Source organism: Odocoileus virginianus, chromosome 5 (assembly GCF_023699985.2).
Source record: "Odocoileus virginianus isolate 20LAN1187 ecotype Illinois chromosome 5, Ovbor_1.2, whole genome shotgun sequence".
Taxonomy (NCBI): Eukaryota; Metazoa; Chordata; class Mammalia; order Artiodactyla; family Cervidae; genus Odocoileus; species Odocoileus virginianus.
This window is the reverse complement of record NC_069678.1, coordinates 83,771,670-83,889,446: the sequence shown is the minus strand read 5'-3', so window position 1 is coordinate 83,889,446 and position 117,777 is coordinate 83,771,670. Positions and strand designations below refer to the sequence as shown.

Sequence of the window (117,777 nt, the reverse complement as noted above, 5' to 3'; positions counted from 1 at the left end):
ATCCCCAGGAGATAGCAGACGCCTAATAAAGAACGAAGGTGAAGGGCTTCATCTACATCATGTGGCAACCTCAATTATGGCTGTTGTAAGAATAAAATGCCTAGCTTGCTCAATAAACGTGAGTTGAAATTAAATCTTTTTTGTGGCCAATACCAAAAGACGTGAATACTTAACAAGACAGTCCTCCTGTGCTTGGAAGGCAGGTCCCCATGGAGTACACCCCCGCCCTCCGCCCTCAATATTTTTAACAGGGGCTTCCTAATAGCTAGCGTGATCCCCGCACCACCCCCTCCCCCCGCCCCGCAGAGTGACCGGTTCGCCGTAAACCGACGCTTTTTTAATGAAGACGTTTAAGTCTGTTCCAGAAACTCTCGGCTGTGCCGCGAGTACACGGCCATTGTAGAAAAGACGGCTCTATCTGCAGTAATGGTCTGAGGTCACAGGGACCATATTTGGAGCAGGGCGGGAAGGAGGCCTTCTCCACATGCAGCTACGGTGTCGTCGGGACCCGTTCCAAGCCCCCAGGTCAGGCCGGGTAATCCCGGCGCAGGCATCTGGCCGTACCTGTCGTTCGGCCAGGACACAACCCTGGACTTGGAGCCGGCCCACCCCGGCTGCAGCCTCGTGAAAGTCACGTCCCCTCTTGCCCGTGCTCTCGGGTTCTCTATGGTTCTCGTGGTGACTCTACTCTAATTCTAGTTCCGGTCTCTATGGCGGCAGCAGAGGCAGGAACGGTTGTAGGTCGGCCGAATTAGCCGCCTAAAGGCCAATGAGAGTGGAGGAGTGAAAGAGTATTAGCCAATAGAAACTAGGAGTTGTGGTCAGGTGGTGAGATTGACAACAATACTGGCCAGTGAGTGACGCTTAGGGCGGGTCGATCGCAGGGCTTATCCCGCCCGTCCCGCCATTCTCGCTAGTTCGATCGGTAGCGGGAGCGGAGAGCGGACCCCAGAGAGCCCTGAGCAGCCCCACCGCCGCCGCCGGCCTAGTTACCATCACACCCCGGGAGGAGCCGCAGCTGCCGCAGCCGGCCCCAGTCACCATCACCGCAACTATGAGCAGCGAGGCCGAGACCCAGCAGCCGCCCGCCGCCCCCCCCGCCGCCCCCGCCCTCAGCGCTGCCGACACCAAGCCCGGCACGACGGGCAGCGGCGCAGGGAGCGGCGGCCCGGGCGGCCTCACATCGGCGGCGCCTGCCGGCGGGGACAAGAAGGTCATCGGTGAGGACCGGACGTGGACGGGGGTGGGGCAAGGAGGGAAGTCTGGCGGCGGAACCGTTACCCGAAGCGGGGCGAGCCGGCGGGCGCGCGGCCGGCGGGGACCGACTCGGCGGCGCGCGGCCGCCCCTCCCCCAGGCCCCCCCACTCGCGCCCTCGCGGACGCTGGCCCGCCCGGTCCGCGAGCCCGGCAAGCGCGCGCGCGCGCGCCGCCTCCCGCGCCCCCTGCGGACCCCGCGCGGCCGCGCGCCCCTCCTCCTGTGCGGCCGCGCGCCGCCGGCCGCGTGTGCGGCGGGGTCCCTCCCCTCCGTGCCCGCCGGCCGCGTGCGCTCGGGCCCGCACGCCGTTGTTCCGTCCCCCACCCGCTGCCTTCCGCGTGTACCCTGAGGGCGCGGCGCGCCGCCTACGCAGGCCGGAGTGGGCTGGGCGGCTTCCCCCTTCTCACGTGCTCGCCGCCGCCCGCGGTCCCCGAGCACACCCAGCTCGGGCCCTCGCCCCGGGCCTGCCCCGGAGCCTCTGCTGCGGTGGGTTCACCCACGTGGACCGCGCGGATGGCCGGCGGGCCCTGGGGAAAAAGGCTGTCAGGTGGCCGCGGGCCGCTGCCAGGGAATGCGTGAGCCACCGGATGCTGAAGCGTGGCGGTTTTAATAAAGGACGTCTAGTAATTGTGGGTTTTTTTTCCTCTCTCCTTCAGCAACGAAGGTTTTGGGAACAGTAAAATGGTTCAATGTAAGGAACGGATATGGTTTCATCAACAGGTGAGGTGACCGCCGCTGAAGCCCTGTCCTGCCTCTTGAGCATTGCTCTCCTCTATCTGTAGGCTTTACGAACTTGGGGTTGTTGGCGCTTGTGTAGGTTGCCAGCTCTGGTGTAGTGTTAGTGGGGTTTTGTTTTCCTTGGTGACCGAAAGGATTAGGAGACCTAGAGATTGTCTTTGTCTTGTAGCTAAATGTTGACCTCTAGCTAACTTGAAAGGTGCAAAGCGATTTAAAAGGCAAGCAGAGTGAGTGAGTCATCTCTTACCAGTAAGGGCGAACTGGGAAAGCTAAGATCTGGTGTGATTCTGTTAGGCTTAGACCCCTCGCATTTTTATCCGTCATTTTCTATTTACTGAAATTGGTATTTGAAAATGTGAGCCGTTGATTATTATGTAGGTTATTTACAACTTGTTAACCTTTGGAGGTAACATGATTTGACAATGCAAGTATGTCATTTGGACTAAGGTCTTATTGCCTTATTCCTCCTACTTCCTTGTCCCCCCAAATCGTACCTGTTAAAGCTTTGGTGGTAGCTTAAAGTGACGGTAGTCCACGATAACATTATTCTTTGTATTTGAAGGCAGAGCTGCAAACTGCGTCTTTAGGATGCATCCTCTGAGTTGTTTGCAGCAGTAGTGATGGTGACGGCAGTTCACTCACACTGCTCTTCGTGGTCCCTGTCAGCCGGGCATCTTTTCCAAGATGGCTGCCCAGGCTGGTGGTGCAGTTAGAGGGTGTAGAGACTGTGCATGCCAGCAGCAGTGTTGGCCTTGCAGGTATGATGTGGTCGTCTTAGCATTTTCTTTCTTACACCCCTGTTACACTGGATGTTTGAAAGAACTTCAAGAGTAGGAAGTAATACCAAATATTTCTGAAATGGACACTACTGAGGGAAACCAAGTGGGCAAGATCAAGCCTAGACACACAATTGGCTGGTGAGAACCCATTAGTTACTCAAACGCTCAGAGAGCAAAAGAGATTGTAAGCATTTGATGGTCTGTTTTCCATGTTTGCAGTTGAGGGGAGACATTTTGTTTTTTCCAAAATCTTTAGGAATTTTCCATCTGTTCTTACACTGCCTTGGTACAGGCCAAGGCCACAGTTTCTCATCAGTTTTTTGATAATGGGTTACTAGCGAGGAAGGAAGGGACTGCTTTGATGCCAGTGTTTGATTTACCACTTTTTAGGTGATCTCTAAATTCGTTAGCATTTCAGTCTTACCCTGGTTCTCCTTACTGGCCTCACCCTTAAACCAGTAGTTTTCAAATTTGTGTGCTTATTTTGAAAGGGTAAAAGTGCACATTCCTGAGTTCGTTCTTTTCAGCTTCAGATTCATTGGGACTGGGGTACATTTTTTAAGGTGAATTTCAGGTGATTATAGCTTGTGAACCTTAGCTTGAGAAACACTGCTTTTGACCAGTGTGGTGATAAGCTATCACAGGTGTGCCTATTAGGAGTGACCTATGTTTGCAGCCTTTTAAGTAATTTGTGTGTGTGTTTTAAAGATTGTAGCATATATGTGCCTTCTGTTTTGCTGCATTTGTTAAATGGATCTAGATTATACTTGTAAGTGAACAATTGATAATCCAAGATAAAAGCAGTTCTTCCTGTTCTAAGTTTATTCTGTGAGATACCATTCCTTTATCCATCTAACTTGTCATCAATCGTTTTGATCATCTGATAGGGCGAGTTAAATGTAAGTTGGCTTTTAATGATCCTTTGTTTGGATTGTCTTAACCAGTGTTTTGTCAAACTAACTGGTTCAAATAAATGTGCTTCACATTTCTAAACTGGTTGTCTCAATGATTCAGAGACTTGAACAAGACACTGTAAAACCTAACAAGTTAAGTTCAGGAGAGGTTTAACTTGCTTAAGGGAAAATGTATAGCAAGTGGTTCAGGGCTGTAGGCACCTGGCTTTCCTGAGAGAGAGAGTGTGTGTGTGTGATGTGTGCTGTTTTGGGGGATGCAGTATATGGGATGATTGGTATAGCTCTAATTTTAACCTTAGAATTTTATGAATTAAGTATTTTAGGTTCTTAAGTTTTTACAGTTTGTTAAAAATGCATTTTTAATGTAAAAGTCTCCTTTAAAGGAATGTATTTTCATTATAAACTTTTTTCAGTCTGTTATTGCTTGTGTAATTGTTAAAGCCTTGTTAGAATTATTTTTTTAAGGATTGTATTGTATGAAAGGTGCCAAATAAGACTGTTGATTTTAACACAGCAAATTTTTTGGCTTTGTTTTCTTAGGCTATGTAGTCTAGGAATTGTTATTCCTTTGTGTTCTGTGACTGCGAAAGATAATTGGATTATGTGACTAAAGGGGTTTATTAACCCCCAGAATTATTTTTCATTTTATAATGAAAAACTTCACTCAAAACTATTGGAGATAGCATTAGAAGGATGGCATGGGGTCAGTGGTTTCAGGGTTTGATTCTCTGATTTTGAATCTAGGTTTCCTCTTTTGCTTCCAGGTGTTGAGGATTAATCCATGCTCACCAAATTTAAGAAAGATTGACATGGATCAGTAACAATTTATTTTCCAGTTGGACATGCATCTGTTAGTGACCAGAATAGAAATATATTTCTGTTATCCAGAGTAGTTAAAATGCTAAATTAATTGTGAGGGGTGGCCAAGAAATTTGGAGTGAAGAGAATAAAATACAGAAGAGATCACAAACTGGTAATGTGCTTAATCTGTGAGTTTTTTTAAGAGCTATTATTTTAGTTTGGGGGCCTTTAGTTCCATGTAAATGAAAATCAACTTGCCATGAGTGTTACCGCCTGTGATTGGGGTGTGCATTCTCTTTTACCACATTCTTCAGGCTTAGTTTTCTCCTGTTGTTGACTTCCTTTCCTGCCTGGCCTCTGTTAATCTACATTTGTGTTTATTACTTATTACTCAGGGCCTAGGAAAGGCTCAGCTGTCCCCCCCCTAGAAAAATACTGTATCATGGCTCTCAGGTTTGGTCTCCCTTCAGGGGGCCTCCCTGTTGGGGATTTCATGTGTATATAACTGATTCTTCATTACAGTGGTGGTAAGAGTAGCTAGTGTTTATCAGATATTTATGCCAGGAACTATAGCAAATGCTTAAAGTCAGCTAATAGGATTTAATCCTCGACATTTCAGGTATAGGTACTATTCCATGGCCCAGAGAGTAAACTTGCTCCAAGAAGTGTGGTTAGTAAGTAGCAGAGCTCGGATTTGAACTTATTTTCTCACATTGGAGTTTATGTGCCTTAATTGCTATTATGCTGTCTGCCTTGTCTTCAATTTGTTTGTTTCCATATGGTTACAGATTGGGGGTGGGGGTGGTATTCTTGGCCTGTCACTAGGGCTCCTGTATGCCGCTAGTTCCCCAGATTTGAAGAGCTTTCTACTTCTCACTCCCTGTTTCATGTAGTTAGGGATTGCCATAGTATAGTTCTCGTTTAGTATGCAGATTGTTTACCTTATATTGGGAGGCAATTAAGGAATTAAAGGAGAGAGTACTAGGCTTTATCTCTAAACTCATTCTGTTTTTATGTGATCTGTGAATCAGGAACCAATTTTGCCTTTTAAATGTTGTTTAAAAAAAGAGGAAAATATACAGCAGTCTGTGACCCTACAAAGCCTGTTTTGTTTTAAATATTTACTTGGCTGCACTGGGTCTTAAGTTTTCATGTGGAAATCTAATTCCTTGACCAGGAATCGAACCCAGGCCCCCTTGCATTTTTGGGAGTGTGGCGTCATGGCCACTGGACCGCAAGGGAAGTTCTACAAAGCCTGCTAATTTTAAAAGTTTGTAGACCTGTAGAAAGATGATTGCCAAGCCTCTTAGGCTATTAAAGTCAAACTGATTATAGCTTGATCACATGGGAAGAGCCAAGAAATCATAGGTAGTCTGTAGCATAAATAAGTAAATGTTGTGGCACTAGAGAAAACTTGAAGATTTGATGGTGTGCTAAGGGGGCTGGAGGCATTAAAAGACATTTGAGTGGTCCCCAAAGTCTGATGTGTCATTGGCAGTCTTTTCAAAAACAGACTGTGGTTCTTAAGACAGTGGCTTGTATGCAGAGTGCTTTAGGACTGATTCATGTGCTGATTGTTAGGCACTGATCAGGAGTTGGCCAGAAGTCATTTCACCAAGTTGTTGAGTTGAAACTTTTGTTTTTATAGCTATAGTATTATAAATTAATTTATGTTCTTGGGCATGTTAAATTATTAATGGCTTGGTGTGGTGGCCTTCAGATAATGGTGTAAGAGCATTTGTTGACAATTGTGGCTAGATAGGCTTACATATGGTATGTCTCCTTTCAGGCAATACGGTGGATTGGCACCTAGTAAAAAGAATGTTTCTTAAAATTTGAAAAGTTGGCTACCTGCTTTTTTACCTTCATTGTGCTACATTAGGGACTTTGAAGAGCCTTTCATTTTCTTTAGATCCCTGCAGGACTTCCTTTTTCTTTGGCATTCTCTTAACTTAAAATGGCATCCCCTTTTCTTCAGTCTCGTGCTCTCTGTGTGATTTCTTTTTCCTTGATGTCACTACTGTGTTATTTGCTGAATGAGAACAAAATTATATCAGTACTTTTAGATAGGTGGAAAAGCTGTGTTTTCATTAAAAAATTTTTTCAGTAGTGACTGTTCTGTGAACACCAAGAAATAAGAGTGGAAGAACACGGTACACACTCCCTTGACTGCTGGGGAATGGAAGGACTGGTGTCTGGTGCATGGAATGACACTGTTGGAATATTGTAAATCCGTGCTGTCTGATACAGTAGTAGACACATGCGGCTGTTGAGTGTTGGAGAAACTGAATGTAAAATACTTAAGTAGTGAGTGTTGGCCATGATATTGAAATGATCAAATTCATTTTACTTTCCTTTTTTTTAAGGCCACTAGGAAACAAACTTAGATATTTGACTTCACAAATAAGGCAGCTTGCCCAAGATTATGTAGTTAATAATGGGAGTAGCCAGGATTCCAACCTTGGCTCCACTAATTTTGGTAAGGAGCTCATAACCGTTGTATCCCATCTTGCCACTCTCCTCCTCCTTTGATATGCCTTAACATACTGTAATATGCAACTGTGTTTGGTGATACAGCTGCTGTATTAGACTGAATGGTGGCGGCCTTCTAGATGGAAATTCTTGAGGGCAGACCATGTCTTATTTTTATTTCTGGTCCTTAGCACAATGCCCAGTTAGCTAGCACAGGTAAATACCCAGCGTTACTAAAGAATTAGATGAGGCCCTTTGGGTTTGCTGTTTTTCATTGTCAGTCCTGTGGCTTGGGGTAGATCAGAGGAGGAACTAATAAGGTGGAATAATATGAAAGAATAAACTTTGGAAAAAAGTTAAAAGTGGCAGTAATTGGGAATCAACAAACCCACACAGAACAGAACTGGTTTTATGTGGCTTGTGAGCAAAGAATGGGGTTTGCATTTTCCATGTGTTGACGGTGGTGAGGGGGCAGTATGTAGCAGAATCCTGGTCCAGTTACACAGAATATAACTGTACTGCAGGTGAGGGTGTGTACGGGGTGCTTGTTATTTATTACTGTCCTCTCCCAAAATTAGAGAAACCATATGCTGTAATCTACCTCTAAAGCAGAAATATGTAAAGATTTCCAAACAGGTCCTTTTTGAGTTCTCAACATGAGAAGGACCAGGGCCTGTAGAGTCAGATTCTACCACTGTAAGCAGATGACCACAAACTTCATTTTCCTAATTTGTAGAATGGGTGGTAATACAAATAAAAGCACCCACCTTGACATTGTGAGGATTGGTATGGTAAAACGCTTGCCAAAGTATCTGAAACTTAAACCTTCACAGTATAAACTGTTAACGTATCTAAGCTTTCCCCCTGTATAACAAGTTGCAACTAGATTACTGACTAGAGAAGTATTTGGTGAATTTTTTAAGATTCCTTTTACAACCCAAAGTAAAATTCATAGACAATTGCTTTTCTTTTTATTGTGGTGTGTATTTTCAGTCTGTAAATGCCTCTTTGCAGCTACAGTAGAAAAAATGATATATTGGCTACCCAGATGCATGGGCAACAGCATTGTTAGAAATGAAAAATCCCTCTCTTAAAAGTTGCCTTCTTTTTTTTCTTTTTTTAAGGAAATTTTAATGTATATTAAAACCATAAAGTGCTCTTTTTTTCCCCAAAAACTCAAGTAATAAATTTATTTACATGGAAGTCCAGTACTAAATATCCTTTACCTTAGTCATCTAGCAAGTCTTATATCCTTTACTTCCACTAGTGAAAGTACTGTCCCCCTCTCTTTGGAACAACCTTAGAGCTTGAAATTCAGTCGTGATGCATTTGAAAACTAGTGGTAGCTATGGAATTGTGTGATGTATGTGGACCTATTTGACAGATGGATACTCCAACCAGCTGTTAATTCCTAAGTGTTCTAATACTCAGTGGGGCTTCCCTGATGACTCAGTGGTAAAGAATCTACCTGCCATTGTAGGAGACTTCTGGTTTGATCCCTGGGTTGGGAAGATCCCCTGGAGAAGGAAATAAGAGCCCACTCCAGTTCTCTTGCTTGGGAAATCCCACGGACACAAGAGCCTGGCAGGCTACAGTCCATGGGGTTGCAGAGTCAGATACGACTTAGTGACTAAGCAACAATACTCAACTAGTTTATAAGGTCAGTTTTCACTCACCCTGCCTTGTGGGGGTGTGTTTGTGTGTTTGAAGATTTTAAATTAATCTTGTTTCCGTAAATGTCCTCGTGTTATGATAATCCCATGCTATATAGAGTCTTTGGTGCATAAACACTAGAATATTGAGTCCTTTCTCAATTCTGACCTACTGAAAACAGGGTGGGGTGAGTCAGTAAAGGTCTAAAAATGTTGCTCCTCCAGTGGTTCTTTTTACTAATAGTATCATCACATTAATTCCCAATCTCTAGAAAGTCAAATCATTCACCACTGCTGCCTCACTTCTAACATCCACTCATTCACAGTTTTTCCCCTATTAAGTTAAGAACGGTATCTCAAATCTACTCTCTTATGCACACAGCCACAAAAGCTGGGTCATATTCTCCAGCCACTTTGAACTCAACTTGAATTTGCTAGTTGTTGGTTTTACTCATGTCCATGACCTCTCCACTGGGGACATAATTCTCATTTTCTAGTGAACTCATTCAAGACTCAGTCAGGGCAAATGTTGCTTCCTTTAACACTTACTTGTGAAGCCCTGAAGCAATATTTCAACCATATTTGCTTAACAACAGACTAAAGATTGGTGTGGGTTTCCCAGGTAGTTGGGTGGTAAAGAATCTGCCTGAACTGCAGGAGACTTAGGTTCAATCTCTGGATTGATTGGTAAGATCCCCCGGAGAAGGACATGACAACCCACTCCAGTATTCTTGCCTGGGAAATCCCATGGACAGGAGCCTGGTGGGCTACAGTCCGTGGGGGTCACAAAAGAGACAACTAAACAACAACGAAGATTGGTGTAAAAAAGATGTCTTGAAGTAAAAGAGGGTTGTGTGCTAGTGAAAAGTTGCGTTCATCTTCACTTCCTTGGTTTTCTGGTACAAACAGTGCTTGCCATGTGAATGATGTTGGTATTGGTATTTTTAAGAGCACTTTCTGTTCATGGCAAAGTTGAACAGGAAATACATAGTTCCCATGTATCCCAGGCCTACAGATTGTATCCATGACCACCTCTGCTGTACTGTACCAAGTGATACATTTGTTGAAATTGATAAATCTACATTTGACACCATTATTGCTTAAAGTCCATAGTTTATATTTGGGACTCACTCCTGGTATTGTACATTCTGAGGTCATCCTTATGACCCTCAATGAAAGTTGAGAATTGGGAATGGTGAAGATGAAGTAGGAGGGAAGCTAGCAATTGATGAGAGTACGTTCATGATCTCTTCTACTTAAGATAGTAACCGTGCTCTTATGAATGGCTTGTGCTGGAATACTTTTAATGTTTAGTAGAATGAGAAGTGACAATGTATGTTGCTAGTCACTTCTGTCCTCTTAATGGCTTTGTAGGTCACACTTTTTATTTGTCTTTCTCCTTTTTTAATCCTTCTAAGGTAGGTGGTGAGACAGTTGTTAGTAAAACCATTGTGACTTACTGGTACTGGTTGTGTTTTTGTTTCTATTCTTAATTTACTTCCTAATGGCTGGTTGGCAGCCAGGAAAGTCTCTAAAAAGGGAAGGGGAAGGCCCAGAGGATCAAGTGTATTCTTAATCTTTGACAACATGAAATGTAGTGTTCAGTTTTCTAACTTGTTCTACTTGGTTCTGTCTTGTAGGAATGACACCAAGGAAGATGTATTTGTACACCAGGTGAGTGCTTCTGTGGCTGTTTACACTTCTGGCTTAACGCTTGTGAGAAGAAAAGGGTGTATGTCTTCTGAACTATTGTTCCTTGTTAAAAAGGTTTATTAAGTCCACTTACCAAATAATTTAGTTCCCACAGGAAGAGGGGTAGTACAGCTTAAATGTGTACATTAAAACCTGTTGGCAGTTCACTTAATTAAAATAGGCCTTTCATGTTGGTATTTTGTTTTGTTAATAGCTGTAGCTTTTTTAAAATGTTGAATCTACTTGATTCGTTGCACTGAATTTTCAAACCTTATTTCAGACAAACTGAAAACCTCCATTAATCTAAATTCGAACTATACTGTTGCTGTCCATAACACAAAGTTTGACAACATGTTCTCAAATGCTGTTAGAATTACCTCTGACAGATGACAGTAATGATGGGAGAAATAGGCCAAAGCTGCAAAATATGTTGATTTGAGACAAGTGTTGAAAAACTGGACATAATAGCATAGATCCTTCTGTTTATTCTAAAGTACTTTGAATAGGTAAAATGTTTTTATGTTAGGTGAATTTTTACCAGCTTGGGAAATTTAGAAATCCTTGCTAGTTTAAGGTTAAGTGAAAGGGTGGTATGGCAAGGCTGGTAATTACTTATTAAATAGTTTTTAGATTATCCTCAGTGTTTGAGAGGGAAAAACTGACAGGATAGGTGCTACATGCCAAACTTTCCTCCACAAGTACTATTTAAGGAAAGTATTTTGGGAAACTTTAAACATTAAGAAGTTTATTGTTTAAGTAAGCCTCTGCCAAATGAACACTAATATTTCGACCTTAAGTATATCATAGGCTTCATTGGACTTAATTTTCTTCAGAGGAATGCAATGGGTAGGAAAAATGTTTAGGAATGCATACTGCTATGAATTCTGCCGGGCGGGGGGGAGGTTTACTAAGACTATTGAAATATTATTGACTTGTATTGAAAATCACTCTTTAAGAACTTTTTAACCACTGTACTGTAATGTAGACATCAAAAGACAAAGTCAGTCTCCACACTCGTGTCGTTATTCAGGCAGGTGCTTGGCTAGCAGCATACTTCCTTGGAAAGGCTGCCTTAAGTTGGTGTTGTATAGCTCCCTGCATTGACCTGTAGACCACTGGTAATTGAGCGGGAAACCAGATCAGTTTCTAGGTACATCCAAAACCCTGTTCAGTAATCACAGGGTCAAATATTAAGTATGGAAGCATTTAAATTCTAAACAAATACAGGACTGCTCAGGCAATATATTCTATTAAAAAACAAATGTTTGTTTTATAAAATTGAATACCAATGCTTAATCTGTTTCTTACTTCCTTCTGTATATTCGAAGGAATTTGCATACTTGGGTACAAGAGACAGACAGCAAGGCTTGCCAGTCTTGCTCCCGGTGGGCAACAGTGAAATATCTGGGAATGTGCAGGAGAGAATTGATACTGACCAAAATAAGAGTTTCGGATTTTAATTAACCCATATTTCTGCTATCCCCTATGACTGCAGATAATTGAGAGTTACATGAAAGGTATGAAAACTTTGTGACAGTTTAGATGACAGATGAGATCAATTATTTGGCTGAACACATGTCACCCACTTGTACCAACCCACAAGTTGTCACCAATATGCTTTCCTCTTTATTTTGGAGGTGCTTTCAACATTTAGTTGTTTCTTAGGACTTTGGCTGCTCAGGTCTTGGTGGTGTTACAAGGAGACTGCAGTTCTGGGCAACTTTAGCTTAATTGGCTTCAGATTTGTTGGTTGTCCTCCCTCCTCTGGAATGGAAATGCATGGGTGATCCCGTAATGGATACTGCTGTGATATAGTAGAATGAACATGGGATTTGGAGTCCAGAGACCTGGATTTAGAAAGTCCATACTCTGCCACTTACTATGTGACCTTGGGCAAGTCACCTGACTTTTAAAGCCTGTTTTATTACCTTAAAAGAGGAATGAATAATGATGCCTCACATCATCTTCATAATGCGATTGAGTGGGTAATGCATGAAAGTACTTTATGGAAATATTACAAATGTGAGATGTTATTCTTCCCCTTTAGTTTTGTTATGCAAGTCTGGAGAATGAGTAACAAGGAGAGATTTAATGTATTCTGGGGAGGTAATAACCAACAGAATATTAAAAGTGGCATAGTTAATTCATGGGAATTGCATTTCCATTGAAGTATTCCCACAATCAGGTTGGAAGGGGTTTTGGTTGACATTTGTAACAGTTTGATACGGTAACACAGGGACAGAGTTGGTTTGGTCAACTTAGAAGCATGCAAAACTAAACTCGCCTGTCATCTAAACTGGCCCTGTGTGGGGCTAGCTTCTACTATTCAGTGCAGTCTTTGGGGATAGGTGGATATCCTCATTTTGTTCAAAGCTACATATAATGCTTTTGCAAAAAGCATTTTAAAATATATGTTTATAGTTGTGTTTGTCTTGCGTGTTAAATTACTTGTTTTAGTTTGGAAAATAGTGATAAAATGCTGGGGCCTTGTAAGATTGGAGTATTTTGATTGAGGTTGGGGGTAGCACTGGTCCTTGTTTTCCTAAATTCATTGATGGTTTGGTCTTATTTAAAGCTAATTTTACTTGTATATCCAAGTTAAAATAATATTGACTCTGGTACATTTTAAATGAAAAAGCACATTATTCTCCCCTGTTAATCTATTTTTGGAATGTGATATTACTAGACTGCCATAAAGAAGAATAACCCCAGGAAGTACCTTCGCAGTGTAGGAGATGGAGAGACTGTGGAGTTTGATGTTGTTGAAGGAGAAAAGGTGAGGATGCTTTTTGTGTAAAGGTTTGACTTCAGTATGGAAATATTTTGGAGATCTCATCCTTTAGGATGGTGGCTCTAAGGTGGATGGATGGGTTAGGTGACCATTGAACACAGGTGCACCAACCCTAATGTGCTGGCTGCAGTTAGAGGGCTACCTCTTCAGAACAGTGAGGAACTAGTTAATCGTTTCTATGCACCCCTGGCCACAGAGACCCTTTTGTTTTTTGTGTGTAAGTTTTGTTGAGTGTGCTTAATTCCGTTGTCACTATCACTATATGATGGCTTTTGTAGGGTGCGGAGGCAGCAAATGTTACAGGCCCTGGTGGAGTTCCAGTGCAAGGCAGTAAATACGCAGCAGACCGTAACCATTATAGGCGCTATCCACGTCGCAGGGGTCCTCCACGCAATTACCAGCAGAATTACCAGAATAGTGAGAGTGGGGAAAAGAATGAGGGATCGGAGAGCGCTCCCGAAGGCCAGGCCCAACAGCGCCGGCCCTACCGCAGGCGGAGGTTCCCACCTTACTACATGCGGAGACCCTATGGGCGTCGACCACAGTACTCCAACCCTCCTGTGCAGGGAGAAGTGATGGAGGTAAATGTGATTTTATTTACTTTTAACTGCTGCTGTATTCAGACTTTTGTCTGGTTGAGTTTTGGTGCTAATGTAAATTGAGTAAAATTTGGCTTGATTTCCATTGCCTTTTCAGGGTGCTGACAACCAGGGTGCAGGAGAACAAGGTAGACCAGTGAGACAGAATATGTATCGGGGTTATAGACCAAGATTCCGCAGGTATGGTTTGCATTTAAATTTTCTTCAAGCATGTGTTATGACTCAGCAGCAGCATGCTTCTTCTGCAGGCTTTTTCAGTCATTTGTCTGTTAACACTTCACATTTTCTTTCATCAGATGCCTAAGAGGTGAACGTGAAGTCAGTTATCTTTGAGAATGTGTTCTTTGCATCTTTGCTGGCACTGGTTAAAAACAGCTTTATAGATGTGGTCTACTTTTTGCAGTTGGTTTTGTTGTTGTTTTACTCTAATGAGGGTATGGAATTTCCCATTTCTGTCCTTTAACAGGTAAGAGAATAGTAGTTTAAACTGCATTGTATTATAACTTTAAGACCTGATTCATTGGGAGGGAGGAAAGTAAAGGTAAGCATACCTTTTTAACTGAAGGTGTTCAATTATTAGAGGAATTAGGGTAAGCTTCACAGGCCAGACAGGTTTAATGCATGTATGTAGTAAAAGGTCTTAGAATATTGAGTCTCCAGATGTGATCCCTAAAACTAACAGGTAGCATAAACCTCGACATAAGATACCTCGTTGAAATACTGCTGACAGTCACAGTATCAGCTCTTAAATAGTGATAAATGTTTATCTGTGATAGTAATAAATGACCTAAAATGGGCTTTCATGCTCTGTCCCTTTAAATCCCAAGGGCAGTATCCTTGGTCTACCTTTTGTTACGTTGTAGAACTTCTCCAATTTTCTACCTAGTTTCATTGGTGTGTTTAAAAACAGCACATGAATTTTTGTTGAGTGCTTCAGTTTTACTGTTTGCCTTTTGGTTTAAGTTAGACTTAATGGTCTCATTTGAATATGTTTATTATAATGAATGCAGGGCTTTCCAAACTACATTTAGTCAGGAATTTTTTGTTTGAGTAGTAAATGACATATGCTGCTTATAATCCAGGGGGTGAAATGATTGATGCAGATCTAAGAGCAAATTGTGGGAAATCTGAGATCAGTATAGCAGGAGTTTTGCTGAAAGGAAGACAGATAAGGTGGCAGTAAAGTGAAAAGAATCATTAAGAGGGGATTTTTTTTTTCTTTGAGAAATAAGAGCTTATTTGTAGGATGAAAAATGCAGTTTTATTTATTTATTTTTAAATGCAATTTTTTAAAAAGGATACTTGTCAGAGAATGATCTGCTGCAGCTATCTTCAGTTAGGATTGGGTTTGGTCCATGTAATGGGTTGGTCTTTTCGCTGGGAACCGTGGATGTTGCATGTGTAAAAAGCCAGAGTTTATGGGCACCAGTGTGTTGATGAAGTCAAAAGGAAAGGGGTGAGAGGTTTGGGACAAATACATGAAATTATCTCAAGAAGAGAAATGGGGAAATCAAATAACAGTGATCACAGATTTAAAGTGGGTCCACCAAACACGCTTGTGTTTTTCCAGGCATTTTGAGCAGCAGCTTCAGGTTAAGCAGGGTTAGATTCGTTCAGCGTTTGTCTACTCAGAGATACTGGGTTTGGGTTTGGTGATAATTCTTAGTAGTAGACCTTATACTTGGAGACAAAGGAGAGAAAAGGATTAAGGAAGAGTTAAGGGACAGAATGAGTGATAGGATTATTGGATTATAGGTCCTAGTGGAAATGAGAGTGGGAGAACAAGACTCTTGGAATACACCAGGAAAATAAGTAAAGGGTGACTAGAGTGGATTGCTTGAAACTGAGAACCTAAGTAGCAAACAAGAATTGTGTGGGAGGTAGAGAATCTAAAAGCTCATGTTATGTAGAACTGTCATGCTCATTACAATAGGAAAGGGGTAATAAAATGGAATATGACATTAAGATTTGAGAGGTGGGGTTTTAGAATTCACTTAGAAGCCACAGTGATAAGGGGTGGGACAACCACCACCGGAAGGCTACAGGGGAGGGCCAGGGCAGTTTTGCCAAGGACTGGTTAGGAGTTCCCAAAAATATGGGAAAACTGTTTCAGAAGAGGTGGCGGGGGCTAGAGGTGGGGGGAGGTTGGGAGGGGTAGGTGGAAGATTGGAGGGGTTAGAGGTGAAAAATGGAATCTTAAATAGGAAGTTAGAGCTGGTATGACCTATACAGGTATAAAAGGCATGCTAATAATCTTGGTGTTTAAAGTGTGTGAGTCAGTGGTTTTTAGTGTATTCACAAAGTTATCACAATGGCTAATTCCAGGCATTTTCATCATATCCCCCCTCCAAAAGAAAAAAAAAATGGCCCTGTATTCATTAATAGTCACTCTCCATTCCCCTCTACCCCTGCCCCTGGCTACCACTAATCTGCTTTCCTTATCTCTCTGTATTTGCCTAGTTTGGACATTTTTCTGTCTGGCTTTCACCTCGTGTATTTTAGTCATTCATGCCTTTATCATTAGTGCTTCATTTCTTTGCTTTCTTTTTTTTTTTTTTCATTGTATTAGTTGGAGGCTAATTACTTTACAATATTGTAGTGGTTTTTCCCATACATTCACATGAATCAAGCCATAGATTTACATGTGTTCCCCATCCGGATCCCACCTCCCTCATTATTAGTACTTGATTCTTTTTATGACCATATCAGGTTCCATTGTATGGATATCACATTTTGTTCTTCGTTAACTTGGTTGATGGGCATTTGGGTTATTTTCGCATCTTGTTGTGAATGTTAAAATAATGCATGATGGATATTGTTTTGGATACAGTTCTAGAAGTAGAACTGCTAGGTCATTTTGTCGCCATGCTGTTTTCCAAAGCTGCTGCACCATTTTATATTCACACCAGCCAGCAATGCATTGAGGGGTTTCTCCACACCCTCCCCAATAGGATTGTTTTCAGCCTTGGGATTATGGCTCTCCTGGTGTGTATGAAGTAGTTTTGATTTGCCTTTCCCAAACTAATGGTTGCTGTGTACTTTGATTTATATGAAGATAATACCTTTTCTCTGGTTTTGATTTCTGCTTTTTTTAAACAAATGTTCATCTATAAAGGTTAGCACTTGTTTCCAAACCTAGTTACTTTAATACTCGTGTTTTTAAAAAGTATCCAGGGTACTGATGGTGTTGTACAGCTTTAGTCCTTTCATGGCTAACTTTGGAATAGGTTATACTACGGGCATTTTGAGTAATATGAGTGTGTTGTTCAGTCACTAAATCGTGTCCAAGTCTTTGTGGCCTCGTGGACTGCAGCACTCCAGGGTCCCCAACCTTCACTTCACTACCTATGAATATATTGGGTATATATATGGATGTATTGGGTATTATGAGACTATTAAAATCAGTTTTCAATGGTCATCTTAGTTTACACTTGCAAATCCTTTTACCAAGTCGTCGTACTCAATTTGTGAAGTAAAAACCAAGTTTACTCTTTCAATTTTGATAAATTGCCTGCATACCACTTGATAAACAGAAAGTGCAGGTGTGTTAACTTTGTGACTTGATTAAAGAAAGAAGGTTTTATCATTGCAAGTTTCCACAATGTTCATTCCAGGGGCCCTCCTCGCCAAAGACAGCCCAGAGAGGACGGCAATGAAGAAGATAAGGAAAATCAAGGAGATGAGACCCAAGGTCAGCAACCACCTCAACGTCGGTACCGCCGCAACTTCAATTACCGACGCAGACGCCCAGAAAACCCTAAACCACAAGATGGCAAAGAGACAAAAGCAGCCGATCCACCAGCTGAGAATTCGTCCGCTCCCGAGGCTGAGCAGGGCGGGGCTGAGTAAATGCCGGCTTACCATCTCTACCATCATCCGGGTAAGTGAGTCTCGATGGCCTTCTGGCCTCTGGGCAGTCATGAGTGATATCCGTTAATGAAAGAGAGGAAAACCCAGTTCATCAGGTAAAGTAAGCCACTTAAACTTACCATGTCTTCTACCCAAACTAATCTTAAGATAATTTGAATGTCATTTTGTTAATGGACTATATATCAGAGACATACTTTGGCCTAGCTTTACGTTGTATCTTGTGTATTAGGGCCTTTTGTCAACTTTCTTGGATGATTTTACCAGTAAGTTGGAGAAGGAAATGGCAACCCACTCCAGTATTCTTGCCTGGAAAATTCTATGGACAGAGGAGCTTAGTGGGCTGTAGTCCATGGGGGTCCTTACTCAAGAGTCATGACTCATGACTGAGTGCGCACACAAACACTAGTGAGCTGAGGAAGGTCTTGCTAACCTTACCCTAACAAAGTAATTAGATTGTGACATTCTTCATTTTCAAAAATAAGTGGGATAGCTACTCGGATTAAAAACGTAGGTGATGGTGACCAGTATGGTCTGTTTGAGGAAAGTGGTGACTTTGGCATTACATCATCAATTCTAAAATTAAGAGGATTCCCTTTTTACTTGATTCTAGGAGACGTGTATTTGTCTCTGTTTGGGTCTAGAATTACCATTTTCAGCCAGTGAGACTCCCCCCCCCCCCCCCATTTTGAGTGTCAAAAGGTCATTCAGAATCTACGAGTAACCATTCTTATTATATAGCAATGCCCACTCCTGTTATGAACTGCTGTGTAAAGGTAAACCAATATGAGATGTGTTAATACCTTCCCTGCCTAGCTCATTTGATCTGGAGCAATTTGATATACTAAAAGATTGCAGTGAACTGTGGAAGGTAATTTTAAAACTTTTTTTTTTTTCTCTTGCAGTTTAGTCATCCAACAAGAAGAAATGAATATGAAATTCCAGCAATAAGAAATGAACAAAAGATTGGAGCTGAAGACCTTAAGTGCTTGCTTTTTGCCTGTTGACCAGATAACTAGAACTATCTGCATTATCTATGCAGCATGGGGTTTTTATTATTTTTACCTAAAGACGTCTCTTTTTGGTAATGACAAACGTGTTTTTTAAAAAAAGCCTGTTTTTTCTCAATACACCTTTAAAGGTTTTTAAATTGTTTCATATCTGGTCAAGTTGAGATTTTTAAGAACCTCATTTTTAATTTGTAATAAAAGTTTACAGCTTGATTTTTTCAAAAAAAAAAGTCAACAAACTGCAAGCACCTGTTAATAAAGGTCTTAAATAATTGTCTTTGTTGTATATTTCTGCCTTGCTTCATTTTAGTGTGTAAGTACTTAGCTGGGCATTAGCTTAAATCTCTACAGATAGGCTATATTCAGTGGTATTTATTCAAGGAAATGTTCTTAAAATGTGTAGCATTTGTTGAGTAGCATACCTGTACTGAAAATTAGAAAAAATTTGCTCTGATAATCTGGTCTTTTTCCTTTCGGTGAGTTCCTTTTACTGGGAGGCAGTGGTTAAGAGAGGGCATGCTCTAGTGGAGACTACCAGGACTATGAGTTATTTCAGCCTGCAGGTTGGACACCCACCTTAGCAGATGTCTGCCACAGAGACTGCCGTTCTCAGTACACACAGCTCAGCTGCTTTACTTGGGTACTAGAGATGGTAACCACAAATGATGGAATGCTTGTGGGAATGCTGCTTAAAGAATATAGAGGTCAGTGACATTTTGTTCACGGCACCCTTAAAACCTAAGCATGTTCTATATTTTATAGTGAAAGTTTATTCCATAAACTTTCCTTTATGGAATAATTTAATGACTGCTGTCCAGAGATATTCTGGATCATTCTGGCCAGGTTTTGAGATGTTGGAGATACACAGTTGGCTAGAGAGGCATATCTGGGAGTCATGAAGTGCCGTGTGCCTGTCCAGAATGGGCTTGGCATTCACAGAACTGAGAGTTGCATTGCAGTGGTAGTTTTAGTTCAGGGGACTAGTAAATAAAGTAGGAAAAAATAGCCAAGTAGCTGGGCTATATCAGTTAACACTTTGAAATGCTTTTTCTGGATTTGGGATACATGTTGTGGAAAATGATTTAAACATTGCTTATATAACCCAATAATGTAAGAATGTGATTTTGAAAACCATGGCACAGAAGAAAGCTTTTTGTGTTGTAGTCTTTTGCCAGTGTTGCAAACAGAACAGTGTGTTTTCGTGTGTATTTTTCTCATGTCACCCAGCACAGGATGCTGAATTCACTGTGTACAAGGACTAGGTAGCCTCGAGAGGGGCGGTGGCAGCAGTGCTGTGCTGCAGCGCTTTCCTCTGACAGCTCTACCCTAGTTGCTTACCCGTGAGTCTGGTTTTCTCGCTGTAACAGTTTGAATACCTCATATTCTTGAAGACTTCTGTGGCTGGAGCGTAGAAGGTGGCAAGGAGCTGAGTGCCAAGTCAGTCAGACCAAGTTTGTTGTCTGTCGTGTTCTGTAAAATTAAGTTAGGATGCTTTTAGTTTCTGTTGAAGCTTGTTCTGGATGGCCTAGGCAGTCAGGTGATAGTTAAGGAATAGGTGATAGTGGTAACAAACTAGAAGAGCTTGTAGTCAAGAATGGATAATTTATTAGTAAAGAGCTAAAATTTATTTCATATAATAAATATAGTAGTATCAGGGAAATGTATGTAGAAGTAGCATTTTCCAAATATCTGGGAGGAAGCAAAACTATTGAAAGATGTTAAAGCAAATGATGTCGATCCATCTATTCAAATTCAGTTTCTTAAAAAATGGCAATTTGGGGTTTTAGAAAAGATGAGAGATTGGAGATTAGAGGAGAGAAAAAGATGTAAAATAGTTGTCTTTGGAGAATAGGAAAATAAGTATACCAAGGAAGTAGAACTGCCAGCAGATGGAGGGTTGGGTTTCACCCGAGCTTGGCCAGCTGAATCCAACAGAAGGGAAAGAGTCAAGGTATTGAAAGCAAATGCAGAGGGCTTCCCTGGTGGCTCAGTGGTAAAGAATCTGCCTGCCAGTGCAGGAAGTGGGTTCGTTCCCTGGTCTGGGAGGATCCCACATGCTGCAGGGAAACTACAGCTAGGACGCTCCCATACTGAAATGACTGATGCCTGAACACTAGAGCCTGTGCTCTGTAACAGGATAAGCCACCGCAGTGAGACGCCCATGCGCTCACCACAGCTAGAGAAAAGCCAACACAGCAACAGAGACCCAGCACAGCCAAATAAAAGATTTTTTCAAGTGAATGCAAGGTTAAAGCTGATGCTGTTGGCCTCAGCATCCACTTCCCCCACCCCCAGATCTGGGAGGTGTATCCTTATTAGTGAAAGTCGCTGAGAGCATGTAGCTTTCTTGGTGATTGGAATGAGTCTGTGAGTTGACACAGTTCCAAAGTGATCTGGTGGACTAAAAGTACTAGTTTAAGGAAGCTGTAAGAATGAGGTCCTGGCCTTAAACCAACAAGCTTGGAGACTTGGGGCACTGGTAGTGACAGTTCAGGTTATGATCATGTGTGTGGAAGACAGTACTGGAGTTAAAGGGGTCAAAAATAGACCATGGTGTTCAAAAGAATCCTGAGTGTTGAAATTCCCTCAGGTGTTGTTAGAAGTCGGTGTGGTGAAGGCCACACCTGGAATGTCAGGGAATGCTGCTGGATAGCTTGGTTTGAAGGCATGGGTTTCAGGGAAGTTTGAATTTAAAAGTGGCAATGGTGTAATAGAATTGGGCCACCATTGGGCACCACAGTACTCTGGGTTTAGAAAAAGAAAGCCACTTCAGGAGGCTCAAAGAGAGTGTCCTCAGCACAAGTCTACTGAGAGGTAGGCTAAGAGAACATTCAGAAAAGCAGCTGGTGACTAAATCCACAGGGTCTGGCACAGTGGGGGGTTTGAGAAGTGATACCGAGTCAGTAGAGGAAAGCTGATAGAAATTAAGGTAGTGGCACTGAACGGGAATTGAGCACCTGGCAGAGGTAAACAGGCAAGTATAGTTCATGACGGGCTCATTTCTGAGGTTCCGTAGTGGCACTAAGGCTGGGAAGGCGCTTTTTGGCTGGGGAAGGAGCATCTGTTAGGAATTCCACCTCTCCCTGCTCTGAATGGTGCCTCAAATACTGGAGAGCCTGCTTACATCCCTTCAGTCTGGCTGGCTGTCTTTAAAAGCTATAAAGGATAAAAAGTCAACTTGCATAAATACCTATCCAGGTGATGTTAAGCACCTCTTACTGGCTTGGGGCAGCCAGCCGTACAGCCCTTCTGTCTGGGCCGAGAAGCTGGTGATAAGGGGTCTGAATGATGTTTGTATGTTTTTGGCTGGCTGTAGCTTGTGGGATCTCAGTTCCCTGATCAGGGATCGGGCTTGAGCCCTCAGCAGTGAAAATGTAGAGTCCTAACCACTGGACTGCCAGGGAGGGAGTTCCAATGGATGATCTTTAAATAGAATAGTTACCATTTTAAGTTACTCTGGGACAGAAAAAGGGAATATTGTTGTAGAAGCCCAGATGAGATGAGATCATAGATAAGGCAGTAGGAAAAGGTCAAATTTGAGATGTTCTCAGAAATGGGGTGCCAGTTTGAGGGGACTAGCTGAATGTGGAATGAGAAGGAGGGAAGAATCTGGCATGATTATAGAATGGTGATGAAAATAAGAGCTATTTACTAGAATGGGGGCTGCACAAAGGGGAGGGGTCCGTTTGCTTGCAGTGTCTGGAGCATCCATAGTGAAGGTTTGGGGTGCTGACCACCCGTCAGGTGGCTGTTGAAAGCTGTGATTGTGGAGAATAGAGTGGAGGCCCAAAGATGTGAGGAATCCAGGAAGAGGAGCATCGTGGAGAACCAAGAATTGGTTCAGTGGGCATCAAAACCCAACAGTCCAAGAAGCGGGAGGCTGAAAGTGTCCCTTGGGCTCAGTGGCAAGGAGACGAAGGGTGAGAGCAGGCTTATGGAAATGTGATGGTGTCCCCAGACCCAGCAGCTGAGTGGCGACAAGGGCCTGCTGCATGTTCAACCTTCCACTTCTCAGTAACAGTCCATCCTTACAGGTTCCAGCCAAAATCCTCAAGTTTATCCTGACTTCTCACTTCTTAGAACACTCCACATCCAAAGAGTCTGCAAATCCTGTTGATTCTGCCTTTGATATAGCCAGCATCTGACCACTTACCACCTCTGTCCACATGGATTCAGGCCTCTTGTCGTGTCTCACTTGGATCTGCAAGGTGAGCTCCCAGCTACCAAATTCCTGCCCCACCTGTCTCCAGCCAGTCCTCTTAAAAACTGTGTCAGACTCTGGGTCACTTCTCTGCTCAAAACTGTTCAGAAGCTTCCAGTCTCACTTTTGAACAAAACCCTACAGGAGTCTTAACAATGTGTCCCACACCCACTTTTACTGCTTTCTCTCTGGTCTACACCAACCTCACATTTCTTTAACGTGAATGTGCCAGCATATTCCAAATCAAGACTTGTATACTTACTTTCCCTTCTTGACAGGAAGATTGTTTCCTCCAGGAACTAAATGCCTTTCTCCCTCTGTTATTTCAGGGAAAGATTAGGAAGGCTTTCCCTGACCACTCTGTTTAAAATAGCAGCCTGTCTATGCCCACATCTTCTGACCTCCCTGCCCTGCTTGAGTTTTATTCGTAGTGTGTATCATCATAGGCTAATCAATAGTGCATATTCTCTTGGCCAGAAAGTAAAGGGCAGATGTTCTTGTTTGTATTTTGTGTTTGCTTTTTCCCTGATACATCTGAAGATCTACAAGGGTACAGAGTGAAAGCTCAGTAACTTAATACGTTGGGAAGAAGTGGGATGGTGGAAGCGAGGCCTGCTGCTGGAAGGGCCAGATAAGTTAGTAATGTTAGACCATATAATTTATGTGTTAGCCAAATAGATGCTCTTGAGAGTGATAGGGATTTGATTGCCAATTACACTGGGATGAAAAGACTGCCTGGGAGTTCTGGTCATTCCAGAGATAGCAAATTTGAAGGAAGGGTTTTTTAGGATGAGGAAACATGTTTATGTGGGGTTGGGGGAGAAGGGGCCAGACAAGAAGAGCTTTGTGATTCTGTGGTGCTACCAAATGTCTTGTTTACCCTATGCATAAAATTCAGTTTCCATAGTTCATTTTGAGACACCAGGATGGAAAAGTGATTTGCACTCAGAAAACCTGAGTTCCAGTCCTGCCAATGAAAGTAGAGGTAAATAGTACCTACTTCCCAAGTTTCTTGCGAGGATGAACTAAGAATACCTTATGTTTTGTTGTTCAGCTGCTAGTGAAGTGAAGTCGCTCAGTTGTGTCCAGCTCTTTGCGACCCAATGGACTGTAACCTTCCAGACTCCTCTGTCCATGGGATTTTCCAGGCAAGAATGCTGGAGTGGGTTGCCGTTTCCTTTTCCAGGAGATCTTCCCCACCCAGGGATTGAACCCGGGTCTCCCACAGCGTGTCTCTCAGACGCTTTATCATCTGAGCCACCAGGGAAGTCCTGTTCAGCCGCTAAGTCATGCCCTATTTGCAACCCCATGGACTTTAGCACGCCAGGCTCCTCTGTCTTCCACTGCCTCCCAGGGTTTGGTCAGGTTCATGTCCATTGAGTCAGTGATGCTATCTAACCATCTCATCCTGTCCACCCCCTTCTCTTTTTGCCTTCAGTCTTTGCCAGCATTAGGATCTTTTCCAGTGAGTTGGCTCTTGTCACCAGGTGGCCAAAGTATTGGAGCATCAGTTAGTGCTCAGTAAATGTAGGCTGTTATTACAGTAATTTTAAGTATCAACTAGATAGGAGCTCTGAACACTGTAAACTGAAATTGTGGTGGCCATGAGAGTATGACTTGCAGGTCTCTTAACTACAGGTAGTATAACTGACCCAAGATGCTTTGCTGTGAAATCTGCCACCATGTTTGCCTTGAGACTGCTTTCTAAGTGCTACCAAGCCAATCAATGAGTAAGCTCAGCAGTTTCTAAAACAGTCCTGTTCCTGGAAGATGTTGAGCTCCTCTGACAGCTCACTGACTTGGACTCCATGGCAGTCTATGATTCTTCAACCCAGTATTCCTTCACTTAGGCTTGATGACTCCCCCAGCCCCCTACCCATTTTTTAAAGGTGTTTCCATGGTTGGATTTTAATCCTATTGTGGGGAGGGTGGGGGTCTACTGCTTGGAGAACCCAAACTAACATAAGCATCACAGAAAAGTAAGGAGGTGAGAAAGGATTCTGGAAAGATGACCAAGTGTGAAGCACCAGGAATCTGTCCTCGTAATCTCAACAAGTACACTGGTAGAATTGGTCTGATGTGACCCTGATGCTGGGAGGGATTGGGGGCAGGAGGAGAAGGGGACGACAGAGGATGAGATGGCTGGATGGCATCACCGATTCGATGGACATGAGTTTGAGTAAACTCCGGGAGTTGGTGATGGACAGGGAGGCCTGGTGTGCTGCAATTCATGGGTCACAATGAGTCAGACACAACTGAGCAACTGAACTGAAACTATTTTGAAGGCTTGCAACATCCAGGGAAGACATACAGTAAACAGATTAATTGGGGATTTTGGCTCTTAATTCAGCAGTGACTACCCAGCTCAGCCCTGAGGCATGCAGTTGTTCCTGGAGCACCTTGCACATACCTTGCAGCAGCCAAAGTGAGCAATAAAGACCCTGTCCCCCAAATACTGGGATTGTGTTCTGATTGTAGTCAGTCAGCTGTTTCTGATCAAGGAGGTGCAAACACAGAGATAGCAGTCATTGTTGCACCTACCCTCATTGTTGCAAGCCTATCCCCTTCAGCTGAAGGGACTTTCAGGGAATATAAAAAGCTGGTGCCATCCCCCTCTCATTTTAGTCTAAAGGACAATCAAAAGCACCCACATACGAGGGTGGGGGGAGTTAGTCACTGCACATGCCAGGATGGTGGGGGTGGTTGGGGGAGACAGCTCAGAAATGACCTGAAGATAACCTTGAATATACACCTTAAGCTGATGCTTGGTACAGATACAGCCTAGAGTAAAAGAAAACAAAAATACAGCAAACCCTGGAGACAGAGAAATGTGATTTCTAGGGTTATTATTAGTTTCAATGTCATGTTTTTAATGACAACAAGAACAAATCATAAGGCATACAAAGAGGAAAATATGGCTCAATCAAAGGAAAGAAAACCAACAGAAACTATCCCTGAGAAAGACCTGGTAGCAGACCTAGACAGCTTTTAGAACAAATGTTTGAAGATAACAGGACTAAAGATGAAAAAACAGCGTATAAACAGAAGTGATGCTAGTTGTAAAGAACCCACCTGCCAATGCAGAAGACTTAAGAGACAGGTTTGACCTCTGGGTCAGGAAGATCCCCTGTAGAAGGAAATGGCAACCAACTCCAGTTTTACTTCCTGGAGAATCCCATGGACAGAGGAGCCTGACTATATTCTCTAGTTGACCTCCACACCCCGACCCTAGTTGCTGGCAACTGAAATAAAGCCAAATTTTCACCAAAAAAAAAAAAAAAAAAGGCAAAATATATAATTTTTTAAGCAGTTGTAACTGCTGGAGGGCCCACAAGCATGTGAGCCCTTGTGTATTACCGCATGCTTTGAGTTGAGGACTGAATGGTTACCATGGTAGTAAATCAACCAACCCTCACATAGATTGCCACCTGACCTGGAGTCATACGCGGGTCCATATCTCAAGCCCTAGACTTCTACAGCGGAAAAAGACCCACAGGTAGCGCAGAGGCCAAAATTAGACACAGAATGTAAAGCAACTATGTTTACTGGATTAAGACATAGACACACACAAAGAAGGACCACGAAGACACCAGAAGAGGACAGGCTTCCACAATCTAAGGACGGAGTGTTCAGAGAGAAACTAACTCTGCCTACACCTACACCTTGAACTTTCCCCCTGCAAGAATGTGGGGAAATAAGTTTCTGTTGTCTAAGCCACCCAACATACATTATTCTGTTATAGGATCCCTGGCAAACTAATAAAGGAGGGAACCGGAAACTATAAATTGACAGCAGATTTTTTTTAATTAACCAGATGGAAATCTGAGACAATAAAAATACACCAAAGAAATCAATGGACAGGTTCAGAAGCTAGTTAAAAGCTGAAGATAAAAAGGGAATTCCCTGGTGGTCTAGTGATTAGGACTCCATGCTTTCACTTTTGAGGACCTGGGTTCAGTCCTGATCAGAGAATGAAAATCCCACAAGCCATGCAGTGCAGTCAAAAAATAAAAATTAATATTAACAGAGATAGTTGAAGGAAATCATTTCTAATGAAATACAGAGAATAAACAATGTGGAAAATAGAGGAGAAAAGCTAAGAGAGAATATAGTAAGAAAATCAACCAGTCTATAATTGTAGCCACAGAAGAAAGAAGAGATGATGACAGACTCAATCAGAAATGACTAGGGTGGGGAGAGGGGGAGACACCAGAAGAGTCAAAAATCCCAAAGAGGTTAAATAAAAAGAAATTCACATCTAAACACATCAAAAATTATACCACATTTTTTTTTAAATGGCAAAAGAATATATTACAAGTAGGAAGAAAAAAAGGTTACTTTCAGAGGAGTGACATTTAAGCTGATATTTCTCAACAGAAACAATGGATGCCAGAAAACAGTAAAATGATAGTCTCAGAGTAGAAAAATATCTTCAGTGACCTGAAAGAAAATAATTGTCAACCTAGGATTCCATACACCATAGGATATGAAGGTGGAAAAACAAAACATTTAGAGATAACGAAGAATACTCACAAGCAGCAGATAGGCATTAACAAGCAGAAGATAATGATCCTATTTGAAATATTAGGAGATAAAAAAGGAATGAAAAGCTAAGTAAGAAGTAAGTCCTAAACCAAGGTTGCCTACCTCTGAGCTGGGGTAGAAGCAAAAGCTGCCTGACATTAGAGAAAAATAGGAAACTCGTTACTAAGATCCTGAATTGATACAAAACACAAATCTGCTTCCTGATGGGAGGGCAGGAAACTCCCACCCAAGACCCACTGTCATCACAAGGCAGAGGTCAGACGCTCAGGTGCACAGGGCCTGTCTATGACTAAGGCTGGGGCAGAACTGAGAAAACCTCTGCCACCAACATGAACCTTGTATCATAAAGCAAGCAATGGCAAGCTGTTTCTGGGGAAGAAACAAGAGCATGGAGAGATTGCCTTTGGTGCCAGCATGCAGGAAGTGTTGAATGCCAAGGCTCAGTAACACTAAGAAAAACCCTGGATTCCAGGTCTCAAACTAAGCACAAGGTATCGGCAGAAGTGAAGAATTGCTTAGATGTGCTCATCAGATGATGACACAGCGGAGGAAAACGTCTTGATCTTAAAGACATGTCCGTAGAAATTATACAAACCAAAACTTGGGGAAAACAGACCATTGAAGAGCTGTGACACAATATCTAGCATGTGATTGAAGTAGCTGCTGAACATAGGAAAGATGTAGCAGAAGAAACATTTGAAAAATAATGGCTGCAAATTTTCCAAAATCAATGAAAGTTAATACGTCACAGATCCAGGAAACTCAGAAAACATGAAGCAAAATGAACACAAAGGGAAAAATACATCCAGGCACATCATAGTCAGATTTAAGGAAACCAAAGACGGACAAAATCTGACAAACAGCCAGAGAGAAACAAAGGAACTACAATATGAACTACAGCAGACTTTTGATTTTAAAACTATGTAAGCTAGCAAACACTAGCATGACATCTACAAAGTGCTGAAAAAGGGTGAAGGAGTCAACCTAGAATTCTATACTCAGCGAAAACATCTTTCAAAAATGGAAGTGAATGGTTCTGTTTTCATCATAGGTGAGTTCAAAGCTTCCATCTCTATCTTAGGAGTCATCTACATTTGTCTTGTTTCATTACTGGTGGTATTAACTCTTATCACTTGATTAAGATATGTCCACTGTGCTCATTACTGCAAAATTAAGCATTTTGTACTTCTTAGTTAATAAATTACACGTATTGCCATTTTACTGTAAAGCTTTTTCTTTTTCCCCAATTATTTAATTATTCATATCTCTAGAAACTAGTGGATTCTTATTTTTATTCACAGAGTTAAAATCCACTACTGAAAAAAAATAAAATCCTTTTCTGTCACTATGAATTTTGATGATCAAACTGTTCGAGATAAAATCAGAGGGAACCCTTTAATCTGATTTCTGAATCCTTTAGACACATCTCCATCATTCCTTGAGCACATTCTTACTTTCTGGAACAAGATGCTCCAAGCTTATTTTGTACTTTCCTTGAATCTCCCTGGGGTTCTGCATGGTATTCAGAAATCAAGATATGAGCTTGCCCTTGGGGGTCATTGCTTCTTGGCCTGTCTAGGGGATGTACAGTCAGCCCTCAGTACTCATGGGGGATTGGTTCCAGAACCACACCAGTCCACCCCCTCCCCTGCCAGCCACAACCATACCAAAATCCCTGAATGCTCAAGTCCTTTATATAAAATACTGTAGTATAGTGGGCTCTCCGTATCTCCAGTTCCATGGCCGTGGTTACAGAAGGTTCCGTGTATGTATATTATACACATGTACGTATACAACTATTTCTACATTTATCTACATATATTAAAAGCTGTATGTTCATCCGCATACCTCCAATTCCAATCCAACACCTCAAGATTTATTCTAGTCTTCCCCCTTTCCAACTCTGTAAGTCCATTCTCTGACAATGAGAAGACTGGCTTCAGTGACCTCCAGTGTAGATACTTATTTGGGCTTCCCAGGTGATTGGGAAAGAATCCTCCTGCAATGCAGGGGATGAGGGTTCGGTCTCTGGGTCAGGAAGTTCCCCTGGAGAAGGAAATAGCAACCCACTCCAGCATTCTTGCCTGGGAAACCCCATGGACAGAGGAGCCTGGAGGCTACAGGCCATGGGATCACAAGTCAGATACGAATGAGCGACTAAACAATGACAGATTTACTTATTTGTTCAATCCCCTTATATGTAACCAATCTCCAAACCCAGCAGCCAAGGACTCCAGCTTTGTGGCAACCACATGTGCCACCGACACAGAGGGAGAGACAGTGGTTCAGGTTTGACTCCGTGACTCCATAGCAGTGAGTCAGTCCTGATGCTCTAAAGAATTGTTTACCCTTTCCCTAACATCTTTTTTCTTTTTAAAAAAGTTTTACTGAAGTACAGTGCCCTGGAGAAGGAACTAATAACGCCCACTCCAATATTCTGGCCGGGAGAATTCCATGGACTGTATAGTCAATGGGGCCGCAAAGAGTCGGACACGACTGAGCGACTTTCTCACTCACAGTTGATTTACAACATAATGTTAACTTCTGTTCAGCAGAGTGATTGTTTCCTCCACATTTCTACTTGTTTTTAACAAGACTATATAGTATCCAGAATAAAATTGCCTACAATATTCTCATAAATTGAACTAAGTATTAGTTTTACGTGCTCTCTGAGGAGAGATGATCAGGAAGCACTTCTATGGGTGTTGTCCATTCTTCATGTCCAATTTTGCCTGGATCAGGTTTAGTTGTGTTCCCCACAATCTTTCCACCTCTAGACAAAATCTTAAATTGAACCACTTTCATTATATCTAGTTAATCAATGGTAGCTCAGTTGAAATTCTCATCCTGAAAAGGAGAAGCAACACACAGCTCTCACTAGCCTACACCTGCCTTTCCGAAATGCTCCAGAATCACCCAGAGATCTCCTGAAAATGCTGAATCTGTTTCTCCTAGTCTGGAGTGGAGCCTGAAATTCTGCACTTCTAACAGGGTTTGGGGTGATGTGATGCTTGTGGCCGGAAGACTCTGCTTTGAGTGACAAGAGTCTTCATCACCTTTATTCCAATGGGAAGTATATAAAATTACAAACCAGCAAATCTTGGATGTATTTTTAACATTTTGATTTTTTTTTTTCATTTTTAAACACAGAGAAAAATAGAGTGAACCCCTAAGTACCACTGGCATTTACCAATCTTATTTAAAAAATTTTCCCTGCCCCTGACTTTTCTATTCCTAGAGTATTTTTAAAGAAAATCCAGCCATTACATTGTTTCAGTGTGCATGTCTGACAGACAAGGCTTAAAAATGACAACCAGTGTCATTATCACATAAGATGAATAATACATATGACACAAAATTAACCATAATTCCTTGACATCATCTAATACTCAGTTCTATCTATACTCTCAGATGCAGGCAATAGATGAGTGTCTGGTCAGATACTCCAGCACCTGGTTCACACCCCTCAGCTGAACATCTGTTACCTTGGTACTCCGGCTTTCCTTTGAGGCTGAGGGCACAGGTATATCCCTCCCCAAACCATCTTTTATGGCCTGCCAATTTCATTCTTAGCTTCTCTGATGGCTCAGACGGTCAAGAACCTGCCTGCCATGCAGGAGACCTGGGTTTGATCCCTGCGTCAGGAAGATCCCCTGGAGAAGAGAATGGCAACCCACTCCAGTAATTCTTGACTGGAGAATTCCATGGATAGAAAAACCTGGAGGGCTTCAGTCCATGGGGTTGCAAAGAGTTGGACACAACTGAGCAACTAACACTTAATTTCATCCTTGAAAGAACTCTGCTAGTAAAATATTAACAGCACAACCTACCTGGGTCTCCTCTCAGTCCTCTAGCCTTGCGGCTGGGATAGGAAACAGGAGGCCTGGACAGTTGACCCTGTCACAGGTTGGCAGACAAGGTGACCGTGATGTAAACATTTGAAAGAGAAGAAGCCTGGGGGGATTAGGCTTCCCAAACTCTTCTAGCTGCAAACTCTGAGTTCTTCCCAGGCATCCTCCCATTGCCAGGACCCATTGGGTTGTGAGCGGTCGTCTGACTCTCCACCTGTCCAGTCTTCGGCTATGGGCGCAAAAGGCTTCCCTTCACAAAGGATCACACGGAAGTTTGCTCCCACCCGGCTGTGGGGCCACCCGCTGGCCTGGCGCTTGTCCCCCACACAGCCCAGCCCTGAAGCAGCCAGCACACGCTATCCCAACATTTTCCTACGCAGCCCTGAGCGTCTGGTGGTCCCTGAACATGGCTCTGTGTGACAGAAGTCAAACTCAAAACCGTTTCAGCAGAAAGGGGTTTATTTATTTACTGGGAGGGTGTGGTGTCCTCACAGAATGGCCTGGTCTCGGGAAAGGCAGAGGAAGACGGGCTTCCTTTCGTCTTTCTCGCCTCTTGTTTTACCTGCCTTTCGAGATTGCCTCAGAGGGGCAAGAAACGTGGCTGCCACAGCCCCGAGCTTCAGGCCTCACAGAAGTGCCCTCATGTGCTGACCTCTGGTGCCCAGGTCCACCACGTGGCCACCTCAAGACCACTAGGTTGGGATGCCTGGAGGCGGCAGGGAGGGCTGGACATCAGCTCCCCAGGCGACTCGAATGTGCGAGCAGAGCCAAGAACCCCTACGTTACAGTGTTACAGTGTCAGGCACCCAGAGAGGCTCTTCCGCAGCTCTCCTTCACCTCTCACCTCGTTCGAGAGGCAGGGCTCTGGTGAACCCATGTAGGCGCAGCCACCTACCCCTTCTAGCCCCTCAGGTGCCCCATGTATGTGCAGCTGCCGCCAGGCCAGGCCACCTGTGGACGATCCCACAGCAACTCTGCCGTCTGCTTCTCCCCACCCTTCTGGAGCTGGACGGTCATCTCGTCTGACTTCACCTCTCAGAAGCACGTCAGGGGGAGACGGTTGAGCTTTGTCCTTGGGATCCGTGACTGGGTAGGAGATGTCACTGGATGGGTGGTGGAGGAAGCCAAAAGAGAACTGGCAGGGGAAGGCAAGGGACAGTTCTTTCCGAGAGCTGTGGTCAGCTCCTTCTGGTTGGGAGAGACAGAGGGCAGAGGCCAGAGAGAGGCCCAGGGTCTCGGGAGGATGTCTCAGGTGGGCAACACCTGAGTATGAGAGCAGGGGCTCATCTGGGTTAATTTTCCCTATATTCCTTTGAGGACGTCTCTCGCTTCTATTGGAAAAGGAAATGGCAACCCACTCCCGTATTCTTGCCTGAAAAATCCTGTGGACAGAGGAGCCTGGCGGCCTGCAGTCCAAAGGGTAGCAAAGAGTGGGACACGACTGAGCGACAGCCCGCGCACACACTTGCTTCTGTATGAAGGAGGTGATAACTGTACGTCAAGACCTAAAGCCCTTCCACCTCTGCCCACAGCCCTGTGTGAGGCCAGAGCTCCAGCGGCTGACTCAGGCAGCCTCAGGCTGCCCCTCCCTACTCCGGTTCCAGGGCAGGAACCCTGGGGTCTCAGCAGACTGGAGACAAGAGGGGTGGGTGTGGGAGAGGAAGCAGCGCTGGGCTGGGAGCAGAGCTTCCGACACTCCTGCAACGCCCTAACGTCCTTCCCGGCACTTCTCCAGGCAGCCAACTCCTCCTCCGGGTCTCTCACCCGGCTCTGGCCCCCAGCACCAAGTGAGAGGGTCTCCCTGGGATCACCCCCTTTCCCAGGAGGGCTCCGGGACAGCCAGAGCAGCAGGGCTGCGTCTCTGACCAAGGAGGTGCTGGTGCCAACCTAAGGAGGGTCAGGGAGGATCCTGACCAGCTTGGATGTGCTGTGTAACCCTTACTGGACCTGTCTCCCCGTCTTTGTGCCCAAGGATCCCAGGGTCCAGCTCTGCCATACCAGAGACGGATCAAATGACACCACACTCAGAGCTGGATGTTCACTTTTCTTTCCAAAAAATATCAAGCACATAGTCTAGATGTGGCAAGGCGGGGCAGAGCCAGGCTGGGGACCTGGACATTACACACCCAGGGGGCCCTTGGTGGAGGCAGACAATTTAACAACTGGTCTGAAAGTCAAAAGAGAGGAGAGCTAATTAGTGGGGTGAACAGAGGGCAGTGGGGCTGGGGCAGGGGCTGTGGGATTCAGGCCCAGACTCAGGGACTGGCAAGTGGAATTCACAGCAGCCCTGCAGCAGGAGCTCATTTCTGGGGCAAGAGTGACATGGCCTGGCTCAGTCATCTGTGTGTGTCCACGCAGCTCCAGGCATACTGCAAGACCTGAATTCAGAGGCAGCAGGGCCACGCCTCCTGGTCTCTCTGAACCCACTTCCTTGTGTGTAATCCGGGACAAGTGTCATTCTGGCGCTACTTCCTTCCTGGGGTTGTGAGAAGCCCCGTGGGGCAGGGGGACAATGGGCTCTGGCCACCCCCAGGGCGTCTTTATTGCTGCGTCCTCCAGGCCCAGCACAGAGTAGTCAGTCGACCCATGGGTGAGTAAATAAGTGGCCAGGAAAGGAACTGCAGCTGGCTGGGGTGTGGACAGGTCCCTGCCTGTACCTGGCCCAGGCCCTGGCCCCAGCGGCGCAGGAGGGCTGGGGCTGGCCTCCCGCCTCTCTGAATGTCCGGGTCTGAGTCTCAGAACGCAGACTGGGTGCCTAGGTTGGGGACAAGCTGCTCAGAGCCCTAGCCGACCTGGGGGAGCCCCTGAGCCCTCCTGGCCCCACCCGGGGTGCTGCACGGGCCAGCGGATGCTGGGCAAGCTCAGACGTACTCTCGGGCAGCCGCAGAGGGACCCGGCCGGTAGGGCTGCGGGCTGTTGTTGGTTCGTTCGGGCTCCGGACACGTGCAGCAGAGGAAGGAGCCGCCCAGCAGGGCCAGGCCGGCGGCTGCCCAGCCCACGAACAAGGCCGGGCCGAACTCGTACCTGCGAGGGGTGGAGGACAGCGTCAGGTGTGACTGTGCCGACCCTGCCCCGCCCCGACCTCCCCCGGGGGGCTCCCAGCCTCTGCCTGGCAGAGCGGAGGGTGGGCAGGGCGTGGGGAGCAGAGGCTGGGGCCTCACAAGCCTCCTCGGGCTCTCTGGGGAAGCTGGGGTGAATGAACGCACATCTGGGGAAGTTGGGATGAACACACATCCTTTCTTCAGGCCCTGCCCCAGCACATCAGCACCACCAACTCAGAGCGACCCAGGTCCAAGCTGGTCTGCTCTGTGTAACCTCGGGCCCCTTTCCTCCTCTGGCCAGTGCAAGGGAGTGTGGGGTGGGGGGGGGTGGTCCCCGCCAGGCCGCCAGGGACGGGAGGAACGGGGCAGTCCAGCCACCTCTCTTGGTCATGGTCTGGCCCACGGAACTCGCCAACTGGGCTCTCGCCGCCCTCTGGAGAAGGCCAGACTCCTCCGCCTGCTCCACCTAGCACTCCCGCCTCTCCACCCCTAGGCGGGGCGGGGCAGCCCGGCGTCCCCTCTGCTGCGCCCAGGTCTCCCCACCTTAGGGCCCGAGGCGCCCCCTGCTGGAGCGTCCTGCTACCTGCGTCCCCTCCGCCTCTAGGACCCAGTGCAGATGCCACCGCCTCCGGCAGCTTTCCCTGACTCCTCTTTGCTCGCCACCTAGCATTGACTCTCACATGGTGGCTGATCATTTCTTGCTGGTCTGGCTCCCCGGAGAGCACCTTGAGGGCAGACAGCACCAGATTCGTCCATGTCCCCAGGACCCAGCACAGGGCCTGCAATTCGGGCAACCTTGAGGAGTGCTGAAGGGGCAGGGTGAATGCCATCCTGGCATCTCTGAGCTGTGCTACCTCTTGCTGGGAAGATTTTCGTGGTTACAGCTGCCAGCCTCGGGGAATGAACCTCACTACTGAAATCTTTTCCTCCCCTCTCCATATTGCTGCCTCCTCCAGGGAGCCTTCCAGACTGCAACCACCCAGCCACCTCTCCTCATCCTCCCTCCACCCCAGGCCTCAAGGTCTGTTGGGATAACTGGGGTTGAGACTGTCCCATTCTCTGCTCTTGGCAGAGCTGAGAGGTAAGGGGAGGGGTCAGTCCCTTCACAGAGCCCCTTATTTGGCCCCCACACCTTGACCTTACAAGTCTTGACCATTTTAGCCTCCAAATATCTCTGCCATTCAGCCCCAAGCCCTCTGCTCCAGACCTCTACAACAGAACGTTACTGGCCTTGCCCACTCCCCATCTTTCTCACACCACAGCCAGAGGGATTGTCCTGCCTTCTACCTGAAGATGGGGAAAAGAAAGCTTCCTATGGCTGCAAGGGCCTCTGCTACCTGCCCTTAAGACTTTTCCAACCTCACCTCTTTGGCTCCAAGTCCCTGTGCTTCCTACAGAAATAACAACCCAGGCACTGAGCTAGGTCCCTTACCTGCACCATCTCATAGAACCCTCACAATCACACTGAGCTGCATCCCTGGTCCTAGCTGCATGTTCCAGGGCAGGAAACCAGGCACAGAAAGATTAAGGAATTGCCAGTCACACAGCCAGCCTGTGTGGAGCTGGGATTTAAATCCAGAGCCAGGGCATTACCCCTTGGGGTGGCTTCCATCAGCTTTCCGCCCCGTTGGAGGGCCCAGCCACATGCTGTCTGCTCCCCACGCCAAAGAACTCAGCCACAGCCCCTGGGGCCTGTCCCTAGTTTCCCCACCAGGTGCCCTGCGGGACGAAGGCCAGTGGCCTCAGAGAAGGTGGAGCGGGAGGCCCAGCCATGGCTCAAGCCATGCCCCGGCACTCACCTGGCGTTGACAGGTGTGCTGGGGTTGAAGAACTCCTGGGTCACCAGGGTGGCATACCACGAGACGGCCGTCAAAGTGCAGAGGCCTAAGGGCAGGGGAGGGAGGTCTCAGCTCTGCTCCGGCCCCCAGATGGCCACCCAGCATGGGGCTGCTGGCTACAGTCAAGATGGGGGGAGGAGCTGGGCACTTACCCGCCAGGAGGAAGAGGGCACCCCCAGCGATGGCCACACGGCCCTTGGCGATGGGGTTGCTGTCTCCGACCCGAGTGCACTTCATACCAACAACACTGAGGACCATGGCCACGAAGCCCAGGAGCACGGCCACCACCATCAGGGCTCGCGCCGACTGGATGTGACCTGAGTGGAGTGGGAGGGACTGAGCCGGAGCCCAAGATGGGGGGCCTGGAGCTGAAGCTGGAGGTGCTACTTGCTGTAGGTGTGAGGGGATGGGGAGGGTGTGAGAGCAGGGTGTGGAGCTGAGCCACACCAGTGTCTCCACCGTTCATCCTCGCTTGCAGGTTCTTTTGGATAGTGTGTGGTGACGGGGGGCATGAGTTCTCCCATCTGCTGTTTTCTGGCCAGGCGACTCCCTTTGGGGCCTGGCACAGGCCTCGCAGGCAGTGGGGTTGGGAGGCAGCTTCTCCTGGGGCCTTTCAGATCCAACAGAAGGAGGTGCTGAGGGATCTGACGCTGGTCAGCTTTCCCTCTGCCCCTTGAGTCACCCATGGCAGCTGGATGCCTGCTGCTGGGGGCAGTCCTGGGTCCAGGGGCAGCTCAGGGCATCTGGGTCCCTGATGGAGGCCAGATGACCTGTCTGGTCTGCAGTGGCAGGGGCCATGTGACAGCAGCCTGGCTCAGGCCTGTGGGGCCCTGGGCAGAGGGCGGTGGGTGGGCTCCCAGCCAGGGTAGAGTTAAGTGGTGTCTGTTTACGAGCCAACTTGTCAAGCTCAGCCCCACACCTCAGGAGGAGGACTACCTGCCTACTCAAGTGCCTGTGTGTGGACGTGCATATGTGTTAGTCGTGTCCGACTCTTCGAGACCCCGTGGACTGCAGCATGCCAGGCTTCCCTGTCCCTCACCATCTCCTGGAGTCTGCTCAAGTTCATGTCCATTGAATCAGTGTGTGTGTGTGTGTGTGTGTGTGTGTGTGTGTGTGTGTGCACCCAAGGGCCCGCATACTTGTCTACGTGGCAGGACTATCACGTAGATATGTGCACACAGTGTGTCTGCACAGGGTGTGGGGAGAAACAGAGGGAAGGGTCTTGACTGAGCCCCTCTGAGTGCTGGCAGTCATCTTCTCTGATCCTCCCAGAGTCCTGCGAGAGTCCTAGTCCTCTCCTTTCCAGATGAGGACATAGAGGGTCAGTGACTCCTTCAAGGTTACAGTGGCAGAGCTGGCATGTGGACCCACAGTTGCCAGAACCTAGAGCCCCTGTTCCCGGTCAGGGGACAGGTTGACCTGGTTCTTCACGAGTGCACGGGGGCAGGGGCTGGCGAGTGCAGCCCAGGGCAGATGGCAGACTGTGGGAAAGCCTGCTCTGGGCCCCTCACCCCCACTTCCCACCTCCCCATCCCAGCGGGCATGAGGCCTACCTTCCAGGGCGAGCAGCGAGTCATAAAGCTTGCACTGCACCTGACCGGTGCTCTGGGAGGCGCAGGACATCCAGAGCCCTTCGTAGAGGCCCACGGCGGTGATGATGGCGTCGCCCGCGTAGGAGGACTGCTTCCACTGCGGCAGGGCTGTGCTGGCGATGATGCCCACCCAGCCACCCATAGCCAGGAAGTAGCCCAGGAGCTGAAGGCCGGAGTTGGCCATGGCCAAGGGAGGGGACTGGGGGTTCCAGGGCTCAGGGCTGGGCCAGGATCCCTGGGGGGGCCGAGGTCATGGCCAGGTGACAGGAGCAGCTGGGTGGGGGGTGGGGTGCAGCAGGTGGTCAGAGGCTGAGGAGGAGAGGCGGCAGCCCTGCAGCGGCAGCAGCACCGGCAGCGGCTCCAGGCTCTAGAATGCAGGGGGAGGCCCAGGCTGGAAAGGCCAGGGGCCCGCCCACAGTAGCCGCCTAAGCCTGGGCAAGGTCCCCAGCAAAGCTCCTCCTGCCCAGCCCCCTGGGGGTGGGGGGTGGGGGGTGGGGTGGGGCGTGGCCAAGGTGGGTTCCCCTCCCCAGGGATAGAGAAAGGAGGGGCTGGGAGGAGTGACCTGGGCTGGCTCTCAGGGCCTTTCCCCTAGGGGAACCCCTTTAGAAGCTGATACAAGTGCCCTAAAATTCTAATTCCTACCCCAAGCATCAGCCCTGAGATGATGGACGTTGCCATCGCACAGTTGATCTGAGCCTTGGGGTTTTCTGTCCCCTGCCTGTAGGACGGAAAGAGAATGGGATTCCAATGTGCAGGAGGTAAGACTAGGGTTAGACATCAAGGAGAACTTTTTGGAGCAGGTTCTGAGGTCAGCTATGGAGAGACTGGGCTGGGGAGGGGGTGTTGGGGAGAGAGGTCCTGGGTCCCTGGGGCCATGGGTATCAAAACAGGAGAGGGCCAGACTCCCTCAAACAGGGGTCTGTTTGAGATCTGAGGTGGGGGGGGGGCAGAAGAGGGACCCCATGAAGGCTGGGACAGAGCTGGCCGCCAGCCAGCCAGGAGCCTGGCAGTGAGGTGAGAGATATCACCAACCTTTGGCATCAGCCTGAAGGAGGGCAGACTGCTCAGGCTGCTAATCCCTTTGCTGGCTGGTTTAACACTCCTGCTGGAGCCTGAGGCACCAGGCCCTGGCCCCCAGCTCCAGAACAGCCTGGTGGGGAGCAGTGGCCTCTGCACATTCCTGGGGTTCAGGTTGCCCCCTTCTAGCGCTCACCCCCTCCTCTCTCCAGTCCCAGCTGAGCCCTCTGGAGCAAGGGAATGTTTAACTCTCGTCGACCTCATTAGCAATCCTCTCACGTTCAGTTCGGCTCGCCAGGCGTGGGTGCCGGGGAATGTCAAAATCCTGTTCCCGCTCCGCCAGCCCCCGCCAGCCCCCGCCCCCGCACCCCCTCCTACCCCAGCGTCCCACTCGCCTTTCCCCATGCTGCCCTGGGGGAAGGCAGGGTCCTGCCGCAGACCCTGGGCTCCAGGCACCCTCCACCCAGAACCCCTCCGCGGGGGCAGCCCCGCCCGCTCCCTCGCATTCTTCACGTGGCTATGCAAACGAGAGGGTGCCAGGCGCTGCAGACAATGCCGCCCTGTGCGCCCGCTCGGGCGTGGGCCCTGGTATGGCCCGCGGCCCCGCGGCTGCCAGCTAGGGGAGGGGCCTGCCCTCAAGGGGCCGGTGGGCGCTGCTGGCCCTGTGGTTCCTGATGCTGTTCCCCCCACCCCCATCCCCTCACCGCCCACCGCGGTACTCGGAGCTGGGCAGTCCAGAGTCACGTGGATCTGGCTGTCCTGGGGCCGCCTGCGAGTCCCCCAAAGCTAGCCGGGCCTAGAGCCATGGTACAGTCCAGTCCCTAATTCCGATCCCTCCACCAGGGACAGCGAGGAGTGATGTAGAGGGGCAGGGGACTACCGGTGCCCAGAGTGGAAACTCCAGGCGAGGGTGTCTAGGCCTCATCCCTCTCTAATCGTAGACAACCCCTCACGGTGGGCGCCCCTTCACGGATAAGGAACCAAGACAGAGAGGTGACCTACCCCAGGCTAGGAAGCCCGGGGTCTGGGTGCTTTCCTATCAGATCTGTCTAGCCCACACCCCAGCTTTCTTGCAGCCCCGGGAGGGACAGGCCTGAGCTGGCTGGCTGTGGAGCCTGTGTCCTCACCTCTAAATCATGGAATTAGATTCATGGACTCTAATTAGCTTCATGGAATCACCCAGAGAGCTGGTGTTTGAGAGAATGCAGGCTGCCTGCATGGGGCGGCCACTCAGCAGTTAGTTATTCCCAAAGGACTGACTGCCTTCTCCAGGTTGGGCTTGGCTTTTCCCAGGTAAGTTGCTAAGCCATGTCCAGCTCTTTGCGACCCCATGGATTGTAGTCCTCCAGGCTTCTCTGTCCATGGGATTTTCCAGGCAAGAATACTGGAGTGGGTTGACATTTCCTCCTCCAAGGAATCTTCCAGACCCAGGGACGGAACCTGTGTCTACTGTGTCTGCTGCAAGGTGGGTGGATTTTTCACGGCTGAGCCACCAGGGAAGCCCCCTCCCAGCCTCATGCAGGGCTTCCTCTATAAGAAGGATCCAGGAGTCATTCTGATCCCAAGGAGCACCTGAGTCAGGTCTCTGAGCCTTAGGATCCTCAAGGCCACACAGAGTGTCAGAGCCACACAGCCCTGGAGACCAGGGACTGCAAGGCCCTCCACTGACAAATGAAAAGCTGAGAATCAAAGACAGGAAGCGAGCTGCTCAGGGTCACGCAGCTGCCCCCAGGACCTGCTCACTCCTCCACCCTGGCTGGGCCCCCCCAACCCCGAGCCCTCCCTACACTGGACCAGACCCGCTTTAAGATCCAGAATGATGCTCACATCTCCCTTGGAAACTCTTATCCCGTCTGTTACTTGTGGTCTTGAGTCTGTTCTACCAAAACATCCTCTCTTACCCCAATGACCTTTCCTCACCCATGTCCCAAAGCCCTTTGGAATCCAGATCCTGCTTCTGGAGTCGAGTTCCCTAACCAGGCACAGCTTCTCCACCCAGGGCTTCTGCCACCTCTATGGCCCCCCACAGTCCAGCAACTCCCAGGCATGTGGGGAGAGCAGCAAGGCTCAGGAACCCACCTCAGCCTCCATTAAGAACTAACTAGAAACTTCCCTGGGGTATCACACTTCACTGTTTAAAAAGTGCTTTCACTTACAAGATACTTAGGGGTACTACTAGCTTTATCTCTGCCACTGAAAAACTGTGTGATGCTAGGCAAGTCCCTTTTAGCTTCTCTGGTCCTGGTTCCCCAATCGAAAAATAGAGACAATAGTATTCATCTTTCTGGGTCACAGGGGAGTTTAGAAGGATCAAAATGGGCCAGAAGTGCTTTTGGAAAACATAATACGCCTGAAGAATTGTGGCTAATGAATGCTCTGCTCCCTCCTGGGCGATCTCCTGCTTGTGCCCTCACACCCTGGCTGCAGGCTGGGTGCCCTCTTCACCTTGGGTGACTGAGGACCCACTGCCCCTTCCTGCCTGGCAGGGCCTGGCGGGGCGGGTGCTTAGTAGGTAGATCTGTGCTGACCACTGACTGATGGGCGTGAAGATGACATTTCTGCCTCCCTGCCAGTGAAACACAGGAGCACCTCCCCTGGTCCTTTCCCCCTGCCAGTTAAGAGGGTCTGACTCGGTTACCGTCCAGCACATTCTCTGCAGCCACCATCTGAAATGCTGGTGGCTCAGGAGGTGGTGCTGGCCAAACTCCCCCCAGCTCGGAGTCTGACTTTCCCATGGAATCCCAGGCTCAAAACGGAGATGACTCTTGCCCCAGGCGGCACAGCTAGAAAGCAGTGCAGCTAGTAGTGTGGCCACCCCAGTGTCTCGCCCGCTCCAGCAGGATCAGGTGTTCTGATCTAGGATCAGTCATGCTCTTTGCATATTTCCTTTCACAGCACTTGGCTCATCATTCCTTTGCCTCCTTTCCAAGGACTGAAAGATCTACTGGCCCTACCACCAGCCTCATTTTTGTGTCCCACGACTAACCCAGGGCAAGTAGATGGGGGAAAAGTGGAAACAGTGACAGACTTTATTTTCTTGGGCTCCAAAATCACTGTGGACAGTAACTGCAGCCACGAATTTGAAAGATGCTTTCTCCTTGAAAGAAAAGCTATGACAAACCTAGGCAGTGTATTAAAAAGCAGAGACAACACTTTGCCAACAAAGGTCCATATAGTCAAAGCTATATCTTTTCCAGTAGTCATGTGTGGATGTGAGAGTTGGACCATGAAAAAGGCTGAGTGCTAAAGAATTGATGCTTTTGTGGTGCTGGAGAAGACTTCTGAGACTCCCTTGGACTGCAAGGGGATCCAACCAGTCCATCCTAAAGGAAATCAGTCCTGAATATTCATTGGAAGGACTGATACTGAAGCTCCAATCCTTTGGCCACCTGATGTGAAGAGTTGACTCACTGAAAAGACCCTGATTCTGGGAAAGATTGAAGGCAGGAGGAGAAGGAGGTGACAGAGGATGAGATGGTTGGATGGCATCACCGACTCATTGAGTTTGAGCGAGCTCTGGGAAATAATGAAGGACAGGGGAGCCTAGTGAGCTGCAGTCCATGGGGTTGCAAAGAGTCAGACATGACTTAACGACTGAACAACAACTAACCCAGGGTGAGGGTGACTGGCAGTGCCCTCTTCTCTCCCCCAAACAATCCTGAGCACTGGCTCTCTTTGGCACCCCTGCTGAGAGCTCGGCCAGTTGCCCAGAGTGCCAAGACAGACATCTTCCATGTCCACATCTTCCCTGAGTTTGATGAGTTACCTCCGTCCCCTCTCATGCTCCGTTGGCTGCTCTCCCTTCGTTTCAAGCAGCCTTTCCCAGGGCTGATCCGCTTGTGTGCAATTGTCACACACACAGGCCAAGCAGACTTAGCTCGGACTCTGCCATCATCTCCTGCTCCTGGGAGGACTCACCCACCATAACCATATGCACTTATTCCAGTTCTGTTGCCCCTGAAAACATCTGGCCTTTTGTGAGCTACACTGAGACAGTCTGCTGTCTCTATGTGTTTAGCATACTTTGAAATTGTGAAGCTCATCTGCCTTGAGGTGAAAGCTCCTGGAAGACCACAGTCAGGCTGATTAGTTTTCTGTAATGTTGAGTATCTCCTATGTGCCAAGCATCATGCCAGGCTCTCTATGAATATTCCGTCATTGATACTCTCAGCCATCCCAGGAGGTAAGGGCTATAATCTCACGTTACTGGTGAGGAAACACATTCAAGAGATCACACAGCCGGAAGTGGTGGGAAGTGAAAGTCTAGTCCAGCTCAGCATGTGGGTGAAGTTGGTGTTCTTTCCATTAACATGGTCCTCTCTCCATAAGGCAAGTGGGTCATCCAAACAGGACACAGACCACCAATTACTAAAGGAATAAAGACTGTCCCTACAGGACGGTTCCCGTGAGCAGACTGTCTCCCAACTTGAAAAACAACTGTTCCCACATATCTCCCTCCAGCTCATCCTGCCCCTGAGTAGAGCTAAACTCCTGAGAAGAGTGGTCTGCACCCACCAGCACCACTCATTCTCCTCCCCTTCTCACTTGAAAGACGACCGAAACATCTCTTGCCAAAGTTCTCTGTAATCTCCACGTCCATCCCCAAATTCAAAGTGTGGTCCCGGTTCTGAGCTTGTTCAACCTCTCAGCAGTTTTAGACACCGCTGCTCAACCCCTTCCTTCCTGAAACACTCTCATCAGCTTCCAGGACCAGACATCCTGGCTCCCCGCTCACGGCTGGTCCTCATGTCATCTGTTGGACCCCACTGCCTTCCAGTTGCCTGCAGCCCGGCCCAGTCTTCTGACTCCTCTTCTGTCCACACTGACCTCAGTTTCCTGGATTTGAACACCCACAATGTGCTGATGATAACCTCCAAAACTTCAACTCCTACGCCCACCGCTCCCTGTACTCCAGATTCAGGAATCTTCTGCTTAACAGGCTCTTCAAACTTGAGCAAAACACACAAAACCAGATTCCTCATTTCCATGCCCATAACCCTCTCGTCTGCAGTCTGCCCGACATGGGAGAAAGGGTGGCTCCACTTCCCCAACTGCTCAGGCTAAATCCTTGCTGTTCCTTCTTCTTACGCCAGCCAACCCATCAGCGACTCTTGTAGGCTCTACTTTAAAATTTTTTTAGGAATATTTATCTATTTGGCTGTGCCAGGTTTCAGCTGTAGCATGTGGGATCTTAGTTCCCTGTTCAGGGATCAAACTCGGGGCCCCTACAAAGTTGGGAATGCGGGGTCTTAGCTACTGGGCCACCAGGGAAATCCCTTTTGGTTCTGCTTTGAAGAGATTCAGAACCTGACCTTTTTCACTGCCAATACCCAATCCACACCGCCTCCATCTCTCCCCAGGGTCAATGCAGCAGCCTTTGCTATACTCTCCTTGTCTCCATACTTGCTCTTGTAGCCGTTTTCCATGGACATTCTTCATTGAGGCCTTTAAAATGTAAGTCAGATGCCCCCACCTCCTGCTCAAAATGCCCCAAGGGCTCCTGTCCCAGTGAGTCAAAGCCCAGGTGCTCCCTGTGGCCAACAGGGCCCCCGGGACCCTGACCTCACTGGCTGCCCTCCGCGCCCGCTCTGTGCCACCATGTTAGCCTCCTTGCTGCTCTCCCCACTTGGGGCCTAACCTGCTTTCTTACCTACCTCAAAGGATCACACACACACATGCATTTATGTGTTTGTTACCCGTCTCCCTTACTAAAGTCTAAGCTCTGCAGGGCAGGGACTTGTTTTGTTTGGCTCCATGTTCCCAGCACCAGGCACTTAGCTGGTGCTCAATAAATAAACACGGTTAAATGAATAAATGGGCTCTCAGAGCACAGGTTCCTAACTCACGGCCCCCCTGCCTCTCAAGCCCAGGATGGGAGATGAGCCTGAGGCCAGAGGAGTGGAAGCTGTAGGTCGCTTCTTACGCTGTCTCCTAGCGGTGTATTGTCCTGCACAAGGAGGCCCTGAGGTCTGAGGATCCAGAGGCCAGACAGCAGGGCAGAATGCATGCGGCTGACACGGGGGCACCATGCCAGAGCACTGCTGACCAATGCTGGCTGCCAGAGAAGGATTAGTGGTAATCCTTGCCATCCACCCAGAGCGTTCCAGTTTACAAAATGCTGTCACATCCGACATCGCCTCTGGGCCACACAGCTGCCCAGGAGGTGGCCAGAGCGGGGATCACGGTCCCCCTTGTACATAAGACAACCCCGAGTTCCCCGAGGTTAAGTGTCTGGCCTGAGGCTGCAGAGGAAGTGGCCAAGCCTGGTGCCGCACCTGGCCTCCTCACACCGGGCCTGCCACTGCGTCCTGCCTGGAACAATTTCCATCAAGTGAGACCTCTGGGGCCAGTGGGCATATTTCCACTCTGAACAAACCACCAGGTAAAAAAACCACAAATCATTTATTCTTTGGTCGTCCACACAGGCACTTAAATACTGTATTGCTGTCACGTGGCAGCCTGTGTGGGCCCCCAGAATGGCTCTGGGCCTGTGTCCTGAGCCCTCAGTCAGGCCCAGAGGGGAGTGGGCCATCCCGCCATGTCCACTCCAAGAGCAGTAGCACCATGCAGATGGCCGTGAGCAGAATCCCCTCAGCTGGGCGTCAGGCCTAGGTTCCCTCTGCTCCTGGCCCGGGGCTGGCCAGTCCAGGGTGCAGGACAGAGTCCCTCGTGTGGATCTGATCACCATCCATGGGAGTTGTCAGAGCTCATCCTTGGGCCCTGACTCACTGCTGGAGACGGGCTCCTCTAGGGGCTTGGGGGTCCCCTCCTGGGCTTCTTGGGGCTGCTCATGGGGGAGGTCCATCTCTTCTGGGCTAAAGAGCATCTTTACCAGGTCATCCGCCTGCACTCGGTCCTGCAAGGACAAACCCCGAGCTGTTCCGAGAGGCCTCTGGACCAGGTACTCACCATCGCCCAGGTGCTACTTCTTGGAGAACAAGAAGGTTCTTCCTCTGCGGCCTCCGAGCTCATCCTCTTCCTAGCAGGTCGTGGGCAGAGGTAGCAGAGGTGGTACCCAGTGAGGGACCAAGAACTAGGATCACTCCCCCATCCTATCCCCCCAACCCCCTACCTGGAGCCTTACTGACAAGGAAGGAAGGGCCGGGGACCACAATGACAGTGCCAGAGCGAAGATTCTCTCTGGACTCCCAAGCCCAGTGTTTCCTTCCCGTCTCAGCACCAGCAGTGGGACTGGGGAAGGAGGAAGCGGAACAGGGGCCCTGCCAGGAACAGGCCACAGCAGCACCAACTGCTCTCACCCTTTCGCTGTGTCGGGCATCCAAAGTGAACCAGAGGGCGATGGCACAGCGCTGCCCTCTGGTGACGGCCTTTACTCCATGTGGGTTTTCAGTGCCAGAAGAGAATCCCACGGCCCTTCCACACTGGGGCTGCACCTCTGCCTAAAGGGGACAGCGAGGTGGATGCCCAGGTCAGAGACTGAAACCTGCCTTCAGAAGGGACATGGGGTCATTCAGGTCAGGCTGGGGGGATGGGTCCTCTGCCGGGCTGCCCAAAGCCCAGGGCTAAAGAGAAAAGATGATCAGTCGGAGGCCTCCTGGTTTGGGGAGGGGACTGCTGGCTACCAGGAAGGCCAGCCAGCCATTCTGCCCACTGCAGCTTGAGGGTTTCTGTCTCCCACGGATGGGTGCACTCACCGTCACGGTCTTGGCATCTAATTCAGTGAAATAAAAGTTTCCTCCATCGAAGTCTCCGTTCAGATAAAGAATGGCACTGGGAAAGGCAGAGGGGATCTCGACACCAACTTCCTCCTCCCGCCCCTGAGAAAACCTGCAGCTCTGGTGCCTTCACCTCCAAGTGCTCCCAGCCAGCAGCTGGAGGGAGGCCTTTCCTAGGCAGAAAGCTTTCCAGAACCTTCTCTGAAGCCTCACAAACAGGACTCCTGATCTTCCCGCCTCCCCACCCTCAACCCTGAGCACCCACCAAGCCCTTCTCTGGGCTGTTTCTGCACCATGTCCTCCTTTCTCCATTTTGTTCTCCCAATACACTGTAACCATTCCCGTATTGTTTGATTTCCAACCCAGAGACTCTGGGTTGAGGGACTCTGGCAAGAGCTGGTCCCAAGCATGCATGTGTTGGAGGAGGGAACGAGGCATGGGGCCCTGGGGACCTGAGGACCGCTGGCACCTGAAGTCCCGGAATGTGTAGGCTGGAGGCTCCTTGATGCACACGAGGGCCTCGGCGTTCAGGATACAGTTGTCCACGTGGACGGGGTGACTACCGTCCTTCCTCTCAGCCTGTGCCTCTGCGGCCAAGGGGAAGCACATTAGCACTGGGGCTCTCAGGGGACAGCGTGCAGCTCTCCTGCTGGCCTGGGGGTGGGTTTGGGTCACTGCTGACCAGCTTCCCTTCCTCTGCTTTGATCCACACCACCAAGTCTTTTGACACAGCAGCAAGACCAACCTTAAATCCTCAACACTGGTGGAATAAAGCCAAGGCCTCACCCAGCACTCCCCTGCCTGACCACTGGCTTCCTGCTGCCCAGGCCCCAGGGTGCCCCCACTTGGAGACCATGACACACAGTCCACCTGGCTTATTCCTTCAGTGTCCCCAGATTATGGTAGGATTCCAGACATTCTGAGGGACAGTAAAGCCCTAACCTCTGCCACCATCAGTGTGTTCGTCAGCACTGGGGCCACTGAAGGCTCTGGCAGGACAGACCCGGCTGTGGGTCATATGTGAGTCCTGGACACTGGCCGTACCTCACCCCTCCGCAGGGACGCAAAAGGGAATGCTACAGAGGGAGAGTGAACGAGTGACCTCCAGTCTGCCCTAACTTATAAAATAAGGAGTTCTCTCACAAACTTGGTATTTAAAAATTAGTGACAGACTTTTAAGATGACAGAAGATGCTAAAATTAATGGCTCTCAAGCAAAGATCATATCCAGGGCATTGAGGTAAGGTGGTCTAAATATAACATTGTACATCACCTATACATCTGTTCTTAAAAAATTTTTTTAAATAAAGATGGTCTAAAGATGGAAAAAAAAATAGTGACAGAGAACTTACAACACAGCTCATGATTCATCTAAAGACACCTATATGCCCAACACTGAAGCTGAGAACCACTGACTTACAGGATGAAAAACGCTCTCGAAGGTTGTTGCTTATTCTCTAAGTCATGTCCAACTCGTAGCACTCTATAATTTGGCCTCTGAGGCCCTCGCCAGCCTCACCTGGCTGCCCCACCCCACCTCCCCACCTCCCTGACCTTACTCTCCAGAAATGGCAACTTTCTTAGTTCCCCCAACTGCTGGTTGCTCAATGCTTCCACTCCTTTGTACACGGCTGTTGTTCCCGCTGGCTTGAACATCCTCCCATCGCCCCACATACTCCACAACCGCTACTCATCCTGTGTAACCGCCGTCACCTCCTCTGGGAAGCCCTCCTGACTGCCCAGGGAGACTGACTCCGACTCCCTCCGCAGCACGGACTGCACTTGTCTACACTGGCCCCCAGCAGGACGAAAGGGACCGTGCCTGCTCGTCTCCTCATCCTGGCGTCCAGCCGGCGCTTGGGGGCTGTCCGCTGGGCGGGGCTGCGGGGCGAGGGAGGCCCACCTTCGATGGCCGTGCGGCACACCAGATGGGAGTAGGAGAAGTAGAGGGGGGTGTCCAGGCGGAAGTACGACTCCATGATGCGGCGCACCTTCTCGGTCACGTTGTAGTACAGGTGGGCGCTCTGCAGAGGAACCTTCCCCTCCTGCCCCAGCTGCCGAGGAGAGCAGGGTCAGCCTGGGTCAGGGGCCCCGGGCGCCCCTCTCTCTGGAGGCCGACAGAGACCAGGGAGGCACAAGGCCCCACTCCTCGTGTTTGTGAAGGAGCAGTCCCGCTGCTTCCTGCACGTGACCCTCTGCCATCGCCCCCTCCCCTCCCCTTCACAGTTCTCTTTATAAATAAGTCATGCATCCCGCTCAGAAGTAGAGCCATTCTGGGACTTCCCTGGAGGTCCAGTGGCTAAGACTCTATGCTCCCAATGAAATAGATCCTACATGCTGCAAATAAGAGTTAATGTACCACAGCTAAAGGTCCCACATGCTGCAACTAAGGCCCAGTGCCACCAAAAAAAAAAAAAAAAGTATAGCTGTTCTTCAGAAAGACTCTCAAACTCGGGGTATTAGTCTTACTTGCTTGCCTCAATTTTATTACACTAACAGCCATGGTTCAAAAGTCAGCCTCACCCTGCATGGTTTATCCTGCCTCCGTGGCAGCCAGAATGCTGAGAGGCAGATACTTTTCTCCTTCCCGCCACCATCTCCAACCCCCCCTCAGAGCCTGGGCGCCCCCTCCCTCCTCTCCACACCTAGAACCCTACCTTGAGGGCCTTGAAGACGGTGACACCGTAGAACTTCTCGCTGGGGGTGTGTGGAGAGGTCTGACCCCGGTAGCCATCTCCTGAAGTTGCTGCTGCCTATGAGGCCCCAGAACAGGTAGAGTTAGCCAGGCAGCTGAGAGTCCGGGAAGAGGTGATCAGCTGCCCAGAGCAAGGGGCAGGCAGTCGTCCGGCACCTAGGAGGTGCCTAGTCGGGGGAAGCCGGGCCCGGGCACTCCCTCACATTGGTCAGTCTCTGCAGCTCCTGGCACTCCTCGTCGGAGATGACGCCGTCCATCACCACCCGCTGGGAACCATTCAGGACTTGGGAGTTCATGGTGAGTCTGATGCCATCATACAGCAGGGGGCCACCTGCAAAGCAATGACAAAACTGGCTAAATCCAGCAGCAGTTCAGACACTCTCCATCAGAGACCACCTTCCTGTAAGGAATAGAAATTCAGTTGATTCCTGTTCACCAGAGAAATCTTCCATTCAGTCACTTCCAAAGGCGGGCTGAACCAGAGGATGGAACTTAGGACAGGAGATCCAAGCACTTCCACAGCTGCTGGCTCCTGGGCCTTCACACATTGTTGGGGAAACATCATAGACATTCCTATAACGTGAGCTTAAGACCAGAAAGAACTGGGTTTGACTCCTGGATCCTCCACTTACTAGCTGTGTGACCTTGGCAAGTTACTTAACCTCCCTGAACCTTATTTCATCTGCAAAATAATATCTTAAAGGCCAGTCTCTCTCTCTTCATTTCTCCTGGTATATCATAAGCTTGATATAAAGAATAATAAGACAACTTAAAAGTTAAGCACGATACTTGGCATGGAGTAAATGCTTAAAAGTTTACCTATCACCAACACCACATTGTAAAGTGATTATCCTCCAATTAAAAAAAAAAAGTTTAGCCACCATCATATCATCATCTATTTAAAAATGAGGATCTTACAATCTGCCCAAACCCACCTCTCAGGCAATTATGAGAATCAAGAGAAATAACAGAGTAGAGTGAAAGCTCTCTGAAAACAAATGAATGATGGACAAATTCTTTAATGTGCTGATCTTTTTAAATTAACCACTGTTAACTGAAGCAACCATAAAGGCCAGTCTTTCTCTCTTCAGTTTCTCCTGGTAGCTCTTTGTGCTGGGGATATAGCAGAGTCCAATTCAACTCTATTTACTCCAGCCTCAGCATGTGCCAGGCACTGTGCTAGAAGAGGTGAAGGGTTAACACCTGAAGACAGAACCTGTTTCAATAATTACACAATAAGCAGCACAAAGCAGACCTTGTGAAAGCACAGAGTGCCTTGAAAATTCAACAGAAAGAGGGAGGGAAGGGAATTCCCTGGTGGGCCAGTGACCAAGACTCTGTGCTCCTAATGCAGGGGAGGCCTGGGTTCGGCCCCTGGTCATGTTGCAACTAAAGATCCTGCATGCCACAACTAAGACCCAGCACAAACAAATAAATAATAGGCAAGGGCTCCTGACTGGCCTGGAGTTTAAGAAAGACTCTATGAGGGTGTATCTGAGATGCCTCATGGCAGGGATGATAGGAAGTGTATAAGAGGGACAGACTTGAACAAGGACTTGCGGGCAGAGAGAGGCTCAAGGATGAGGAAAAGGCGTAAACAAGACAAGAGTGGAGCCTACGGTTAAAGGGGAGACAAGGAGGATGGTGTCAGTGTTCTGGTGTTTGGAGACTGGTCTTGCCGCCCGATGGGAAGGGGCAAGGACAGACTGGAAGAGGAAAGAAGGTTGCAGACAGGAGGGGCTGGGAGCCTGTCATTGGCCTGAGGCAATGGGACATGAAAAGGGTTGGGGAGATAGAAAGAGAACAGAGTCCTACTCGACAGGCCTGGTCAGTGGACTGGAGGGGACAGGCAAGGGGGGACCAAAGGACACCTGAAGATTCTGAGGCTTGGTGACAGAACGAATGATGGCAGTTGGGAGGAAAGGGTCTGGGGGCAAGGAGAGTTTTCTCCTCTAAATACTTACCAAAGTGAACTAAATTAGTGGCCCCATGATACAGGCATCTTATTTCTTAACCAAAGGCCAATTCTCAGTGCTCTTTGCAGGCAGAAGTCCCGTGGGTGAGTGAGGAAGGGTGACCCTGACTGACCCGTGCCGGCTCGGCTCCTGAGGCTGCCCTCTCATGGGAGCTGCCCAGCTGACATGGGGACCCTGGCCCTGCTGCCCCCAACGATGGCCAAGGTGGCCCCGAGCCCATCCTCTCACCTTCCCGGGTCAGCCTGCTCACGTCCAGTGACTCCTTGGTCTTCTCCTCCACGAGGGTCTCGATCTCCTTCATAAGGTTCCCGATCTCCTGGGAGATGCGGGCGGCTGTTTCCCGTTCTGACCTGTGGGCACAGCCGCTCTGAGCGCTGTATCCCGGGGCCAACCCAGGCTCCCACCCTGGCTCCCCAGACTGGACCTGCCCACCCCTTGCCAGGAGTTCACATCTGCCTGGGCTCGGGAAGCCTCAAGTGCTTCATCACACCGATCCACTCATGCAGTTTCTTCAAGGGCCTCACTTCTGTTTCTCTTGCAGTCTCTTAGGAATCACCTCCACTGGAGTCCATGAATCCTAAAAGCAGAGCAGGAGGAAATGACCAGTGCCAGGGGGCACTGTGCTGAATTCTCCGGGTCTCGATGCTCAGACTAGGGCCTACAGGAAGTCCACCTTCTTACCAGACCCCTTCCAGGAGACAAAGGGAGACGTCTTTGGGACCAAGTCACCTATAACTAGCTACACAGAATTCCCCCTTTCTCTTCCACTGGACTTCTCCCCGGAGTCACCTGGCGTACAGCTCACCCCATCCCTTGCCCACCCGTCACCCCCGCACCCTGGCTCACCGGGTCAACAAAGGGAATTCCAAAAACATCATAAGCGAAGAAGAGCAGTTCTTTCTCCAGCAGGCTCCGCTGGCGGTACTCCTGGGCACTCTGAGGACACACAGCAGGAAGGATGCTCTGGAACTCAGCCCTGCCGCTAGCTCTTGGCCCCCCACCCCCCTGCCCTCCACCCTGCATCCACACTTCTGCTCCCAGTGTGACCCGAGGCTTCCTCTCCCGCCACCATTCATGTGTCTGTCCCCCAGTTTGGGACAAAAGCCTCACTTTTGTGCTCGAGGGTTCCTCTTGCCTGGCACAAGCAGCATGTCTGAGGGTGGCATAGCCAGGCTTCCCCTGAAGGGAAAACGTCCCCTTCCTTCCTCTGCCATGACTCTCTGAGACAGAAAACCTGAGGATTCTCAGGAACAACTAGTCTTCAAAGGAGGAGAATTCTTTCTCAACTTTTGCAGGAGTTTGGTACTCAGGAAAAAACAAACTTAAAAACTAGGTCTTAGGTGACTCCTGTGTTATTCATTCAATCTTTACTGCCACCTTGAGGCTGATCTGATTATTCCCATTTTACAGATGGGGACACAGAGGTACAGAGGGACAATATTGTGTCCTATTGTGGGGTGACACAATAGGAAACAGCAGAGTAGGGACCTATGTCCAAGGCTGGGTCTCTCTAATCCTAAAGTCCGTGTGCTTTATCCTGTGTCATGTGCCTCCCCTCAGACTTGGAGCAGAGGGTATCCCTCCCCGGAGCCAGGCAGCTGCAGAAAGAGCAATGGGGCCCAGCACCCGGCCCTTCCCACTGGTGGGCTTACCCGGGGTAGGGAAACTAAGTACCTTCCAGACCTCATCTTTCCCTAGGTGCCCTGCTAGTCTCCTAGCAGCAGAAGAAGGAAGGAAAAGAAAAAGAAGACACTATCAGTTGAAATAAAAGACGAGGGCAATAAGGAAAACTTTAAAGGCATCAATGAGGCCTACCTAATCACCTGTTATATTTACTCAAGAGGAAGATGGAAATTTTCGAGGGAGTTCATTTTTAAAAATATTTTAAGGGATAAAATTATTTTTAAAAATATTTATTTATTTGGGTCTTAGTGTTAGATCTTAGTTGTGACACTCAGGATCTTCGCTGTGCATGCGAGATTTCTTTCTTTCTTTTTTTTTTTTTTTTATGGAAGATCTTTAGTTGCAGCATGTAAACTCTTAATCATGACATGTGGGATCTAGTTCCCTGAGCAAGGATGGAACCCAGGCCCCCTTATTGGGAACATGGAGTCTTAATCACTGTACCACCAGGGCAGTCCCTCTTGAGGAATTGAAATGATTGGCCTCCCTCACCAAGTGCTGGACACAAAGCTAGATATGTGTAACTCCTTTAACCCTCTGCAGCAGCCCCATGAGGCTGCAAGTCCCACTTCTACCACTTACTCTTTCAACACTGATTTTCCAAGTGGCAGCTTTGTGTCAAAACTATGCTGGCACTAGGATAAAGCAGGGAAGCAGAGATTCTCGTCACCATAGGCAGTAACAGGCCACCGTGCAGGTTAACTGCTTTCTTGGAGCCTAAATGTCCTCATCTCTAAAAAAGGAAGAATAGCACCCACCTCACAGGGCACCCGTGATGACAGAATGAGATGATGGGTGTTAACACCCAGCTCAGTGAGATGATGGGTGTAAAGACCCAGCTCAATTCTTGGCCTGGGATGGAGCTCAACAGATGTTAGTTACCTTCTTACCAGAAGGGCATTTCTAGTTAGAAATGGTAGGCTGACCACTCATTTTCTCTTTCTGCCCAAGACTCACTAATATGGCCATCAAGGGTAAGGGTGAAGGGGATCTTAACTGAGCAAAGAGGCCAGAAGAAGTGCCATCTCAAAGCCAGGTGGTCATCATCTAGCAGCCAAAGAGGACAATGACAAGGTAACCAGTCTCCACATGGGAGGGGATGGCAAGAGGAGGATTCCTTCTATTGGAGACCCTCAGGACGCCAGATCGAGGATGGAAGAACCTTGGTTTTTAACTTCAGGGTAGGTTTGTGATGCCACCTCACTGGGCTGTTATGAGAATCAAATGAAAGAAAAGCTACGAAAGATTTTTGTAAACTATAAAAGGGTGCTTATTTTCAACAGGAAGTGCCGCAACAACCAGAATGGGAAGTCTGTTACTACTGCATCATCTACCTGCTTTTCCCAGTGAACAGAGGAAAAGTTAGCCACCCTGGGCTGGAGTGCGGGCGGGAAGGGAGGCTGTGAGGCCCTTCCACCCTGCCACCTGTACACTCTGGAGCCCTGTGGCCAGCTCCACGCACAGGTCTCCCAGACTGGGAATTTGGGGCGTGTGCTCTGTTGCTCAGTCTGAAGTCGTGTCCTACTCTTTGCAACCCCATAGATTTTAGCCTGCCAGGCTCCTCTGCCCATGGAACTTTCCAGGCAAGAATACTACAGTGGGTCCCAGACTGGAACAGGGTACCTAATCAGACACGGAGAGGAGGGAGGAATGAAAACACCCCCCAACCCAGGCTGCCAGTTCCACCTCCCTCCTCCACCTGGTTGGCTTCCCTGCCTCGCTCAGGCCTTGGCAGCTCTCTTGGTGCCACACGGCCCCCAGCACCTCCCATTCTGAACCCTGCACCATCATGGCTCATCAGGCTGCTTCAAACCCTTCCAGGACTCACCACTCCCTGCCGCATAGAGTGGAGTCCAAGGTCCTGGAGAGGCACTCAAGACCCTTCAGAATCTGATCCTCCCAGGCCCCATTGCCTACAACTCCCGGCACCATCCTCCATTTGCATGGGATAGTTGTGGAGCCGCTGTACATGCTGTTCTCCACCTAAACGGCCCTTCCCTGTCTCATTCACCTACTGTAGGCTTTAAAACCAAATGTCACCACCACCGCCTCTTGCAAAGCCCTCCCTGACTCTCCAGGCACTCCCTTCTCTCCCATGCGTCCACTCTAGCTTGCTGGCACCTCTTTTATTATATTCACCACGGTATCCTACAAATGTCATACTGTATACCTTTCCAAGGGGGTTTCAGATGGCACTCAAAAAGACATGAAGGTAAAACATACACAGCTAAACCCATAGAGAGCTGACAGACATAAATAGAAACATTCAGGTCTTTCCTCCAACACCTGACCTACAGGCCCATGCCTGGGGGTTGGGGGTAAGGGAATAATCTCCATGAACAGTCATGTTAAATTTTTTTCTTTACCTAAAATTATTATCATGGAGACAATATCATGTTGGTGCATAGTAATCTACTCATGCAATTTATGAGTTATCTTGTATGTCACTGAATGAATGTACCAAAATTGATTCAACCCATCTCCAAATTGATGGCACTGAGCTTGTTTCTAGTTATTTTGCTTTCAGCAGCAGTGTTCCGATGCACAGCTGTGCACATTACCTTTGCATAAATGCTCAGTACAGCTGTGGGGTGAATCCCTGGCTGACGAATCATTGGTTAAACAGCCCGGGGCGGACCTGGTTTCTCACCCGCTTCATTCGTCCAAGAGATGTGATGCATTAACAACTGAGGGGCTTCTAGAGCAATTGTAGCTATTTATCTTTGTTGTTGTTGACAAGCGAAAAGATAATCCAAAGTTATAGTCAATTCTCCAGGCTGGGGTTTGGGTGAGGCCAGCAGGACACAAGTGATCGAGGGCCACAGTGATAAGCCCCCTGGTTTCAGGAGGTGACTGAGGTTCAAGGTGAGAAAACACTCTAGCTGCTACTCGTGCGCCATCACCCAGACCCCTGTGATGCTGCCTGTCCACACAACGTGTTGTATAGTGCCTATCGGCTCTCTCTCTTGTTTTGACGGCACCTTGAGGCTTGTGGGATCTTGGTTCCCTGATCAGGGATTGAACCCTGGCCCATAGCAGTGAAAGTGCTGAGTCTTAACCGCTGGATCGTCAGGGAAGTCCCAGCTCACTATCTCATTTGACCTTCACACTCATCCTGTGTTGAAGACAGAGCAAGAATCACAGTCCTATTTTATAGCAGAAGAGACAGACTCAGAAGGGCAAAGCAGCATGACTAAGATCCCACACGATGTGCCAAAAATCACATGGCTAGTAAGTGGAGGAGTCAGGACTTGAGCCCAGATTAGTGACTTCAAATCCACCTCATTGTTCTGGGCTCAAGAAGGACAGGATCTAAGGCCTGTGCATGGCATATGCACAAATAAGAAGGTACACAGTGCCAAACTTCATTAAGTTAAAACAGAGAACTTTTCATGTGTGTTTTTTTTTAGGCTATTTTATTATATTATTTATTTATTTAATATTTTATTTATTTTATTAAAATATTAAATTATATTAATATTTTAATTAAGATTTAAAATTTAAATTAAATATTAATTTTAAGTTAAAATATTAAATTTTAAATTAATATTAAATAAAATTTAATAATTTAATTAAAACATTAAATTAAATAATAAAATATTTAATATTTTATTAAAATATTAAAAATAATATTTTATTTATTTAAATATTTTATTGTTTATTTTTTGGTCATGTGATCTTAGTTCCCCGACCAGGGATCGAACCTACACCTGCTTCAGTAGAAGTTAGGAGTCTTAACCACTGGACATCTAGGAAAGTTCTCTCTTTTCGTGTTTTTAATACAAAAATAATACTCATTCATTGCAGGGAATTTAGACAATACAAATGAACAAAATAAAAAAAAATCACCTGTAATTCCTGAAATAGCCATTGTTAAATTAACAGCACAGTGTACAGTCCTCCCTTCAGAGCAGGGATGGGGGGTGCTTTCACTTCAGTACTTTTCATTTTAGTCTTTGTATCACATAGATTTTCCTTCCAGTTTTGGAAGGATACGGGATTAATGCTGAAACAGGGACAGATCAGAAAATGGCAGAAAGAAGAGGCGACAGGAAGGAAAATGGAGGCAGAAAAGTGGTGAGTGAAAAAAAAAAAAGTTAGCATGAAGTAGAAAATGATTAATCTTGGCCAAACAGTAAAAAGTCTTAAAGTAGCGATGCTAAAAAAGGCAAAGAACATGGCTGCTTTGCAATTCTGCTTTTCTTTGCCAACTCAGAGAACAGACTTCTGGGCCCAGATTGTGCTAATGAAGGCTCTGACTTATTCCCTACGCTTCCCATGCATTCACGCCTGCCTGGGAACCCTGCCTTACCCTGCCCAAGCAGCAGCTGGCTCCCCCTTCTCCACCCCACTCTGCTCTCTGGTCTGGGTTCAGCTGGCAGCTGCCCTAAGTAACGCAAGTCTCTCACCTCACGGGGGCCAATGGATCTGGCTTGCTCTTCTCCAAGCATGGCTGTATAGTAGGCCAGATTCTGGCTCATCACCTCATCATTGGGGAAGAAGAGGAGATAGGTCTTGGCACATTCAATGGCCTGTGTGTAATTCCCAACTGCAAGGGGGAAAAAATGGCTGAAAAGAAAGCATCTCATTTTGGGTACCACGAACCACCTAGAGTTCAGTCTCAGCACAGCTCAAGGGGATAATGACACGGCTAGGAGGCACCAGCTACATAACACAACAGCCTGATTAGGGGAGAGAAATGACAGAAGCCACATAGAATATGTAATTGATTTTAAGGTGCTCAGTGTCTTCAGGTAATTCAAACATTGGCCTTAATAGTCCCACTCATTAGACCAATATCAGGAATATTCCCATCTTCCTATCTTTTTTCCCCTATGGACTTTCAGAAGGGAAGGGAAGATTGTAATAGCAGATTGCCTCTTTGGCAGAGTTTTTGTTGGTATGTGTTGGTTTCCTCAACTATAAAAGCATATATTCTTGAATATGCTATAAGGCTTATTTCAGCACACAGTAGGAACTCAGTAAAGACCCGCTGACTTATTTTTCTGGATATTGACATGCCCCTCTCCCTACTCCAGAGCATCAGTGCTGTTATGAAGGAGAAGGGCTGGGAAATGTCCTGTGAACTGGTTTAAATGGAAATACATCTTGCCTTTACTATAACTTAAAGTGAAAAAAGTGAAAGCATTAGTCACTCAGTTATGTTCCACTCTTTTCAACTCCATGGACTGTAACCCACCAGGCTCCTCTGTCCATAGAATTCCCCAGGCAAGAATACTGGAGTGGGTAGCCATCCCTTCTCCAGGGAATATTCCCAACCCAGGAATTGAACCTGGGTCTCCTGCATTACAGGCAGATTCTTTACCATCTGAGCCACCAGGGAAGCCCTTACTATAACTTAACTCAAGTGCAAAATCAGATTATAAATGTTATAGAGAGGACCAGTGAGGTCCTAGAGTCTCCCTCTCCCAGCTTCTCAGGCTGCTGGTACTGGCTTCCCAGGAGGCGGCCTGTAACAAGGCACCCAGGGATCACCTGGCACAGTGCCTCCCAGAGCCACAGTGAGAAGCCAAACAGGCCAAAGCAGCACAGTGGCCACGATCCCTGCCTTCCTTGCTTTAGGCTTAGTTAAAAGCAGCTGAGAAAGAGGGATGTAGGCCTTACTGTTATAGTAGGCAAACTGCAGATAATTATAATGAGATGGCAGGAAGTCTTCAAAGGGCTTCTCTCGACTTGGGTGGGAAGCAAGCTCCGTAACACAGTTCTGCTTACAGCTGAGGACCTGGATGTAATGATCTGAAAGGAATCGAAGAGAGGGAGAACCGTAAGGTCAACTTCCAGGATTCCAATTCTGTTTAAGATGAACAAATCAAGAGGAAGCAGTTTTCAGTCGGATTCCCAGCTTTAGCAGATTCAGGAATGAGGCCTAAGATGCCCTGTCCACAGAACCACGTTGCCGCCCCGAGAGCCCAGCAGGCCCGATCGGGAGCGGGGCTCGAGCCCCGTACCTGTGATGGCCTGGAAGAGGTCGGCGTTGTACTCCAGGTAGTTGTAGCCGTCGTAGTCGTAGGGCCCTTCGCAGAGCGCGCGGCACTCCTCGTCCGCCACGAAGTACTCCCGCAGCGCCGCCTCCAGGTGGGGCACGGCTTCCTGCGGCTGCTCCTCGGAGTAGAGGCGCACTCCCAGCCGAAACTCGTGCTACTGGGAGAAGAGGTACTCAGATGCCGGCTCTCCCTTCCATCCCGCGGCGGCCTCCGCGGGCGCCCCCCTAACCCTCGCTGGTTACCCACGGAAAGGGTGACTGCTGTATAATGAAGGCCTCCTAGAAACAGTCTTTCCTTGTTTCTTTTGAAATGTAAAAGCATTTCACTCAATCTAGATGAAAGCTCTATGGGAATTCATTGTCATTTTCTTTAAAAAATATATATTTATTTATTTGGCTGTGCGGGGGTCTTAGCTGCGGCACGTGGGATCGTAAAAGTTGCAGCAGGCAAACTTAGCTGCAGCGTGTGGGATCTAGTTCCTAGACCAGGGATCAAACCCGGAGCCCCTGCATTGGGAGCTCGAGTCCTAGTCACTGGACTACCAGGGAAGTCCCTCATTGTCATTTTCCTGCACTTTTTCTTGGTAGGGCTGAAAGTTTTCAAAATAAAATTTAATTTAAAAAATTGGACTCTTAGAGGTTAGAATGTGGTCTGAGGTGATGAAAGCAGTCTTTCTGGCAGTAAGGACTGCTGATTACAGACCCTGCTTCTGCTCTCTGTGGGACACAGCTCCCTTCTTGTGGACGGTAACCATTTTTTCATTTGCCTCAAAATCACTAAAAACAAACAAACAAACCCAAAACCTAAACTGTGTAGAGTTGTATAAAGTACTTTATGTACACATTTTACTTATAAAAGCTATTCTCATGTATCCCTAATATGCCTATTTCTATTAATAAACTAGAATATAAGCCCTTTATAAAAATACTATGCCACTGGACAGTAGCCTGCCAGGCTCCCCGGTCCATGGAATTCTTCAGGCCAGAATACTGGAGTGGGTAGCCTTTCCCTTCTCTAGGGGATTCTCCCAACCTAGGGATCGAACCCAGGATTGGGTTCTGCATTGAATGAGGCTTCTCTACTGTCTGAGCCACCAGCTGCTAAACAAATAGAATAAGAACACTGAGGAATATGGTACCACTCACTGCTGTGAAAAGAAAAAATCTACGCAACCAAAAATATTCGATAAGTAAATGAATACAATTAATGCATAAGATGTATTACCACACAGCTATTAAAAATTGTGTTTTCAAATAAAATTTGAAGCCATGAGAAAAAGTGCATGATAAAATGTTAGTTCAAAGGGATGATAAAAAATACACATACATGGGCTTCCCTGGTGGCTCAGTGGGAAAGAGTCTGCCTGTCAATGCCAAAAAATACACACACAATCTGACACCAAATTAGGTTTAAAAATTAGATTTGCTGCTGTTGTTTAGTCGCTAAGTTTCATCCAACTCTTTTGCTACCCCATGGACTGTAGCCCACCAGGCTTCTCTGTCCATGAGATTTCCCAGGCAAGAATACTGGAGTAGGTTGCCACTTCCTTCTCCAGGGATTTTCCTGACCCAGTGATCAAACCCTTTGTCTCCTGCATTGATAGGGGGATTCTTTACCACTAACGCATCAGGGAAGCCCATAAAAATTAGGTCCTGAAGACTTAAAAAATAGACCAAAATATCAACCACTAGTTTTCTAAATGTAGCACTGTTAGAGATAATTAATTCCTGTTTTTTTATGTATTTGCATTTTTCTAATGTTGTACAATGAACATACATTACTTTTGTAATCTGAAAACAACCCTAGTGAATGTCACTATAGTAAAGAGTGAGAGAAGAGGATAATGCTTTTTGTTTTGTTTTTTTTTCACCATATGGGGTTTGGCTTCAAGATCCTTGAAGTCAGCCTCCTTCACCCCAGACATGGTCTGGTAATAGTCCAGGTTCTGTCGCATCTCCATGTGCTCAGGGTTGCCCACGAAGAAGGTATGGGCTGCTGCGACAGCTTTCTCCAACTTGTTTATCTAAGGATGAAGAATAAAAACATAGTTGTCACATGAAAACCCTGAAGTTTGGTGTCCAAATAAGCAGGTCACAGTAAACAGGAAATCCCTGCCTTCCTGAGCCTTCCACTCAGCGTGCCCCAGCCCCTCCCAAGCCCAGAAAACACACCTATTGCAAGAAACTACATACCAGAGATTAGAAGCACAGGGCCCTGAACAGATTTGAGCTATTTCTCAAATCAGGATTAGGGATTCCTCAAATTTCAGGAGGTCATGCTTCAAAAGTATAAACATTCTATTCCAAAACAAAGGTGGTGTTGTAGGGGGAATGCTATAGAAGACTGACTGCCTGAGATAATACACTCTCGAGATTCAGATATAGGGATTGAGCTGAAAAAGTCCAAGAACTCAAGGATTTAGGGGAAGGGGAGAAAGTGCAGTTAACAATTAGGCCATGCCTAAGAATTTGCCTAGAAAAAAATAAAAAGCATTTCTTTTTTTTTTTGCATATGTGCTTTTGACTCATTCAAGGAAAAGGTGGGTGGCGAAAAGTCTTAAGGTCCTATTCAAAATCCAGACATGACATCTTCTGGCTTTTCAAAGCCCAGGGCTCATGAGGTTAAAACTAGTGACTTTACAGAAATATGAGAGGGGAAGAAATGTGCTACAGGTCACAGTAATGCTTAGAGCAATGGACTCCAGAATACCAAAATTATACAGCTTCATATATAGAATCCAGAAGAAATCACTGATGATATAATGATTAACAACATGGGTTGTGGTATCAGACTGGTAACAATGGTAAGGTTTAATTATTCTCTTGCTGGGGCTTTAGACAAGTGAAAGTTTATTCTCTAAACTCATTCCCTGAACTTTGCTAGTGGTCCAGTGGTTAAGAATCTGCCTGGCATGGAGAAGGAAATGGCAACCCACTCCAGTATTCTTGCCTGGAAAAGTCCATGGACAGAGGAGCCTGGCGGGCTGCAGTCCATGGGGTTACATGACTAAGCATGTGTGCACGAGGATGGAGGGAGATGGGTTGGTAGCAATAAAATGGTAGAACTAAAAAAAAAAAAAGAATCTGCCTGGCAATGCAGGGCACAGGTGTTCGATCCCTGGTCTGGGAAGATTTCACATGCTGCAGGCAATTAAGCTTGTGCACCACAACTACTGAAGCCCTAGAGCCTGTGCTCTGCAACAAGAGAAGTCACTACAGTGAGAAGCCCAAGCACCACAACTAGAGAGTAGCCCCCACTCATCGTAACTAGAGAAAAGCCCCCAAACAGCAATGAAGACCCAGCACAGCCAAAAATGAATAAATAAATATATAAATACATTCCCTAATCTCACAGGATTGCAGGGAAAGTTAAATGAGAGGATATATATGCAGCTTCTAACACACGGCACTGGGCACATATTAAATGCTTAATAAATGTCAGCTCAATGAATGTAAATCCTCAGTTCAGTTCAGTTGCTCAGTCATGTCCAACTCTTTGTGACCCCATGGACTGCAGCACACCAGGCTTCCCTGTCCATCACCAACTCCCGGAGCTTGCTCAAATTCATGTGCATTGAATCGGTGATGCCATCCAACCATCTCATCCTCTGTTGTCCCCTTCTCCTCCTGCCTTCAACCTTTCCCAGCATCAGAGTCTTTCCCACTGTGTCAGTTCTTCCCAGCACATGACTAATATGCCAAGAAAAATTTTTTCTTTTCTGACTTTAGTACTAGTAAATGCACACTAGACAAGGAGTCAGTCCTGGCTGTGACCCCCAAATAGCTAGGTGACCCAAGGTCAACAATTCCCATCTCTGTCCCTCAGTATCCCTAGCTGTAAAATCAGAAATTCTCTCAAAGTGAAAGTGAAGTCGCTCAGTCGTGTCTGACTCTTTGTGACCCCATGGACTGTAGCCTGCACCAGGATTCTCCATCAGTGGGATTATCCAGGCAAGAGTACTGGAGTGGGTTGCCATTTCCTTCTCCAGAAATTCTCCCAAGTCTGTCCCTTTTATGGACTGACTCTCTCTCTTCTATCTTTCAGCACTACTCTTGCCTTTCTCCATTCTCCTCCATCTCTACACTCCTCACTCCACCTCCAGCCCTTTTTTACCCTCTGAGCACAAGACACCTGATTTCTCCCTCTCATGTGGACAACTGCAGTCATCTCCTAATGGTTCACTCGGCCACCACTTTCTCCTTCTCCCAAGGCTTATCCCACATGGTTTCCAGAATCAGCATCCTACAACCCAGTTCTGATGATGGGTCTATGAAGTCTGCAGAATTCTCTTCCCACTCTGGCCCTACTCCGTCGGAAATGGCTATCCTTCCCCTCCTCTGGCAATAGTTGGGATCAGCTTCGAATGTCACCTCTTCTTTCAAGTCCAACTTCTCTGACACACAGTTAGATTCTTCCTCTGTTGTGTTTCCACAGCAGGATATACATACTGTTTTAGTAGCCCTTACTACTAAAGTGACTCTTAAACTACAAAGCGAGGTAAAAAAAAAAAAAATACAAAGTCAAGCACATTACCGGTTCAAAAACTGGAATGTATAAGTGTTTAGTAAATGTTTGTCAAAGAATTTTTAAAAGTTTTGTTAAGTGACATAACCAAAGACACAGCCCAATTATTTTGGTGTCAAATCTGGTACTCCTCTGGGAAACTAGGAGGAATGGAGAACTGTGTAAGCAGAATGCTTGTGCAGAGGTGGAAATCTGAGGTCCCCAAGACTTAGTAAGTCTGTAAGTTGAAATGAAGGGTTGTTAAACTATGGATATAATAGACAAGCCCGCAGAACTCCTCCTTCCATTCTCCCCCCAATAAAATGGGGCTATTAATAGCATCTACTTTACAGGATATTGCCAGGATCTGGGTAAATGAACTAACAAACACAAAGTACCTAAAAAGCCTGGAAGTCTGTTTTGGCTATCTTTATCATCATAAATCAGAAGCGCTCCAAATCTGGGTACACTTGGACTTAAGGCACTCTGGAATTCCTAAAAATGCTCATTTTCTTTGGAAACCTGACACTAGCCAGAGGGTCCCTCACGGGGAGGGGCCAGACAGCCCCTACTGGCGACGTGGCAACCTCACGTCCTGAAAAAAGGCTGCTGCACTCGGGCGGCAGGAAGAGCATCACTGAAAAGCAAACCGGAAGGAAGATATTGTAGAAAGGTCTTAGCTTCTCACTGGGTAACTTACAATGAAATCAGGATTTACTATAGCTGCCGCTGTAGTTCCCTACAAGCGGCTTCCTGAGTAACACGAGAAAAAGTTTTGCTTGGCATGTGCCTTAGCCCCAGGGTGGACTTTTGGGGTCACCATCTGCCTATGCGAACCCGGAGAGGCTGGTCTCCTGGCAGGGTCCCTGCTCTCCCTGGATCCGGGAAAAGTTTCTCGTCCAAGAGGCCTCTTTCCCTCTCCGCGGACACGTCTCTCGCCCCCCAAGTTCCCAGAACCAACCACGCCCAGAAGGACCCCCAGCCTCCCGGGGCCCGGGCAGGTCTGCACCTTGAAGTAGGCGACCTGCAGGTAGTTGTAGGGGCTCCGCTTGCGGAACTCCAACTCCAGCTCCTCGCTGAGCGAGTGGGCGGTCGACGGCCCGAGGCAACGGCGCAGGCAAGCGGCGCGGCGCAGCAACCCCCCGAAGAACCGCAGGTCTTGCAGGGCGGAGGCACCTGAAGCCTGCGCCAGGCTGCGGGGCGAGTCTGGGTCCACCTCCCAGGGGAGGTCAGCGGCACACCGGGTGCGGCAGCGCAGGCGGAGAGCGCGCAGGGCGGCCCGCGAGCGCAGCGCCCGCTCCATGCTCAGAACCACACCGGCCCAGTCCCCGCGAGCATAGGCCGCCGTCCCCTCCGCGAACAGCAGATCAGGCGCCGTCAGGTCCCATCCCGCCTCGGACTCGGCCTCAGCCTGGGAGGCAGTGGCGGCCACCGCCAGCAATGTGGTCAGCAGCCTTAACGCGCGTGCCGCCATTGCCTCTCAGACCTAACGGGACCCCTGGCCAACGGCCAGGGAGGTTGGAGTCCCACCTCCGGGAAGCCCCGCCCTCGAGGGAAGCCCCGCCCTAGACGAACCCCCTCCTCCCAAACCCGGCGGCGTCTCCCAGGAGGCACCACCTCTTCTGCCTTCCCCAGCCTTGACTCCGCCCCTCAGAGGAAGCGTCCGCAGGAACCCCACCTCCGGACTTCTGGCAGTTCGGACGCCTAGTGGTCAGAAGACGCGGAAACTCCGCCCACGGGCCTTTTTGCGCATGCTCTGCAACCTCGCGCCGCTTGGTTAGTGAGGAGAACAAAGTCCTGTCATGGAAGATGCTGCAACGCCCGGGGGGACCCAGGGAGTCACAGAAAACCAAGGAGTTCTGTCGGCGGCAGGTCGGGGAGGTAGGCGGGAGTCAGATGGGGAAAAGAAGCCCTTCCGGAGCAGCTAGTCTGCCGGGCTCCACGGGAGGCCGAGGGCGGGCGCTCACGGCCTATGTTGCTGGATATGTGTCGCAGGAGCCCTGGTGGAGCTCATCCCGAACCCCGGCGGCCTGGCCCTGGTGAGCCCCTACCACACCCACCGGGCCGGGGACCCTTTAGACCTCGTGGCGCTCGCAGAGCAGGTGCAGAAGGTGAGGAGGCGGGGCTGGGATAGTGAATGACTATCTTCTTGCATATTTGGTCCTCCCAGCTACTTAGTGTGGAGTAGTGTTTTTTCTTGTCTCCATTTTACACTCGGGGAATACTGATGTTCATGGCCAGTTGGTGGCCTGACTCCAGCTGATCTTCTGAGACCAAACACCCCTTCAGCTGCAATTTGAGTGCCCATAATCTCTGAGAAATGGAATATTTCATGCTGTTTGAGTAAATAAGGATGTCACAGTCCTTAGCAATTGCTGCCTTCACAGGTAGTGAGCCCTGAGGGAACTCAGGAAGGAAAGAATATCTCCCATCTAGCGGTCATCTAGCAGCCATCAGACTGCAGCCACTCCCTATAGTGAGCCCTGAGGAAGCTCAGGATGAAAACAGGGTGCTGCCTCAGATAGCTGAGGTGCATATCAAAGGAATGATTTCAGTGAGCCCAGACTCTTGTATCTTCACATAAATAGAAAAGCGCTTAATTCTTTAATTTGGATTACCTGGTTTTCTTTAATTAGTAATAGTCTTTTGATGTTCAGACTACCTGCCTTTTGTTGCAAAACCTGGCTTCTCCCCTTGCTTCATCGGAACCGTTCTCCCAGGGTCACTGGGAGTTTGAACACATGAATTTTAACCCCAGTTTTGATATTAACTTGCACTGTGACTTGAGGTAATTCTCTGGACCTCAGCTTCTTTTGTGAACTAGGAGAACTCTTTGGTCTGAAATTCTTGAAAATCCAGATTTCCTCTAATCTTTTTTACCAAGACTTCCAGTTGTAGAACACTCTTTGAGATGTACAGATATAGGGCATTGCTACTTTAAAGTTTATGATATCCCCTCATCCTGGTGTATATGATCACATTTGGCCTTGGTTATATTCAAAGGCCTTCATTTTGCTCAAAAATTTTAATAATGTGTTCAAGTTCCGTTACGTGTATGTCTCGGTACCTCAGTTTTGTTTTCAAATGCTTAGGAAATCTCCTTTGATTGTGTGCTTTCTCTTTCCTAGAGAGGTGAAAAGCAAAATATGTCTTTTATGGATTAGGAAAACATTATGTGGGCTTCCCTGATAACTCAGTTGGTAAAGAATCTGCCTGCAATGCAGGAGACTCCGGTTCGATTCCTGGGTCGGGAAGATCCCCTGGAGGGAAAGGCTACCCACTGCAGTGTTCCAGCCTGGAGAATTCCATGGACTCTATAGTCCATGCGGTCGCAAAGAGTTGGACATGACTGAGTGACTTTCACTTTGACTTTATATGTCTGTTGAATCAAATCACTTATTGGCAGGGAAGCTCCCAGAGTCACATCTTAGGCAAACATTTTCGGTGGGTTATTGAGTGGCATGTTTATTACAATGACATGGAAAAGAAAGAAGGAAGACGGTTTTTGTCCTTCAGTCTGTAATCTAGTGAAATACAGAGTATGAATTATTGTGCTGCCTCCATTTTTCCAACATTAGTCTTTGAAAAACTGAAGAAAAAGCACTCTGAAGATAAATAGAATCAAGCGTATTTCAGTTTGTGAACTGAAATGTACTTTATAGCAGGACTGACTTCTTACATGCCATTTAGGTATTCATGTGTGTTGGAAAGCACAAGAACCCTAAGGCATGAAATTTAGAATCAGACTGATCTGTTTTGAGATTTGTGGATGTGTGTGTGTACTTAGTTGTGACCGACTGTGACCCTTTGGACTGTAGCCCGCCAGCCTCCTCTGTCCATGAGATTATCCTGGCAAGAATACAAGAATACTGTCATGTGTGGCCATTTCCTTCTCCAGGGCATCTTCCCAATGCAAGGAGCCTCTCCTCCATCTCCTACATTGGCGTGCAGATTCTATACCACTGAGCCATCAGGGAAGCCTTGAAACCTTGGACAGGATACTTCACCTGTCTGAGTCTAAATCTAAAATGAGAAAGTGAAGTTATCATCTCCAAGTTCATCAGGTATTATGAGAATTAAATGAGGTAATATGCAAAGGGCCTCAGAGTGATTAGGGCCAGAGTTTGTGCTTAGTCGTTAGAGGTAGTCTTTCTTCTGTGCTTTCATTGCTGGGGCCTTGATTCAATCTCTGGTTGGACAGAGCCAAAAAAAAAGTTAATCAGCTTTTTGTGAAAAGAAATCTGTAAGTTTTTTGACAGATTTCTGATGTGTGAATGATAATCCTTCCCAGTACATATGTTGGTTACATATGTGTCTCCTAGCTTTGAAAGTTATTTTTTCTTAAAGCGATTTCCAGTGCCTTCAGTTGAATTTCCTAGCACATGACAATCTTCTGTGTATGTTATAATTGTTCCAGATCTACATCATAGTGGTGGTGGTTGACTTGCTAAGTTGTGTCCAACCCTTGCGACCCCATGGACTGTAGCCTGCCAGGCTCCTGTGTCCATGGGATTCTCCCGGCAAGAATACTGTAGTGGGTTGCCATTTCCTTCTCCAGGGTATCTTTCTGACCCAGGAATTGAATCTGAGTCTCCTGCCTTTCAGGCAGATTCTTTACCCACTGAGCTTACAGTCTTTTAAAAACACATTTTAAGTAACAGGAATGCAAATATTAGTTAAATATAATTAAGTGTGATGGTCAGTTTAACAGATACCTTCTAATAGCATTGAAACATGTATATTATCATATGTGAAACAGATCGCCAGTCCAGGTTCGATGCATGAGACAGGGTGCTCAGGGCTGGTGCACTGGGATGACCCTGAGGGATGGAATGGGAAGGGAGGTGGGAGGGAGGTTCAGGATGGGGAACACATGTACACCCATGGCCGATTCATGTCAATGTATGGCAAAAACCACTACAATATTGTAAAGTATTTCACCTCCAATTAAAATAAATTAATTAATTAAAAAAAAAAGATACCTTCTATATATAGTCAGGTTTCTATATCGCAGGTCATAAGAGACATACCACAAGTGTCTTCGGATTTTCATCGTAAGACCCATCCCTGATTTCAGAAATGTTTAAGTGTGAGAAAATAGATGGAGAACTGAGGAATAAGTGGGGTTAGTCAGGCAAAAGAGCAAGAGGGGAAATGGATGGAAGAGAGGGCATATGCAAAATTACTTGGAAGCAAAAGAGATTGGGGCATATTGGAAGACTGAAAATTTTGAGTGTGACCAGAATCTAGAGTGAACAAGACAGATGCTTTGGGAGATAGGAAAAGAGCACTTATTTCCATGGTATGGGGTCGTGTCAGCATTGACTTCTAGGCAGTGCCTTCTGAGCTAGGCCTTGGGATGAGCAGGTATTCATGGGGAAATGGTGAAAATGGGAAGGGTATGATAGGCAAAAGCCAACATGTTGACATAATTTCACATTGGGATCTAAATAAAAGCATCATAAAGTCTTACTCTTTTCTGACTCACAGTTTGGTTTTTTCTCTCCCTTAGGCTAATGAATTCATCAGAGCAAATGCCACCAACAAGCTGACAGTCATAGCTGAGCAAATCGAACATTTGCAGGAACAAGCCAGGAAGGTAAGTAGTAGCTTTTCGGTAAGCTTTCATTTTCATTTAGTTCACAGGATTGACTGAACTTGCTTATAATCACTGTAACTTACTTGTTTCAGTACCTCCTAGAAATATAGAAGTGTTGAGCAAAATAGAATAAGCCCAAGAGGTTAAGGATAAGGTTTTTCACTGGGAGAAAGCTCAGTGAGGTAAAGCATCTTAAGGGGAAAGATTTGTTTCAGTTATAAAAGAAATGTACTTACCACTGAAAAATTGGGAAGAAATTTAAAAACCACCCAAAGCCAGTAATACTCTACATTTTGAAATACAAGTTTTCCAAAGGCATTTTTATAACGTAGTAGCATAACGTAGTCTAATTTTTCTCTTCAGTGTCATCTGGATCTCAGTCATGATTCATTGATGTGAGGGAGCAAGACCCTAAGCATTGAACAGGTTCCAGCTTTTGCATGGGGTGATCATTGAGTATGAGTGCTGTTATCTCTTATGCCTAATTGGTTACATCTCTGTGGATTTTAGGTGTTGGAGGATGCTCGCAGAGATGCTGACTTGCACCATGTAGCTTGTAATATAGTGAAAAAACCTGGCAACATTTACTACCTTTATAAACGGGAGAGTGGTCAGCAGTATTTTTCCATTATTTCTCCAGAGGTAAGAACATTTAATTGTTGCTACAAAAACCTACTCTCGTCTTTAAGAAATTCTTGGTGTAGTGTGTTTGTGTGTATGTGTTATGTGTGAGAAAACGTAGGCATAGGGGTTGGTAAGTGATTTTCTAGAAAACTAGAGGTGGCATGAGCCCAGAGATGACTCTGAAAAATATATGCGCTTAAATTATTTCACAATCGTTATCTCTGTTCAAGGAGGTACCTGATGTGTAATGCATTGCTTTCCAAGGATGATTCTGACTGGTCTGAAGTGAAAAGCCAAAAAAGAAAATTGTGGTATAATTAGGAAATGGACTTAACTTCTTTACCTCCTGCCCTGATCAGAACTGACTCCTTTGCCTTCTCTAGGAATGGGGGATGAATCGTCCACATGACTTCCTTGGTGCCTACAAGCTCCAGCACGACCTGTCCTGGACTCCGTATGAGGATATTGAGAAGCAGGATGCTAAAATCAGTGTCGTGAACAAGTTGCTAAACCAGCCAGTGGCTCTGCCTCCAAGCACTGAACCCAGCTTCCAGGAGTTCAGGTCCACTGAGAGTGGACTCTGACAAAGGCTGTTAGGACATGGACCTGTCACCTCCTTGTTGCCCCAACCTCTGCCTTGGTGGGAGATAGCAAGAGAGACGAAGTCGTGTGGGTGAATCATGAACTTCTTTGAAGGTGATCCTGTGTGGATGGAAACGCTGTTGTTACTTTTAGGTGGGATGGTAGAATCATATCAGTCTCTTTTGGGATCCTCTCTGGGTCACATGTACCCAACCGGTCAGTTTCAGAGGACCAGCCAGTGTACTTTGCTTCTCCTTTATCTCCATCTGTTCTCTCATAAGTTAGAGCATTAAAGAAGGAAAGTTTTCTTCTTCCTGCAAAAAAGGCTGGCGAGTCCTTTTCCAGAAACACTTAGTTTTGTAACTAGAAGTGTTTAAGATTGGGGTTGAGGCTATTTAATAGTTTGTGCACCTCTAGCTTCAAATTCATCTAGGAAGCAGAGTATTGGGTACTGGAGGATGACAAACAGCCTAGCTTGGCTAGCGATAGTGTGTAATTCCGGTGTGTGGGTATGTGTGTGCACTAAGTTGCTTCAGTCGTGTCTGACTCTGCCGCCCTATGGACTGTTGCTGCTGCACAATTGAGAAGGTCTGGCTTACTTCACTCTACTCCCTACATTGACCACTAGGTGGTGCCATTGTGATTTCCTGGTTAAGCCGGTTACCAAGTTCAGAGAAAAGAGCACTGTGAAGTGATTTTGGAGGTAACATCTAGAGGGACTAAGACCCAGTGATTATATAGAGTAACCATTTTTCATTTACCCATCCACCTACCCATAAATAAGTAAATAATACTTAATTACTAAGTATTAAGTGCCTTCTAGCTTCCAGATTCTGGAGAATGACAGCTGAGTAAGACAGGCCCCTATTTCCAGGAAGCTCACAATCTAGCTGGGGAGAGTAAGTCAGCCATTACAACGTAGTATAAAAAGGGCTATGATGGAATATCATGGAGCACCGAGGAGAGCTACCTAACTCAGCTTAGAGAATTTAAGAAGACTTGGAGGAGCTGACACCTGCTTGGGAACTGAAAAACAAGATTTAGAGCTTATCCGGAGGTACCAACCGTCCTCTCTATGGGAAGGCTGTCTTTCAGGGTAGGGGGAGGGTTCATTTTTGTATAGAATTGTGAATGAACAAAGAAATATCCATTTAACAAGCCACATCAACCAAAATAGTCCTGCCAGTCACGAAGAGTGACTCCTGACCAGAACACTCTTACTTCTAACAGCTAGGAGATAGGTAGATGAATAGGATGATAAACAATTCTAGACAAAAAAAATTGCACGTGAGGGACATTGACAAGACGTAATATAACATTTGGGGAATTGGAGCTAGTTTAAAGTGAAGAGTATTGGCTGGGGGTTGTGAGAGATTCGGGGTAGGGAGTTGATAAAATTGACCTTTTAGAAACCTGAACTTCACCTTGTCATTTCCCTTAAAATGTACTATTTTTCAGGACTGAGGTAAATTACTCAGCTTGTCGTTGATCCAACAAATACTGAGGCTGGGGGTGGGAGGGTACTGTGTGCCTAGCATTCATACAGGCTCAAAGATACAGCAGTGATCCCAGCAGAGCCGAAGCCCTGTCCACGAGGAGCAGGGGCCCTTCATAGGCTGGACCCCAGCGTCCCTTTACAGCTCTGCCTCCCCCCAACTCCCCGCCCACCTCCCATGCACCGTGCACACGCTGGTCTTTTCACCTGCTGAGCCTTTCCACATTCGTCGTGTTACACTAGTCCACTCCTCTCAGACCCCGCCCCCGGTGCCGCCAGGTGCCGCCGCTTCAAGACCTCGGGCTCCCCTGCAAAATGAGGCCCTTCTCCCTGCCAGCTAAAGCCCTGTTGCCCCTCCCCTGCCTCCTGGGGATTGTGAGCTAAGAGCCAGGGGTGAGAGGCTTGGGTCGGCAGCTCCCACCGGCCTTGGCTGGCCCCTCCACCGCACAGGAAGCGGGGAAGGAGTGTGGGCCCCCACCCCATCTAAGAATGTCTGGTCCCCAGGTAAGCATCCGCAGCAGCAGCGCGTGCCTCCTCCAGGCGCTGTCAGTGATCACGGTGGGGGCGGGGGGAGTGGGGAAAGCTGTCTCGAGGTGTTGGCGCCCAGCCCCGGCTTGGTCTCTTCCATCTTTTAGCCTGGGCATCTTCGCCGCCGTTGCTGTCATCCCGCAGGGCGCGCGGAATAGCAGAGGGGGAGGGACGAGAAGGAGCACGCGGGTGTCTTCAGCTTGGACGGACCAGTGTCAGGAGGAGGCCAGTTCCCTGTTGGACTGCTGGCCTCAAGGGTAGCGGGCGCAGTGGGGCGGCCGCGGGGAGGCAGGTCGTTTCTCACACAAGTGGCTGGGCCCGTGGCTCACCGCCTGCCCGCGGGGATGTGTCACCCGGAGCGTTCTCGCACCAATGTTGCCGGGTTCCTGGGTACAGAATCCACAGCACCAACCGTGCCTTTCCCGAGAAAGCCCCGAGTCACATCGCAACCCTCCCCACTCCTTCCAGGAGCAGCCCCAGCGTCTGCCATTGCGGCTCGCTCACTTCGTTCTCACCAGTCTCATGGCTGATTTCCTTTTCTTCAGCCTCTCCCCTTGAGACCACCCTCCACTCGCAACCCACATCTGAGCAAGACACCCTCCTACACCCTCTTACTAAATAAACATTACTGCCAAGCCACAGGGGCAATGCAAGATCATACCAGCTATCACACGGTGACCTCCCTGCAGGCTCTGCCTCCAGGCGCCCCTCTCTCCCTGGCATCCAGCCTCCTCATTGTGCTTTCCTTCTTGCAATTTCCTTTGCCAAAAAGCTGCCCTCGCCACCGCCCCGCCCTCCCCGCTGCCGCCCACCCCTTTTGTTTATGCTTATAGAGTTGTAACTGTCATGGTGGAGCCTTCCCCTGCCCCCCTCACAGACTTAGTCTTCCCTGGACACACTCAGCAACCTGACAAACCTTTGTCCAACAACACTCGTCACACCGCCTTCACTGTCCCTGCACACATCTGCCTCCCCCCCAGATTCCCAGCCTCCTGAGGATGCTCCGTGTGCCCAGAACATGCAGGCTGGACACAGGGCAAGCATCAGCAAGCACATTTTTAAAAATGAGTAAATGGAAGATCGTAAGCATCGGGTAGATACTTGGGTGCGTTGACGAGGCTGGATTGTTCGTTTGAGAAGGCGGTTCATGGGCCAGACTGGACAGGCTTTGAGCGAATGAGCGCAGGGAGAGGATCTCAGGCAAGCAGAGTGTGCTCCATCAGTTTAACAATCACCGAACAACTTCTGTTGTCAGGCCTCATGCTGGGCACCGGGGACCTCGATCGGCACTCAAGTTCCTTTCCCTGTTCTAGAGAAGGAAGACCACATGGGCGGTGTCAACTCAGAGTGCCAGCTGTCACACGGTGAGCACAGGACATGTGGCAGTGCAGAGGAGGAGCGCCTCAAGACTTGAGGGCGTGCAGGGTTCCCAAAGAGGACCACCACCCAACCCAAGACCAGAAGCGGGCAGAGAAGGGCCAAGGGGCAATGCAGAAAGGACTTGCATGCCAAATGAAGGAGCTGAGCTCCATCCTGAGGGTGCTGGGAGCCACTGATGACCTCCAAGGAGCTGGGGAGCGACACAAGCTAGTCCTGCCGGCCACTGCTGGGCAAGGCCTCGGCTCTGACCCCTCCTCTGAGGAGCCTTCTCTGAGCCCCTTGACAGGCAGGACCCCTCGTCTATGCTCCCTTAGCAGCCTTGTCACCTCTTCCTTTCTGTGCAGGGTTGAAGCCTCTGCCAGACCAGGTTTTTGAGGGACAAGACCAGGTTTTAATTTTTTTGTCTCAAGACCAAATGTTTGCTGAATGAATGGATTGTTCTTTTTTTCCTCTAAATTTCAACAGCCCTTACTCTTGGGTCCACATCCTTTCATACGTGGAGCCTGTGCATTATGCTGCAGATGGCTTTTAATTGGGAAAGAGGAGGCCCAATTCCAGTCCTGGCTCCACTAGTAAATGGGACAAATTGTTCAACTGTCCTGAAACCTCAGTTTCCCCACCTGTAGGATGAGTTATCACCATGAACAGTCTGTAAGTCTCCACATGCATGCATGAGTCTTCTTTTCCTGAATAGACGGTAAGGTCCAGGCAGCTACCAAGGACTTTCCTCAGCACCTTGCTCAATCTGAGCTTACAACAAATACAAAACGATCAGTCCTGTTGGTTGGTAGACAGCAGAGTACACAGGAAAGAACCCTTAAGGTGAAGTTGGAAGTCTTGTTCTGCCACTTCCAGTGTGACCTTGAACAAGTTTCTTCCCCTCTCTGAGTCTTCTTTGCTTTATCTGGCAGACCTCACAGGGCCATTGGAAACCACAGAGATGAACGTGCTTTGTGAATGAACAAGTTAATCTGGTAGACAATTAATTGAACATTAATTAAACTGTGAAACAGTATAGATGAGGTGTGTCTAGTAACTGTTGGACATACCCCAGGTATCTCTGCAGAGAGTCAGAGATGGTAGGATGCTGCTCTTCCAGGCACTTTGCTCCTCTTCCCATCCCAGATTTGTCTGGCTAGCATTGCTTCCTGTCTTATGTCTTGAGGGAGTCTGGTGTGACAAGGACTCAGAAGTCCCAATGGCTTTGGCATTATAGCTACTGATACCCCTTGGTGAATAAAGCTGGCCTATGGGAGCAGTTACCTCTGCTGTGCTGCCTGATAAACTCTTAGCTCTAAACTCCAAGTCCGGCCCCCTCTCACCCTCTGCATTTTGGCGGCAGTATTTATGGGAAAGGACCATGACTTGTCTTAGCTCTTGCCCAGACCAGAACACCTGGGGCTGTACAGAGGGGCTATATGGAAGCAGAGTCTCTGCTTCCTCACCTCGAAAATGAGTGGGGATTAAATGAGAAAACAGACGTGGAAACACCTTGGAACTTGTATATTTTACTCAAGTGCAGGATTCTATATGTGGGCAGTGTGTTTACAACCGGTGGGGCCTCCCTGTTTCAGAGAACACTGGGGCTCTTTCTCCAAAAGCAAGGTTCACAATGCAGTTTATGTGTAAGGAGTGCACATATTTGGTCTCAGAGTGAACACAGACACAGTGGGACTGTGAAAATGGCCAGAGCCAGCTGATCCCTGCTGCCAAAGGAGACTGGGGGAGAGAGGAGGACTGGCAGGGGCTGCTTCTGCGTGGAAAGGCTGTAGCTGCCCCGCTGGGCTGGCCATCGGAGCTCCCTCATCACCCCCACCTCCTCCTGCTGAGATCACGCCCCTAGTAAGAAGCACCAGATTTAGAATCAAACAGGTGGGATTGATTCTACTCACCTAATATGTGACTGTGAGCAAGTATGTCCATTTCTCAGGACCTCAGTTTTCTCAACCATGAAATGGGGAAAATTATAGCAGCATCTCCCCAGGTTGTCAGGATCAGGAGAGAGAACATGGTAAAAATGTCCTGTGAACTATCCAGTGCTGTGTGTCTTCATTTTATGTTTCTCATCCCTTCCGCTGTTGGTACTGGGCCTGCTGCTGGGGACTGTCTGAACTAGGACCCTGAGGCACCTATGCCACACCCTCTCCTTCTGAGGGAGGGAGTGTGGCTGGAGGGGCAAAGGAGCCTGAATCTGCAGCAGGCGTTTGTGCTTCCCTCCCATCAGGTAGCCTCTCGCCTCCTGGGCCACTCCTAGGGGTGAGGGGGTTACCTCTTCCTAGTGTTTTGATTCCTGTGGGCTCACTCTAGAGTATTAAAAGTAGCTTTGTCTTCCCTTGTAGTTCAGTCGGTAAAGAATCTGTCTGCAGTGTAGGAGACCCAGGTTCGATCCCTGGGTTGGGAAGATCCCCTGGAGAAGGAAATGGCAACCCACTCCAGTATCCTTGCCTGGAATATGGGCTGCAGTCTATGGGGTTGCAAAGAGTCGGGCACGACTGAGCGACTAACACTTAACACTTACTTACTTTGTAATGTAAAAATAAAGGAGGCTCATTTATGATAAAGGTCTTTATGACAAGGGGCTTATCTCTCAGATTGGGGAATGGCCCATACCCCTTGGACCCTGGGCCGTGGGGGTGCCAGGAGGGTCACTGTATGGGCTGGAGAGAGGTCTGTGCTGTAAGGCAAGAGGTATAGTCAGAGACGGGTGGAGGCTGTGCTCATGATTCATAGCTATGGTTCACTCATTTTGCTACTGAACTTTCCCAGGCATTCATCTTCAGCACCTTGGTCTCACCTCCTGGGTCTCCTCCATCAACCAGTAGTCTCCTTCATTCCAGCCAGTGAAATGATGTTGGGAGGGTGCAGTTCTGGGATGAGGTCTAGGGGAACAGGAGGCACCTGGTCCCTGGGAGCTTCTTTTGGGACTCTTTGACCTCGGCAACCCCATGCCCCTCTCTCCTGGGCCCCAGGTGAGTGCAGCAGTTTCTTCCTGACCAAAGAGCAGAGCCATCCCCAGATGAATGAATTTACCTGGAAGGATGTTGTCAATGCCTTGTCCCTGGCCAACATGATCCTGGGGCTCTTCTCCATCTTCTGCAGCTTCTGCAAGTATGTTTGGGGGCCCAGCAAGCTCTTTGCCAAGAGCTGGAGCCAGTGGCATGAGGGAGGGAGGGGTCTGTCTAGAGAACAAAGCACTGAGGCATACAGATTGACTTGGGGCAGGAGAAAGTGCAGTGGGTTAGGAGTCAAGGGGTGAAGATGACCTTGGCTAGGTCACATCTTGAGCCTCAGTTTCTCCCATCTTTTTTTTTTTTTTTTTGGTCATTCTGTGCAGCATGCAGGGTCTTAGTTCTCCAACCAAGGATCAAGCCCATGTCCCTTGCATTGGGAGCACATAGTCTTAACCACTGGACTGCCAGGGAAGTCCCTCTCCATCTTTAAAACAAGGCACTATAATCTCTATAGATCTTTCCAGATATGGCAATCTAGAATGGTTTCTATGAGAAAATCAAGATTCCATTCCTGTAGCCTTTGCACAATCCTTGGGTATGCAGGCTACCATTAATATTTTTTTGATTCTTAAATTAGAGCATATCACATGGCAGAATAGTTAAAGTTAACCCTGTTCTGGAAAGTCTGAGACATGAGTATGGGTCACCCCCAAAATTGCAAGCAAATTGTATTTCTATGAATTGAATTGTATTTCAATGCCTTTGTGAAATCAGATCTTTAAAGATAATCTCTTCATGGAGACTTCCCTGGTGGTCCAGTGGCTAAGACTCTGAGTTCCCAATGCAGGGGGTCTGGGTTCGATCCCTGGTCAGGGAACTAGATCCTACATGCTGCAACTGAAGATCCCACATAAAGATCCCACATGCCACAACTAAGACCTGGCACAGTCAAATAAATAAATAAATATTTTAAAAAAGATACGTTCTTTATCGGCTTCCTAGGTGGCTCAGTGGTAAAGAATCCACCTGCCAATGCAGGAGATGCAGGAAATGTGGGTTCGATCCTTGGGTCAGGAAAATTTCCCTGGAGAAGGAAATGGCAACCTACTCCAGTATTCTCGCCTGGAAAATCCCATGGACAGAGGAGCCTGGCAGGCTATAGTCAATGGGTGTCACAAAGAGTCAGACACAACTGAGCAACTGAGTGCAAATAACACATACACAAACAAGTCCTTTATAATATAAGCAATGTCCTCTTAATCTGTTTGATTCTTTATAGCCATTAGCAAGTAACTTCTCTGGATCTGTTTCTCATCCATAAAATTAGATGGTTTTACCTAATGATGTTTAAGTTCCCTTCCAGTTTGAAATTTCTCTAAATCTAGGTTTGGGGGTTTCATGAATTGGGACATACCTGCAGCAGAAAATCTCTATCTTCTTAATTCAACCTAACCTGGGAATGTAGTATTTAAGGCCATGATGGTGGGCCCAATTCCCTATAGACACATAGTGAAGTGAAAGTTGCTCAGTTGTGTCTGGCTCTTTGCAACCCCATGGACTGTATAGTCCATGGAATTCTCCAGGCCTGAATACTGGAGTGGGTAGCCTTTTCCTTGTCCAGGGGATCTTCCCAATCCAGGAATCAAACCCAGGTCTCCCGCATTACAGGGAGATTCCTTACCAGCTCAGCCACCAGGGAAGCCCCTCTAGACACATAAATGTGGGTCTAAACAAAGGAAATTCTAAGGTTGTTTAGGGACAGCTGAGGTCTAGGGTCAGGCTCTCTGTTTGCTTTTGCTGGGCCACCCAAGCATTGCAGTCAGTGCGTCAACTTGGGTGTGGCCTCCTATGGCAAGTTGGCCTGAGATTGTTATAGCTGCTTTCAGAGGGGGTCTGGGAGCATGTGCTGGAAAGAAACATAGAATCCTTGAAAGTGGGATTTCCCTGGAGGTCCAGTGGTTAAGAAACCACCTTCCAATGCAAGGGATGTGGGTTCGATCCCTGGTCTGGGAACTAAGATTCCCCATGCCATGGGGCAACTAAGCTGATGTGCCACAACTAGAGAAGTCAGCTCCCCACAACTACTGAGCCTGCATGCCACTGAGTACTGCAACTAGAGAAAGCCCGTGCATTGCAATGGACATCGAGCACAGCCAAAAAAGAAGGAATCCTTGAAGGTAGGGTATGAAAGATATCTTGGAAATCATTTAGAGTATAAAAAATACATGAGATGAAGACTGATAGAACTACAAGCAGAATTTTATGGATCTATTATCATAATTTGATATTTAGCAGGCAGAAAATCAACAAGAATATAGTTGAATAGTACCCTTGACCCACTGGATCTAATTGATATTTTATATAATACTTGATCCAACAATAGCAGAATATATGTTATTCTCAAGCTCACCCAGATAGACTACATTCTGGTCTGTAAGACATACTTTAACACACTTGAAAGAATATAAGTCATATGAAGTATGCTCTCAGACCATATGGAGTTAAACTAGAAATAACAGAAAGATAACTAGAAAATTTCAAAATACATGGAGGTTAAACAACTCATTTCTAAATAATACATAGACAAAAAAGTCTCAAGAGAAATTAAAAAATATTTTGAACTAAATGAAAGTGAAAATACAACTTATCAAAATATATGAGATGCGGTGAATGCAGTACTTAGGGGGAAATTTATACATTGTATGCATATATTAGAAAAGAAATCTGCTCTGCCAAAGTCTATGTCAAGAGTACTAGAAAACAAGCCACAGACTGGGAGAAAATATTTACAAAGGATACATCTGATAAAGAACTATGGTCCAAAATATACAAAGCTTAAAATTCATCAATAAAAAAATAATTCAATTTGAAAACGGCCCAAGAATTTAACAGACACCTCACCAAAGAAGATATACAGATGGCATTTTAGCATATGAAAAGATACTCATCAAATGTCATCATGGAAATGCAAATTAAATAACAATGAGATATCACTACACACCTATTAAAATGACTAGAATTCAGAACACTGACAATAACAAATGCTTCTGAAAATGTGGAACAAAAGGAGCACTTGCTCACCGCTGATGGGAATGCAAGATGGTCCAGCCCCTTTGGAAGATAGTTTGGTGGCTTCTTACAAACTAAGCATACTCCTAGCATGAGTCAGCATGTCAGTGTTAGTTGCTCAGTCACGTCCAACTTGTTGCAACCGCATGGACTGTAGCCTGCCAGGCTCCTCTGTCCACAGAATTCTCCAGGCAAGAATACTGGAGTGGGTAGCCATTCCCTTTTTCAGGAGATCTTCCTGACCCAGGGATTGAATCCAGGTCTTCTGCATTCTAGGCAGATTCTTTACCATGTGAGCCACCAGGGAAGCCCAACTCCTACCATAAAATCAAGCAAGTGAATTGAAAACTATGTTCAAAACCTGTACTTAGACGATTATGATATTTTACTCATAAGTGCCAAATCTTGAAAGTAACAAAGGTATCCTTCAGTAGAGGAATGAATAAATAAATTGTGGTACATCCAGACAATGGAATATCAAACAAATGAGCTATTAAGCCCTAAGAAGATGTGGAGGAACATTAAATGCATATAATCAAGTGAAAGAGGCCAATCTAAAAAGGCTACATATTATATGACCTCTACTGCATGACATTCTGGAAAAGAAAATATGGAGGAAATATGTCTCCAAAAATATGGAGACAATAAAAAGATTGTAGTTGTCAGGAGGGTCGGGGAGGACATAAATAGGTAGAGCACAGAGGAATTTTAGGACAGTGAAAATATTCTGTATGATGTTATAAGGATGGATATATGCCATTATACTTTTGCCCAAAACCACAGAATGTAATACCAAGAATGAACCCTAAGGTAAATTATGGACTTTGAGTGATTGCAATGTGTCAGTGTAGGGTCACTTTTGGCATATACTAAGGCCAGAATGTATCATTCTGTTGAATGATATTGATAATGGGAGAGGCTATGCATATGTGAGAACAAGGGTAATGGATCTCTGCATTACTCTCAATTTTGTTGTAAACCTAAAATTTCCCTAAAAAATAAAGTCTTTGAAAAAATTGAAAAGAAGGAGGATCTAAAGTCAATTGCGTAGGTTTCCATCTTAGGAAACTAGAATAAAAGAGCAAATTAAATCCATAGTAAGCAGAAGGAAAGAAATAATAAAAATTAGAATAGAAATCAATGAAATGGAAAACAAGACGTCAATAAAGAAAATCAATGAAACCAAAATCTAGTTCTTTGTAAAGATCAATGTAATTGATAAACCTCTAGTCAGGCTATCCAAGAAAAAGAGAAGATACAAATTACCAATATCAGAAATGAAAAATGAGGAATCATTACATGGACATTAAAAGTATAATAAAGGAATATTGTGAACAACTCTGTGCCCACAGACTTGATAGCCTAAGATGGAACAAATCAACTCCTTCGAAGATACAAAACTCACATTGGAGAAACAGATAATCTAAATAGGCTTGTATCTGTTAAAGAAATCATTTGATACAAACCTTTCATTTTACAGATGGAGGAACAGAGGCCACAGTGAGATGGTTGTGGAGGCTGGGTTAGGACCTAGGATCTCCCTTGCCATCGAATACGCCTGGAGTTTAGAATTGGAAGGGACCTTATTTCTTAATGATTACCTATAGAGGGCAGCCCTTTAAGAATGTGGGTTGAAAATACGAGTATGAAGGGGATGTAAGTCTGTGTGTGTGTGTGTGGTGTGTGTGTGTGTGGTGTGTAAGGCAGCACAGATCAGAAAGGATGAGAGTTAGGGAGCATGTAGGAGTGTGTATATGTGTGCTGGCTAGCATAGGAAGCATATTGGTTTAGTTGGGGGTGGGGGGTAGGGGTGGAGTCTCTTTGATACCGTGAGAGAGCTGTCCTGTTTGGCCTGCGGGCCTGCACTTTAGGAAATCCTCCTGTGCCTCCTGGATGGTTTTGGTCAGCTTTCTATTAGACATGGCTATCGGGTCAGCGACCAGACACCTGAACATCTGCTCCAGATCCGGTGAGTCCAGGCCTCAGATTCATCATCCTGACCCCAGGAGCACCCACTCAGTCAGCTCCCCTGTCCTATAATATCCAGCAGGCTTGCGGCAGTCACCACCGCTGTTCAGTCCCTCTGAGCGTAGCAGAAGCAGCCCTAGAGCAGGAGTTTGTGAGCCCCGCAGCCTAGATCTAGCTACTCTGCTGGTTCACTTGTGGATCTCCGGCTGTCCTTCTCCTGGCCTTCACTTGGCTTATCTGCCCTGTCTTCCTCTCAGGGTGGATCTGGGAGTGGGAGCGGTGGCTGTGGTAATGGAGGTGTGGAGAAATGAAAAATACCCCAAGCAGAGCAACTCACTTAAAATATAATAAAATATTTCCAAGTAAGATTTTGCTTGAAAAAAAAAAGGGTTCCATATCATTGATTTGTTTCCAATTGTGGTCCAACCCTTGTATGTTGAAGGACAGGAAAACTAAGACCTAGACAGGAAAAGACTTGCCTAAGGCCACACGGTCTGTTTGAGGCAGAGCCAGAAGGAGACCCTAGTCTTTGATCAGCTGACCACCCCAGGAAGCGGCATTGCCTTCTGGCCCCCCAGGGACCTGACAGCAGGATCCTGCTTGTCACCACTCCAGCTTCCCCCACCAGAGGGGACTAAGATACAAGATATGTGAGTGAAAGTTCTAACTTTGGCCTTCTGGAGCAGGAACCGAGCTGAATGACTTTGCAGTCTTCACCACCTTTGGCCTGGCCTCAGCCCTGCTTCTAGGTGTGGATGGACCTCTGAATGGGTTCCTGGCCATCATCTATGTGTTAGCTATTTCATTCCGCCTCTGTTTTTATTCAGCCGGTGAGTGGAAACCAGACTTATGACTGAGGGTAGGAAACTGTGGAGGGGAGAAACTGTTGGATGTCAGAAACCCAGGGAGCAGTAACTGACACATCTCCTTCCTTTTATGGAGACCCTCTTCCTTCCTTCTCTCCTGCTCCAGGCCCACTGGAGGTTACAGGTTGCCTTGGCTGAACCCTGGTCTAGGGGGTGGGAACCCTTGGTTTTTAACCAGCTGTGCATTTTTCTTGTTGTGTGACCTTTGGATGGAGCACATGGCTTCACAGACCCTAGAACTAGAGGTCATACTCCAGTTTCCCAAAACAGATGAGGAAACTGAACTCCAGGGAGGGTAATTGCCTTGCCTAAGATAACAATGCAAGGGGTTGCAGAGGCAGACAGAAAAATCTCAAAGGCCTCTTCTACAGAGGCTTCCTAGGGGCCAAGGCACAGGCCTGGTCCTAACTGCCTGCTTTACCTTGGGGATCCAGTGCAAAACCCACATGTCATCTCTGAATAACTAAGTTCTTTACAGCTGGACGCTGCCCTGAGAGTAAGGGAATCTAGAATGCGGGGTAGGGAAGACCCAGAGAGAGAAGGGCTTCCTCCTGTGGATGCTTTAGAGCAGTGGGAAGCAGCTAACCCCATCTCTTCTTTCTCTGCAGGCATTCCTTTCACATACAAGGGTCTACCCTGTCCCTATGCTTCCTGTGTTTTGGCTTCCACCTCCCTCCTGACCAAAGGCAACACGTTCATTCTCTCTTGCATGGCCTCACTCATGATTCTGTTCATGATGGACCAGAGCTACTACCCACATGACGAAGTCCTGGAGTCTGAGAGCTGGAAAAAAATGGTCTATCTGGGAGGTAAGTGAAATATATTGCTCTTAATGTCACTAGTGATCCTTTATTATCATTGCTGCTCATTGCCAGCCTGTTTCTCACCCCACACTCCCTCTCTCTCTCACCCTGCTCTGTTTTTCTCCATAGAACCTATGATATCATCCCCTGAAGTGTATTTATGTGTTTGTTGTCTATATATACTAAACCTGCCCCCCTCCACCCATAGAGGACTCTTTTTTTATTTGTGCCATAACCCCTAGTACTTAGGATTGTGCCAGTCACAATAGTAGATAGTAGTAGATACTCAGGTAAATATTTGTTAAATGTTATTAAGTTCAGTAGGAATTTAGGAACACCTGCCATATACCAGGTACTAAGAATCAAATTGGTAAACCAGACAAATACTTCCTTCCGATGGGGGAGTCAGACACCAAACGAATCATGGCGGAAATAACTAAAAATATATAGTTTTGATGTGTTGTGACACTACAGCATGTTCTCAGAGGGCATCAGAGGGTGACCTAGTTTAGATGGGATTGCCTAGAGGGAACGAAACCTGGGTGAAATTGGTCAAAAGGTAAAAACTCCACTTACAAGATAAGTAAGTTCTGTGCATGTAATGTACATCATGGTGTCTACAATACTGTATTGTCTATTTGAAAGTTGCTAAGATAGTAGATCTTAAAAGTTCTCATCACAAGAAAAAAAATTTGTAACTTTGTGAGGTGATGGATACTAACTAAATTTATTACGGTTATCACATTGCAATATACACAAATATCAAAGTTGTTGATATACCTTGGACTAATACCAAGTTATATGTCAATGCTATCTCAATAAAACTGGAAAAAATTAAAAACACATGGAAACTACAAGATGATTTTGCCAAGTAGTGGGAGGGGTGGTTCAGAAAATGAAACAGAGCTTTGTGAGTGCTCTGAGGCAAGGAGCAGCCAGACGCATTAGAGCAGCCAGATGCATCTGAGCAGCAGTGTGGCTGGACTTGCTGAGAGAGGGCTGGCAACAGACTGAGGCCAGTGCAGCGAGCAGATGGGCAGGATTGGGGATTGGATCCTTGAGGCAAATGAGAAGTCTCTGAAGGGATTTCTGAGTAGCAGTTTTACACGTTCACTTTGACTGTAATGTAGAGAATAGATTGTAGGAGACTCAGAATGGAAGTAGGGAAACCAGCTTTTTGTCACATGAAAGGTGATGGTGGGGGTAAAGATGAAGAGATGTGACATGAGAGTTGGAAATATTGTACAGCTGATATTTAGGAAGAAGGTTCTGGGCTATAGCAATTGAGTAAAGGGTACCAGGCCCTGAGGCCCTGGTCACACTGGGGCCCTGGAAGATGTCTCCCTAAGATTTCCCTGATTTATGGTCTTCTTCAAGGAACATCGATTTTTCTTCTTTTGAAATGCGCTCATGTAAACAGGATGACATCTATGCTTAGTTTCTATGTGGGTCCACTTGGTTTGAAGTGGCGGCTCAGATGATAAAGAATCTGCCTGCAATACAGGAGACCCAGGTTCAATCCTTGAGTCTGGAGGAGGGCATGGCAACCATTCCAGTATTCTTGCCTGGAGAACCCCATGGACAGAAGAGCCTGGCAGGCTGCAGTCCATGGGGACACAAAGAGTCGGACGTGACTGGGTGACTAACACTTTCACTTGGTTTAAGGGTCCTGGGTTCCATCCTGACTCTCCCCTTTAAGTTCACACCCTTTCTGCTGTAGCATTAGCACCCACAGCCCTGTCCAAGTTCTAAGTGCTGGCTCCTCCTGTGTCCCAGTTGGCGGAGGCACAATGAGGGGAGAAGACACCTGGTTTGGAGCTAAACAGACCTGAGTTCAAGTTCTAACTTCAGCACATATTAGTTGCCTGAATTTGAGCCTGCTGCAGTTTTCTTCCTCTATAAGACGAAGCTGATAATCCCTACCTTGCAAGATTCTTGAGATTAAATGAGGTAATGTATATAAATCCTCTGGCACAGATGTGTCCTGTAAATGGAAACTTCTTAGCCCCCTTCTTCCCTTCACTCACCCTTCTCTTATCTCATTGCAGCAGTGTTTCCCACAGTGTTCTTTGTAGACACCATCGAGCCCCTCTTCTCAAAATAGATGGCACATTTGACAGCCTTCCTTGGATTGTCTGTGCTGTGTGGGCAAAGGGGAGGCTGCACCTCACAACCCTGACCCCAGTTGATGCTGAAGCCCTGCTGGATAGATTTCAAAATGCCTGCTGTAGATAGTGGAGTGCAGCCAGTCACCTTTTTAGACCAAGTTCCCTTCTCCCCACAGAGCTCTGTATCTGAGGAGCTGCTGCGCGGCTACTGAGGCCTGTTCCCAGGACGGCTTTGGTTTAAAACCTTCTCTCAGTAACTCAACAGACCAATGACTGTTCTCTGGATGTAGTATTCCAATGTTCCAATACCTTTCTGTAACTGCTTCTTATCCTTAGAAGTGGTCTTTTTCAGGTCCCATGTTCTGATTTCTCTTGAGGAATATATGCTGGCTCCTCCCAGGGAAATGCCATAGACTATACACTCCCTCCCTCCATTTGAGCTTTCTGAAGCAGTCTGTGTCTAGTTTTTAACATCCAGGCAGACGAGGGATTGAATCAGGACCTTGTCCGAATTATATCCCCTCTGTTTCCTTATCTGAAAAACAGACTTAATCCTAAATCACAGGGTAATTCTGAAATGCACATAAAGTACTTTTTGTAACCTACCTAGCAGACTGTTTAGTGCAAAGTCTGTGTGCCTGTGCTCTATTATGTACAATTCTTTGTGACGCTATGGACTGTAGCCCACTGGGCTCCTCTGTCCATGGGATTTCCAAGGCAAGAATCCTGGAGTGGGTTGCCATTTCCTCCTTCAGGGGATCTTCCTGACCCAGGGATTGAACATGTGTTTCCTGCATGGCAGGCAGATTCTTTATCACTGAGCCACCTGGGAAGCCTCTAGTGCAATGTAGCTCTCCACAGATGTTGGTGCCCTTTGGTGGTAAATCTGAGATTGAAATTGTGTTGTGGGAGTGGAGTGGGGGGGGTGCTCCCTCAAGACCACCCCTGGGTCAGTGCTTCTCTAGGAGGACTCACAGGATTCTGCAGAGTCACACATATAGCTCAGATGTGTTATATCAAAAGGATAAAGCAAAATCAGTCAAGGGGAAATTGAAAGGAACCAAGTCTGGAGGGAATCAGGTGCAAGCTGCCAAGCATCCCCTCCCCGTGGAGTCAGGCAGGACACAATTCTCCAGCACTGAATTGTGACACTGTTTGTGAAGGTCTGTCCTCTAGGAGGCTCTTTAGAGACTCAGTGCTGAAGGCATTTACAGGGGCTGGACACACAGGTCCTCTCTGCCTGGTGGTGGCTTAGTTGCTCAGTCGTGTGCATCTCTTGTGACCCCATAGACTGTAGCTCTCCAGGCGTCTCTGTCCGTGGGATTTCCTAGGCAAGAATACCGGAGTGGGTTGCCATTCCTTCTCCAGGGGATCTTGCCAACCCAGGGATTGAACCCGAGTCTCCTGCGTTGGCATGCGGATTCTCTACCACTTAGCCGCTAGGGAAGCCCCTCCCCTCTGCCTAGCATGTACGAAAATTCCAGACTTCCATAGAAGGAAATCAACGTTCTGCATTAACTACCTCACTTGTATAACCAGTTGCTCTCATTAATTTTTATCAGTGTAGGAAACTTTATTATTCAAGATTCTAGGCTCCTGGCCCACCTTGCAAGCAGGATTTTCTAAGGATAGCAGTCCTGAGCCTGCTATGTTACCTCTTTTCCACATGTGTATAATACTGTATTGACCCCTATCACATGTTAAACTTGAAACAGTATGAATATACATTTTTTTTTTCCTTTTCTTTTTCTAACAAGAGATCCAGGCAACTCAAATGTATTCTTGGCTAAGACTGATTTCTGATCTGAATTTCACAACATGGAATCTGAGATGGCATTGTTGTTGTTCAATTGCTAAGTCATGTCTGACTCTGTGACCCCATGGACTGTAGCACGCCAGGTTTCCCTGTCCTTCGCTAACTCCTGGAGTTTGCTCAAACCCGTCCATTGAGCTGGTGATTCTATCCAACCATCTTATCCACTGTCTCCCCCTTCTCCTCCTGCCCTCAATCGTTCCCAGCATCACGGGATCTATTCCAATGAGTTGCTCTTCGCATTAGGTGGCCAAGTATGGGAACTTCAGCTTCAGCATCAGTCCTTCCAATGAATATTCAATAGTCAGAGCTTCCCTGGTGGCTCAGATAGTAAAGAATCTGCCTGCAATGCAGGGGACCTGGGATTGATCCCTGGGTAGGGAAGATCCCCTGGAGAAAGGAAAACCTACCCACTGCACTATTCTTGCCTGGAGAATTCCATGGACAGAGGAGCCTGGCGGGCTACAGTTCATGGGGTTGTAACAAGTCAGACACAATAGAGCAATTAACACTTTCAGAATTTTTGAGCAATTAACACTTTCACTTTCAGAATTCCAGAGAATAGCAAGGAGAGATAAGAAAGCCTTCTTAAGTGAACAATGCAAAGAAATAGAGATTGCCTTAGATTGTAATTATCTAGTTACACAAACTTCATAAAGGTAAGGCTCCTGTGTCAATGGTTTTAGTGTGAGTTAAAACTGAAGGCTGAAAAGATGGGGATTGGACTAGAGGGTGGAAAATACACACAAGACAGCTTCATAAAAATTGAATGTTTGTCTTTTTCCCTCTTCTAGGTGTCATCATGCTGTTTTTGTGTCCATTCTCGATAACTGCTTTTTACTGCCTGACGTGGTCACTCTCCTACATCTTCTTTCCAGATGCCCTGTGGGGCAAGGCAGCATGTCCTCGGCCATAGTACTGAAGATATTAAATAGCCCTACCCACTCCCACTGGCCTCTGTGGGGTTTCTGCCAGCATGGTGGGCCAAACCTTGCCTCAGCCTCACTAAATCTTTCCTTGTCTCTGTTATGCAGTGCTAGATACATGTGGCCTTGAACCAGAGCAACCCACAGTCAGGCGAGTGGCCTGTACTTCTTCCTCTTTATTCAGGATTCTGAATCCCTTGGTGACAATAGTTTGTGTCATACAGAACAGATTTTTTTCCAAGCTAAACTTGGGCTGGGTTTGAGCTCTAGTTCTGTTACCAGCTGTGTGACCTGGTGCACTAAGGTTTGTCCCTTGGAAATGAATGAAACCCTTCAGAACTGGTGTAGCCTCCGCCTTGTCCTGCCTGAATGTAATGACTCCAGGGGTAAGGTGGGGCTTACTAACGGGTTTCTTACATTTATAGACTCTGGCTGTGTAGAGCGGAGCTGATGGCAGGGCATTTTCTGTTGCCCCATTTATGTGTAGGATTTTGTAACTTAATATTCTCTATTTTCACAATTAAAACTTATGCTTTTTGCTTTGTTTAGAGATTAGACACATTGGCATCTTGAGGGCATCATCTGGCCTCCAGGATCTCATGATGTGTTTTCTTTTCCCTAAGCTCTAAAAATACTAAATTCAAGATATTCAAAGGACGTTTCATATCCTAAAATCCAGATTGAACAGAAATAAAAAGAACTGTATGGAACCCTCAAGTGGCACGTCATAGAGAACTCAGGCCCACTAAAAGTCACGCTCGCAGCACTGTCTCTGGACTTTCCACCTCCAGGTGGTGTACTAGAGGATCATTGGCTCATTCTGCCCCTCCCTCGAAGGCAATGGCACCCCACTCCAGTACTCTTGCCTGGAAAATCCCACGGACGGAGGAGCCTGGCAGGCTGTGGTCCATGGGGTCACAAAGAGTCGGACATGACTGAGCAACTTCACTTTCACTTTTCACGTTCATGCTTTGGAGAAGGAAATAGCAACCCACTCCAGTGTTCTTGCCTGGAGAATCCCAGGGACGGGAGAGAGCCTGGTGGGCTGCCGTCTATGAGGTTGCACAGTCGGACACGACTGAAGCGACTTAGCAGTAGCAGCAACAGCCCCTTCCTCAGCCAGCACACCAGACCACCTTTATCTCAGGTCTAACTTCTTGAAGTTTGCAGAATAATATATATTGCAAGTATGCATTAACTCTAAAGTTAAATGAAAAAAGTCCAGTGAAAAAAGTCCACATTGCTATGATTTGGCTCTAAAGGAAAAGACAGCACCCTCTTTTCTCCATGGCTTTCTGTTCATATCTGTTATAGCACTTACATTTTGTTTTCATGGATAGATGAATAGCTCTGTTTTAGATTTTTAAGTTCCCTCAGTTTACATTTTCATGTTTCTGCTGCCTGCCACAGTGTCCCACACTCAGAAACATATACTTTCTAGATTAATTGATTTAGTTGTGCATTCTAGTGAGTTATATACAATGTTAGAATAATATAGTAGGAATCTTACAAATATACATGGGCTCAGACATTTCAGTGTGATGCCCTTTAATGCTGAACCCTCATTTCACTGTTGCTATCCTCATCAAAATATTTTAGGAACTCAAAAATGATAACTGTCTTCACATAGGTTCTTAGAGGACAGCACTTAGCACAGTGCCTAGACATAGTAGGTGCTCAAAAAATACTTATTTTGCTTGGAGCCAACCAAATTAGTCTAAAAACCTAATAATATTTAATATTAGCCAATGATATCCTCTTTTTAAACCAAAACCAAATTAGCTGTTGATTTTGGCCTCAAATGACTTCTGGCTATTTCTAGAACTTGAACTATGTTCAAAGGAAGAAAATGCAATTCTGAAAGAGGATTTCCATATCCATTCTGAGCCATAGCAGCAGAGCTGAAATAAATATGTAGACTCCCAGAGGAATGCTTTGAAAGGGAAAATACACATTGTACTTTGTTTATAACAATAATAACCATACTACGTCACCTCAAACAAAAATTTAGGTTAGCGATATGAGGATAGTTATAGATCAGTTGAGAGCTGAAAAACTGTTAGACTCACTAAGAAAAAAAAAAAGAGGAGGTACCAATAAACTCAGCAATGAGAGGAGAAATAACAATGGATATGACAGAAATACAAAAGATTAGATCAGCTATAAATCAACAAATTGGACAACCTAGAAGGAAGGTCTTCCAAGAGTGAATCATGAAGAAATAGAAAATCCTAATAGATCAATCACTAGTAGAGACTGAAACAGTAATCAAAAACTTCCCCCAAAATAAAAGTCCAGGGCCTGGCCCTGGTGGGGCCTAGGTGAATTCTACCAAACATTCAAAGAAGACTTAATATCCTTCTCAAACTACTCCAAATAACTGAAGAGGAAGGGATACTTCCTATTTTATAAGGCCCACAACACCCTACACTAAAAGCAAACAGAGAAAACACTCAAAAAAGGAAAATTACAAACAAGTATCACTACTGAATATAGACACAAAAATCCTCAACAAAATATTGGCAAACCAAATATACAATATATTAAAAGGATTAAGTGGATTATTAAGGATTAAGGGATTCTAGGATGCACAAACCAATGTGCTATACCACATTAACAAAATGACTGGATAAAAATCATATAATCATCTCACTAGATGCAGAAAAAGTGTTTGACAAAATTCAACACTGATTTATGATAAACTCTCAATAAAGTGGGTATAGAAGGAATGTACCTCTACATATTCAAGTCCATATGTGCACACACACAGCTAACATTATACTTGATGGTAAAAAACTGAAAGCTGAAACAAGTTTCATGAAACAATATCTTCACCACATTAATTTTTAAAATCTGTTCTTTAAAAGCTTTTTAAAAAAAAAAAATTATTTGGCTGCACTGGGTCTTAGTTTTGGCATGCCAATGTTTAGTTGCAGCATGTGGAATCTACCAGCATCCCCTGCATTGCAAGGTGGATTTTTAACCACAGAACCACCAGGTAGGCCCCTATTGTTTAATTAAAAAGATAAGCTAGTCATAATTTATTAAACTGATTTGACAACCACCTACAGTTTGCAATACTAGAACACTGCTCTAGGATAAACTATATCCAGGGCTGTGACATGTTAATACAAGCAGTTCCCAACTAAGGATCAGAATCTTTCCAACCAACATTCATATATTAATTGGTTATTTGAAATTTGAAACATATCCCATTAAGTAAGGTAGCTGGGAAGTAATATTTACTGAGTAGTTATTACATACATTATTTCTTGATGAATGATCTTGAGAGGAAGAAATTATTACTCCATTACACAGATGGGAGAAGAGTGAGGCTTAGAGAGATTAATAACTTATCCAAAGTAATAAGAACTATACTTGACCCCAAAACACTGTTCTTTCTAGTATACTACATCATTTCCTTATGTTTATGATGACAGCTTACTCCAAACCCCCATTCCTCCAAAACATAAAACTGAAAAATTTGCATTCAATTCAAATTCAATAGGACACTATAGAACCTAATTACTACTTATGGGGATAATCTGTGTAAAGGTTATCCTTAACTACGACTTAGGCTCTCTGAACACATTCTCCGTAGGGACAAGTTCCTTAACATCACGATTTATTGCCAAAATAAGCATAGGAATGGGAACAGAACTCTCAGTGACTTCAGAGCGGTGGGGAGACAAAGAGGAGGTGGGAATTGCTAGAGATGTTCTCAGAACCACTAGGGAAAATAAAGGTAAATTTTTAGCAGAGAGTAACAGAGGAGGCAATGTTGGCTGTTGTACCCTCTGAGTAATCAGCCTCATTTCCATGCATATTCTGCTTCTAGGCCCAATAAAATACAAAATGAAAAACCAAAAGCACTTCGTTCCCCTCCTCCCCCTGTTGGTATAAGTCTGCTGCTAGCTCTCCAGATTCATAGGGTGACAGGAATCTTAGCTTCAGGGCTCTGAGTAGTGGCTCATCTGGGAGTAAAAGTCACATATTTACACCTGTATAGCTAAAAACTTAGGATCTGTAGGGTCTGCAGAGCTTTAGCCTCAGGAAGAATGAAATCTGGAAACAGTCATGTTCTTTCTGTCCTCTCACCTCTGTTCCCTTCTTGAAGGAAAAAGGCTCCCCTCTGCTCATGTCAACTTTTCCTACCTATTACATTCTTTTTGACTCCACTTTCTTATGACTAGGCACCCTAAAGTATAAGCAAACAAACATTTTATTAGTATTTTATTTGTATTTTTGGAGAAGGTTTACAGTTTCAGAAGAAACACTGATTTTTTTTTTCAAACAATAGAAAAAGTTAAAAAAAAAAAAAGAATGTATTTTCTTGGAAGAATAGAAGAAGTCTCTTCAGCAAGCAATGGGCCAATTCCAATTGGAGGAACTAGTGAAGCAAGTTACATACAGGAAGTTCCGATTTATCCAGTTTCAGGAATAACGCAAATCTCTTTTTGTCTAGTTGTGTAAGGCTCCAAATGGGCCATCTCAGCTTTAAACTGGTAACACGCTCATAAACAAAGCTTCCAGGGTCCCATCTAGTGTGAACGCAGGGGTGGTTCACTCTCCAGGAGGCTGCATCTGTTTACAGAATTCATCAAACTGCTGCTGCTCCAGTTCGGTCATGACTCTGTTGAGGGCATAGATCTGAATAGGAGAAAAAGATATGTTAACAGTGGAGGCAGCTGCTCAACCTGTCTTCAGACACCACAGGCTGTGGCATTTGAAAATGCCAGAACTGCATCAGTAATGCAGGGGCAGTGATAAAGCAACTGGAGAGGCAAACAGTAGCTCCACTGGGGAATCTGGAAAGAAGCAGTGAGGCAGGTGCTTGACCTGGCCTTGAAAGGACGGGTAGGGGATTTCCCTGGTGCTCCAGTGGTTAAGAATCCACCTTCCAACGCAGGGGATGTAGTTTGATCCCTGGTTGGGAAGTAAAGATCCACATGCAGGGCAACTAAGCCCATGCACCACAACTACTGAGCCTGTTCACTCCAGAGCCCATGCTCCGCAACAAGAGAAGTCACACGGCACTAGAGAAAAGCCTGAATACTTCAACGAAGAGCCCACAAAACGGCCCCCCCCCGCCCCCCCAGAAAAAGGATTGGTGGGACTTCTCTATAGCTCAGATGGTAAAGAATCCGCCTGCCATGCAGGAGACCTGGGTTCGATCCCTGGGTCAGGAAGATCCCCTGGAGAAGGAAAAGGCAGCCCACTCCAGTATTATTGCCTGGACAATCCTCACGGACAAAGGTGCCTGGTGGGCTACAGTCCATGGGGTTGCAAAGAGTCAAGACACGACTAAGAGACTAACACACACAGGATTTAAACAGGTAGAGACTGGGGAAAGGACCTAAGTGATAGAACAATGGATATTATGACTAAATAATGTAAAAGCACAGCATTAGTTCTAGAAACTTCAAGTATGCTAAATACAAAAGGTTGGGGAGCTGGAGAAAGAAAGAAAGGTATGTTAGGCTCTTAAATGCCACACCAAGTAATCTGCACTTTATCTGGCCGACTCTGGAGAGATAAGTGTGCAGGGAAGAAACCTGATTATATCTGTGCTTTGAGAAAGAAAACTGGCAGTCAGGGAGGAGGGATCACAGGCACTTAGGAGACATCTGTTACAACAGTCCAGGTAGGAGGTAGTAGGAACGTGACCCAGGGCAGGCAGTGGAGGGAGAAGAAAACTGCAAGAGCCATTCCAAGGTGAAAGGCAGGGTAGCTACCTTATTGCTTCACCTTTCAGTAATTAATCAGTCCACCAAAGAACCAGAAACAATGTAAAACCTCCAAATTTGTATAGAAGAAGAAAAGGGCCATGTTTGTGTGTAGGGGATAAAATTTGAATAATCAAAAAGAGAAGGGAAAAACCCTGAGAAGTGAGACAAATAGAAAATATAAAATAAGAGCAGAAATTAATGAAAAGGCAAGCGAATGTACAACAGAGGATCACTGAAACTGCAAGATGGTTCTTTGAAAATTCTAAAGAAAACTCTGCAAACCTCTGAGACTTGTCGAGATAAAAGTGAGGCTGCACGAATATTATCAGAATTAAAAAGAAGTCATAATTACTGATACATGTGTGTTAGTTGCTCAGTCATATCCAACTCTTTGCAACCCCATGAACAGTAGCCTGCCAGGTTCCTTTGACCGTGGAACTCTCCAGACAAGAATACTGGAGCGAGTAGCTATTCCCTCCTCCAGGGGATCCTCCTGACTCAGGGATCAAAGCTGGGTCTCCTGCACTGCAGGAAGATTCTTCACTGTCTCAGTCACCAGGGAAGCCAGAGTAGAAATTAACATCTATGAACTTTGTGTCAATAAGTTTGAAAACTTAAATGATACAAATTCTGAGGAAGAGTAAAATATTCAAAACTGACTAAATAGAAAGCTTGAATTATCCTACAATCTTTTTCCCCCAATTTTTAAAAATTGTGGTAAGAGTCTATAACCTTCAAGGAAAATAGAACTCCACACAGTGAAGTGATGAAAACAGTTTCAAACAACTGAAATGATTCTCAAAAAGCATGGTTAAAATGGCCACCTTTTATGTATGTTTAACAAACACAAATAAATAAATTTGAGTGGTTAAAAAAAACATTGCTCAGTGAACAGGGCCAGTCATGGAATATGGTAGCATACATAATGTTTAGAAACATGCAAAACTAGATGATACACTGTTACACTATACAGTATTATGTGGGAGTACACACAGAAACAGTAAATTAATACAGAACAGCAAGGGGGTGATTAGCATAAAATTAAGGATGGAGGGTCCTGCTTCCCTCAGTTTCTCAGGGAACTGCAGTTCCCACAGGTACTACTCCTGGGAAGGCTGGAGATATGGCCAGAGTGAGGCCTGAGGAGCTTCTAATGCATGGTCATGTTCTATTTCTGTAGTTGGGTGGTAGGGTGTTTGTTTTATTCATCTTCTTTAAGAGTACAAACACATTTTATATATATTATTTATATGTATTATATATATATATTATTATGTATTAAGTATATATTTATACTAAGCAGAGAAAGAAGACTTAAAATGGGTCAAGGGTACAAGCCAAGGAATGAAAGACTTTCAAGGAAGAAAAGGTCACCAAAAGTTCCAAATGTTGCTTCAACTGCCAAATGGGCCTCTGTTTCCATTCTCCCCTCTCATCTCCCCTCATCTCACTTCCTGGAATGTGGCATCTATGCAAAACTGAACGGAAACTGTTTCTGCCTCCCTTCATGGGCTCCTGTCACATTCTTATCTTAGGAGGTTGCATTCCAGGCCACACAAGATGAACCAGCAGCTGTGGGGCAAAGCTGGAAGCAGGGGAGAATGTCAAGAGACCTGTTTAAATGGCAGGCCTGCCCCTCAGTCCATCACCACCTAGGGATTCTGGTCAGCACACCCCACTTTAAATGAGGATAATGCCTCCTACCTCACAAGGTCACGTATGTCATATCTCCCATCTTTATTCCAGGAAGGATTTACAAAGGTCAAAGTGAGAGCAACAGTAATACACACCAGTATGAAGATAACATGTGGTCAGGCACGTGCCTGGCACATCTGAGGAGCTCAACAAGTGCCAGCTGCTACAACAGTGCAAGTCCAATATGACAGCTTAGCAAGTCAGCACATTCAACTTAGACTGACCACAATAAAAGCACAGCGACTCGTGGTAACCATCACTGCTATTTTCGAGGGCTTTCTCTGGGGCAGGCACTGTACTATGTGCTTTAGATACAGCATTTCTGCTTACAACAAACTCATGTGACTGATGTCATCATCCTCATTTTACCAAGGAGGAATTGAAGAACTGAGGTTCAGAGAGGTTAGGTATCTTGCCCAAGTTAACCTGGGAAGAACTGGAACTTATGGAGCTGGGATTTGAGATCAGACAAGTAAGTGTAACCCGTGAAACCTCACCAACAAGGTGTCAATGAGTGTATGAACAATGTCCTCAATGACATCCATCACTGCCGTGTGCACAAAGGACAGTTTCCTAGGGCTGTTTCTTATGGCGGTTCTCCGACTTTCACCAAAGTGCAATGCAGTAAAATCATCTGGGGGCCTGGGTCCAGGTGGGGATGGGGAGGTGAAGTAAAGTGGGAACAATCTGTTGGAAGCCAGGTCCGCAGCTCTCAGATGGTCTGACTTAATCCAAAGGCAGATTTCAGTTTATAGATTAACTTCAAACACACTATTAAATTTACTCATTTTGACAGTCTTCTTCACTGAACGCAAGCTGCACAAAGGCAGGGATGCCTCCATGCCCACAACAGTGCCTAGCAGGTAGTCGCAGTTCAATACTGTTAGTGACTGGATCAGATTAACAAAAGTTTAAGGTCTGACACTATTAAGCACTGAAAAAGAAGTGAGGGATGTTGAACCCTCTTACCCTGCTAATATGGGTACAAACTTGTATAATCTCTTTGAAAACAATTTGGCAACATCTGATAAATTTGAAAATGTACCCCATAATTCTACTTCTAGTTATATTCGCCCTATAGGAATTCCAGTATAGGAGTCAAAGGAGACATCTAAAGGGTTTTCACTACAGCGCTGTTTGTAACAGCAAAAAAAAAAAAAAACACCCTATAAATCATTTAAACATTCATCACTGGAAGGTGGGGTAAATATACGTAGATTCACAAAGTAGATTATTATAAACAATGATGATGAATAAACTAGATTCTTACATTAACATGAATAATTCTGAAAAAACATAATGCAAAATAAAACATGCAGTTAGTTTAAGATTTTAAAACAAAAAATTTTATACTGTTCAAGAATATCTACTAATATATTTGAATGTAAAAGTATTAAAAAAAATCATGGTTGTCCATAAAGAGGGGAAAAATGGCATAAGACAGGAAATGGAGAAAGGGGATTTCAAATTTACAGGTAATTTTTATTTATCTTAAAAAAGACTACATGCAAATATGCCAAAATGTTAAACACTGCCAATCTGGGGTGCTGAGTACCCAGGTGTTTGTTAGAAATTAAAAAAAAAAAAAAAAACAGAAAAGAAATAGAAACAGGGAAAAGACCAGAGTAAGCTTTTTCCTGATATTAAATACTAAAGTAAAATATCCATGTAAACAGTCAAATAGACTTTTAAGGACAGATTGAACAAAGGAACACAGTGGTGAGTGTAGAGCTTGGGCCTCTACTTCTGAATCAGGAGCAGCTACTCTCCAGGACAAATCCAGGACATCTGTGCTGGGGTGTCTGACACTTGTTCTTGGACTCCCTTACAGGACCCTCCCTCACACGGCCCTTCTCTTTCTCCTTTCTTCCTTCCCTCAGCACTCGGCCACAAAAGCTCTGCACCAGGGGTCATCAGGAGACCACCTGGGACTGGTCGGGGTGGGAGTGGGGTTCCTGACACTTGGCATGTGACTCTGGTCTGCCGCCTCACCATCTGGTCCTCAGAGATCTCCTCTGGACACCTAGGAGAACCCTGTTTTTGGCTGGAGGCAGGCGGGGCTCCCCTATACCGTTCTCTGCTCTCCCTATTCCAGCATCATCTCCAGCAAACGACAGGTACACGGGCCCTCCTCACGCTCACCTCTGCTCTCTGTCTCTGCTTCAGCTCCTGCTGGGCTGACTTCTGCTTGGCCTTCTCGATTCTGCTGACAGGCTCTTTAACTTTGGGCTTTTCTTTACGTGAAGGTGGATCCATGACTTGATTTCCGTATACTTCTTAGTCACCTCTAACCTGGATGGTACAGAGGAAAGCTGATCTAAAAACAAAGAACGAACGAACTTCCAGAAACTTAGGCCGTACCTCAGCTCCTTCCTTTGGCAGGTGAGGCAGAGGGGCCCCGGAGGAAAGGGCGCTGCATTGGAGGAATAAGACCTGAGTCCTACTGCCAGCACCTCACTGAGTGTCTCTAGGCAAATCTCATCCCCACTCCGAGCCTTAGTTTTCCCCATCTGCCCAAGAGAACAACGGTCCATTCCCCGGCCCCTCCCACCAGCGGCGGTAAGAGCACTAAACGCGAAAAGCCCAGTGAACGGTTTCCTACTCTGTCGCGGGCTGCATCCAGCGTGCCACTGCCGGACACCGCGGCCCAGAGGGACCGGCAGGGCGAAGTCGAAGCGGGGCGACGGGGAGCCCGAGCATCACGCTGCCGCCAACCTCGGGACCCCACCTCTGTCCTCCCATCGGGTAACAGCCTGCGGGGCCCGCCCTCCGCCACCGCCCCGTCCGGGCCCCAAGCCCGGCCCCAGGGGAGCTCCCCTCCCGCCGCCACCGCCCTCTCCCGTACAAAATGGCGGCGGGAGGCGGGCGGCGCTAGGGACTCGGCGCCTTTCCTCCCCGGCCTCAGGATACCGGCCCTGCCGCGCCGCGGACAAGGCCCCACGCGTGGACCCTCACCTTCCCCTACCTCAGGGCCTAGCTTCTGAGCCTGCCGCGCCTCGGATTGGGCGGGGGCTTGGGGGCGGGGCCTGGGGCGGGGCAAGGAACCGGAGGGCGGACCGGCGGGCCGAGGCCCCGCCCACAGGCCAGCCTGCGCGGGCGCAGAAAGCGTGTCTGTACTCCCAGCTTAGGCTCAGGAGCTGGAGCTGGGGCTGGGGCGAGTGGGTACCAGTAGCTGAAACTTTTCCAGGGGGAGTTTTCCTGGGACAGCTGCTAGGCTTTGAAGGGAGAGATCTGAAACCTGGGGCTAGAATTGTAACTCGCTGAGGGATGGTGGTTGGCGTCTTCTGGATTCGGAAACTTGTTAGGAAGATCAAGTGAGACCCCGTTTGCTAGGATGCTTTGAAGAAAGGAAATCTTGACAAAAGTATAAGTAGCCAATATAAATGAAGAGAAACGCTCAAGTTCACTGACAATCGATAACTTTAGTTACTTTTTTTTTTTGAAGTTACATTTTTATAACTATTTATAGTAATTTTGGGCTTCGATGGTGGCTCAGCAGTAAAGAATCGGCCTGCAGTGTGGGAGTTGCAGGTTCCATCTCTGGGTCAGGGAGATCCCCTGGAGGAGGAAATGGCAATCCATTCCAGTATTCTTGCCTGGGAAATCCCAGGCGTGTCCACTCCTGTTGTTCCTTCAAGGACTAGGCAAGAATCGAAACAAAAGGGGGCTTCTAAGCAGCAGTGAAAGTATAGGCTGATGGACACTCACACACTTTCAGTCAAAATGTAAATTATCACAACCTTTTGAGAAGCCAGTTTATCACTGCACAGCAAAAGCCTTGATAATGAGCATAACCCCTCAAAAGGACAAATAATGCTTGATTCTGTTTTTGTGAGATATCTAAAGTAGTCAAATTCTTAAAAAAGTAGAATGGTGATTGCCACAGACTGGGGTGGGGGAAAGGGAAGCTGTTCAATGGGTATAGAATTTCAGTTTTGCAAGATGAAAAAGCCCTAGAGATCAGCTGCACAACACTGTGTAAATAGTTAATACCACAGCACTGCACACTTAAAAAATAGTTAAACCCACCTAAGGAGGTAAAGACCTGTCCTTGGAAAATTATAGAACACTGATGAAAGAAACTAAAGACACAAACAAATGGAAAGATGAACCATGTTCATGGACTGGTAGAATTACGGTTGTTAAAATGACCATACTGTCAAAGGCAATCTAGATTCAGTGCAATCCCTATCACAATACCAAGAGCATTTTTCACAGAACTAGAACAAGTAATTTTAAAATTTGCATGGACACAAAAAAGAGCCTGAATAGTGAAAACAATATTGAGAAAGGAGAACAGACCTGGAGGAATCATGCGCTCTGACTTTAGACTACACTACAAAGCTGCAGCAATCAAAATAGTATGGTATAGGCACAAAAATAGACACATGGATCAATGGAACAGTATACAGAGCCCAGAAATAAACCCATGCACTTATGGTCAATTAATCTACAACAAAGGAGGTAAGTATATACAATGGAGAAAGGACAGTGTCTTCAATAATTTATGCTGGGAATACTGGACGACTACATGTAAAACAATGAAATTAGAACACTCCCTAACACTATACACAAAAATAAACTCAAAATGGATTAAATGCCTAAATATAAGACCAAAATCCTTAAAAATCCTAGAAGAAAACATAAGCATAACAAGTTTGACATAAATTGTAACAATTTTTTGATCTGTCTCCTAAAGCAAAGGAAATAAAAGCAACACACAAGTGGAAAATTATTAAAATCTTTTGCATAGCAAAGGAAACCATCAACAAAATGAAAAGACATAGGAGAAAATATTTGCAAATGACATGTTCAATAAATAGTTAATATGCAAAATATATAAGCAGTTCATGTACTCAATATCAAAAAACCAAACAATCCAGTTGAAAAATGGGCAGAATACCTGAGTAGATATTTCTCCAAAGAAGATACACAGATGACCAACAGGCACGTGAAAAGATGCTCAACATCATTAATCATCAGTTCAGTTCAGTTCAGTTGCTCAGTCATTTCCGACTCTTTGAGACTCCACGGACTGTAGCACTCTGGGCTTCCCTGTCCATCACCAAATCCCGGGGTTTGCTCAAACTCATGTCCATTGAGTCGGTAATGTCATCCAACCATCTCATCCTCTGTTATCCTCTTCTCCTGCCTTCAATCTTTCCCAGCATCAGGGTCTTTTCAAATGAGTCAGTTCTTCACATCAGGTGGCCAAAGTATTGGAGCTTCAGCTTCAGCATCAGTCCTTCCAATGAATATTCAGGACTGATTTCCTTTAGGATGGACTGGTTGGATCTCCTTCAGGCCAAGGGACTCTCAAGAGTCTTCTCCAACACCATGGTTCAAAAGCATCAATTCTTCTGAGCTCAGCTTTCTTTATAGTCCAACTCTCCCACCCATACATGACTACTGGAAAAACCATAGCTTTGACTAGATGAACCTTTGTTGGCAAAGTAATGTCTCTGCTTTTTAGTATGCTGTCTAGGTTGGCCATAACTTTTCTTCCAAGGAATAAGCGTCTTTTAATTTTATGGCTGCAACCACCATCTGCAGTGATTTTGGAGCCTCCCAAAATAAAGTCTGTCACTGTTTCTATTGTTTCCCCCATCTATTTGCCATGAAGTGATGGGACCAGATGCCATGATCTTAGTTTTCTGAATGTTGAGTTTTAAGCCAGCTTTTTCACTCTCCTCTTTCATTTTCATCAAGTGCAAATTAAAACGGCAATGAGATAGCATCTCACATCTGTCATAATGCCTATCATCAAAAAGACACAAGTGTTATTGAGGATGTAGAGAAAAAGGAACCCTTGTACACTGTTTGTGGAAATGTAACTTGGTGCAACCACTGTGGAAAACAATATGGGAGTTTCTAAAAATATTAAAAATTAAACGACCACCTGACCCAGCAATTCCACTCCTGGATATACATATTAAAAGAAAATGAAAACACTAATTAAAAAAGATACATACACCCAAATGTTCATAGTGTCATTGTCTACAATTGCCAGTTTGGGTTTGGACACAACCTAAGTGCTCATCAACAGATGAATGGATGTAGAATGGATATAGAAGGTGTGGTACATATATACAGTGGAATACTACTCAATCCAAAAAAAAAAAGAATGAAATTTTGCCATTTGCAACAACATGGATGGACTTGGAGAGTATTTTGCTAAGTGAGATAAGTCAGACAGAGAAAGACAAATACTGTATGATATCACTTATATGTGGAATCTAAAAAATAAAATGAGCTAGTGTAGTGACCAGAACAAAAAAGGAACAGACTCACAAGTATTGAAAACAAACTAGTGGTAATCAGTGGGAAGATGGGGAGGGGACAAAAAGAGGTAAGGGATTAAGAGGTACAAACTATAAATAAGCTACGTGGATATACTGTACAACACAGGGAATATAGCTAGTATGTTGTAGAAATTATAAATGGAATATAACCTTTAAACATTGTGAATCACTATATTTTTCACCTGTAACATGTAATATTCTATACCAACTATACTTCAATTTAAAATTTTTAAAAAAGATTTAAGATGGTAAGTTTTATGTTATGTGGGTTTTTAAAATCACAAAAACAAAAAAAAGCACAACCTTTGACTCAACAACTGCACTTTTAAATTATCCTAACTAAATAATCAGAGTGGGTGCTATTCCTAAGAGTAAAAAACCAAAGCAACCAAAATATTTATAAATAGAGATTGATTAAGTAAATCACAGGATAGCTAAAATAGGATTCTATGCAGCCATTATGGTGACATAGAAGAATATTTTTTAAATGTTTTTAGTATATTAAATATGGCAAGTATACTAAATATAAATTTAGTATATTAAATATACAACATAGTCACAATATTTGTTTTATCATTTCAGAAAAGTTTATTATACACGTGAAAAAGAGGCTGGATAGAAGCACATCAAATTGCATATTCATATTACTTTGAGTGGAAATTCTTTTATCTTCTCTGTGTTTTTCTGTATTTTCCAAATTTTTTTCAATGAGCATTTAAACTTCAGCAAGATTTATATTTTCTTTTACACTTTTATCACATTGTACAGTTTATAAAATTCATATAAACTCTGGATTAGATTATAGCTTGAGACAGGGCAGGGACCTTTGGAAGGCTTTAGAAAGCCAATGGAAACAGACTAGATATATAGAGTATTAAGTAGTGGAAAAGCTAAACTGGAAGGTTGGAGAAACAGTGGACCACTGATGAAAAGTGAAGGTATGATGGGTTGGCTTGGGAAGGGATGAGGAAGAGGATAAATCAGAGGGGTGTGTGTGTGTAGGAGAGAGACAGAGACAGAGAGAGAGATAGAAATAGAGAGAGCGGGCTAGTTTACACTTAGAGATGGCAATAAGCTAGAGTTGTCCACTAAGCACAGGGCTCCAGAGAGTCACGGGTGTGGAGGTACTGGTTTGGGATTCTTCATCAGGAAGGTGAATGCTGGAGCCAGGAGGGAATGAAAGTCCCCTCTCTGTTCTTCATCCATGAATTTATACTTTCTCTCTCTCTCTGTCTCTCGACCATCAACAGAGTCTTGGCCAGTCTACCAATTCCCTGGTTGCTTGAGTCTGTTTACATGAATATGCTGCTGCTGCTGCTGCTAAGTCACTTCAGCCGTGTCCGACTCTGTGTGACTCCATAGACGGCAGCCCACCAGGCTCCCCCGTCCCTGGGATTCTCCAGACAAGAACACTGGAGTGGGTTGCCATTTCCTTCTCCAAAGCATGAAGGTGAAAAGTGAAAGTTAAGTCGCTCAGTCGTGTCTGACTCTTAGTTACCCCATGGACTGCAGCCTACCAGGCTCCTTCGTCCATGGGATTTTCCAGGCAAGAGAACTGGAGTGGGTTGCCATTGCCTTCTCTATTACATGAATATAACTGTAGAATATTTTTACAGTGTATATTGTACTAATATTTCATTCACTTTATTAAGCAACTTTTTTTTTTTTTTACCCTGGAGTCAAAAATTGTTTTTTTCCTTTGTGTAATTATCTATGCAACTACTGGTAATCATTCCATAAACTCTCCATCAGGACTGTAAAATGTCTTTTAATCTGGTCACAAAAATCTAATATATTTCAACTGTTTTTTTCCCTTGGAGAAAAAAACATTCCTTAGGCTTATCCTCTTATTCCAAGCTTTACTCTTGGCTTTGCTGTCCCACTGTAGTCCTGAGACTTCCCATAACCACATTTGGGGACTTGCATCTCCTCTTCTTGCCAAATCCCCTGTCTCCTGGATCTTCCTATTTGTGGTTTATTCTCTCATTTTGGAGGAGTTCATTCCTCAGTAATTTCCCCGGGACAGTTTCACGGGAGGTAAATTTTTGAAATCTTGCTTGTCTAAAAATGGGTTTACTTTGCTCTCACACTTGATTGACAGTTTGTCGTGGCACAGATTGGAAATCACTTTCCCTCAGAATTTTAAAGGCATTGATCCATCGTTGTCTAGCTTTTCATGTGGCTAGACTCTGAGAAGGCTTCCTAGGTGGCACTAGCAGTAAGGAACGCATTTGCTAATGCAGGAGATGTAAGAGATGCAGGTTTGATTTCCATGTTGGGAAGATCCCCTGGAGGAAGGCATGGCAACCCACTCCAGTATTCTTGCCTAGAGAATCCCATGGACAGAGGGGCCTGGTGGGCTACAGTCCATAGGGTTGCAAAGAGTCAGACACGACTGAAGCAACTTTGCATGCATGCAGACTCTTGAGAAGTCTGATTTATTCTGATTTCTGTAACTTCCTATGTAATTTTTCTTTGTTCACTTGTTTCTGGAAGCTTCTAAGACATGTATTTTCCATTCTTGATCTTTTGAACCTTTATCATGATAAGTAATAATAATGTAAGTCTTTTTCATGCATTGCAGTAGGTATTCAGTGGCCCTTTTCAATCAGGAAACACATAGTCTTCAATTCTGGGAAATTTTCATTGTGTTAGATTTCCTTGTTTTTTCCATCATTTTTTCTCTTATTTTCTATATCCTGGTTTTGCTTATTCTAACTCTATAAGAGATTTTTTTTTACCCTCTAGTTTTTCTGTTGAATTTGCTAATTTTTTGCTATAAAATTTTAATTTCCAGTGTTTTACCTGGTTCTCTGGCTTTCTTTTTGGTAGCCTCTTGCATTTGTGTTGTTGAGTCAGGATCTTATTTCATGTTTCTGAGTTGTTGTTTTCTGCCATTTTCTCCCACTTCTTAGACTGCCTCTGTTTATTTTTGTCTCTGGCTTTCAAGTTGGAGGCTTTCCGCAGATGATAATAACAGCTGCCGTTTACTGGGTGTAAGGGCTCCCTGGTGGCTCAGGCAGCAAAGAATCTGCCTGCAATGCAGGGGACCTGGATCTGATCCCTGGGAAGATCCCCTGGAGGAGGAAATGGCAACCCACTTCAATATTCTTGCCTGGGAAAATTTCATGGACAGGGGAATCTGGCGAGCTACTGTCCATGTGGTTGCAAAGAGTTGGACATGATTGAACAACTAACAGGCTTCCCTGATAGCTCAGACAGTAAAGAATCTGCCAGCAATGAGGGAGAAGCAGGTTCAATCCCTGGGTCAGGAAGATCCCCTGGAGAAGGAAATGGCAACCCACTCCAGTATTCTTGCCTGGAAAATTCCATGGACAGAGGAGCCTTGCAGGTTACCGCTAATGGTGTTGAAAAGAGTTGGACACAGCTGAGCGGCTAACATTTTTGTTGGGTGTAAAGCACAGTTCTAAGTATTTTACATGTTTTAACTAATTTAATCTTTACACCCAATGAAGGAGTTACCATTTGTATCCTCAGTTTACCAATAAGATACAAACTACTGTGTATAGTTCACCAGGCTCCTCTGTCCTTGGGATTCTCCAGGCAAGAGTACTGAAGTGGGTTGCCATTTCCTTCTCCAGGGGATCTTCCCAACCCAGGGATCTAACTCTCAACTCTTTCATCTCTTCAATCTCCTGCATTGACAGGTGGGTTCTTTACCATTAGTGCCACCTGGAAATCCTATAAAATAAATAAGCTACAGCATATATTGTACAGCACAAGGAATATAGCCAATATTTTATAATAACTATAAATAGAGTATAACCTTTAAAAAAAGTGATTGGTTTATTTACTATTCTTGTGCATGAGGCTGTGATAAAATTGAAAAAAGTTGATTTTCCTGAAAAAATTACAAAGAAATGTAAAAAAATTTTACTAGTAAGGAGAATTCCCTGGTAGTCCAATGGTTAGAGCTCCAAGCCTTCACTGCTGGGGGCATGGGTGCCATCCCTGGCCGGGAAACTAAGATCCCACATACTGTGTGGTGAGGCCAGAAAAAGAAATTTACTGGTAGGGAACCTGGGATACAGTAGGTTACGACTCTCACCCAGGTCACACAACTCAGAAGTGAACCTGAATGTAATCAAACTTCCAGCTTTCCAGTTTAGGAAATCTGAGAAATAGAGAAATACATTAAATGTTACCACAGGAATGTAATTGGCCAAATCTACAATGTGTTCCTTTGTATAAGGCAATTTACCAATAATCAAGGGTGTAAGGAAAGCTTTTGAAAGAAGGGCAGAGGAATCATTATGGAATAAAGACACTTAAGAAATTTAACCACAAAATACAATGTGTGTTCCTTGTTTGGATCCAAGTTTGAACAAGCCATTATAAAAAGACATGTTTGACATCACTGAAAGCATATGAACATAGACTAGACACCAAATAATATTAAGGGATTATTGTCAACTTTGATAGGTGTAGTGATGGCATGAAGGGTGTAGTTGTGTGTGTGTGTTAAAAATTACTGAGAACTCCCAAGAGCTTCAGTTTCTGTGGGTTATGTTTTTTGAAATTTACCATATTAGAAATTAAAATGGAGATACTTAAATTACAATTATTGCTTCATTTGAAAACAAAAATAATAAACACATTACATGTTAACATAAACAACATGTTTTATGAAAAACAATTATTTTCTGGAACAAAGAAGTTAGTGAGAAAGATGGATTTGTTTTCTGTTTCTATAAATCTTTTTATATGTCTGACTTAATAGAGGTCAGCGGTATCCTCATACAAACTACTGCATTCAATCAGGAAGTTCATGTACAGTTGACCCTTGAACAGCGATGGTTTGAATTGCGCAGGTCCACTTATATGTGGATATTTTTCTTTTTCTTTAAAAAAATTTTTTTTAAAAAATTGAAGTCGTTGATTTCCAGAGTTGCATTAGTTTCTAGTATATAGCAGAATGATTCAGTTATATATATAAATATATATTTATTATTTTTAATATTTTTCCACTATGATTTATTACAGCATATTGACTCTAGGCCCCTGTGTTATACAGTAGGTCCTTGCTGTTTATCTATTTTATATATAGTATTTTGTATCTGCTAATTCCAAAGTCCTTATTTATTCCTTCCTTACCCCCTTTTCCCTTTGTTAACTGTAACTTTGTTCTCTATGTCTGTGATCCTGTTTGTTTTGTAAATACGTTCATTTGTGTCATATTTTAGATTCCACATATAAGTAATATCATATGGCATTTGTCTTTCTCTTTCTGACTCACTTCATCTAGTATGATAATCTATAGGGCCATCCATGTTGCTGCAAATGGCATTATGTCATTCATTTTAATGGGTGAGTAGTATTCCATTGTGTGTGTGTGTGTTCATCTACTTTATCCATTCATCTGTTGATGGACATTAGGTTGCTTCCATGTCTTAGCTATTGTAAATAGTGCTGCTTTGAACACTGAGGTGCATATATCTTTTTGAATTATAGTTTTCTCTGGATATGTGCCCAGGAGTGGGATTGCTGGATCATATGGCAACTTTATTTTTTACCTTTTTAAGGAAATTCCAGGCTGTTTTTCATAGTGGCTACACCAATTTACATTCCCACCAACAGTATAGGAGTGTTCTCTGGAAAAGGAGCATTTCAATCACCTCAGATAATTGTGGATTTTTTTTTCTTTGATGCTAGAAGAAACTTGACAAGTGGTAGTTTCTTAAAAGTTATTGCAGCATAGAATCTAAAACTATACCAGTGAACTTTTCCTATCTTTCCTCGCCTGTTTTTACTGAGATATAATTGTGTAAGTTTATAACATTGTATAAGTTTGAGGTGTACAGTAGGTTGATTTGACACACTTACAGATTGCAATCTGATTGCCATGATACAGGTAGCTACCACCACCAGCACATCACATAATTACTGTTTCTTTTTTGTGGTGAGAGCATTTAAGGTCTACTCTTTTGTTGTTCAGTCACTAAGTCGAGTCTGACTCTTTGAGACCCCAAGGACTGCAGCATTCCAGGCTTCCCTTGACCTTCACTATTTCCCTGAATTTGCTCAAACTCATGTTCATTGAGTCAGTGATGCCATCCAACCATCTCCTCCTCTATCGCCCTCTTCTCCTCCTACCCTCAACCTTTCCCAGCATCAGAGTCTTTTCCAATGAGTTGGCTCTTCGCATCAAGTGGCCAAAGTATTGGAGCTTCAGCTTCAGCATCAATCCTTCCAGTGAATATTCAGGGTTCATTTCCTTTAGGATTAACTGGTTTGATCTACTCTTTTAGCAACTTTCAACTATATTATATACCAATGAACTTCTCATACTGTTACAGTAAAATACACTAGATTATTTTGAATTTTGGTGGATCTTTTACTCATGCATGGTTGTCAACACATGTATTAGTCAATTTGAATTTACTGGTTCACTGAATTGTGAAGATCTTTCAAATGTTGACACATTTCATATTCATTAATGTCACTACCAATCTCATCAGGAAAATCTTTTAGTGGGAAATCATTAAGCTCACAGTAGCAAATAAAAGTTTTCCAAACTTCTAATTTCCAACCAAAATATCAAATCTCTTTGGCAACAAATACTGTTAGTTGTCTTCCTTGAAGTGACAGGTGCCCTTTGTTCCTTTTAGAGGAACAACTGCCAAGTCCCCAAGTCTGAATAATCATAGTTTGTCTATTGGTTATACTTTTTGGTAGGAATGAAGTTTATGAGTAAAGAGCTAGTTCAGCTCGCAAGTCATCATTTATGTGCTTTTCCTGGAGAAAGGCATTGTATCTTGATACGCAGCAGAACTGCTTAAGCCTACTTCCATTTTGACGCACTTAATATTTAAAAGATATGTGCTCAGTGGTTGAGCTTCAATACAATCAGCAACTTCTACTGCAGTTTGGTGCCACTTCCTTGACTGTACTAAGATGCTGTCGGTTTTACCCATCATTGCTTTTGCAGGTTCATGGAAAATGTCAACACCTTGAAAAAGACAAATGATGGTTCAGTGAACATGATCGCACGGGGATCCCATGAAAGGATCTCAGGGACTCTCAAACTTCATGGATCCACATTGAGAATTGCTGTCGCAGAGAAATTGTTGCAAATATAAACTGGGTAACATAGGTCAAGAATGTTCATTGCAGCACTATTTGTACAAGCAAAAGCCCAGAAATAACCTTCACTTTTATCAATGAGGAAATGGGCAGACTGTTGGTATACTCATATTAAATACAATAATCTACCACACAGTAGGGCTTCCCAGGTGGTACAGTGGCTAAAGAATCCTCCTGCCATGCAGGAGATGCAAGAAACTTGGGTTCAATCACTGGGTTGGGAAGATCCCCTGGAGAAGGAAATGGCAACCTCTTCCAGTATTCTTGTCTGGAAAATTCCATGAACAGAAGAGCCTGGCAGGTTACAGTCCATGGGGTTGCAAAGAGTCAGATACGACTGACCACACACACACAACCCCACACACACCACAGTGTAGGATGAACATACTAAAGTTCTATCAATCAGTAGGGATAAATTTCACTGTCTTAATTTGCACTCCACAAAATCAGGGTGTGAGACAAATTCTGCAGTTCAGGAGTGTATTTTGGTGGTGATCCCAGGAATCAGAAATAGTGAGTGAGAAGAAAAGGAAGACAAACCAATAATACGTGCATTACTGAGTTACCGATAATGGTGGGGATTGTCCTCCTTCCCGTCAAGCGGAGCTCCTTGAGGAATTGTGTAGAATACAGCTTAGAACTGTTCCTCTGGAGATGTGGGGCTGGACCATTTTCCACTGACTTCCACCCTTGACCGTCCAAGCCCCCTAGACCCCCTGGGGCATTCATTAACTTTACTGAACTCCTAAGCTACGCACAGGCTGAACAGCCTTCTCAAGTTTGTAAAGACTCCCAGCTCAGTAGGCAAAGAACTGCTATGGCCTGTGAGGGGGAATGCTGGCAGCTTGCCTGCAAGTCTAACTCAGCTACCCTGAAATTGAGTGGGCTGAGGGGACATGGTGTGAGCTACCGTAGGTGCTGCTAGACTCAGAAACTAATGTGGAGTGAAAAAGGAAAATCACAGGAACTCATGTACAACGTGCTCCATCTTTGTAAAGTTCAAAAATACATAAAAGTATATAATGCGTGGGTAAGAAGACAATTATGTATATTATGAACATAAAATTATGGATGTTCTGGGAGCAAGATAGGCGGGAAAGGGTTTATCACATATTGGGGGACAGTCAGCAGGTTTGTCAGAAAGCACATGTCAGAGTGCATTTGGAGATAAAAGTAGCGAGTTAAAGTAGGTGGCTAATTGATGGGTGTCTGAGGCCAGTCTTCAATTTGACTCTGATTTGGAAAGTAAAAAGGGGCAAGCTTTTCAGCATGGGTGTGATCGGAGCAAAACGTGTCAAAGCAATCAGCGTGCTTGAATGGGAGCGGGAGCTGAGGGGCAGAGGTCCCTTACCTGGTGGCGCTGGGAGGCTTTCCTGCTTTTGGGAACCTTCTCTTGCTCTGTTCCTTTATCAGGGGCAGACAGGCAGGGCGTGGCTTGTTGGTGCTTAGGAACAGCTGGAAGAGAGTCTGTGTGGCAGAGGGAGCTCTGGCTGAGAGCTTCAGGCCTTAGAATAAAAGACAAACTTTTCCCAGGCCCACCTCCGGAGTCCTTCCTGCTGCTCTGCCTGATGCCTGGTCTCCCTGAACGGGCGGAGGGTGTTCCCAACTTAGAGACTCCAGTGAAGCCAGTGAGGGACAAAGGGCCCCCGATGCCAAAGGTGGTGAGTCCTCCTTCCTCCCCTCTCTTCATTCTTTTCAGTTCTGTGACTTTCTCGGGATCCTCAGGTTCGTCGGAGAAGCTATCTCCTTTCTCCATATTCACAAGAACATTTTAGAGGATAAAATGGGGAAATGAGGAACACAAAAGGGGACAAGTAACAAGGGAACCGAATGGGTTGTGTCAAAAGACTCTCCTTTAGGTATTACTGTCATTGTTGTTAAGTATGACAGCTAACACTTACTTAGCCCTTACTCTTAGCCAGGTCCTGGCTGTGTGCTTTCAGACTGAACATCTGTATATAATGCAGAGTCTTCTTAAGCTGCTTGGACTTATCAAGGGAGCTTTGGTTGCATGTTTTTTTCTGATTTAGAAGTTTTTGAAGTTAAACTGCTTCAAACTTAAGGATGAATGATTTCCTGTGGGGGAAAATATTTCCACCTGTATAATAGAAAAAAAATTGTTATTATATGAAGAATTTTATTGTTTAAAGAAACCATTTAAGAGACAAATGTCCAAATAGAAAAATGGACAAAGTATAAAGACAGGTAATTGACAAAGTTCAGATGACAAAGGAATAATCAAAGAAGTACAAATTAAAATGACACATCATTATTTTTAATGAGATACCATTTTCTTACTCATTAAAGTGACAAAGAATAAAAAAATAAATAAAACCCAGTGATGGCAGGATTGTGGAAAAACAGTTTCATACACTTTGGTAAATTGATATGACTTCTCTGGAGGGTAATTTGGCAGTGCAAGTTAAAAGTCTCATCATTTTAAAGATGGGAAACTCAAGGCCTAATATTTTGTGATTTCCTTAAAGTTACAAAGTCACATAGTTAGGGACCAAACTAAGACTAAGACTAGGCCTTATAACCTGACCTTTAATCCACAGTCAGTTGTAGCAAAGCTTATAATAGAAATGCACTGGGGAAAACCTGAATATTTTATAATATTTTTAAAAAAATTATTTTAAATTATTGTATTATTTTTAAAATGCTTGCATATTCATAATGGAATACTGAAATTATTAAATGAATATTTGATGGTATGGGAAAACTACATAATGTAGTTCTTGGTAAAAATGCTGGGTATGAAAACAGTATATACAGATGTGTTGTGCCTAGTTGCTCAGTCGTGTCTGACTCTTTATGATCCCATGGACTGTAGCCCACCAGGCTCCTCTGTCCATAGAATTCTCCAGGCAACAATACTGGAATGGGTTGCCATTCTCTCCTCCAGGGGATATACTGCTACTACTGCTAAGTCACTTCAGTCACATCCGACTCTATGCAACCCCATCCCTGGGATTCTCCAGGCAAGAACACTGGAGTGGGTTGCCATTTCCTTCTCCATTAGTCCTACCCTAAATAGGTTATATTATATTATATTATATTATATTATATTATATTATATTCCTAATAGGAAATATTTGAAGAGCTATATTATTTTCAGGTAAAAGAATTACAGGTCATTTCACACATTTTGGTCATTTGTTTCCCTTGTAATTTCCAGATTTTCTAAAATAACTAGGATTGAAAAAGTAATACATTTTAGCTGATAAAAAAGGTAAAACAGCTGAAATGTCATGGGGCTATGCTAGAGATGAGCTGGAGCTGGTTGACCATGGGTTCCTGTCAGGGCAGGGACCACCCATTTCCAGAAGGCAATGTGAAGGGTTCCCAGAGCCTGAGGGAATTTGAGGCCAAAGACAAGGGAACTACAGATAGTCGAAAAACACTTGAAAAGATGTTCAACATCAGTAATTGTGAGAGAAATGCAAATCAAAACTACAATGAGGTATCACCTCACACTTGTCAGAATGGCCATTATTCAACATTTTTCCAACAAACAATACATGATAGAGAGGGTGTGGAGGAAAGGAACGCTCCTACACTGCTGGTGGGAAGATAAGCTGATACAGCCACCTGGAGAACAGTAGGGAAAAACCTGAAAATAGAACTACCATATGACCCAGCAACCCCAATCCTGGGCATATACATGAAGAAAACCATAATTCAAAAAGATACATACACCCCAGTGTTCACTGCTGTAGTGTTTACAGTAGCTGGGATATGGAAGCAACTTTATTCATCAACAGAGAAACGGATAACGATGTGGTACATATACCCACTGGAATATTACTCAGTCGTTAAAAAGAATGAAATAATGCCATTTGCAGCAACATGGACTGACCTGGAGATTGTCACGCTGAGTGAAGTAAGTCAGGCAGAGAAAGACAAATATCATAGGATATTGCTTACATGTGGAATCTTTCAAAAAATGGGGGGTACAAATAAATTTATTTATAAAATAGAAATAGAGTCACAGATGTAGAAAACAAGCTTACAGTTACCGGAGAGTGAGGATGGGGGAGAGGTAGATTGGAACTGATATATACACACTGTGGCCGTGTGCTCACTCACTTCATTCGTGTCCAACTCTTTGTGACCTCATGGACTATAGCCCACCAGGCTCCTCTGTCCATGGGAGTCTCTAGGCAAGAACACTGGAGTAAGTTACCATTTCCTTCTCTAGGAGATCTTCCCAACCCAGGGATCAAACCTGTGTCTCCTGCATTGCAGGTAGACTCTTGGCTGTCTGTGCCATCAGGAAGCCCATATACACACTACAGTATATAAAGTAGACAACTAATAAGGACCTATTGTATAACATAGGGAACTCTACTCAATATTCTATGATGGCCTATAGGGGAAAAGAATCTTAAAGAGTGGACATATGTATATGTATACCTGATTCACTTTGCTGTATTCCTGAAAATGACACAACATTATAAATCAACTATACTCCAATAAAACTTTTTTTAAAGACTAGGGGAGATAGTAAGAAGAGAGGACTCTTATTTCCTTGAAGTAGGATGGATACAAGAAAAAATTAAAATCACATATATAGCAATGAGAAAATACTTTTTTACATATAGCAATTTTGGGACCTGGTATCCTACAGGTGACTTACAGCAAAGGTAACATCTAGACTACTGATGATGGCAAACTCTTCCTCACTATCTGTTCACCCTTTTATTTTTTCAGCCTTTTTCTTCTACCTTGTTTCCCCTCTACCATCTTGTAGTTTCCAGTCCCTTTCTTTGATTTCTTCTTCCCATCTTCTTCCCATCAATGAAACTTCCATTGAATAACATGGTTTTCCTTTACCATTGCTCTGCCCACTGAAGGCTCTCTCAAAAATAGAACTTGAATAATGCCCCTCTTAACTCTTTAGTTTTGTAATCTGAAGTACAAAATTTCCAAATTAGGATATTTCTAGTGGAGAACTGAAAGTTAGACATTCTTGATATGTTGTTTTTCCTTTTAGGAAGCAAGATTATAGCATAATGGAGCTGGGGAAAGGAATTTTAAACTTCATCTAGTCAAAATTCTTTAATTAAATACATTTCATTTTTGCTAAATTTAGTTTCATGTTACACATCTGTTCATCAATATATTATACTTTATTAATAAGTTGGGAAATAGAGATGAGAAAAAATTGCCCATATTTCCAACCACCTTAATTATTAATGACTACTCATATTTTATAGGCCTTCCTTTTTTTGCTTTTAACACATCATTAGTTTACATTTGAAGCATAGGCTTGATGAACTGTAATTAACTTAGTCATTTCCTTATTGATGTACTTATAGATGGTCCTGTTTTTCACTATTATACAAATACTACTGACATCATGTAAACTTCTGTATTTCAGATTCTTTCCTTAGAGTAGATTTCCAGAATATTTCTTACTGGATCAAAAGCCAAATACATCTTGTTACTTCCTTACATTTCCTTACATCTTGTTACTTCCCAATTGACAGTGTACTCAGCAAATGTAAGTGAATCTCCCAATTTAAAGAGGAAAAATCAGGGCCTAAGAGTTTAAGTGACTTGCTCCAAGTTACAAAGTCACACAGATAGAGAGCCCAAGCCAAGACAAAAAGCAAGCATCTGACTCTAGTCCTCAATTCACTAGGGACATAAGCCTTTCTTTTATCTCTTGGTTTTATTTAACCTTAGATGTTTGGGAATGTTGTCAAGTAGCTTACTCTCTGCTCTTCTCATATGAGATTTTGAGGAATGAAATTCACACCTTCAATAAAAATGCTAAGGTCTCATGTCACGTGAGTCACATTCTACCCAATGACAGCAAAATACACATGAAACATTTACCAAAATAGACCATATGCTAGCCCATAAAATAAGCAAATAAATTTCAAAGGGTTGAAGTCATACGAAGTATGTTTTCTGGCCCCAATAGCATTAAACTAGAAATCAATAACAGAGGCGTGTCTTTTTCCTGACTGGTCTCCGTGGTTCCTGCCTGAGAACTGCTGATAGCAACATGTCTTCAGGAAATGCCACAAATGGGCTCCGTGCCCCTCAGTTCAAAGCAGTAGTTGCTGTGCCAGATGATCAGTGCAAAGATATCAACTTATCTGACTATAGAGAAAAATATGCTGTGTTCTTTTACCCTCTTGACTTCACCTTTGAGTACCCCATGGAGATCATTGCTTTCAGTGATTGGGCAGAAGAATTGAAGAAACTCAATTGCTGGTCTTTCTTGGTGGTGCAATGGTTAAGAATCTGCCTGCCAAAGAAGGGGATAGGTGTTTGATCCCTGGTCCAGGAAGATTCCATGTGCTGCGGGGAAACTAAGTTCATGTGCTACAACTACTGAGCTCACACGCCACAACTACTGAAGCCTGTGTACCCCTGAGCCTGTGTTCCTCAACAAGAGAAGCCTCTGCAATGAGAAGCCTGAGGACCACAACAGAGAACAAGCCCTTCTCACTGCAACTAGCAAAAGCCCTCGAGAAGCAATGAAGACCCAGTGCAGCCTAAAATAAATAAGTTAAAAAAAAAAAAAGAAACTCCACTGCCAAGTGATGGATGTTTCCGTGGGTTTTCACTTCTTGTCACCTGGCGTGGATTAACACACCCAAGAAACAAGGAGGACTAGGGCCCGGGAACAGTCCCTTGATATCAGACCCCCAGGGCACCATTGCTCACTATGGGGTCTTAAAGGCTGATGAAGGCATCTCATTCAGACCCTTTCTGCTACTGACGATAAAGGTATCCTTTGAAAGACCACCACCAACGACCTTCCTGTTGGCCACTCTGTGGATGAGACACTGAGACTAGTTCAGGCCTTTCGGTTTATTGACACACATGGCAAAGTGTGCCCAGCTGGCTGGGAGTCTCCAGTGATACCATCACGTCTGATGTCCAGAAGAGTGAAGAATATTTATCCAAGTAGAACTGAGCTCTGGGCCATTTTAGGGCCAGGCTGCAGTAGAGGGCCTTGAGAACAAAACCTCCTTTGTCCTATTGCCATGCTTAAAACCAAGGCCTTGCACTCAGTCTGGATGTGATATGGACCAGGACAGGCCTTTCCTGCAGGCGCTGGGGAGGCAGATCTCTCTTCCTCTGTACAGAGTGACCTGAGCTGTGTTATGGGGCAGGCCAACTGATGTGTACAGTAGTAGGGTATATAGTAGCAGGGTATCACTTTTAATCTTTTGTAGTTTCTATTAAACTTGAGCTAAAGGGAAAAAAGAAACTAATAGCAGAAAGTTATCTCAAAAAATTTCAAATATTTGGAAGCTAGATAACACATTTAATTCAAAGAAGAAATTAAAAGGAAATTAGAACTTTTTTTTTTTACTTCTTGAGATGAGCACTGTCACAATTTCACAAAGAGAGACTCAAGCTTAGAAGTTCTGCTTAAAAAATTGGTTGGTAAGTGGTGACTCAGGCTCAGAGACCTAGTGCTTCACTGTTACCCTAAAATGCCTTTCTCCACCTAGTTCTTCCATGTATACTGGGTCCATGGATGCCTGAACTTAATCAGAAGTGTAGAATGTATTTTGACTGTAACAAAAATGAAAACAATTGCATATCAAGATTTGTTGGATGTCACTAAAGCAATTCCTGAGGAGAAATTTGTGACTAAATGACTAATGACTGTATTAGAAAAGATGAGTAGTGCAGTCATCTGTATTGTGCTAAGTGACAATACTAGAAAGAAGATCACAGATCATTGACATAAGCAACAAGGAAAGAAGAAGAAATTAAATCCGAAGTAAGCAGAAGAAAGGAATTAGTAAAGATCTGAGCAAAAACTAATACAATAAGAAACAGGAAAACATTAGAGAAAATCAGTGAAACCAAAAGATGATCCGTTGAGTTCAATAAAATTGATGAACCTCTAGTCAGACTGATCAAGAAAAAAGAAACACAAATTACCAATCGCAAGAATGAGAGAGGTGCCTCCTGGACTGTCTGTTCCTTTGCCCAAAGTGAACTCTATTTCTTCTCCTTTTTCTCCTTTCCTTCCTGGTCATCCTTCTACTGCTTCTTTTAATAGATTTATTTCCTGATAATCACAATTACACACATTCAAGGCAGATGATTTAGAAAACACACGGAAAAACCGTAAAGATCATCTTTGTTCTCCTCTCCCACTCTTGGAAATAGCCACTGCTTAATATCTACATTCTTGCCTTTTCTCTAAGCATCTTCTCCCTAAATTGTATCAGACTATGCATAATTTTTGTAAAAATATGTATTTATTTGACTGCCTTGGGTTTTAGTTGTGGTGCACGGACTCTCTAGTTGTGGCGTGTAGGTTTAGTCGCTCAGCTGCGGTTGGGATCTTAATTCCCTGACCAGGAACAGAACCTCTGTCCCCGGCACTGCAAGGTGAACTCAACCACTGGACTACCAGGGAAGTCCTTATGCTTGTTGTTATACGCATGCATCACAATTTTAAAGCAAAAACTAACAATAGAACCCTACACCAGTGTGCTGTTTGCCATGAGATAAACATCACTGCAAATGTGTTCAAATCTTGAGTCCATCTTCAGTTTCACAACCTTGCTTTGATCGTCCTACCCACTCCAAGCCCCATTTTGCCATCTTCCAAGACCTGCAGGGACCCAGCCTTATCACTTTTTGGAAAGGATTTGAAATCTTAAAGAGAATGTAAGAGATAGATTCTCTCTTCCTTGAGGGTTTGCATTTGAACTTCAACCCTAGGGGTGGCATGAAAGATTTGTTTCCTGCCCAGGGAATTTCTTGACGGCAGACATGAAATTAAGAGACACTTGCTCCTTGAAAGGAAAGCTATGACAAACCTAGACAGTGTATTAAAAAGCAGAGACATCACTTTGCCGACAAAGGTCTGTTTAGTCAAAGCTATGGTTTTTTCAGTAGTCGTGTACAGGTGTGAGAGTTGGACCATAAAGAAGGCTGAGCACTAAAGAGCTGATGCTTCCAAACTACGGTGCTGGAGAAGACTCTTGAGAGTCCCTTGGACAGCAAAGAGATCAAACCAGGCAATTCTAAAGGAACTCAACCCTGAATATTC

The 117,777-nt window shown here is 45.5% G+C and overlaps 6 protein-coding genes, 1 non-coding gene and 1 pseudogene across 21 annotated transcripts; 4 read left to right on the top strand and 4 right to left on the bottom strand.

The window, feature by feature from the left end:
- The first annotated feature begins 903 nt into the window (after positions 1-903).
- Positions 904-18,856, top strand: YBX1 (Y-box binding protein 1). 2 transcript variants are annotated; one of them, XM_020914775.2, is made up of 8 exons: positions 905-1,220; positions 1,912-1,975; positions 10,252-10,285; positions 12,990-13,079; positions 13,373-13,675; positions 13,791-13,873; positions 17,308-17,573; positions 18,466-18,856. In XM_020914775.2, exons 1-7 carry the CDS (start codon positions 1,055-1,057, stop codon positions 17,540-17,542), a joined length of 975 nt encoding a protein of 324 aa, XP_020770434.2. In that variant the 5' UTR covers positions 905-1,054; the 3' UTR covers positions 17,543-17,573; positions 18,466-18,856. The 2 variants fall into 2 exon arrangements, with proteins under 2 accessions (XP_070324428.1, XP_020770434.2); XM_070468327.1 differs by lacking the exon at positions 12,990-13,079 and having other exon boundaries at positions 904-1,220.
- Positions 18,857-33,198: 14,342 nt separating this feature from the next.
- CLDN19 (claudin 19) lies at positions 33,199-45,908 on the bottom strand. Of its 6 annotated transcripts, none has more exons than XM_020914744.2 (7): positions 39,034-39,185; positions 38,281-38,356; positions 37,600-38,029; positions 36,199-36,363; positions 36,008-36,092; positions 34,039-34,191; positions 33,199-33,334 (listed from the first exon to the last, which is right to left on the bottom strand). In XM_020914744.2, the coding sequence occupies exons 3-7, from the start codon at positions 37,820-37,822 to the stop codon at positions 33,286-33,288; spliced, it is 675 nt and encodes a 224-aa protein (XP_020770403.1). In that variant the 5' UTR covers positions 37,823-38,029; positions 38,281-38,356; positions 39,034-39,185; the 3' UTR covers positions 33,199-33,285. The 6 variants fall into 6 exon arrangements, with proteins under 6 accessions (XP_020770403.1, XP_070324426.1, XP_070324427.1 ...); XM_070468325.1 differs by having other exon boundaries at positions 37,600-38,005; XM_070468326.1 differs by lacking the exon at positions 39,034-39,185 and adding an exon at positions 38,671-38,975 and having other exon boundaries at positions 37,600-38,005.
- Positions 45,039-64,761, bottom strand: P3H1 (prolyl 3-hydroxylase 1). Of its 2 annotated transcripts, XM_070468321.1 has the most exons (16): positions 64,202-64,761; positions 60,560-60,712; positions 58,654-58,843; positions 58,310-58,441; positions 57,094-57,233; positions 51,848-51,937; positions 51,526-51,578; positions 51,230-51,351; positions 49,229-49,356; positions 48,988-49,083; positions 48,234-48,384; positions 46,801-46,918; positions 46,311-46,386; positions 45,915-46,055; positions 45,399-45,511; positions 45,039-45,229 (listed from the first exon to the last, which is right to left on the bottom strand). In XM_070468321.1, exons 1-16 carry the CDS (start codon positions 64,664-64,666, stop codon positions 45,163-45,165), a joined length of 2,235 nt encoding a protein of 744 aa, XP_070324422.1. In that variant the 5' UTR covers positions 64,667-64,761; the 3' UTR covers positions 45,039-45,162. The 2 variants fall into 2 exon arrangements, with proteins under 2 accessions (XP_070324422.1, XP_020770327.2); XM_020914668.2 differs by having other exon boundaries at positions 45,039-45,511; positions 64,202-64,760.
- Positions 57,957-58,028, bottom strand: TRNAY-GUA (transfer RNA tyrosine (anticodon GUA)). Its single transcript has one exon. It is a non-coding gene; the product is annotated as a tRNA-Tyr (tRNA).
- C5H1orf50 (chromosome 5 C1orf50 homolog) lies at positions 64,547-70,321 on the top strand. Of its 2 annotated transcripts, none has more exons than XM_020914672.2 (6): positions 64,547-64,637; positions 64,828-65,064; positions 65,188-65,303; positions 68,705-68,791; positions 69,302-69,433; positions 69,799-70,321. In XM_020914672.2, exons 2-6 carry the CDS (start codon positions 64,995-64,997, stop codon positions 69,997-69,999), a joined length of 606 nt encoding a protein of 201 aa, XP_020770331.1. In that variant the 5' UTR covers positions 64,547-64,637; positions 64,828-64,994; the 3' UTR covers positions 70,000-70,321. The 2 variants fall into 2 exon arrangements, with proteins under 2 accessions (XP_020770331.1, XP_020770330.1); XM_020914671.2 differs by having other exon boundaries at positions 64,828-65,073.
- Positions 70,322-71,542: 1,221 nt separating this feature from the next.
- Positions 71,543-88,454, top strand: TMEM269 (transmembrane protein 269). 3 transcript variants are annotated; one of them, XR_002318026.2, is made up of 8 exons: positions 71,543-71,996; positions 73,276-73,384; positions 76,370-76,508; positions 81,292-81,389; positions 82,075-82,218; positions 82,863-83,063; positions 84,834-85,007; positions 87,773-87,926. XR_002318026.2 is itself a non-coding variant. In XM_020914670.2 (7 exons), exons 2-7 carry the CDS (start codon positions 73,348-73,350, stop codon positions 87,892-87,894), a joined length of 741 nt encoding a protein of 246 aa, XP_020770329.2. In that variant the 5' UTR covers positions 71,770-71,996; positions 73,334-73,347; the 3' UTR covers positions 87,895-88,454. The 3 variants fall into 3 exon arrangements, 2 of the variants coding, with proteins under 2 accessions (XP_020770329.2, XP_020770328.2); XM_020914670.2 differs by lacking the exon at positions 84,834-85,007 and having other exon boundaries at positions 71,770-71,996; positions 73,334-73,384; positions 87,773-88,454; XM_020914669.2 differs by lacking the exon at positions 84,834-85,007 and having other exon boundaries at positions 71,770-71,996; positions 87,773-88,454.
- A 3,666-nt stretch (positions 88,455-92,120) lies between these two features.
- On the bottom strand, positions 92,121-98,384 carry SVBP (small vasohibin binding protein). Of its 5 annotated transcripts, none has more exons than XM_020914674.2 (3): positions 98,294-98,384; positions 97,471-97,620; positions 92,121-92,554 (listed from the first exon to the last, which is right to left on the bottom strand). In XM_020914674.2, the coding sequence occupies exons 2-3, from the start codon at positions 97,582-97,584 to the stop codon at positions 92,468-92,470; spliced, it is 201 nt and encodes a 66-aa protein (XP_020770333.1). In that variant the 5' UTR covers positions 97,585-97,620; positions 98,294-98,384; the 3' UTR covers positions 92,121-92,467. The 5 variants fall into 5 exon arrangements, with proteins under 5 accessions (XP_020770333.1, XP_020770335.1, XP_020770336.1 ...); XM_020914676.2 differs by having other exon boundaries at positions 98,284-98,354; XM_020914677.2 differs by having other exon boundaries at positions 97,471-97,645; positions 98,294-98,330.
- Positions 98,385-114,750: 16,366 nt separating this feature from the next.
- LOC110151358 (peroxiredoxin-1-like) lies at positions 114,751-115,665 on the top strand (annotated as a pseudogene).
- The last annotated feature ends 2,112 nt before the right edge of the window (positions 115,666-117,777 follow it).

Bases quoted from the DNA above. Each gene is read 5' to 3' on its own strand.
- YBX1 (XM_020914775.2), top strand. From the start codon at position 1,055: ATGAGCAGCGAGGCCGAGACCCAGCAGCCGCCCGCCGCCCCCCCCGCC. The intron at 1,221-1,911 runs GTGAGGACCGGA...TCTCTCCTTCAG, and splicing joins CGGGGACAAGAAGGTCATCG to CAACGAAGGTTTTGGGAACA. The intron at 13,676-13,790 runs GTAAATGTGATT...TTGCCTTTTCAG, and splicing joins TGCAGGGAGAAGTGATGGAG to GGTGCTGACAACCAGGGTGC.
- CLDN19 (XM_070468323.1), bottom strand. From the start codon at position 37,822: ATGGCCAACTCCGGCCTTCAGCTCCTGGGCTACTTCCTGGCTATGGGT. The intron at 34,192-36,007 runs GTGAGTGCCGGG...CACCCCTCGCAG, and splicing joins AGCACACCTGTCAACGCCAG to GTACGAGTTCGGCCCGGCCT. The intron at 33,335-34,038 runs GTACGTCTGAGC...TTTGACTTTCAG, and splicing joins CCCTCTGCGGCTGCCCGAGA to ACCAGTTGTTAAATTGTCTG.
- P3H1 (XM_070468321.1), bottom strand. From the start codon at position 64,666: ATGGCGGCACGCGCGTTAAGGCTGCTGACCACATTGCTGGCGGTGGCC. The intron at 51,579-51,847 runs GTGAGCCAGGGT...CTCTGCTTTTAG, and splicing joins GAATTCCCTTTGTTGACCCG to GATTCATGGACTCCAGTGGA. The intron at 49,084-49,228 runs GTGAGGGAGTGC...GGGGCCTCATAG, and splicing joins AGCTGCAGAGACTGACCAAT to GCAGCAGCAACTTCAGGAGA.
- C5H1orf50 (XM_020914671.2), top strand. From the start codon at position 64,995: ATGGAAGATGCTGCAACGCCCGGGGGGACCCAGGGAGTCACAGAAAAC. The intron at 65,074-65,187 runs GTAGGCGGGAGT...TATGTGTCGCAG, and splicing joins GTCGGCGGCAGGTCGGGGAG to GAGCCCTGGTGGAGCTCATC. The intron at 68,792-69,301 runs GTAAGTAGTAGC...TGTGGATTTTAG, and splicing joins TGCAGGAACAAGCCAGGAAG to GTGTTGGAGGATGCTCGCAG.
- TMEM269 (XM_020914669.2), top strand. The intron at 76,509-81,291 runs GTATGTTTGGGG...CCTGCACTTTAG, and splicing joins ATCTTCTGCAGCTTCTGCAA to GAAATCCTCCTGTGCCTCCT. The intron at 83,064-87,772 runs GTAAGTGAAATA...TCCCTCTTCTAG, and splicing joins AAAAATGGTCTATCTGGGAG to GTGTCATCATGCTGTTTTTG.
- SVBP (XM_020914674.2), bottom strand. From the start codon at position 97,584: ATGGATCCACCTTCACGTAAAGAAAAGCCCAAAGTTAAAGAGCCTGTC. The intron at 92,555-97,470 runs GTGAGCGTGAGG...TCTCCTATTCAG, and splicing joins AGCAGAGACAGAGAGCAGAG to ATCTATGCCCTCAACAGAGT.